The 110026-nt window shown below is 52.7% G+C and overlaps 3 protein-coding genes and 2 non-coding genes across 13 annotated transcripts; 2 read left to right on the top strand and 3 right to left on the bottom strand.

The window, feature by feature from the left end:
- Nucleotides 1-15868: 15868 nt before the first annotated feature.
- On the bottom strand, nucleotides 15869-45906 carry LOC129210763 (mucosa-associated lymphoid tissue lymphoma translocation protein 1-like). Of its 3 annotated transcripts, none has more exons than XM_054836949.1 (15): nucleotides 45787-45906; nucleotides 45012-45106; nucleotides 44611-44729; nucleotides 44127-44280; nucleotides 42875-43053; nucleotides 41282-41378; nucleotides 39229-39255; nucleotides 38221-38424; nucleotides 32509-32686; nucleotides 28551-28625; nucleotides 27826-27953; nucleotides 27400-27531; nucleotides 27066-27235; nucleotides 20012-20137; nucleotides 15869-18485 (listed from the first exon to the last, which is right to left on the bottom strand). In XM_054836949.1, exons 2-15 carry the CDS (start codon nucleotides 45019-45021, stop codon nucleotides 18123-18125), a joined length of 1962 nt encoding a protein of 653 aa, XP_054692924.1. In that variant the 5' UTR covers nucleotides 45022-45106; nucleotides 45787-45906; the 3' UTR covers nucleotides 15869-18122. The 3 variants fall into 3 exon arrangements, with proteins under 3 accessions (XP_054692924.1, XP_054692925.1, XP_054692926.1); XM_054836950.1 differs by lacking the exon at nucleotides 45787-45906 and adding an exon at nucleotides 45333-45370; XM_054836951.1 differs by lacking the exon at nucleotides 45787-45906 and having other exon boundaries at nucleotides 27084-27235; nucleotides 45012-45402.
- Nucleotides 45907-51431: 5525 nt separating this feature from the next.
- Nucleotides 51432-87006, top strand: ALPK3 (alpha kinase 3). Of its 2 annotated transcripts, XM_054836832.1 has the most exons (14): nucleotides 51432-51643; nucleotides 60577-60615; nucleotides 63866-63987; nucleotides 73404-73521; nucleotides 74836-75868; nucleotides 78813-80664; nucleotides 81463-81610; nucleotides 83087-83214; nucleotides 83490-83525; nucleotides 83648-83922; nucleotides 84276-84364; nucleotides 84611-84828; nucleotides 85032-85080; nucleotides 85237-87006. In XM_054836832.1, exons 1-14 carry the CDS (start codon nucleotides 51432-51434, stop codon nucleotides 85556-85558), a joined length of 4641 nt encoding a protein of 1546 aa, XP_054692807.1. In that variant the 3' UTR covers nucleotides 85559-87006. The 2 variants fall into 2 exon arrangements, with proteins under 2 accessions (XP_054692807.1, XP_054692808.1); XM_054836833.1 differs by lacking the exon at nucleotides 60577-60615 and having other exon boundaries at nucleotides 51447-51643.
- A 314-nt stretch (nucleotides 87007-87320) lies between these two features.
- SLC28A2 (solute carrier family 28 member 2) lies at nucleotides 87321-97575 on the bottom strand. 6 transcript variants are annotated; one of them, XM_054836746.1, is made up of 19 exons: nucleotides 97328-97575; nucleotides 96576-96700; nucleotides 95855-95984; nucleotides 95685-95782; nucleotides 95149-95240; nucleotides 94527-94716; nucleotides 94022-94163; nucleotides 93190-93303; nucleotides 92714-92791; nucleotides 92258-92338; nucleotides 91842-91922; nucleotides 91574-91699; nucleotides 90205-90335; nucleotides 89828-89996; nucleotides 89435-89632; nucleotides 88902-88983; nucleotides 88276-88374; nucleotides 87740-87851; nucleotides 87321-87656 (listed from the first exon to the last, which is right to left on the bottom strand). In XM_054836746.1, exons 3-19 carry the CDS (start codon nucleotides 95921-95923, stop codon nucleotides 87533-87535), a joined length of 1986 nt encoding a protein of 661 aa, XP_054692721.1. In that variant the 5' UTR covers nucleotides 95924-95984; nucleotides 96576-96700; nucleotides 97328-97575; the 3' UTR covers nucleotides 87321-87532. The 6 variants fall into 6 exon arrangements, with proteins under 6 accessions (XP_054692721.1, XP_054692724.1, XP_054692723.1 ...); XM_054836749.1 differs by having other exon boundaries at nucleotides 94061-94163; XM_054836748.1 differs by having other exon boundaries at nucleotides 95855-95980.
- Nucleotides 97576-98360: 785 nt separating this feature from the next.
- Nucleotides 98361-98432, top strand: TRNAH-GUG (transfer RNA histidin (anticodon GUG)). The gene has a single exon. It is a non-coding gene; the product is annotated as a tRNA-His (tRNA).
- Nucleotides 98433-99216: 784 nt separating this feature from the next.
- On the bottom strand, nucleotides 99217-99288 carry TRNAH-GUG (transfer RNA histidin (anticodon GUG)). Its single transcript has one exon. It is a non-coding gene; the product is annotated as a tRNA-His (tRNA).
- Nucleotides 99289-110026: the final 10738 nt, after the last annotated feature.

Below are 110026 nucleotides of genomic sequence, written 5' to 3'. Positions count from 1 at the left end.
CAGATGGGCTCACTCCCCTGCTCCAGGCTATGGAAAGAGGACCTTCTCTGGATGGTTCTCCTGCTGAAGCAATGTTTCATGTGACTGCAGCCCCGGGCCTGGCCTCGGGACTGGGGTGGCCGTGGGACACAGTGGTTTCCCAACACGTTTCCCAGGGTGACAAAACTGGCTTGAGCTGTTCTTGCCTTTGTACCTCCAGCTGCCCCACGGGATGGCAGCAGGACTGCTCTGTGAACCAGAGAGAACTGATCCGGGCTTTATAAACCTCTTTGGGGAAGAAATTAAACTTCATTACTTCCCTCAACAGCTTACACGTGCTCCCACAAGCTGTTGTGTGGGCAAAAATGAAGACTTGGGGTAATTGGCTCCCAGGTGGGAGCCAGCCAGAGGGAGAGCTGCTGGGGCAGAAAGACCAGCAACATCAAGCCACAGCCCACATCCCTCCTGGAAATTGTCCTGAACTCTGCTAGAAAGTTCAACCAAAGCTTGAGAAAACTGCGAGGATAATTCTGCGAGGGTTCTCTGTCCTAAACCACCCGTAGCACCCTCCCAGCAATTTCAGTGCAGCCGTACCTTGAAAAGCCTCACCAAGAAAGCTCAAGAGATTGCTTTGCACGTTCAGGAAAAGAGATACAGTGATGTAGATGCAGGCGCAAAGTTGGTCTGTGTTGCAGGGATAGCTGAGGGGTGAGCAGGATGTTCTGGGCTCGGTGGTGGCCGTTATCTAGCCCCATAGTTTGGCCAACACATTGAACTGCAACAGGGTGGTCCAGCGTGGTCAGGCCCAGTCCCAGACTGGGCTTTCTGCATAAAGCCTTTTCTTCAACTAGGTTCTCCAATTAAGCTAAATAGTAAAATGTTTAAATCAGAGATACCCCAGAAAACCTAACAGTCTGCCCTTTCGCTCCATCCTTACCCTCTCGAGATGGATCTGTCAGGGAAGGAGAGCTTGTGTCCGTGTTACAACAGCCTTTGGTTATAACAAACTCTATTACTTTTTTTTCCTACAGGAGGAACAAGCAGTCAATACGGCCAGGTTTGAAGGAAAGAAGAAGTGAGTAGATGAAAGTGCACTGCATGCAAATTATCTTGTATATCTAGGAGAGTCATTTAGGAGAACAAATGACTATGTTTCCAGGTGTCAAACAAGGTTTAAGTGCAATGTAGCCTCAAAATGAGGTGTAGGATTTTTGTTTTCTGTGCAAATGCATTGATAATCCTAAAGTGAATCTGAAAGTTCTGGCATCATCCATTGGCTGGAGAGTTTTCGTATTTAAAATGCTAAAACTGACATCACGTACAGAACCTAATTCCAGCGCTACAGTAAGAATAAAATAGCTCTGAAATGAGGGTTTCTGGTGCACAGCCCCACTGACCCTGCCGTACATACTTGAGCACCCGTCTTGTGCTTCTTGGCTTTGAAATGATCTCGGGCACTTTCCCAGGTGCTCGCAGGAGACTTGCTGATCCTCCCTGGGGCGCAGTGGAAAGGTCGCTGCGGACTGTGAGGCATCTGAGCAATTTAATCTGCAGTTGGGCGGCATGCTGGGTGGTTCCAGCCCCGGGCAGAGTGGCACATGTTGAGGCTATATCCCACAGCCCACGCTGAGGAGCATGGGTGGATTTTAAACTGGACCCAATCTGGGGTGGAAGCTTTTCTTCATAGCTAGGGACAAGAGGTTAGCTAGCAACCAAATAATTTTTCTTCTTGCTTTCCAAACTTTGTGAGTTCCTAGGAATCCCACAGATGAGGCAAAAAAATCCTCTGTGTGTAATCTCCACCCTGTCATAGTTTGGTTGTTTGGGTTTTTTTTCCCTGGAAAGTATTAACAAAATCTTTTCACTCATTTGAAACTTAACAACTCAGTGGATTTTTGTTTTCAGAATTGTATGTTACTGTTTTCTTTCTCAGCACAATAGTAGGAAAATGCAGCTGAACCTTTACACTGGAAAACTTTGAATTCTGTTCATCACAGCATTAGTCTCCAAGTAGTTGTTATCATACCGTTATTTAAGTTCATGTCCTAAAAAAGACTGTTCGCTTTGCCCGGATAGTCTCCATCACACTCAGAAATATTAAATTGCCACGCAACTAGTTCAGCTCACTTCATGCTTCTCCCAGGAAAACCCACAACTTGACCGCGCAGCCACGCTGACGCTGAAGGTAAGGTGGCCAAAGCTCGGTGCTTGACTCTGCTTTCTGGGAAGCAGTCCAGCTCCGTGTCACCGTTTCACAACACCAGAACGGCTGCACAGTCCCGCAGCAACACAGAAAGTGGTTTGGCTCATGCATTTATTTGCATTAGGAGCTGTTTTTCACCGGTGGTGTGCCCTGATGTGTCTCCCCTGAGCTCCCTGGAGGTGTGCTCCAGGACACTCTGCTGTCTCTTGCTCCCTGGTTAGTCCTCCCACCAAGCTCTCAGTCAAAGGAAAGACCAACATCTCGGAAAAACTGCTAAATTTTCAATATCTGGTTTGGATTTTGGTAAAGTAAATGTCTTGCCTTCCTCTTTGCATCTCACGTTATTTCACATGAGGGCAGAGCCCCCCACATTTATGCAGCAGGGGCATTAATACAGACAAGTCACTGCAGCTGCAGCATATCTTGCTTTCTTCCTCGCCCCTCTCCTGCTGCTGCCTGGCGCCTGTGTGCCTCTGCTTCCTGCATCGCCTCAGTCTCTTGCATTTCCTTTCCCTCTTGCTTTCCCTCTGCTTCTGCATCACCTCTGCCTCCTGCATCACCTCTGCCTCCTGCATCACCTCTGCCTCCTGCATCAAATCTCCCTCCTGCAGCTCCTCTGCCTCCTGCATTGTCTCTCATTTCTGCATTGCCTTTGGCTCCTGTATCGCCTTTAGTTTCTAGATCATCTGTTCCACGTGAGGTGGTGTGGGCAGAGCCATTTCAACTTGGGGCAGCCCGTTCTGGTGCCACATAGGACACAGTTCGATGCCCCTCTGTGGGCCTTATTGAGAAAAAGCTGGAGGAGGAGGAGGCTGGTGTTAGGCAGCAGTAATTACTCCCTAGGAGAGGTCACAGCCTACAGCAACATCTCTCAGTGCTGCAGCTCCCGAGAAGCAGTTTCAGATGCAAAATCTATTTCCTAAAAGTTGATCTTTGCTTGCCAATGACTTTCTCTCCTTTCTTCTCCAGACCTTTCCATTTTTTTATCCCTAGAGGGAGAAGGACATTGGGAATTTATACACCATATCTTTCCTTCCTCTCTCACCTTGTTTTGTCCTTAAATTCAAACCTGGTTTTAACTGAGACAACTGGTGGTGTCCCCCGTGTGTCCTGGAGGCTTCTGCTGCGTTCTAAGACTGAGCAGGCAGAACTGGTCTCCACTCAGAGTTTGATAATAAGTTGCCTTCGACCTCATATATCCCTGGAAAAAGAGTGAGCTCCTGAGCACGGAGTCAGGCTGTAACCAAGGAATTGCAGTCTGTACGCTGACACAGGAACTGCAGCGCTGGCTGCAGGGTGTGCGACTGTCTGGCTCCCAAATCCTGTCTCCTTGGGAAGGGGTTGCAAAGCGGAGGTTTCTTAGGCTTGCGCCCTGTTGGCAAATTTGGGCTACAAGTCAACAAAACATGGGAGGGTTCTGGCACTAAAAGGCACTAACTTTTTTAGTCTTTTGTTTAACAGTAGAAGCTATCCCATCTGATTAGTTTTCCATAGAGATCATAGAATCATAGAATCATAGAATCTTTAAGGTTGGAAAAGACCTCTAAGATCATCAAGTCCAACTGTCGACTGAACACCACCATGTCTACTAAACCATGTCCCAAAGTGCCATATCTACACGTTTTTTGAACACCTCCAGGGATGGTGACTCCACTACCTCTCTGGGCAGCCTGTTCCAATGCCTGACCACTCTTTCAGTGAAGAAATTTTTCCTAATATCTAATCTAAAGCTCCCCTGACAAAATTTGAGACCATTTCCTCTTGTCCTATCGCTAGTTACTTGGGAGAAGAGACCAACACCCACCTCACTACAACCTCCTTTGAGGTAGTTGTAGAGAGCAATAAGGTCTCCCCTCAAGCCTCCTCTTCTCCAGGCTAAACAACCCCAGTTCCCTCAGCTGCTCCTCCTAAGATGACTGGGGTGTGGAGAAAGGAAAAAAAAAAATAACACTGTGTATCAGGGCACAGCGTCTCATGAGAGGTGCAGGACGCTGAATACTTTTTGTTCAGACCAAGCTTTGGGAGAAAGATGAAAAAGATAGGAAACTATAAGGGGCTGTGACAAACAGGCTTTTCAGAAAAATAAAGATGACAATTGTAAGATTTGTTATGGAGAAAATTCTTTTTAGGCCTTAAAAACACTAGGGACTGTGATGCTAAGAAAGCACTGTACCAGCACAGTCAAAAGTAATCTGAAAATGAAGTTTTCCATAGTAGGCCTCCTTTGACCCCATTAACTGTGGACATTAGAGTATTTTCATGTTCTTTTTTATCCTGTTAGACATTCATTGGGCCCTCAGTTACACTGTGCTGTCACTCAGGATGCTAAGCGATGGGCTGTGGTTGCTCTGATGTGTCAGTAAAAGATGTTTAAGTATAGGACAAACAAATGTCTCTGGCCTTCAAGAAACAATTTTCCAAAGGTTGAACTCATATTGACTCATACCAGCGCGGCAGGGAGATGTGCTAAGCGTTCTTATTACAGCCTACCTGGAAGGAGAAGCGTTTCCTGTGAGAGAAAATAGTGGAGAGGAGCCAGGAATGAATAAGCAGCCTTATTTCATTGTGGATTAAAAAAACCACTTCCTATAAAAGGGCTGAGTAGGGCTCGTTAAAGCATTGATGAAGACAGTAAAATTACAATGGGGTACACAGGGTAAAATTATAACCTTGCAGCTTTGGGGTAAGAAGGAGATGAGCAATAAAGGAACTGGCCTGAGTGGGAGGCAGCAGGTTTTTCATCTTCTCCTGGAGCATCTTGCCATGTCACACTGCTAGAAGTGATGTACTGAGCTTAATGGGTTTCTGTGAATGTCCTTTCCATTCTTGTATCCCTTTTTCCCAGGGCAATGCTGCCCAAGCTGGACAGAGTCCATGCTGAGCATCAGTACGTTGCTCTGTAATGCCACTGCTATCGCCATCACCTACAAACCCCCAGCTTAAAGGTGCTTTTCAAAGAGAGGGTTTGATCTTGTAGATCTCATGTTCAGGATCAGCACCTGGTCATCATGCCCGAAGCACGCTTGCACTCAAAGCACGGTGGTGTGGGTCTGGAGTGGATGGTGGTCTCTTTTCAGACCTAGGTTTCTGCATTTCTCTTCAGTGGCCACCAGCCCTCCCAGGACAGAGAGCAGGAGCGATGCATTGCTCTACAGACAGGCTAAGACCTTGACTTTGGAGCCAGGCCCTGCAGAGTCAGGGCCAGCAGAGAAGGATGCACATCACACAAGTACTTCAGGAAGGGCTGCTGTGCTTCTGCCAACTGCACCGCGACCTTGTGTGCCTGAGAGAGTCCTTTGGATCCAGGCACTTGAATTGCCCGAAGGAAACCGCTGGAGTTTGCTGATGTGCTGGGGGTTTGCAAGGTGTTTCCTAATTTCCTACTGGAGGAGTTGAGATGGGTTGACTGGGCTGATGTCAAAGGGAAGAGCGTTAAATAGGCTCTTGCTTTGTCTCACTGGTGATAAGCATCCATCACCTGAGGAACTTCAAAGCCTGAAAGACACAGCATGCAGACCACTGAGAAGGATTGATCTTACGCTTTGCACAAATCTTCTCTTCTGCCCAACATCCTTCCATTTTTCCTCCCAGATTGATTGTACTTTTCAGCAAGCTTCTTGCTGTTCTCCGTTGCATCCTCAGCAGGACTGTCCCAAAACTGTGCCAAGGCTGGACCCTCCAGATGAGATCTCACCTTTCATGCAAAGTTATTAGCTTTGACATTACCATTTTACAAGAGCAGATGCTTCATTCAAGGGCTACATGCACAAAAGAGCTGAAGACACCCGCGTGTTGAAAAGTCACTGAACTTTGAGCTCAGGCTGGGGCTGCTCTGTGCCCACAGTGCTACTCCAGGCTTACAGCTGCGGATCATCTTTCTGCTTCTTGTGATTTTTGGTCACCAGGGTGGGTTCATGGTGTCCCCTGGCTGCAGGAGATGGAGGCTGTGGGTACCTGACCCAGTGCAGCCAGTGTCATGGGGAGTCCCATCAGCGATGGTGATGTGATGGGTGACTGCAGACAGGCACCTGTGAGACCACAGTGGGAGGGAATCCAATGGCTCTGTTATGCCAGCAGTGCACTGGGAAAGATGATCCCCAAACTGGAAATGTTGTGTAAGTAATTAAATTTCAGATTTTTCTCTAATTAACACAGGTGCCAGGGAGACTGTTTTGAAAGATGTACAGCAAATGAAAGGATGAGAGTAATTCAGCAGCAGTGGGACTTTGGAGAACAGCATAGCGAATGAAGGTATCAATTTAGCAGTAGTGATGGTGGTCTAAGGATATAACTTGGCAAGGGCTGCAGAGAGAGTGCGTAAATCTCATTAGACCACCTGATACTGATGTGGGAAAAAAGGCAAGCTCTCCTGTTGAATCTCCACTGCTTGTCCCATACCAACTTCATCTGGAACCTCTCCAGAAAAAAACATTACACAAATGGCACATATATTGGAAAAAAACAACTGTCCTCGGAAGTCTTTTTCCTCTTCTCCCTTCAAATGCTACCGAAGCGATCGCCCAAACCAAACTTGCAGGGAGCAGTAGTTGCACAGAAGCACACCAAGCCCGGAGCACCAGATGGAAATCCTGTCCTGCAGACACAGCCAAGATCGCTGCCCATCACGTCATGATCAAACTATGCTGTGTGCATCCCACACTCTGAAATCCACCAGCCTGGGAGGATTCAAACGGTCTCACTGAAACTAGGTGAGAAAACCAAACCTACTATATGAATTTGCATAGCCAACGTGCATGAGAAACCCCCGATCAGCAACAAGAGTACTGTCCTCCTAAAGCAGCTGCTCTGCGCTGCCTCTGACCTCTCAGGCATGATCCTCCTGGGAGACCTACAAAATAACTTCAATAGAGAGAATTACAACTTTTAGCAACAGGATTTACAATTTGTATCTCCACCGAACACCAGGGATGCACCACCCGTGCTCTTTGCTAAATGCTTTTGCATTCAACAGGCATTGACAACTGCCTTCTCTTTTCCTTTCTCTCCGTTAGCTGTGAAAGATGCAATCCCATCTGTCCTAGCTAATGTGCCCCTCTGCTCTCCAGGAACCATCTCTCGTTCCTCTCAAATTAGTCTATGAACACAATCAAGCTATGCTTAGAATTGTTCCTGAGATACCATTTCCCTCCCTCAGGTTCATAAAAGAATTTTTTAGGAGAAATGTGAATTCCCATCTTACTACTCCAGGCAACCCTCAGACTATCTGCATGCACGCCCGTCCTCTGCCACCAACAGGACAAATGACCCAGGACAATGTGAAGCTTCAGCTGGTGTGGGCAGGGAGGAGTGTCCTTGCGTTGGCCACATTTCTGTTATCTTTTCCTCATCAAAAACAAACTTCAGGAGAATGTGAAAAGGCAGAAGACTGCAGCTAAATAGAATTTCGCAGCAATTTTTATAGAGTCCTAGAAGGACTTGGTGTGGAAGGACTCCCTGGATGTCCCCAGGCCAACCTCCTGCTTGAAGCAAGGCTGTTCACAGACCTAGATCAACTTGCTCAGAGCGCGATCGACTTGCTCAGAGCTTGCTCAGGCCACTCTTAATGCGTCCTTTCAATATAGAAATGGGGCTTATAAGAAAGATGGAGAAAGACTTTTTTACCAAGGCCTGTAGTGACAAGGGGTAATGGTTTTAAACTGAAAAGGGCAGATTTAGATTGGATATAAGGAAGATATTTTTTATGATGAGGGTGCTGAGGCCCTGGCACAGGTTGCCCAGAGAAGCTGTTGCTGCCCCTGGCTCCCTGGCAGTGTTCAAGGCCAGGTTGGATGGGGCTTTGGGCAACCTGGGCTAGTGGAGGGTGTCCCTGCCCATGGCAGGGGGTTGGGACTAGATGGGCTTCAAGATCCCTTCCAACCCAAACCATTCTATGATGTGGTGTTCTGATGCCCAGGATGTCTGTGACCCTAATACTCATGACAGTGCCAGTTTAAAGAAATGTATTTATGAGCCCACATGGAGGCAGGGACATGGGGGGTCTCCAGAGACAACCAATTCTATCCTGATGTTTCTGCTGTTAGGGATTATGACAGTCTATCTTTTCTCTGGAAAGCAGTGAGGTTATCAGGCCATGACAAGCACCCTGCACAACACTGGGATGCAAGGGAATGACTTAGTAAAAATCAAAGGCCTGGGCAAAAAGCAATAACAACCAAAAATTGGAGGAAAATGTGCTTTTGGAAGCACCTTCCCAGAGAACAGAGCAAGTGGAGCGCCATGGTTATTTCTGTAGCTGTCTCTGGCTCGTGAACTATGCTTCTTACTCAGCCCATCACTTCTGCACGGTGCAGTGAAAGCCAGTCTAGACTGGAGGCTGCAAACAGGGACCGCGCCATGCAACTTGCTCATCACGAGAACTGCGTGCGCTCATGCGTGCATCCTGGCACAGGCTCACAGACAGATGCCTCGAAGAAAGGAAACCAGAAGACGGATCCCCAGGGGTGCACTGGTGCAGACACTGCTGCGCAGATGCGCCACAGGAGCGTGTCGGACCCATGCGTGCACGCTCCCCAACACTCATACTGCAAACTGCAGAAGTACCCGCACGTGTCAAGACATAGACATCAAATCCTTGTGGACTTCCAGAGCTCTCCACCACACCAGCTCTCCTCCCGATCTCTAATATGACAGCACAGATAGATACATTTATATTCCCCAGGGAGTTTCCCCTCAAAACCAGCCCAGGGACCCCACAAGTGAGCACCTGAGAAGATGCAGAGGCCTCAGACACCTGGAGATAACAGCAGTCATTAAAAAGGCATAAACAAAGGGCATCATGATTGTTTTGCCACGTCTCCAGACTTGAGAGGAGGCTGAAATAACCTTTACATAATCCCATTAGCATTTCCAGTGAAAACAACGGCATTTTAGGAGGCAGAACAATGTATTTTCTTATCATCCAGAAAGGTCAAAGGTATTTATCTGATTTAATATTTTATAATTGATACTAAGCAACACAGAAGAATAAGACAGGCAGGCGGGAGATGGCTGCAGCGACATAGCAGAAGCTGCCCTCTACTTTTCCAGTAATGTATCGTCCAGAGGGCTGGGCAGGAGCCAGGTCAGGGAGCAACAGCCCTTTTCTATTGACCCTGCATAAAAGAGGACTTTCTGTCATGCCCTGCCATGGTAAGGACCCCAGATGCAAAGGCAGGAACTTTCACGTTCACAACATTGCCACTTAACACTATTTTGCCGTTACATCTCTGCAAGAGCTGATGCTCTAACCTTTGCAATCCCAGGGGATGAAACGTTTTCAGCCTGCCTATGATCTTCTGCCCTTCCCCTGGTCAGGCAGGGTGCTGGCACAGCCCTGGTCAAACTGCCGCATCCTCCACAGTGGGAAGGGGTGAGACAAAAAGAAAGCTGAGGAGAAGAGACCACTGTGGATGCGGGACGGAGTGAGGAAAGAGGAAGGGTGTAGAGGCTGCGGTCTCAAAAACAAGTCGTAGTGCCCGACAGGAACCTCGGCAGTCAGCACGCACGAGGATACACATCAATACTCTCCATGACGATGACTTTGCATCCAGAGTAGCAGCAGGTCAGAACCAGCACCCCTTCTCCGGGTCCCCAAACTGCCCCATCTCGTGGGACCTGTAGTCAGACAGGGACAAGCTGTTGGCACAACGGAATTGTGGTCCAGCGCTACAGTGGGTGCCCAGGATCTGTGACCATGCAACGCTTGTGTAAGTATCTCATATTTTTCATCTCTGGTAGGGAATGGAAATTAGGACATTATTCTTTGCTGAAACATTCTGGAAAGTCATAGCTGAAATCTCTCACTTGTCTCTTCCATCTGTTTATTTTTACCACTTAATAACACGTCTGTCTCATCAACTATTCCTGACACCATGGCAAGAAAATCCAACTCAGTGAAGACAGCTTTATCAAAGAGACATTAGCTCTTCGTTACTGTGTGACACCACGTCAGTTCTTCTCGCGTGTATGAAGTCTGGTCTGTAATTTCAAAGAGTGTCTTCCATCTCTTTGAGGAGGTGATATGACCAATATATTTGAAATTGTTGATTATTATGCCAAAGGTTATCCAAACTGTGAAGATAAGAAGCAACTTCAAGCACTTCAAGGATTCTCATTTGTTTGGTGATACGCTTTTCTCTTCACTGCCACATGATGTCATGGACCTAATTTCAAGCGATTAGTAACAATGGCAAAACAGTCATTGACATAATCTTTGACAGAGGAGAGAACTCTGGGACCACATGAAGAGGCTGCGCTATCAATAATTTCTCACCATTAATAAAGTCCTAGTCTGCAGGCTTCACCATGAGACCAAACCTGCTTCTGTCTTTGCTTTCCAACGAGGTATCCCTGCTCTCTGCGGAGGGGTAGCTTGCCTGAATGAAGCTCAGTGGTGTTTATCTCCTTTTTAATTTGAGTAATCTCAGGTTTATTGGCTTCACTCACCCCTTTAATTTAAAACTATCCTCCTGGTTTCATGACTGAACGATCCGCTTGTTGGGGAGGCCTGGAAGACCTGAATCTGAACCAACTTAGATTTTCAAATGAACTGTTCTACCACCTTTCCCTTATTTTGTAGACCCAACGTAAGTTTTTGTTTTTAAAAGTTTTGGAACCAGCCGAGCTGAACCAATGTCCTCGTTTGCTTTTTGGACAGAGAGCAGGGATATTTCACTGAAGCAGAGTCTTGCATCTCCCAGTCTGCTCCCTGTTCAGAATCACTCAGAACATGTATACTCTTCTGGGCATATATTCTGGTAGCAGAATCACAAAAGCGTTGGTTGGAAGGGACTTAGTCCAACCTCCTGTTCGAAGCAGGACGATTGCCAACGTTAGGAGAGAGGAGAGCACAGCCGTGGGTGTCTCCATGTGCAAAGCATGATGGATAAAGGCCATCTGTGACACACCGCCTTTGATAGCACCACCGGGATTTAACGATTCAAGACCTCCTTACTAGTGCTGAGTCTGGTATCTGCAATTCCTGTCTTGTGTATGGTCCTGTCATGCTTATAGGAATTAGACTGCCGCTACCTGGTATTTCAGAAGCGATCCTCAGCTAATGACCTAATGAGTGCATTTTAGAAAAAAAGCAATTCCTCTAGTAGCTCAGTTCAAGAGATCATCCCATTCAATCTCTCCTGCCTGTATGAGAAGCCACTTCCAAAAACTAGGGAAAGAGGACCAAAACAACATTCTTGAGTCTTGCGGTTTCCCTGTATGTTCCTCTATACGTTCTACTATACTGCGCGCAGCCTTTCCATAAGGGGCCATCCAGGCCCAGACGGATCAGGTTCCCTGCATAGCAGGAGGCTCTTCAGACCCTGCTGTCCTGGGATAAAAGAAAGAAAATTCTCAAAGTTGCAAAGCTTCAAATGCTCCTGTGGTCGGAAAGGACAGAAAACAGTGTGAGATTGGCCCACGACGTAGAGAATTTTGGCTTGTTGGTTTGACAGCTATGAGCAACAGCAAGCAGCAGCTATAGTGGGAGGTGTCAAGCAAGCATAGCTAGTAGACAGCACCACTAGCTCTGCCCTGTAACACGACGTCGGAAATGATCTGGCAGGTTCTGTAGTAGGTATTATGGAAAAATCTCTATCAAGTGGAAAATAAAGAGAACCTACCAGTTTCTAAAAAGTAAATTCAAATTCAATCTTATGTGAGGGAGAAGGATTTGTTCCAAAAACTGGAAAGAGGTAAGTGAGCTGGTAAGTGAAACGGCTCAATGTTCCCCCATATTGACTTTTTTTACCCCTAGAAACAACTCCTTCAATGAAAATTTAAATTTAAATTATGCTTTATCCACTGCCCCAGCTGTGCTGCCACACCGCCTGCTGCACCGCAGACATTTTGTGACCCCATCTAGGGCTCTCCCTAAGTTCGGCAAGGAGAGGAGACACCTCTGGGATGCTCCTTCGGCCCCAACAGCAACCAGACCCGCAGAGCAGGCAGCGCAACCCTGCGAAAGCACATGACAAGCTCCTGCTTTGCATGGAGGAGGCATTTTCCGCTCTGTTGAGGCCACTTCACTAAAACCACACTTACTCGCACATCGCTTACCGCTCTGTAAGCTGTGTTTATTACCTTCACTTTATGCTGACAGCATACGTGCCACCCATTTTTTTGTAACCTACCCAGGTCACAGAACAGCTTACAGATCATCTTGGTCAGCTGGGCTAATCCAGCTATAAGCATGCCGCCGACCACCTGAATATCACTGCTTTTTACCAGATAAGCTGCAGAACTCAATGGCTAGCTAAGACAACTGGGATTAAAGTTTGTTGTTTCTGTACTCACTAATGTGACTATGGTGAGAGATGACCCAGGAGTTGGTGGAGGCATTTCTGTCCCTCTGTTGTAGGTAGATAGGGAAGAAAACCTGCCTATGCACTACAGAGGATGGAAATGTTCACAGGTATCCATCAGCGGGTCCCAGTCCTTCTCTTCTGTACCAGCACCTTTGTTGAGTCCAATAGGAGACAGCTCTTGCCCAGAGCCAGCAGGGATGGCTCAGTGGCCAGTGAGGAGCTGCATGACCCAAGAAACATCCCATTTCTGCCTCCATGCCACTTCTTGGATAGATGGGACCGGCACATGGTGTCTGAAACAGAATGACATGCAGCTACCCAAAGCTGCCAGGAAGATCCTCTTGGCATGAAGAGATGCTCTGGTATCATCTGCCTCCATTGTTGCATCCCTACCTGGCTGGAGACATGAACCCATTGCTTCTGGTGCTGCCTTATCCCAAACTTGCTGGTGGGCTCTCTCATGACACCCCACCTGGAGTACTGCGTCCAGCTCTGGGGTCCCCAACACAAGAAGGACATGGAGTTGTTGGAGCCAGTCCAGAGGAGGCCATGAAGATGATCAAAGGGATGGAGCACCTCTCCTTATGAAGATAGACAGAGAGTTGGGGTTGTTCAGCCTGGAGAAGAGAAGGCTCCGGGGAGACCTTAGAGCCCCTTCCAGTCCCTGAAGGGGCTCCAGGAAAGCTGGAGAGGGGCTGGTGACAAGGGCAGGGAGTGACAGGATGAGGGGGAATGGCCTGAAGCTGAAGAAGGGGAGGTGGAGATGAGATCTGAGGAAGAGATTCTTGCCTGTGAGGGTGGTGAGGCCCTGGCACAGGTTGCCCAGAGAAGCTGTGGCTGCCCCTGGCTCCCTGGCAGTGTTCAAGGCCAGGTTGGATGGGGCTTTGGGCAACCTGGGCTAGTGGAGGGTGTCCCTGCCCATGGCAGGGGGTTGGAACTAGATGGGCTTTGAGGTCCCTGCCCACCCAAACCGTTCTGTGATTCTATGATTCTATGGTTTATGTGTGTGACCAATGCTTCAGGTGCAGGAAGACCTGCCTTATGCTTCTCTCTCTCTTTAGCTGAGGCTGGGGGGAGAGTGGCTGATCTGGGACAGATCTACCCTTTCCTTGCTTTGGTCACAAAAAAAGCCAACTGAGAATAAACCTTAAGGAATCTGCTGCCAAGAGAAGTGTGTCAGGTTCGGACATATATGCCAGTGCACTTCTCTGCTGTGTGCTGGGCCAGTGATTTTCCAGTAACTAAATAAACCAGACAGAAATGGCATTTCCCTGATTGTCACTGCCTTGTTTTCTCACTCCTTTCGGGCGCACTTGCCCTGTTTTGTCAGGAACTGCCAAATGTCAGCTGAGAACTGCATCCAAAATGAACTCTGTAGCAGAAGAAGAGCACATCGGGCTGTTGACCAAGGTCCTTCCCTTCAACACACCTGCATTAGCTGACAGGAAAAACAGGGCATCTATCTAAAAATAAAATTATTGAACATTTAGGTGTTGCTGTTTTCATCAGACATTAATGAATGTTTTAAAGCTTCATGCTTCTCAAAGAAAACACAGCAGACCTGGGCGAAGGGAAAGCAGCTGTATTAATGACATAAATGCTTCTAACTGCCGAGTGGCTGTTTGTAGCCTCTGGGCACAGACTGGCCCAGAAACCGTGGGAAGCAGAGGGCAATGGCTGTGGTTACGAATGTGTAAGTGAAGGTAGGGAGGCAGAGAGGGAACGTAAATTGGAGCTGATTTCTCGGTCGGACTTTGCCTGCAGTTGTGCATCTAATGAAGGAGTCCTAGCCTTAAATGGGTCTTGTAGTCCTTCTGGGAGAACCAAACTAACTAAAGGACTGGTTTTCTTACTAAAGTTAGTATGAAGGCTGGACACAGGGGAGCCCGTCCGCACTGCCCAGTCGTAGGATCTGTCCAGGCTATGACCCTGCAAAGAGATGCAATGGGATAGCATCAAATTTCCAGGGTTTAAAGTCTGGAGATATCACCTGCTACCTCAGAAAACCTATGCAAAGTCATGGAAATCTACTCAAAATGGATGGGGATGGAGGAGTAACCTGAAATGACACAGCAAGATGGATGGGGTACACGTCATCAGGTGAGAAAGGGAAGTAGTAGGAAGAATGGCTGCTCCCTGCAGGGTCAGTGCCATGGCAGAGGGCAAGCCAGAGAGATGCAGCAGCAAGAAGTGAGGGACAAGCAGCGTTGTCCAGGAGGCAATGGGTGGAAGGAGCAGCAATGAGGAGAGAAATTAAGCATTGAGTGGGCAAAGGCTGTTGGGACTGCTTGGTCAGGGGCACTCCGTGAGCAGAGTATGAAATGCTGGTCCATTGCACGGTGGTGCGTGCTCCTTCCTTCCCACCCTGCGTTCTGGCCACGGGGAGCTTACGGAGCCCAAGGATTACGGCTGCAGATGGGGAAGGATGTGGTCAAGAGAAGCACAGTAATCTTGGATGAGTTGTCCATCCCCCACACTGGGAGATGGAAACACGGATTCAAGGGAAAATTTACTGGCACAGAACAGTTAAACCACCATGGGGGAGTCTGGATTTCGCGTGTAAGGTAGGGGGGTGAAGGCAGACACAGCTCCACCCCCTCCTACAACGCACCCAGCTGGTGGCAGGGTAGGATGCTGTCATGGCCAGAGGTGCAGGACGCAATCAAGCTTCACCTTTGCAATTCAGCTTTGCAAGCACTTGTGTTCTCAGTTATAACACACTGCTGACTGAGGTGCGAGGAAACGCGGTGGTAGCCCTGGCCTTGGCTGCAGGGTCGCCTGGAAGGAGCAGGAGAGCTGGTGACAGGGACAAGTCCTGTGGTTGGCACTGGGACAGGAGGCCTCCTAAGCCTGACCCAGCCCCCCGAGGGCTGCACCTCACGTTACTGATGGATAGCTCACAATGGATCCTGATGTTTGATCTGCACATTTCACCTGGCATTAATTTCACTCTATCTAGTGTCATTTGATCCACCTTCTAAATCCAAACTTTGATATGCAGTTGCCTAAGAAAAGAAACGGTCCTCACACAGAAGAGCTTAGAAGCTAGAGTTCAAAGCATAAAAACCAGTAAGTCAATATTAGGTCAGCCCCTGGCAATTAGAGGGAAAAATAAAGAGTTAAGTCAGAGCCACATGAAGCTTTATGCATTCAAAAACACCAATAGTGTTTTATTCAGAAAAAATAAACAGCCTCGCTTGGAATGAGATTAACATTCACATGAGATGACACTTGCCACGATTATGTGAACCAGAAACATGCTTTGCCCCAACAGCACAGGAGGACCCTCCTCCTGTATCACCCCTGCAGAGGCAATGGGACTCCCAGCTCCTCCTGCCCAGCCATTCCCATCAACCTGTCTTAAGTTTCTGCTGGTGTTGAGATGATCTTTGGTTCTCCCTTCAATTAGTTTATTATTTTCTGGTTTAGCTTCTCTATCAGTCCATATTTAAACTAAACCCTGTAAATTTTTTTTTTTGAGCTTTACGTTTTTCCCTAGGAGACTTTCTAGACTTCAGCCAGATGGGGCCTCTCTTCTTTCGCTTGGCTCTACTCACTGTGAGGAGAATAAAAGCCTCCTCTGTTCTCTTCGGACAGCTTTCCGGCACTTGTAAGATGGTTTATCTGGAAGGAGCACTTCATATTCTTCCATGCTGTAACAGACACTGTAGACAGAGATGCAAGTACCTTCACTGATGGAGAACTGAAACTTAGAAAATGCTCTCCTCCGTCCCTCTTTTAGACCAAGACAGAAGACAGAGCTTGGCCACCCTCTCTGCCCCACCATCCTTGACCTCTCAAGAAGTTTTTGATCTCCAGGTTCTTTCTTTCACAGCACTACAACAGCCAGAAAGGACCTCCAGCTGTCTCTGGTCCAGCACCCCGACAGCTTGGATCAGTTCATCAGCACCTTCTTCAGTCAGGGGTGAACTGTCTCCAAGGATGGAGATCCCACACCTCATTGGGGTCATTGGTCCTTGCTGAGCAATCATCTGGAGCTATGCTGAAACCTTTATCAAACAAGTATCAGAGAAGCAGGCAGGGAGGGGACTGCACCCACTCAGGTGGTCCTTTGGGCCCTGCTCACCTCTGGCTCTCTCTGGACAGCTGGTTCTCCATGAAAGGTTGTGCTTGAGGTCACCCACAGTGAATGCACAGAGACAGGCACTTAGAAATAAAATTTGTACTAATAATGACTTTTTGGAGGTTCTTCCTCCTCCATCTTGGTCTTTTCCATCTCCCACATGCAGGAAATTCTACATCTGAGAGAAACTCAGGATTGCACAGGACTGAACAGACTCCAATGCCCCTGTGTACCATGCCAGAAGGGGCATGTGGAAACGTAGCTACCTGGTGGCTGCAGCTGATGGAAAATCAGCCTTCGTTGTAAACACACACTTGATGGAACATCTGACGTTCCTTTTCCTGGTGTCCTGGTTTCAGCTGGGATAGATTTAATTTTCTTCCTAGCAGCTGGTACAGTGCTGGGTTTTGGATTTAGGATGAGAATAATGTTGACAACACACTGATGTTTTAGTTGTTGCCAAGCAGTCAAGGGCTTTTCAGCTTCTCATACTGGCCTGCCAATGAGAAGGCAGGGGTGCCCAAGAAGCTGGGAGGGGACACAGCCAGGGCAGCTGACCCAAACTGACCAAAGGGATATTCCGTACCGTATGATGTCATGCTCCGTATATAACGGGGGGTTGGCCAGGAGGCGGTGTGGCTCAGGAACTAGCTGAGCATCTGCTCTGGGTGGTAAGAAATGGTGCTGTGCATCACTTGTTTTTTATATTCTTTTATCATTATTATTACTTCCTTTTCTGTCCTATTAACCTGTCTTTATCTCAACCCACGAGTTTTCTCCCCCCCCTTTTTTTTTTTCCCCGATTCTCTCCCCCATCCCACTGTGGTTGGGGACTGAGCAAACGGCTGAGTGGTGCTTAGCTGCCAGCTGGGGTTAAACCACACCACCTGGCAAGCAACTGTCTTGCCCCAAGTATAAATACATTCTTTAGAAATAATATAAATGCATAACTTAAAACCTGCTTTGACACAGGCAGGACTCACAAGGAAAGAAAAGCACATTGTGACCCCAGGGGAGAGCTTATACATTCACAGAGTTTTATCTGGGTCCTTTGTTCAAGCCTTGTGTCCCTTGCAGAAGAGCGATGAGAGTCAGCAGTTGTCGTTGCGTTGTGAGGTTGTGCCGCTGCCGTAGGTCTGTAGTGTTTATGGGTTTCTTAACACCTTTAATGCTGTAACGTTTGCTTTCAGGCAAAGCCTAATTCGCAAAAAACATCAGCCAGTATCCTTGACTTTAAGTGATATTGGGTTTTGTCTGGAAATGTTATGACTTGTCGGGTGGCCCCAGCCTCCGCCAGACACGACAACGACTCCTTGCTGATCCTGGCTGCTCCCGCGGGACGAGAGTTATTTCCAGTGGGCTTTAGGCCCCGCACGCCGTAGGGTGCGGATGGGAGAACCCTTTCCAAAAAAGCAGCCTTGGCCTCATTTGGACAGGGTGCTCGTCGAGGCTGGAAAGCAACTGACGGATTCTGACGTACTTAGCACTCAAATAACTGTTGCCTCTATTAAAACCAGCAGTTCCCAAGGCTGGGCACGCCAGCCCACGGGGGTCAGGGGTAGTCCTGCCCCGGGCCAGCCCGGAGCAGCGCTGAGCATAGCTCGCTCAGGTCACTCTCGTCGTTCTCCTCCGGCTCGCTGCTGGAGTGGGAGGGGATGCTGCTGGGCAAGCTGTGGCCAGAGCCTGTCCTCAGAGATGCTTGCCCCTTCGGGTCCGTGCTCAGCGCCGACGCATCCTGCAGGCACGTGCTGCCTGTGCAGGCAGGAGTTCTCTGGTAGTTTGGCTGGGAGTAATTCCTCTGGCTGAAAAACTGCCCTAGCAGAGATTTCTGGAGGGTTGTCTGCAGGCTTTCGCAAGTCCTCTGCTTGGTGCTCAGCTGGGTGTAATGCAAATCCAACTGCAGGACCACGTCCGTCTGGAAGGGGAGAGCAAAGGACGCAAAGTGAATTGGAGACTAAGACTTGAAACGGAGCTTTTTTGCTGTTGCCGCTGTCAACAAACATGACAGACTTGGCTGGCTGTTCTGCAGGCTCACAGCCCCATGCTGTGGCGTGATGGAGCAATGCTGCTGCCAGAGAAAATGACCTGTTACATACGCTCATGGCATTTGTGGGCCTGAGCCACAGTTTCTTCATATCAGGACTTCTCCTGACATCAGGCCACCTCACTGGAGGCCTCACCAGCCCGGTCAGGGCACTGTCACCGACAGCATCACCCCCAGGATGCTGGCACAGGGGAGCAGGAGGGGACAGGGACTGCACCCAGGCAAGCTGCACCCACGCGAGGAACACCATGACATCCGTCCTGGCCGCGGCACAGGACTGCTGCATTTGCGAGAGGAAAGCATGCAAGGGAAGGAATATGAACCCCTTAAATAAAAAATACATCGCACAGTAAAAGCCAACAGTTTTACCACAGGGGCCTATTCGCAGTCTAGCACTATTCTGGATTTTTTTTATAAAAGATGGTGAAGAAATCAGAAAATAACCATATTCATGGCAGCCAAATCCCTGAACGTGAATCCCTAGCATGGGGCTGTGCCTGAGACGCCTGGCTGTACGAAGCAGGGAGATGTATAATGGAGCAAGAAGATGATTTTGGCAGGCAGTGCAGGGTCCAGGTCTCACGTCTGCACTTAAAAGCAATGCTGCATGCTTGGAAAGGGTTCAGAAAAGAGCTCCAGAATCAATCAAGGACTGAAAGAGCTGCCATATGCCTGGGCACGTCATGCACTCAGCAAATGGAGCTCACTGTGGGCAGATCCAGGCAGCAGCTTGAGAGCAACGTTTGGTGTGAGCCTGCGTGGAGCAGAGCAGAGAAGCAGCTGGCAAGATCCACTGGCAGGGTGTTAGAGGGAAAAAAAAATCAAATGAGAACCAAGGTGCACACTGCTATTTGGGGAGAGGTAATCTGCTGGGGAGAGATAAAAGCAGAGACAAGCAAGGGGACTAGCAATTTTGCCTCTCTTGCGGTCTTTAAATAGTTTGAGAGTCTTCTGAAGTGTGCCAAAGAGGCACAGCCTGGATCAGGCTTGGTAGCGTCACCCTGATGGCAGGGGATGAAGCCTCCCGCTGCCTGAGATCCTGGCCAGCCCGGGAGCCCATCTCTCAGGTAAGCACAGAGACTAGTGAGACATCCTTCAGCTGAAATATTTGGGCTAGTCTCATCTCCCCCAGGCTGACACAGGCGAAGAACAGCCTCCCTGGCCTGGCAGCATGGAAGGACAGAGCGAACCAAGAGAAAGACGCTGGCTTTTGTGCCTTGGAGATCAACAAGCTGCTCTAACATCGATCTGGATGTTACCCTGACACATGTGTTGTCCGCATGGAGTCACAAGACACACAGAAGGGCACATCCAGCTCAAGCCAGCGGGGGGTGGGGAGTGCCAGTTACGTGAGGCTGCAGGAGAACCGTGGAGATTTGCACCCAACAGTTCTCTACCTGAATTTTCTGCAGTCCGCAGAGCTGGAAGACGCAGTCCAGCTCCTCCCGCTTGTACACAGAAGTAAGCAGAGACTCCACTTGGTCCAGGCAGCTCTCCTTCAGAACGGCCACATCGTCCATCTCCTGGGTCAGGAAAACAACAGGAAAAGCAAAGAAATTTCAGTATCAGCCCAGGCATGGATGTGCAGCTGCCCACCAGACGGGCTGCTTCTGCACACAGCAGTGCCCTGTGCCCTAGACAAATTGGCTGGTGGAAATGCTGCGTACCCTAATGGAAGTACTACAGAGCGCAAGCAACAGAAATACACAGATTTTACACACCCGCCTTGTGCATATCAATGGGAAGACCTAGCTGAACATCCCCTGAGGGCGACTACCAGGAAAACTGTGGTGTAATGGGACTTCCAGCAGTGTAGATAGCAGCAACACCTGGTTTCACAACCACCTATAGGATAAGCGGTGTGTCAAGGAGAGAGCAAGTTTTCCAAGGGCATGGCTGGAGGAAGCTCTGAGTCGTGCCCCCCACCATCTCAAGAACTGTTAATTCTTGCTCAATTACACAAACATCCAAAATGGCTCCATCTCTACGAGATCCTCTTCAGTAACAGTCTTATCTTGGAGTTGCAACACGTGCCTTATGAAATAGCATCTTGCTTTGGATTTGAGCCCTCTAGGATAGGTGACAGTCCAGAGCCCACCAGCCCCTTCCATGCAAAGATGCTTCCCTCTGCCAGCTGGCTCCGGCGGCTACCGTGGCCCGTCCTGCCGACCTGCCTTGGCCAACGCTAGAATGTGCTGGCCTGGCTTTGGCCACAGGAGTGGAGCAGCCCAGGTGGGCTCACCGCAGCCACACATAAAGCTGGTGGCACATAAGGAGGGTCTGACCCTTGCAAAACTTTCTCGTCGTTGGCAGGAGAAGTTGCACTGGGTGATAGAGGCGGCTGTTAGGACACTGCAGGGAGGCAGAGGTTAGAGAAGCCCTGGGAGCTCTTGCTAGCCTTTACAGACCTTCCCTGAACTGCTGCCTACAAACGGCCAAAGCAATTCATTTCTGGCCAGAATATGGGGGTAGAAGCTAAAATGTTGGATCCCAAATGCTGGCTGGAATCTGCAGGCATCAGGGTCACCCCCGCTTGCAAGGCTGACAGAACAGGAGTGAACACCATCGCTGGTCCAGTAGTTCCACTGGAGGCAGGCTGAAGAAATACCATTTATCCTCTGCACAAAGCAAAGCCAAATCCCGTCTCTGCACTTGGCAACTCATTACTGGAAAGATAAACTGGAGGGAGCGCAGGGAAGATTAGGGCAGTGCATGGAGCCGGCAGAAAGGGAGATGGGTGTGCCAACAAGGGGAGGACAGAGCTCACAGGGGGATGGAGCAGCTCTCCTGCTCAGGGACCCTTGTCCTTGTTCCTTCCACCAGCCTGAACTGTGCCTGAAACAGGAGATGGGCTGCAACACAGAGCACCTTCTGCGAATGAACACTGCCCTGTCCTGCCCTCTCCTTCCCTGGCTCATCGCATTGGGTACCTGCTCCCAGCTACCCTGATGCCATCACTGCTACGCTGAGCCCAGCAGCCAGGTTAAACTAAACCTGGAGACCAAAGAGAGAGACATCGCGCAGATCAGCCTGGATGCCAACTAACACAGGGCTTTGGCGGGAGGACAGCAAAAAGGAGAGGAGCGTCGCTACTGCGTCCAGCCAGCTCCATCCTCCAGCACGTGCTGAAGGACAGGACGTGTATGTCGCCAGCCCTGCCCAGGGTGAGCCCACCCCGCCCGCCTCCTGTGATGGGAAAGTCAGCGACTTTCTGAGCCAAAGGTGGCGTCTGTGCTTTCAATAGCCTGTATGGACTCTTACGAAGGTGTCAAAGTTATTTTTGAACCCTGCTAGACTTGTAATACCCGTGACATCCCAATCACTAGGAGGAAAATGGTCCACGGCCAGAAGTCCTCCTCATAGTCACCCCACCACTAGTCCTCTCTCTTCCCCATATCTGATGATGCCGCACTCTCCTCCAACCTTCTCCGTAATCACCTCGTTGCTGTTTCCACACCTCTCCTTTGACTTGTGCAGTCCTGCCTTCCCCTGGAGCATCCCTACTCCTGTGGCCTCTCCAGGAGTGGCTGCTCCAGGGATCCATCAGCCTGCGGGAGCTGGGGTTGGGCCACCCTCCCTTTTGTCTCCTTGCAGGCACGGATGTGCTCCGGATCAGATGACCTCTAAGTGCTTTTGCAATTGTGTTAGCAGCCTTTGCAGACACCGTGAATCTTCAGCGATTAACATTGTGGTTGGGTTTATGCTAGCAGGGCAGGGATGCTCCGAGCTCTGCTAATGCACTGGACTCTTCTCCCAAACATCTGTTTGTTGCTCGGCAATTTTGAGCCCCTGAGGTTGGGCCACCCTTTTTTTCTGCCTAAGAAACCGGTGTACTACAGATGTGACTGGCACAAGTATACCAATATTCCATCACAAGTTAAACCACAGCTCATGAAAAGCCAAGCAGCATCGGGAAGTTTGGATGGGGTGAACCACACAGCCTCCCCGAGTGGGATGAAGCCAGTCCCAAGCATGGAACATCCAAAATATGTGCCATTTCTTTCTGGCACAGGCCTGGGAGCATCCTGTAGGGAAGGAGAAAGTGCTCAGCACTGGGGGGAAATGCCCAAAGTCCCTTCAGCACCCACGCAGGGAGGATCGCCCAGCAACCCAAGAGATTAACTCATTAAATGACTGCATCATTAAATGATTTTGGATTCAACAGGCAGCCACGTCACCTGCTTCTGCATGTGAGGTTGATCCTGTGCCCTGTTCCTGAGGTTAGAGCCCTCACCAACGGGGATATGGACCCTACAGGAGAAGGGACCACAGGCATCACGTGGCCCAGAACACAGATTTGGTGACGCACATCATGCCTGACAGATGCACGTCCAGATGCTCTAAGGGATCCACATGGGTGGTGATTCTGCAACACTCTCAGGCAAAACACCTCCCAGACATTCACTCTTTCTACCATGAAAATGTCATATCCACCCTGGATCTTCCTTACTGCAATTCAAACCATCACTTCCTTCCATGCTGGAAACAATTTTTATGTATTTGAAGGCCCCTATCCACCAATTTTTCCTTTTCTTGCCTAAACCACAATTCTCTTGTTCCTTCCTTTTATTACTTTGGATGCGCTTTAGTTGGCACACTTTTTCCCGTGAAGCATAGACTTACAGCTGGACCCAGTGCTCCAGCCTCAGCCACAGTGAGGAGAGCCAGAGAGGATCTCACACAAATCTCGGAGCTCTTGTTGACAACCTTGGCACAGTTTCTGCCCTGCTTTTGCTGCACTAGCTATTGTGGACTTTGACCAGAACTGGTATGCCAGTTGTTCCCCATCCCATGCTTACACTACTGCTTACCCCTGCCCACATGCAGGAACTTGCATCTCCTCCTAATTCAGCCCCAGACCATTTGTCATCTTTGCTGCGAGGGCACATTGCTGGCTCATGGTCAACCTGGTGTCCACCAGGACCCTGAGGGCCTTTTCTGCCAAGTTGACTACCAGCCTGTTAACCACCAGCTGTACCAGTATGTGGGGTGACTCCTTCTCAGGTGCAGGACTTTGCACTTCCCCTTGCTGAACTTCGTAAGGTCCTGTTGGCCCATTTCTCCAGCCTGTCCAGGTCCCACTGGATGTCAGCATGACCCTCTGTTGTATCAGCCACTCTTCCCAGTTTTGTGTCAGCAGCAAACTTGCTGAGGGTGCACTCTCCCCATTATCCGGATCATTAATGAAGATGTTAGACAGCATTGGTCCCAATACTGATGCATGGGGGTCCCCATTAGTGGCCTCCAGCTGGACTTCATGCTGTTGATCACAACCTTTTGAGCTGGGCAGTTCAGCCAGTTTTTCAATCCACTCCACCATCTACTTATCTAGTCTGTTATCTCATCAGCTTGTCTACGAGGATGTTACAGGAGAGAGTGTCAAAAGCCTTGCTAAATCGAGATAAACAATACCCCTCATCCACTGAGTTAGTCACTTTGAGGCAGAAGGCTATCAGGTTATCAGGCATGGCTTCCCCTTTGTAACCTATGCTGACTGCTCCCAGTGATCTTCTTGTTCTTGTTGTGTTTGGAAATGGCTTCAGGGATTATTGGCTCCATCACCTTCCCAGGGATCAAGGCGAGGTTGACCAGCCTGTAGCTCCCCAGATCTTTGCTCTTGCCTTTCTGGAAGGCAGGAGTGACACTGGCTTTCTTCCAGGCCTCAGGAAGACCTCCATGAGCTGACGGAGAGAGGCCTCGCTGTCTCATCGCCAGCTCCCTCAGCACTCGTGGGTGCACTCCATCAGGTCCCATGGATTTGTGAATGTCCAGTTTGTTTAAGTGCTCCCTGACCTGGTCCTCCTCCACGGGGTCAAGGTCTTCCTTGCTCCAGACCTCTCCCCTGGTCTCAGGGGTCTGGGAATCCTGAAGGCTGGTCTGACCAGTAAAGACAAGGCGAAGAAGGCATCGAGTACCTCGGCCTTTTCCATGCCCTGCGTCACCACAGACCCTGCCCCATTTAGCAGTGGGTCCATATTTCCTCTTGCTTTCCCTTTGCTGCTGATATACTCGTAGAAGCCCTTCTTGTTGCCACCAGATTCAGTTCCAGATGGGCTTTGGCTTTCCTAACCCCATCCCTATGTGCTTGAGCCACGTCTCTATAGTCCTCCTATGTCACCTGCCCTTGCTTCCACCTCTTGCACACCCCCTTTTCATGCGTGAGCTCCGTTAGGAGCCCCCGGCACGTCCCTGTAGCCCTCCTGCTGCCTTTGCTTGACTCCCTGTTCATCAGGATCCTTGAAAATCCACCAGCTCTTGTCTCTCCAGGGCCATGTCCCACAGGAACACAGCTGTCCAGCCTGGTGACCTTCAAGACATTCACCTGGGTAAGGAGCGACCTAATCTTCAGGGATCAATTAAAGCCCTGACACATGAGATTCAAAGCCCCTCGACTGACAGCAACTCATTAACCACAAGTATCTGCACTGCGCTAAATTCCCAGCCTCGATAGCCTCCTGCCCCAGTGACTTCCACAATCTAATTACAGTGCACGCAGGCAAGTATTTCCTTCCATTAGTCTCCTTTGTCGTTTCTGGCTGTGTAGGAGTCAGGAAATGGAGAAAAGGATTTTCTAAATTAATTTTTTTAGCCCATTCATCATTATTTATAAACATTTCCCCATGGTGGGATGCATTTTTTAATGAAGATGATACCCAGGAATTGGCAAAGCTAGAGTTTTGGCTGGCCCAGAGTTTCAGGTATTCTAAATAAATTGGAGACAGAGTGACTGGAGGGGGCATTAGGTCAAATAGCTCATCAAGTGACTTGAAAACAAGGAGATCTAACATAAATGTTTAAAAAAAATAAGCATTTAAACAGCACAGAGCAAAAAAAAGGGAATATCTTAGCTCTCAGCATCATTCCTTTCTACACATGTCCTTGAGCAGCCTCTCTGAAGACAGTGCTTGTCAAGTAAAAATGCAAGCCTAGCAAGACATGGGAGAGAACACCACCACTGGACAACTAAAGAAAATGGATCAATGTTAAAAAAATCCCATCATAATTATCTCTAGCAAGCCCTACAGCAAGCCCAGGTTCTCTGCTTAAGTCACTTTGATAAGCAGAATGTGGCAAATGGTGGGAAAACTACCATTTCCTCAACCAAAGGGCTCCTTGGGTTCATTCCCCAGGGCTTACAACATGCATCTCACATCAAGCCTGGTTTTGCTGGCCCTCAGCCATCCAGCTCCTGCATCTCAGCAATGCAACTGTGCCTCAGCTGGTCCCCCGGCTCCCCTCAGCATCCCCGAGGAGGGCTGGCACGATGAGGACGCAGCCAGCATCCTCAGATCCCAAGAGGCTCCAGATCCCGAGAGGAGCCAGGTGCCCTCCCGCAGACACCCGTGCATCTCTCTGTGGTCCCGCAGGCGAGAGCGGGTTGCCCCGCTGTGGATGGCTAAGGTGGGGCAGATGAACAGCAATCTGGTGGCAGGACGTGCTGCCACGTCAGCAGACGCCACTGGAGGTCAGTGTGAGCTAGCACCGCTGCGGAGCAGGACACAGATGGGGATCCTACCACCCCGGCTCTACTGGGGTCCCTTTTTGGTCTCCCCAATCCCTCCTGAACCAGCTCCCGGCGCAGGAGCGAGCAGCTGGGTCCCCCTTTCCCCACAATCGCTGATGTGGGGTGGGTGCACACAAACACATGCAGACACACACATGATTTTCATGCGTGGTTAGGGAGCTCACGAGGGGAAACGATGCTCCGGCTTGGTAACGGGCAGGATCAGGCTCCAAACCTCCCGCTGGACGCACCACTCTGCACCAATGGCCACAACGTACTTAGGGGCAGCATCCCTCCGTGAGCAACAAGGGCCGAAAAATCCACCACAGTTCGCGTTACGCTTCAGCAAAAGGACTACAGAAAATGAGGAAGATGGTTAGCAAAAAGGAGCAGCAAATTAAATCCTTACAGGTGGCAAGGAGACCACCAGAAAAGACCACGCTGGGCACACGGTCTGTTAGGAAAGGTGTGAGAAAGGGTGCAAGGAAGCTGGTATGGCTCAACCGGGAAGGATACAGGAGAATATATTGTTGCATTAAGATATATTAGCACAGCGGGCTAAGGCAGCATCATTCAAAAAGCCAGATCTGGTTCCAAACACAGAAAACAGAAAAACTCTTCATCTCAATCAGATTAAATGCAATAATTTAATCAGGCAGGCCAGAAATCAATCTGAGGAGTAACCAGTTAAAGGCATCAAAACTGGCACCAAATCTATTTTGTGATGCATTAGGAACAAGGCAGGCAGCCTGATACATGGAAGGAACACTCAAAGAGCTGTTTGCAGAGAGGGCTATTTGCATCAGAGGTAGCAGAGAAGGGGATCCCTTTCCACATGGGTTCAGCCTTTTCCAGCCCTTGGGACCCCTCGCGCTCACCACAGCCACCTCCCAACTCTGCCCCAGGGAAAGAAGCCCGGTGGGGATTGAGGGGAAGGGGACCAGCACCTCTGCCAGAGGACTCACGGTGGGCCGGCAGAGCTGGAGACGGGCGTCAGCGACGTGGGCCGGGGGGGGTTGCAGCTTGGCGCACACATACATCACGTTGGAGAAGAGCTGGCGGAAGCAGAGCTCCACCTGCACCCCGCAGGGGAAGGTCACCGTTTTGCTCAGCGGCTCTGGAAGGGAAAGCCCAGTGGGGTCAGCACCTGGTGGCCCGCAGCTCCTCGGCGGGTCACACCAACACCCCCCTGCAGACTGGTGTCCCTGTGAGGGGCACAGGGACCACCGGCCCTCTCCTCCTCCCCACCTGGTAGCCCTCCCTGCACCCTGCACAGCTCACCATGGCCGCGTCCCCAGTGCTCGGCAGCTGCTCCTGAGGGGCAGATTGGGTCCGTCAGGGACCGGGCTTCCTTCAGAGTGTGTTTGATCTCCATCACCTGCTTCCCAGTGACCAAGGGATCCTGGCCAATGTCTGGGGGAGAGAGTCCGGAGGCACAAGGGTCACTCCAGGTTCCTTATTCATCATCCTGCCTTTCAGACCCTACGTGAACATCTCTCCGTACCACTGCCCGGTTATTAAAAGCTCGCACGGGTCATGGCCTGCAATTTGGATTTTAGGGAGGGGGATCGGAGGTGCCGATCCTCACTCTCACCCTTGCTGGGATGGCCGGGGTGGCACAGAGCCACTCGGTTTCTGCTGATATCTCTTCTCAACCCTGCTACTGAAGTAAGTGGTTTCTAGCTTGGGTTAAAAGTACTCCTTTACCTTCTAACACATCCTCCAGCATGTGTGTAACCTTCTTCTCCTGCAGAATATGTTTCTTCAGATATTTCATGAAGATCCCAGAGCTGAACTCCCCATCCTGCAACTCATAGGCTTCTGCATCTTCACTCCTGCAAGAGAAAGGACTTGTCCACAAAGCCCTGCGGGTGTCAGGGCTTGACAACTCCACCTACACTCTGTTGGCTGAGTTCGAGTTAGGTCCTTACGCAACGGTGTAAACTGCTTGGTTTTGGCCTGGGAGAGGGTGGGAAGGGCATGGGTCGGGGAAAAGCAGTGGAGGGGGACAAGAGAGGAGAGCACAGCCTCTTTTGCCAGCCTACGTGGGCAACAGCAGTTGAAAACCCAGTGGAACTGGCACTGGAGCAGTAAGTAACGCTCATCTTCATCTCAGGAGGCTACAGGTGACATGCTTGTGGCACGCATGCCTTGGGCATCGGGCTCAGGCATGGAAGGGCAGATTACAGGAGCTGATGCCACCTTCGCACATAACCTGTAAATGACGCACAGGCTGCCACGAGGGATGTCAGGAGGAAGAAAAGAAGCGTCTGAATGGGAAACGCTGGAGATGGAGGGTGAGAGCCAGAGGAAACATGAGCAAAGCTCTCTCAAGCCTCCAAAGGCACCACGCATGAAGGGATGCGAGGAGATATGGCTGTGCCAGCATTTGGTCCTGTGTCACGTGTGTGGGCACGGCAAAGTGCACTTACGTGGCGTAGCCGTAAACGGTGTTGCCCCAGGGCTCCAGCGGCTGTACCTGGGAGAGGGCACACTCCGGGTTGTACCTGGGAGAGGAGACGAAGGCACAAGTCAGTGTCGAGGACACCCACCAGCGTGTGCCCGGAGGGGACAGAGCCTGTGTGCTCCACCAAGTCCATTTCCTGCAGATGGCAATAAGATCAACCCTCACGTCAAATATAACCACCCACGTTACTTAGGCAGCGACGGAGGCTAAAGCTAGGAGTCCTACAAAGAACCCAAACCACGGGAAAATGAGTAGATAGGGCCAGCTTTGACCTATCTGTTCTGGTGAGCTGCTCCCTGCCCCACAAGCGAGCCTGGAGACAGCTGTGGGTGCAACCATGCCTCCTCCCTCCCGAGGCCGGTTTGTCGCAAATCCAGGCAGCAGCACAGGGCAGAGCATGTACGGGCCCACTGCCCCTAAAGAACTCAGAGGTGTGCACATCGTGTGGCTACAGCTCAACCACCTACCCCAGGGGTCTGGGGTGCCCCACGGCTCCCTTCCAGCCCATGCACACGCCTTCTGCCCCAGGACACCAAAGCACGCTATGGCTGACAACACCTCCAGACCTCACCGAGAGATGGGATTGGGACACGCGCCCAGGTCTCGAAGCCCAAAACTGGTCCCAGCACGCTGGGCAACGAGCACAGACCCTGTTATTTTCAAGACCAGGTAGGTCCCGGTTTCCACTGAAAAAGATATCGCGGTTGCACTTAATGGCCAAGCCTTGCCCATCTGACTGCAGCCAGACTGAACAGCGCAGGGACCAGCTGCCTCCAGTTTACACTAGTGACTTGGAGCCGTTCCCAATTGCACAGGGCTAAGGAACAGGCACAGAGGCAGTGTTATTCAGTTATTCAATTCCAGCACAGTTTCCTGGGGCTGAAGCTGGCACGCTAAGGAGAGCAGAAGGGACCGTTGTATCGCCAGCAGCCAGCACATTACCTACTGCTGGTGGCGCAGCCTGGAGATGTTTAATGGCAGCATTCTCCTGGCTTGTCTAAGTTTTCTAAAGATGATCAGAAGAGAAAATGTGGAAAAGGTGATAAGCTTTTAAATACGAACACTGAACAGAGAGGTTTACCTGTGCCTGAGCTACTCCTAAATGAATGTAGAAATCTGGGACTCCAGGTCCGAGGAGAAACGAGACATGGGATCCCAAAATAAACTGAGGTTCCTGAGGCTGTGTACATACAGGTTGATGCAAACCTTTTGTGATGGCACCAGCAGGCATCCACAGCTCCAGCAAGGCTGGAGCTGCACACAGCGGAAACGCTGGCTGTGGTCCCCTGCTCCAGCAGAAGACATGCTTCAGCAGGGGCTTGAATTTCCAGGGGCAAGGGGTAATGGCTTTAAACTAAGAAAGGGTAGGTTTAGATGAGATGTTAGGAAGAAATTCTTCCCTGTGAGGGTGGTGAGGCCCTGGCACAGGTTGCCCAGAGAAGCTGTGGCTGCCCCTGGCTCCCTGGCAGTGTTCAAGGCCAGGTTGGATGGGGCTTTGGGCAACCTGGGCTAGTGGAGGGTGTCCCTGCCCATGGCAGGGGGGTGGAACTAGACGGGCTTTGAGGTCCCTTCCAACCCAAACCAGTCTGGGATTCTACGATTTCCAGATGGTGATTGAACACAGGGAGAGACCTGACAGCAGAGAAGGTGGCAGCGCTTGCTCCTGCTTCAGACCCCCAAAAAATCTCATGCAACCCAGTTCTGATCTGCATGCTGGGTAGGAGATGGCATCCTTCCGTCCTAAGCAGTACATGTTAGAAACCCTCATAAATCAGGGAATTCCTGGAAGAGGCAATCGCATCCACCCACGATCAAGCACAAAAATGTATGAGGCTACACAGAGGCTCCATGTTCCTGGTTCCTCCTCCGCTGAAGCTGAACATCTGCTACCACTTGGCAGAGGAGGACGTGTTTCTCATCACCTTGGCATTTCTGATGCCGACATACGGGGGGTGAGGAGATACTCTGGGTGAGATCCCTCTTAGCACAGACATGGCTCCTCCTGGTTCACGCACGGCTGAGTGAACTGTCGACAGACTCGCAGCATCGGTCCAGCCAAAAGGGCATTGGGAAAGGAGGCCCCAGGAGCTCTGTTTTAAGGAGTGGTGTAAACACAAGCAATTGTGAAATCCAAACTCTTTGCTGAGCTGAAATGGTGCCTTGTCAAGAAAAATGAGCTCAGGAGACAGCTGCTATAGCAGCTCTCCCCTGCAAGCCCGGGGATAACACCTACTGCACTAAGTGCTGCGCTTGCTGTGGGAAAGAGGAGGAAAGAAGTGGGAGATCTTGGGGCAGGAGAGAGAAAAAGAGCCGCGCAACCATGCCTAAACGCCGCAGCAGACCTCACAGTGCATCCTTTTCCCAAAGCGCCATTAAACTCCACTAAACACAGAAACCTCTGGCGATGCCAAGAAAAGAGGCGTCAGCTCAAAAGCCATTTCATAGATCATCGCCATTCGTGTCAGCAATCCCCACGCAGCCTCCACAGCGCCGCGCTGCCCTCGGATGGGCTACCAGCAGCCCGGAGGCACGCTAGCCCATCTCCACCCGTGCGTTCGCAAAAACTACACGCTCCTGCTCGGCTGCAAGCCGTCCCCTGCCTGGTATCGCGGTGGGGAGAGCAGCAAGGCGCTGCCGCGTGTGCTGGGGTGGTTCTCGGCAGCGCGGGGAAGCAACTCGCTCCGCTCTCAGTGGCAGCAGTGAGTGAGAGGGAGGAAGGGGATTGCTTCGCTGCGGGGCGTTCAGGGCGGGTACCAAGGGAAAGCAAGCTCCAGCGATGCTGGCAACTCAAGAGCTGCGGCAGCAAGGTAAGTCCCAGCGCAGCCAGCTTTTAAGCTATCCGAAGCGAGCGTTCCTACCTCTGCAGCTAAAAGGCATGAAAGATTTAACATCTTTCCAGGGGCTGGCAGCTCCTTAAGGGCAGCGGTACCAAAATCCCCATCATCTTTCTGGTTCTTAATGCAGGAACCACAGAAGGAAGAGGGATATTTTTCTGTATTTGGCCTCCAGGTCTTTTCTGACCTGTAAATCTGCCTCAGGAGACCAAAATAAATGAACTAATGACAGCTTCTACTGAAAGAGTCTACCTACCTCTGCTGAAAATGGGCAAGTAATAATTTTCTGCAGCCCACAAGCTGCAGGATGGAGATCTGCAGGCCAAGGGAGGATGACGGGCTTTTCACAGAGGGAAAAAGCTGATCCCTGACCTCAGCAGCAGCCGCCTGGGTCCCACTTCACAACATGACCACTTCAGAAGCCTTTAAGGCCAGTAAGAACCAAGTAGCACAACTTAAAACATTTTCCCCATCATGCTGCACTTTTCTCCCCGAGATGTTAACAAAAACGTAGTCAGGAGAAGAGAGGTGAGCTAAACAGTCCCAGCACATGGGGAAACATGTACTGTGAAAGCCCGAGGTCAGCGAGATGCTGCTACAGCCTGCCAGGGCCGGGTGGCCCAGGACAGGGGGTTGAAACACAGAAAGACAAACCCTGTGCTGAGTTTCAGCCAACGATTTATGCCAGGGCACTGCCAGCCCTCTGCAGGCTTTAGGCGACTTGTCTGTATTTGCCAGGCTTCTTCACCCCGAAAAATCAAGGGAGGGTCTCCAGCCCATTCTCTCCAGCAGATCTCAGGCAGCATCTGATGCTCTCTGCACCTAATACATGACCAACCAGGCTTCCCAGGAGATCCTGCAAGACCTGGTAGCCTTGCTAATTTTATGACGCAGCCCGATAAACTCTGTCAGAGACCTGGGCTCAGCAGCGTAACGGGGGACGTGGCCCCAGCAATCCACGGGAACAGCCCGTGTGGTTGTGCAGAAGCTCGCTGCTGAAGCAGGGGCTGAGGCTGGCAGCCGTTTCCCCCAACCCCTTGAAACACCATTCTCTCCATCCTGGGCGAGGAAGGGGGAAGAGCACAGTACCATTTCCTGCAGGTGTCCAGCAGGATGAGGTTCAGGGCCGTCTGCTGCTGCTGCATCTTCTGGAGGATCCTCTGCACGCTGATGCAGTTCTCAGGGGCGTAGGGTTGTGGAGCGTCAACGGGGACCATGTAGTTCCTCCCCGAATGTTCATACCCGTGACCAGCATAGTAGAATATAGCTGGGAACAGGGAGAGGAGAGGATGAGTCACGATGCGAACCTGCAGGTCTGTAACCAGCTCCCCACGGCCATGTCCCAGCTCCTGTCCTGAAGAGACAGTGGTGCAGGGCAGACCTAGACCAGTAACACCTATGAAACTGGAGCTACATTGACCTCACAATTTTGACTTTTTTCCAGTCTATTTCCTTCAGCAGAGTTGGAAACAGCCCTGAAAGGCTCTCCTGTACTCGTGGTTTCCAGCACCGTTCATCAGGAGACCCCCAAGTCACTGGTTTTACACGTTTCCATAATCACCTGTGCTACAACACCCAAGCTCGGCATCTGCCAGGTTGAATACCACCTTTGTTACAAGTTTTGGTTAACCATCAGCTCTTTGCAAGAATATGACAACAGACCAAGTATTTTACCATGATAAAAACACATTAACAGCCTTTTAAATGAGGAGCTCCTCGGCTTCCTAGTTTTGGAGGAGAGACGAGCCATGGATTAGGTGACAGCAAACACTCTCCAGCTTTCAAAGGTCTGCCTGTATTTGCACACGTATAAGCTGGTGGAAAATGAGACAGAGACAGAGAGAGACGAGTTCTCCAGATGTACAGAACACGTGGACCACGTGCTTCCACAACCTCAAGCCAGATACCAGCCCTGTAAGGCGGGACAGAAGTCAGACTCATCCAGGTGTTGGTGGGAAGTCCAACACCCAACAAGAACTTTGGTTTAGAGTTTTACTCTTACGCATGTGAAACTTAGTAATGGTTTCTGCCTTCACAAGAGGTGGCAACACGGGGATGTCCAGCTTGGAAAGCCAGCATTGAGGAGCTCGGCATGGCGCAAGATGGTGCTTTTCTCCAGCCCCTGTGTTCAATGAAGGGCTTTCCTTCTGCACGGGGATCCCCATGTGGGCTGTAGCTTCCTGAAATGAAGCTGCACAGCGGCTGGCTACCCCTTCCCAGCACCGACGCAACTGCTTGGGGGACGCTGATGAAAGCCCGCTTGGGGAACCGAAACAGGTTAAAAAAATTGCTCAGTGAGGTGACGCAAAGAGTTGCACTACCGCAACTGAGAGACAGTGAAGAATGAGAGGTCAGAAACAGGAACAAGCGGCTAAGAGGCAAAAGCAGGAGAAATTCTTCAGTCAGACTCGCTGCCAAAGCCACCCTCTCCTCTGTTTTCCCTCCACTGCTCCTGCCCCCGCAGTTCGCAAGACACTCGCTTTGATGTCTGATGCTGCGAGGGACGCAGTGAATGGGGCGGGAGCTGAAGGACTGAAAGCATGATCTCATCATGTGGAGGATGGAAAGCATGATCTTTCAAAAAAAAGGGTCTTAAAAAAGGGTCTTAAGTCACCTTTGGTTTCTCTTTGCGAGGGACAATGGAAAATTACTCAAATGGCTGTTTTCGCAGGTGCCCACACGGTTTGAGTTCCTCTTCTTGTGGATCGCCAGCCAGAGACAGCGGGCTCCGATTTGCAGAAGTTTTAAACTTTCATAACTTGCAAATCAAAGCCACAAAAACCTCCTCTGAGACTATAAAAGAGTATAAAATAGGAAGCCGTCTGGAAAAATCAGATGCAGGCACTTCAGGTTTGGCCCCTCAAGTCATCGAGCACTGATGGCTTTTGTCCCTCTGCCTCTCCTCCTGTACGTGAAAGGGAGGTGATGACATCCGTTACCAGGCAGCGTCACTGACGCTTGGAAAAAACTGAAACGTTACAGAAAAGCCCACAAAGAACCATCCAATCATTAAACCTTCTAACTTTTGAGGTCTTGTTGTGCACCCTGAACGTAGCGCCAAGTGCTCCCCGTGCTATATAAAGACGTTCAAATCAAAAAAGACGCGAGTTTCACATCAGCTGCGCAACTTTACAAACCTCTCCTGGACTTAATCTCTCCTCCTGAACAGAAAAGTCAACAACTTGCCTAGAAACGGCAAGGGCTTTTTTATTCTGAGCTAACATTTCAACGCTGTTCCCACATCTTGTGAGTCAAAACTGGTGATCAGAGACAAACTTCCGACTACCAAATTAAAAAGAGGAAGCTCTGGGCACTGCCTATAATACAGGAAATGTCAGCATGCAGCTTAATTAAGGCATGACGGCCTATTCCTAGTATTTCACTCACAACTTTCTGCTCTCGTTGCATTTCTGACATTTTTTTGACTCGGGACTTTTTAGGACGCTCAAAATAACAGCTGGGGGGATTCCTCATTCGCCTGAGGGTTGCATAATTAGACCATTCAGGGGATGTTTGGGGGATTCGAAAATCCTCTGCAGCTTTTCTAAGAGGAGATCTGGAGGAAAAGCAGCCAGATGAGGCACCATCTCCACACGGTGAACTAGAGAAGCCTTTGGATCATCTTGAACGTGCAGCCATACAATATCCCTGTGCCTGAAAATGAAGCTGGTTTTTGATGTGGGCTTAAGAAATCTCAGAGAAGGTTCAACAGCAAGAAGGATAAAGTCCTGCATGGGGGCAGATAACCCTGGGAAGCATTTTGGCTGGGGCTGAGCACTGGTTGAGCAGCAAGCCTAGGGTCACAGCGGTCACCATGCTGAAGATGAGCCAGCATTGACTGGGGACAGAGCTACGTTTGAGATGCAGGACCACCAGGGAAACTGATACCACTCTCCTTGGCACTGAGTAGACACCGATTAGATCCTGTGTCCGGTTTTAGGGACCTCAGTTCAAGAGGAAGGTGGAGAAGCTGGAAAAAGCAGAGGCTACCAAGATGTTGGGGCCCAGGACCTGGGTGGAGAGCGGGAAGGAACTGAGCTGGGATGTTCTGGAGATGTGGGGTTGAAGGGAGGTCTAACAACAGCCTACAGTTCCTGGAGGGGCACTTACAGAGACTACAGAGCCCAGCTCTCCTTGTTGGTGCAGACCATATGACATGACAAGCACCATGACAAGCACCACCTCATGGAAAGTCATATCTGACAGGATGAAAGACTTCCCTGGAGGGTGGTGCAGCCTTGAGACGAGCAGGTGGACATTTCCATGCCTGGAAGTCTTCAAGACCTGATAAGGAGAGCCACAACCAACCCCCACCTTGTGTTGATGACCCCAAAGTCCCTTCACACCAACCCCTGTAGATGCGTAAATCACAGACAGGTCAGTAAAGACACACAAGGGAGGGCCAGCCATCCAGACAGCCCCACAATAAGACAGCGGCCTAGGGAGGTCAGACACGTCTTCTTCAGCTCTTATCAGCATCCTGAAGCTAAATGAAACTCTAGAAGCAACAACAAGCACTGTGCTCAACCACGAACCCACGTGGCTATGTCCTCCCTTCTCATCTGCACCAGCAGAAAGATGTATGAATGCACCAGCATTTCTGTCACCAGAGTTAAATTTCAGAAGACAGCCCACCTCACTTCTCAGGCACGCTGGCAGGTGTGTCTGTGTTACACCAGTCTCCCACTTCATCCCAGTGACAGCCTCTTACTGGTCAGCCCTCTCCCTCCCTGCTTCGCTCCGTACATCTACGTAAAGCTCTCCAGACTTCAGCTGTGGTGGTTGCTACATGGGAGATGGCACCTCCAGGTTCCCTGAGCAAAAAAAACCAGGTGGAAGCACCGGGATGCCTCTGTGGAGGTGGATGTACAGGACCGGCTATCACAGGCACCCCTGAGGTCTTAGTAGTTTTAATAAGCTGCCTAGGTTGTTCCTGGAACTGCTGTCTCACCACTGCCTTCCCATGCATCTGTTATGTGAATCCTAAACCTCAGTCGGTTCTAGATGTTTATCCTGGAGCTCGTGCCTTGAAAAAACTGATATATAGGGTTTAGGAGGAGTTGTTAGCTTCTTCTAAATGTTTGTTTTTATTAACAAGGCAAGTTAATTTCAATGATTTGCACTTTGCCTGGCTCTTTTAATTTTTCTGTAAGGAAAACAGCTGAAGAAATGCTGGAAGATGCAGCACAGCGAAAGGGAGCACACTTCAGATGGAGAAACCCTGGGGCAATCAGCAGGCAGACTGACCCAACGCCCCACCATTAAGTCTAGATGCCACCAATTACGGCAAAAGTCCTCAACTCGATCATGCTGCTGGAAGCAGCCTGCGGTTGGGGTTCACTGCCTCCAAATAATAGTAGACCACTCAGTTTAGAAAGCTGTAAAGAAAACCACCATGCGGAGCAGGCAATGCCTAGCAAACACTTGAGGCTTATCAAGGTTCAGTAACTCAGCTGTTAATGTTTTCCCTGCCAGTGCACAAAATCAATTTTGCCAGGAAAGATCAGCGGCCACGAATGCAGAAAAGCACTAGAAATTTAAATAAGGCACGACAGCATGAAAGGTTTGCCGTTTCCAAATCTTTTTCTCTCTCCAATACTTATGAAAACAATGGAAGCGCCGGGAACAAAATGCCGTTTGGTCCTCACGCGCTACGGATACAGAGGGTAGGAACGGCAGTGCCATGGGAAAAGCACAGCAGCCCCCCAGGGATGACCCTGGCCTGGGAAAAGAGGTAAAACCTGAGGTGCAAGGGGATTTCAGAGAGCAACCACAAAAGGAAGCTGCAAGTGAAGTCACACGAATATGCTGTCATCAGATGACGCGCTTGGCTGGAGTCGCAACAACCGTGTACTGCCCTTCCCCGCCAGCTCAGCCTCCCCGAGCGAGTCAGCGCTTCCCGGAACAGGGCGGCTTTGCAGCACTTCACTTGTGGCCATGTCCCTGTCCATTGCACAACCTCCAAACCTCACGCTGAGTGCCGGGCCAGAATCGGTCTGTGTTGACTTTCACGGAGCGCCCCGGTATGCCACGCAGCTGCGAGGGTGGCAGAGATAAGCATCACGCTAAAGTGTGGAAGCAAAAAAAAAAACCCCAAAACATCTGCCAGGCGTTTTCAGGGTATCCATCAGGCTGGGAGAACCTCAGAAACCCCAAAGCTACTTTCACCTCCAAATCTGAACATCTGCTTTAAGACCCACAAGATCTGCCAGCTGGTTTTGTGCTTAAGGAACACTTCCTACTGAGGACAGCGTGCGATAAGCTCAAAGCTCAACCTCAAAGCCATCTGCAGCTGGGAATGCACTTCTGCAAAAAGGCTGTCAGAGGTTCAAATTAGACCGTCAGGAAGAAACAAGGAAATCGTGGCTGGCTGTAGCAGTCACGGCTCAAAAGGAGCTCCTCTCCTCACAAAGGAGCGCAGTGGGGACAATCAACAGTCAATCTCCTCAACTTTTCACCTAAGGAAAAATCAGAAGACTTTCTCCCATTTGCCATCAGAAGCGCTGGGTCCCCAAAACCTCAGCATGAGACCATGCCGTTGGAGTTGGCGGTGAGCCACATGATGTGGTTGCCTGCCTGTAACCTAGCCAAAACTGAACGGCATGTAGCTGGGGGCTTCTGCCAAGCCTGGCACCGCTGCAGACTGTGCCACAGGGCTCCTCTGCGTCGCCTAAATGCAAGTTCAGTATCTTCTCTTTTAACTCAATAACTTTTCGGAAAATTGCCAAATCCCTGCTCCTCCCTGGCATCGACCGCTGCTACCTGCACACCGGCTCCCTTACCTTACAGGTTTTGCCTTACCGTAGACTCCCTTCCCCAGGAGCTGCAGAAACCGACTGACTGCTGTCACCATCTCAGCCTTGTTCAGGTCCAGAAGGGAGACAACCTGGAAGCCCAGCTGCTCCAGAAGAAGACTCAGCTCAAACACATCCGTGACGGGAGCCATCAGGTTGGGATGATGCTGGTAGCGGTTGTTGCCCACTAAAAGTGCTATCTTGCCTGTAGCTAATGGAAACACCAAGTGACAAAGCTGTAAACGCTCAGCAGGAGGCAAGGTCGCACCTCCTTTGATTGAGGATACGGGAAATCTTTTCTTACATCTAGGCAGGAAGGACAGACCCAACGCCGCTACAAGCCTGGAAAGCCCTGCAGAAAGCCCTCGGCTTTCTGAACACTTTGACAAAATACACAAACCATCACTTTGAAAGACGTGAAAAATTTTCACTTGACAACCAAAATCCCAGGAGCGCAGGAGGATCTGCGCTACCGAGGTTATTTGGCACCTGCCCTACTGTGGCCGCAGGTCTTGTGTGCCAGCGGTGCCTGGGAGGGGGACGCACTGAGCCAGGCTAAGAGGTCCTTTCCCCCACAGGGCTGACGGAGAGAAACCCTGGACTCCTGCCTTCATTTTATCCCCACTTTCCAGCGTAGGAGAACCAGATTTATGGCACTCAGTAGCGGTGGGAGCGAGGAGCTCTGCCCTGCTCCAAGGAGGTATTTCAAGGAAGGGAGAAGGTGTCATGTGAACACCACTTTTAAACTCATTTGGCAGGCATGGAGGTCAAGACTGGGTTACTCATTAACAGTAATCTCACTCCACTTGCTGAGACTGATCAGGGCTTGGCAGGGGATGGGACTCATCCTGTGCTCTGCAGCTCTGACCTCAAAAGCCCAACACAACGTGGGCATAAAGGCTTGAAGCGGTCTCTGTAGGAAAAGCACTCCTATGCCCTGTCCTCCCATCCACCCTGGAGCCTGGCTTTTAATTAAGGGAATAATTGCTCAGGAAGAAAAGACGACAGTACTCACCAAAAAACTTTTCAGAGCGACACGTACCTGGGAGAGAAAGAGGGAAACAATAAGCCTGTGCCCAGCACCAGCTCCCATTTGAGGTCTGAAACCTGCTCCAACATCCCCCAGCAACGCAAAGCTGGATCAAACGCCGCAGAGCACCTGCACAAGCAGCACTCCTGGGCAAGTTCTTCACAGCCTGATTGCTAACCTTAATGGCAATTTTGGGAGGATTTATGAAATCCTGAGCAGCTGGGAAGCAAAGCTTGGCGAAGGGGGAGGGCAGGGGAAAGAGGGCCAGCATGGAGGAGCTTGTACCCATCAGCAGGTCTGCGGTGCTTCTACCAGCCCTGCCTGAGCTGCTGCGCTTCCCGAGATGACCTGCCTGCTCCCTCACTGCAGCGAAAACAAAGGAAAAACGACTCAAGATCAACATAAGCTTCAAAACAGAGAGCTTGTCCCCATGAGCGGTCAGCGCAGAGGAAGTCGACTGTTTGCTTTTGATTGTGATAATATTCCCAGAGCCTTTCACCACCCTGCTTTGCCTTTCCCTGCCTTTTAGCAGTTCCGGCTCAGAAAAGCCACCCCAAATGTGACTCACTTTCACGAGCTCCACAAGCTCCCCTGCCTGAGCGCTCCCAGCCTCTTAAAATCATCATTACCCTAACAGCTGCAGCTTTTCCTATTTAAATTAAAAATGATTAGAAAAAATCCTGCCCACAAGAAAACCCTAAAGCCCTAGAGGCTCAAAAAGAAGAAATTAAGGGCATATTTTGAATTGCATAAATCTCACAGGTGTGGAAGACCTTTAGCACCTGAACCAGCGTTGCTAATGCTTCAGGGATGCCCTGGAAAGCCATCAGAACAAGCACATTTACCCTTTTCTGCCTCTGACAGAGCTGCCTGTTGCACATTAAAGCTACCCAACCTAATCCCATGCCCCTTTCCCTCTGCCTGTCCCCCGCCCCCGGATGCTGTTTTGCCAGCTGCGAGGAGGCAGGGAGAGCGCTCTCTGGGTATACAGGACCGATTTGCACTCTGGAGCAATTTTAAAGCCAGTCAAAAAGGCGAGATGAGAAGCTTATGACACAGAAAAATCTCTAGATGGAGTAAAGAGTCGGCAAAGCTAGCCCGTGCTATTCCCATCTCACAGCAGGGCAAAGGCAGAGGGCCAAAGTGGCTGTCACACTGAAGGTGGAGCACACCCGAGGCTCGGGGGACCCATCTTCTCCCTGGGATCCATCAAGCTCACGCAGCATCAGGCCTGGGCTGCCCGCCCAAGGGGCTTGAACCGTCCCAAAATAAACACCATCTTTTCCAGCTTTATGTGTCTGAGCATATCACTTCATCTCAGCAAGGCTGTAAATGAGTTTTTAGCAAAGGACCCTGCTGCGATTTGGCCGGGGAGCCATTAAACCCGCGCCTCGGCAAGGCAAGAAAACCGCAGTGAGCATCTGAGACCGCTTGACCTGCTCAAACGCGGCAGGTTTCCAACAGACTGCAGGACCCAGCAGCACCCCATGCCGCAGTACAGCGGATCACCGGGGTTTTGGGGGTTTTTTTCTTTTACAGACGCCACTTCCCTTGCTACCTCTGAACCCTGTTATCAAGGAATCCCTATTATCATGGGGCTGATGGACGCCTGCACCCGCCACTCGGCAGGGCTTGCGCAGCTCTGCTGAGATCATCGCATCCAGTATATCCAGAGTGTGAAACTGTGCTCTGCAGGCTGTTCCTGTGACAGCCACCGCAGGACTGCCAGGACACTCCGGCTTCCCTGCACGGCCCCATGCTTCTTTTCTACCCTGAAGCATCTTCCCTTCAGCTCCCTGCAGAAGCGGTATTTAAAACTGGTGGCCTTTCTTTTTGTTAATAAAAGTGTGCAAGATCTGTCCAAGGCGGGGGACAGTGCAAGTGTCAGAGCCACACAGGCTAACATGCCAGCACTGGGGTCCTTCTTCACCAGCCCGGCGCTTCCAGGCGAGAGCACTAAATTCCTGTCTGCCCTCTAATTACTTTTCATGCTAGAAGGTGATTTGCAGCAAAGCAGGCGTGGGTTGGCTCTGCTCACCTATGTGAATATCCACGGCGTTGGTCCAGTGCTCTCCGTGGCTATTGGAGGCACAGCAGAGGTACGTGCCAGAGTCACTGACCTTTGTGTGGGTGATCTAGACAGATTAAAAGTTAAATCGCATTATTTATGGTGAAAGTTTGTGGCCCCCCACTGGTATCTGCCAAAGGCACCCGTGTTCCTGGAATAAACAGTCTTTTTTCTTGCTATATGCTGAGACCTCATTCCTTGCCTCACAACGCTAAGAGATTTCCCATTATTTTGTCTGTCTAAGAAGCTCAGTAAGGCCATACACTAAGGTTTGCTGCTGACCTCAGCTTCTAGGGCGCAAGAATCCTCTGCCCAAATGCCTTCCTTTCTTTTTCCAGCAGCCCCCAAACCCCGTGCCTTAGCCATACTCTGTCCCAGGAGCCCCACTGGGAGGATGATACATGGCCAACATCAGAAGGTTTTCTGGTTTTCCTCTTAGGTGACATTTTCTAGATTTCTGATCATGCCCATTGCTCTCTTCTGGCAAGTTTTCAACTCTTATCCATCTCTCTTGACGTGGGACAAGAATCAGAGCAGTACTGGCTGGCAAGGACCTCTGTGGTTCTCCAGCCCGGGCTCCTGCTCAGAGAGGAACTAAAGCCACCACTGGGTCAGGCTGGCCACAGCTTTGCCTAGTCGAGCTGTGAAAACCTCCAAGGACAGAGATCTCACTGCCTTTCTGACTCCAGAATGAAGAACCCACCTCCGAGTGAAGAACCTCTTCCTAATCCCCAGCCTGAACTTCCCTGTGAAATGTGCAGTCTGAGGCCACTGTCCCCTATCATATCATCTACCACTACTGAGAAGAAATTGGATCTCGTCTTCGTTACCCTTCGCGTGATGCCCCAGAAGGAAATCTGCCTTTCTTGCATCAAGAAGACAGCACTGATTTACATTCAGCCAGAGACCCAAAATAAACCCAAATCTTTTGCTGTCTCCCTGACTCTTTTCTGTCGGGACTAACCACTTTTCCTTCTAGCTCTCCTGCGGGCAGACAGCACTCCCGCAGCTCTATCACTCCGCAGTCCCCTGCGCAGACATACAATAGCTGTTCTTGTGCCACTGCTGCAAAGAGGCACAGGAGACGTGCTGAGAGCCCTTGACGCATCTATGAATCGGTTACTTCTTAGAGAAACATCCACAGCTTTGAAAAGAGCGCATAAAATGTATTCCCTTTTCACCCAGAGTCCTTCAGTCAGCTATCAAAGCAACAGGGGTGGTACGTGGAGTGCTTTCTCACAACCCTGCAACGCGGCAGGGAAAGATAGCTGAGCACGAGGCTGCTTCTCAAGGGCTGGAGAGACGGGGAGGACAGGCAAGGACAGACTGCTTTCCACTGGCATTCACCTGATCACACAGATCAAAGCACGTCCAAGCCCTGACATGCAGATACGAGCCAGGCTTAAGGACTGCCACCTGTCACATCCAGGATGACAATAACACAATTTTCGGCAGTCTCTCCAAGGCTTCTGCGGCTCTCCCGCGTCCACCATCCAGCAACAAGCTTCTCCCATCACCCACCTCGGCAGCCAAAGTTTTTGAACTATCCCAAGGCAACATTACCCAGAGTTTTTTTTTCTTCTGTTGTTCCAGCAGGTTCCCATTCCGATACCACTGGTAGCTGGGGGCTGGGACCCCCATGGCAGCACACTGCAGCTGTAGCGGCTTCCCTACCTCCACCCTCTGTTCGGTGGGGTTGAGGACGATGACAGGTTCTCCTCGCCAGAGCCGAGGGGGCAGTCCTGTGAAGCAGCGACACAGAATTGGTCCTCCCTCCGCAAGGACAGAAAACAGTGGTGATCTTTCCCGTCTGCATAGCAGTCTGTGCGTACTGCCAGGAAAGCGAGCTTTTTATCATCGAATCATAGAAGGGTTTGGGTGGGAAAGGACCTCACAGCCCATCTAGTTCCACCCCCCTGCTATGGGCAGGGACACCCTCCACCAGCCCAGGTTGCCCAAAGCCCCATCCAACCTGGCCTTGAACACTGCCAGGGAGCCAGGGTAGCCACAGCTTCTCTGGGCAACCTGTGCCAGGGCCTCACCACCCTCACAGGCAAGAATCTCTTCCTCAGATCTAATCAGTATCTACCCTCTTTCATTTTAAACCCATTCCCCCTCATCCTGTCACTCCCTGCCCTTGTCACCAGCCCCTCTCCAGCTTTCCTGGAGCCCCTTTAGGGACTGGAAGGTGCTCTAAGGTCTCCCTGAAGCCTTCTCTTCTCCAGGCTGAACCACCCCAACTCTCTCAGCCCGTCTCCATCACAGAGGTGCTCCAGCCCTCAGATCATCACTTTTCCACCTGCACCAAGAGATGCCATCCCACAGGACATCACTGCTGCGCCTTTCTGCTCTGGAAGCAGGGAATCTTTGACAGACACTCACAATAGTAAACGACACGCCAAAGCCCTGCCTCTGGCTTCCCAAACCTGACACTCGCCCTTTCCTGCCAAGGGCACAGTCAACCTGCTGAGGTCAACCACACCCGGAGTTATTTTTGCTCAGCTTTGAAATAGCCAGATTGCCTCTTCCAGTCCCTCCGCCCAGTGCAAATGGGCAAACGCCTGGTATAACTCTGGGAAACCCACGGTGAGCGATCAGCAGGAGGAGCAGGTACATACAGCTGGGGTTATTTGGACCACGACAGGGACCTGAACCATCCAGAGGATGGACATGGAGGTCTGGCTCAGACCTGCAGCCTCACGTCGCTGGAGCAATCTTTCCGTATCGCGATTTTCAAGCCAGGAACTGCACAGGATGACTGTTGCAAAGGTGGGCAAAGTATAAAATATAGAAAAGCTACAAGACATGCTCGTACCTCTGGCGACACACTGATGGACCTCTACCTTCACCCAGTCGGAGAAGACGGCGTTTTTGTAGAGGTCATTGATTCTGCAAGTGTACAGTTGGGTCTGCTGTGCAGTGATAGGCAAATCTTCCTTGGTGGCACCAGGGATCTGGCAGCAGACAGACTAAAGGGAAAACACAGGCGGTGGGCAGTGAGTCCCCCCTCATCGCTGGTAGCAGAAGGCACCAGCAGGTCCCTGGTAAGAGCAGGAAAAGTAGGAATCCCTGGTCTCCTCCCCTCCTCCAGCCGCAGGGATGCGGGAGAAGGAGTTTTTCCAATTGCACGCTCCCTCCCAGCATCTACAGAAGCCCTCGGCATGTACACGCACTCTATCCCTCTCTCCTTCTAGCCTCCTGGTTCCCACGAGGTCTGCCCACAGAGGGCCAGCTCCATCACTGCAGGCAGGGACCCAGCCTGGTGCCATACCCAGGGCCACCTCCGCTCCCACCGTTACCTGGTACTGAGAAAACCACTGGTACTGCAGCGACGTGCGTCCCTCGGCTCTGCACCGCAAGGTGAAGGAGTATCCCACGGGGACAGAGACGGAGATCGGCTGCTCGGTGATCACAATGGCTGTGGAGAAACAGGATGCAGAGGTGGAAACAACCCGGCAGGGACAGCCCAGGCGTTCGCTCCCAGCCGGCGGCCAGGCACGTCGGGCTGCAAGAGGGGCCCCCGGCACCCATCACGGGAGGAAGGGAGAATTGGAAAAACAGGGATGCTCGCCCTCCCACGTCCAGGGGATGCGGTGGAGCTGTTTCGGGCGGTCTCCTGATGCCCAGACATATGGGCTGCAGCACTTTTTGCGCTGCGGGGCCGGGGGGATCGCCCAGGCCGAGCTGCCCACGGACTCACCTTCCTGCATCGCTTCGCCGGCGGTTCCTCCACGGCCTCGGCGGCCGCCGGCCGGGCCCGCGGCGGCTCCTCTCCCGGGGAAGCAGCGGCAGCACCTGCGGCGGGCGGGAAAGCAGCGCCCGGAGCTCGGGGGGCGGCTCGGGACCGTCCGGCGGGGCCGCTCGCCCGGCGTGGCGGCGGGAGGGCTGTGCGTGGCGGCCTCCGGGGCGGGGTAGGCCGGGCTTCGGGGCGGAGTAGGCCGGGCTCCGGGCTCCGGTTCGCCGGGCCGGGGGCCTCGGCGGGCACCCCCCGCGCGGGGCCGGGCCGCGGCCCCGCACTCACCTGCCGCCGGCCCCGCCGCCCGGGGAAGGCCCCGCCGGCCCCGCACTTCCGCGCCGCCGGGCCCGCCCCGCTCCCACAGCGGAACCGCGCGGGGCGGCGCCGAACGGCGCCGGGGCTGCCCCTCGGCACAGCACGGCCCGGAACGGCCCGCTCCGACGGGGGCGCGGCGGGAGGCGCCTCTCGCTCCGGTACCAGGCTGCCCGTGCCTCCCCTGCCCGCGGGTGACCGGTCCCGTACCCACGGGTGCCCTCACCTCCTCCCCACGGTGTGTCCCCCCTCTCCCCACAGCTGTCCTCGCCCCCCCTCCCCACGGGTGTCCTCACCTCATCCCCACAACCAGCCTTGCTGTGCTCCCCACAGCCACTCATCCCCATGCCCACAGCCATCCTCACCCCCCTCCCCACAGCCGCCCTCCCCACCGCCCTCGCACCCCACTCCTCACGGCCGCCCTCACCTCTCTCCCACGGGCCGCAGCCCCAAGGCTCATGGTGGAGCCACAGCTCCACTGCCTCTGCTCTGCCGGGCAGGTAGAAACCCCATCGGGCTGCTTCCTCCGAGAAATACCCTCCAGCTAGGCCAGGCATCACGAGGGCTGCAGGGGAAGTGGTGCTGAGCCTGCCCGGAGGTTGCACAAGCCCCTCTGGGACGGGTCAGAAGTGGGACAGACGGGGACGACATGGCGGTGAGCGTCAGGACTCGTTACAGCTGTGCCGTGACTTTCCTTTACAAAGGGCAAGTAAGGTCAGACTCATTAAACCAAAAGTCCTCACCTTTCAAGAGATGGGAGGGCCACGGAAAGGAGCTGGAGGTCTGTGAAATGGCGAATGGAGAGGACGGAGGGTGAACAGGGAGCGAGTGGGGGTTGTTCCCAAAGAACTTTGAAGCAACCAGGCAGGGAGTGTGACACAAAGCCAGCGGGGATGAAGCAGGTCTGCGCTCAGGACTTGGGGGGGCCCCGCTGATGGATTCCCAGCTCCAGGGCAGACAAATTCTCACCAGACCGGCTTTTCCTCAAGCCAGAGGTCCTGGGCAGCAGGTCCCCACGATGCCAGGAGTGACAAGGACGAGGACTTCAGCACAAGGGGGATCACAGACCATCCAGAGAAGAAGCTACAGGAGAGATCCTTGCTGATATTTTTCTCCCCTCAGGGCTGCAGAACTGGCTTTCACAATAACAATGATGGGAGTTGACCAACGAAAAACAAGCCCACCAGGGATGTCTCTCCCAAGTGCCTTCAGTGGCAGCGTGGAAGGGCGCAAGCTGGTCTCCAGGATGGCGGAGAGAAGCAGTTGTGGCTGAGATTGGTCACGAATCACCTCCACAGGGTTCCCTCGGGAATCCAGGGCAGAGCTGAGCCATGCCATAGGGTCGGAGGGACTAAGCAAGGCTGAGGGATGTGCCTCTACCTGCTGCTTTTCTCTTATAAGGGATGGGGAAGAACATGGTGGGAAAAAGCCAAACCCAACACAGTTGGTGGGTGGAGGAAGGATTTTCTCCCTCCATGCCCTTCCCTCTGTGCAGGATGGGACAGTCAACGCTGCACTCCTGCAAAGGTAGGACATGCGACACTGTGTCCATCCAATATGATCCAGAGTAATCCCTGCGCCTACAGGGACTGGTCCTGTCCTTTCCTTGATACCAGGAAGGTGATGCTTAACATAGACTTTGGACACATAAAGGACCTTCCTTTGTGCTCATCTCCCCAGCTGCCTCTGAGATCGCACAGACCCTCATTTTTCTTAATTTCTAGAGGGTCCAGCTAAGCATTTGGAAATATACCCTCGCAGGTTTAAAATAAACATATTAATGGATTGCAAGTGAAAGTTCTGGCTGAATATGTGTAGTAGCTCCATGTCATGCCTGTGATGCAGACTTATAATAGATGCAGCACAGGTAGCTAATAAAAATGATCATTAAATTAACCCCAGCACTTTCCTGGAGCTAAAGATGACACTTCTGCTTGATGCAGCATCTCTTCAAACAGCTAGAGGTTGCTGCGTTCCCCATAGACTGCTTCTCTGGGCTTCAGAGAGAGCATCCTCCATCAAATACCTAGACACAAAGTCCGTCGTGCTTGTCCTCTGCAAGAGCCCTGCCCTGGCACAGTCTGCATGAGTATTTGGTGAAGAACCAGCGGTGAGAGCTTGTTGATGTCACGTTGGAGAGCAGGAAGAAACCTGCAATTTCAGAAAGGGAGGAACCTACGGGTGTGCGTGCAGGCTGGGAAAGGGAAGGACGTACTGTGTGAGAGGAGTGAGAGAACATCTGCAACTCTCGCTGTGAGTCAGCGCTGGATTTGCAGGCAGCGGAGGAAAGCTTTGCTAACAAGGGTTGAAGCCTTGTGGCTGACTGGCTTAGGCTTCAAAAACTAAATGGTGAGAGAGCGCGTTTCCAAACGGAGACGGGAGCAGAGGGCACTGTCACTCCCTGCGAACAAAATGATGGGAGAGCAGATGTTGTAAGAGGAAGCTCTGTCTCAGCAGGGTGATGGGCACAAGAGCCATTCAGAGCCTGAAAGCGCAGAAAAAAATACATCCACTGTGCATCTGGGGGAAGGGTCAAGCACCACAGCAGGCTTCATCTCACCACAGTTGAGCTAAGCCTGTGGTCACTATCCAGATTTCCCTCCGCTACCAGGGTGAGGCACAGAACCTCCGCATGACTGGGGTGGGAAGGGACCTCTGGAGGTCTCTGGTCGACCCTCCCACTCTGAGCAGGGTATAGATCAGTTGCTTGGCATCTTGTCCCGTCCACAGCTGACTGTCTCCCAAGATGGAGATCACTCACCTCTCTGGGAACCTGTTGTATTGTTTGATCCCCCTCACAGGGCAATTTTTTTCCTACCATCTAATCAGAACTTTCCTCCTTGCCACTTGTATTTGTTGCCTCTCAGACTATCGCTGTGCACCTCTGGGAAGAGGCTGGCTCTGTCTGGTCTGCACCCTCCTGTGAGGTAGTTGAAGAAAGCAAGGAGGTCGCCATTAGCCCTCTCCTGAAGACTTAAACCTGGTTTCTCTCATCCTCTCCTCCTATGTCACATGCCTGAGCTCCCTCAATCATCTTGGTGGCCTTCACTAGACTCACTCCAGTATATCAGTGTCTTTCCTGTATTTGTGAGTCTGAAACCGGACACAGTTCCAGGCCTGACACAGAGACCCACCTGTTGTGGACACCCTTCTCAGGATGGTCTGGGCTGTATCTTCTATCAGATTAACACCCCAAGAGATAGGGCTCATGGTGACGGGATGGTAAAATAACGTGTAATTCATATGCTGGGACTTGAATTAAGGTTTCCTGAAGCTGTGGGACCTGAAAGTCCTCCTCCTTTCAGAGAAAGAGATGGGAGCAGGAGGATGGCACCTTGGGTCCTTCCAGCCTAGCATCCTGCCTCCCACATCAGGCAGCAGCCGGGGCGCAGCGAAGGGCGTGAGACTGGGGCACGTGCACAGTGAATATTCTTCTTTTGTAGCTCAGAGACTTCTAGAACCAAAGGTAGTATTTTTGTCTTGAGGAAACCTCAGGAGATTTTCTTTCCACAGATTTGTCCTACGGGGTTTCTTAACCCCTACTGACATTGAGCAATCACAGCAATGTGTGGAAGTAGCTTCATGCCAAAGTGTGTGAGGAAGCACCTCTATTTTACTGATTTTATCTCCTGCTAATTTCACTTGATACCCCTGGTCTTGTTCTCGTCCCTCACAGCTGTGTATACCTCAGTCATGTCTACCTCAGTTGTTCCTTCCAGGCTGAAGAGTCCCAGTCTATGTAGTTGTTCTTTCTGCAGCGGCCAGTCTGGACCTCTGGTCATCCTTGCTGTCCTGCTGTGAGTTTTGGGTTTGGGTTTTTTTTTACTGTATTCTATTTGAGATGGATTATTCCTGAGTGGCATTAGCCCATGCAGAGCCCACTGCTGCCTATTGAAAATTAGTATCCGTTGTTTTGTTAACATTCATTTTATGCAATTTCATCTGCTATTTTACTGCCTGGTGAAGATGAAATCTTCAGTCAGCCCTCTGGGACCACCTTCTTTCCCCATATTTCCTAGGACCACATCCGAATGTCTTATGAGGTCCATCTCCTTTGCATTTGTCAAGACCAAGTATCCTCTCTGGTATCACAAATCCAGCTATTTACATGCCTGATAATGTCATCACCTGCCACGGTGGCCTGCAAAAAGCAAATAAAATCCAATGCCTTCACCTGAGATGACAGAAGGCTCCTTCCAAAACACTGCTCAAATGCAAGACTATCCTGAGATCTGAGCTGAGAAAAGCATTTCACTGGGCCTTGAGTGGAAGAACTACAAGTCTGATCAGGCTACTGTCATGACTGGATAAATCCAGATTTGGGGTGCTTAGGACACATCATAACTTCTGCAACCACAAAAAACAAATTGTCAACCCAGTATACGCTGGCTCAGACAGGTTAACAGGATCCAAGAAACTTTATATGAGACTAAAATTCACTTGAGAGTCCTGGCTTTGGATCTGGTCGTGTCTGCAAGCACTGCTCTACTAGATTGCATGGCTGAATCCCCCACAGCCACCACCTCTCTCTGCAAACTTCTCCCCAAACCCCTGGTCTACAGATGTCACTGCCCTCCCATATGCCTGGACTTGGGCATCTGCTGGCCTTGGCAATTCTCTTGGTGGACACCAGTTTCTCCACATGCAGATCTGACTCAAGTTGTAACCACCCCCTTCTATTTGGGCTGAGGTTTGATAAATCAGTGACAAGAGCAACTTAGGTCAAGGCTGAGTTTTATCAACCTGACACACACATTGTGTGTGTCTGTGCACACCCACCGCCCACGTATCGGTAATGCACATGCTATCTGTCTCTGTGCACACCTCTGTGCCCATGTACAGGTGATGCACACACAGTGTATGTCCATACACACCCCTGTGCCTGTGTAGATGTCATGCACACACTGTTTGTGTCTGTGCACACCTCTGTGCCCATATACAGGTGATGCACACACTGTGTGTGTCTATGCACAGCCTCATGTCTTTGTACAGGTGATGCACACACTGTGTGTGTCTATGCACATCCCCGTGCACACACCATGTGCGTACATACACGCTCCCGTGCCCATGTATAGGTGATATGCAGTGTGTATATCCATGCACATCCCTGTGCCCATGCATAGGTGATGCACACACTCCGTGTCCATGCACGCCCCTGTGCCAGTCCCTACCTTCCAAATCACAGTGTTTGCTGGGGAAAAGGAATCAGGGTGTCCTGCACCAAGTGATCCATGTGGCCATCATCTGCCCCGCTGCTTGCTGCTGTGTTCATTATCTCTCCTGCCCAGGGAGGATCAGCTCAAAGCCTGTCATTTTTGCCGGTCTGGAGCTCTCTACCATCATCTTCCCACTTCTGCAGCGATTACTGCTGTGCAGTTGTGGGCAGACAGCTGATCCGCAGCAAATCTGCTCCATCCGTCAATCCTGCACTGGAGAGATGCAGTGCCACCAGCGACGTGCCTGCGGTGCATGATACAACAGCTTGACAGGCAAGACAAAGGCGGAACAAGAATAAATCCCATTTTATTACGCGTTATGTTTTCCTTTGGTATTAAATCACTGCTGGTAATAGTTTGTGACATGTACCCACCTTTTATAGCCCTCTTTTGTGCTGTCCTTTTCATGGAGACAGAATAAATAACCGGCACAGACCTTCTCCCGTGCAGCCCAGGAGAAAAACCAGGCTGCCATGGTGCGAGAGGCTCCCGAGGCCGACACAGGGACGTGACTGCCGTGACCGTGCTCCAGCCAGGGTGGGAGCCTTGTGCCTGCGAGATACCGGGGACTCTTTTAGCTGATCCTGAGACATCTTCCAGGTGTGAGAAATCCCCTAAATCGAGGCGGGGAAGGTGGAGGTTATCGTGAAAAATAAAAAATAATTAAAAATACACTTTCTCCCAGAAGGATGAACTCCAGCTGGCAGTGATGGCGGGAGCAGGAGGAGACCCGGCAGTCAGGCCCGGGGCAGGCTGGGCCCTCGGCCCCGCGGAGGCCGGGCCGGGCTGGGCCGTGTCCATCGCGTCACGTCTCCACCGCCCCCGACTGACAGCGGCATGTGCGGGGCGGCTATAAATGCTGGCGGTGACTGACAGGGCGGGCAGCGGCGGCGGGGGCAGGGGCAGCCGCAGCCCGGCCGCCGCCATGGGCTCGTCCCGCCGGGCCCTCGCCGGCCTCTACGGGCAGGAAACCAGCAGTATCGAGGGCGCGGAGGAGGCCGAGAACGCAGCCTGGGCCTCCCGGCCTGACCGGCGCAGCTACCTGCTGGGCATCCGGCCCCAGAACAGGTGAGGGCGGCCAGGCCGGGGGGTGAGGGGTTGCTGAGCCATGGGTGTCCCCCCTGCCCGGGTGCCGCCATGGGTGCGTGGAGGCCCTGGGACGGGGACAAGGCCTGCGGGAGACGTTTCAAAGGCAGGTGGAGGACCGAGGCGCGGGGGGAGCGGGGACAAGCTGGAGGTGAAGCGGGAGGAGAGCAGGCTGGCGGCATCCCAAGCCGTAAGGCAATACCCTGTCCCCGAATGGACTGAGGTGACGGCCAAGCTGGAAGTGGCATGGCCACCTGGGCCTTTCCCTCCCTGGAGATCATCTCTGGGGTGGAAAAACCAAGAGATGGCTTGGGCTTTCCAAAACAGCTTGTTTGCTGCGGGACAGCCCTCTGCTTCCCAGAAAAGGGCTGTGGGTTTTTTGTGGTTGTTGCCGGGGCAGGGGTTGTCAGCGTCGCACATCGTTTTATAGCAGGGCAGGTGTGCTAAGTTGACTGCCGTGCTGTGAAATCCTGATGGACACAAGCTCCTGCGTCTCTCAAGTTAAACTTGCGTACAGGATACCGCGCTGACCTTCCTGCCTTCATTGTAGTGAAGCCGCTTGTGTTATCGACACCAGACTCCGAGCAAGGGGCCCGCTGCATGTGTGCCTTATCTTATTGCCAAAAAGGTATTTCTGCAATGTAGATACAGGCCGAGCAGCGATGAGAATGGCATTCCTGGGTCAGAAATGAGGTCTGTGGTAGAAATAAGGCTTTGTTCGCACAGGAGAAGGTATGATAAACATGTTGTCGAATGAGGCTGGCTGAGGTTAGCAAATACAAGGCAACGTGCCAGCGAAAGCAAAGGTGTCGGTGATTCTGTTAGTTGTTCAAAATAAAGCCTATAAATGACTTTGAATTCACTAGGAATGCTCTTCAGTCTGTAAGCTCTGGAAACGAGCGTGCCTTTTCCCTGTTGACGATTTATAAATAATCCATTTCCAGCGTGTCAAGGGTTGATGCCTCAAAGAATCCAAGATTCGTAAAAATAAATACAGGACCAAAAGAGACAAAAACGTGCTGCCTGGAAGTCAGATGTTAAAGCTGGGGTAATGCCAAAGTCAAGTTGCCTTAATTCAGTTCCTTTGTGCTTGTATCGTAGCACGTGGTCTAATTGCAGTCTGTCTGCATACCGCGGCATCTTCAACAAATGCCCATACAGCGTCCACTGCCAATCTGCGACCTCAGACCGTACCGTGCACAGGAAATCTGTAACTGAGTCCAGGGCCTCCATTCTGTGGATTATAAGTAGCGCCTTCATTTTCCACAAATTGTCCAATCCCTTTTTCAACCCACTTATGTACTTGGTTGTCAAAGCCTATGGCAAGGTAATTTCATTTTGCTTGTTAACTTCAGTGGCTGCCCCATCTGTTGTAAGAAGCAGTGAATAAATATTCGCTAAATAGCAAAACTGACCTTTCCCTGCATTCATGACATCTTCCAGTTTCTCTAATGAATAAAGGAGGAGGAGGAATATAAAAGTCTCATTGCCCGCATGGCCCTGATTGCGCCTACAAGTGCTGAAGACTTGAGCCAGGATGCGTGGAAACTGTGGTGTTGTCTATGATGCAGGGCAAAGGCTTGAATAAGTGGGGCTTTTTGTCCTGTAATTAAATAATGTATCATAACAATTCTGGAAAGCAAGTGAGTGGAATGGTGTAGCAAGAAGACTTTCAGAAAGCAATTAGGACTTTAATTAAATCCAGGAACATCTGGAGAGCTTGCCTGGGAGAACTTGAAAAGCAAAATGAGCGACATGCATAACAGCAGATAACATTCAGCAGTTCTCTTTAACGCAGAACGTATTTGAATTTGGTGGGTTTGGAGCTATCAAAAGTATGGGACAAGTGATGCAGGCACAGAATTGCGGTGGGAGGCTGCTGTGGTGGTGGTTAGAAAGCAAAAATGGATATTCTGATCTGAAGAAAGTGTGGGGTTTTTTTCAAGCTTCTCTGTTGCTGTCTTTATATGTGTTTGTAGACTTTGTTTAAGCGAAATATTTGCCTGCTCTCTTCACCCATTCTTAAAGCAGGAGAAAGCGTAGTGACATGGCAGAGGTACTCACAGACATGGAAATATCTTTATGAAAAGAAATTGAGTTTAGGAATCCCCGCTTATAGGGTGGCTCATGAACATGTTTCACCTATATACTTGCATTCATGACCTGTCTAGAGAATAGTCTGGATGGTTTTACTTGGTCTTCCTAATCCTATAGGAGCAAAAGGATGTTGTGTAAATTGAAGTATACTAATTTGGAAACCGGTACAGGTTTTTTTCTGGGTTTTTGTTTTTTTTTTTTTAAACTTGTAGAAATTATCGGAAGTGGTGCAGCAGAGGCCAAAGGAGTAGAGGCATTGAAAATGGCCATAGAGAGAACATCATCCCTTTATTAAACCAAGGATAATTTACCTTTTGTGCCCTTGGGAGCTGGTCTTTAGGAAGAATCTTCTCTTGTGAGCAGATGGGTCAGTGACAAGAGATTACTGGCTTTCCTCCGTCAGTCTTTTAACATACGTGATAACAGACAATGTGAGGACCAGCTTATGGTCATGCTGACTTGCCTTCTGCCCTGGCAGCTGGCAGGATTTTTTTATTTTGGGGTAGATGTGTTTGTTTTTTCAGAAAAACTCTTAGGTCTCAAAGCACTTGACTATAATTACTTCTCAAAGGGAGAGGAAAAGCTGCCGGTCCTGTCCAGGGTCTGCTTTAGCTACATTCATAGGCCACAAACAACTTCAAGATGACTCTTTTGGTGTTCTTTTTGTGAGAACTGGCTCAGTCTGGAGAATGTCTTGTGCAGAGGGGTGCAATTTTATGTAAAAACTTATGGCAGAGGCTTCATCTGAGCCCTAGGCAAACTCCTCTGCTGGAAGCGATCTGCACCTCTCATCTAATGCAGATGTCTGCTCCTCGGCCTCGTTACAGCATTGCCTCCTTGCTTAAATATCTTTCTACTGTCATAGCTTCATCATATGCAGATATTTATAGAGTATAGTGACATTGCCTCTGATCTTTTCTTGGACGGCTGTCTCTGGTTGCGGTGGCAGTTGAGCTCAGGAGAGTGCCTTGCCACCTGGCTTTTCTGGCTAGAAACCATTCCTAATCTTCTACCTCTTGCTTTGCACATAATATCAAATGAAGGTGAAAGATCTGTTACTATAATAAAGTGAGCTGAAAACGCAGGAGTGCTTAGTTCCTGAAAAGCATGTTTAGCTTTCTTAGTTCAGAGGTGTTCACTCTTCAGCAGTTGGGCACCTGTAGCTTTTTACAGGACCTTGCTTTTGGCAACAAGTGGTGTAAATCCCTGATGAGAAACCAGCTGTGGCATCTGAGGGAATTCAGTGTATCCGTCTCGTCGTATGGAAGTGTCCCAAACTCGGAAAGGAGGGGCACCCAGTACCCACTCAAAAGGCAAAAGTAAAGGCATTGGTGGGGCCATCTCCGGGGTCTCCAGGGTAGAAGTGTCTTTTTCCTATTGGTGTAATTATCAGTGCCCAGTTTGAGTGGGGCCCCTTACCCCCACAGTTGTGGACAGTGAATAATAATCCCAAGCTGCATTATTCAGCCCCCTTTCTAAAGCCTCCTGCCCATATCTCCTAGAAGATCAAGCAGAGCTCAGTATGTAGGCCCATGAGCCGATAACCTAGGCTGGAAGATCAGGATGTGGAGCTGGACAAACAGTGCTATTCAGGACCACTGTTAAAATACAGAACATATCACATGTGTGAACTTTGCTCTTCTCTGGAAACCTTATAAAATTTCACAGACCTGGGATCCCATCTGATTGCATGGAGGGGAGAGCATGGTCTCCTCTGAACTGGGCACCTCTTCTGCCACAGCAGAGGCAGTTTCCAGGAGGTGGAATTAAAACCTGCTCTATCCTTACTCAGCTTCAGCAAGGGGAGGAAGGTCTCAGGTGAATGAGGCTCCTACCTCACACCGACTCAGTCTCACACTTTACAGCATCTCCTGGTCCAGGAAGAAGGCAGAAGAGCTGTTACGAACACCTATATTTTCACCTTGCTTCTTTTCTAACCCACAGCCACAAAAACCTTCTACGCATGATGAGTTACCAGAAAGATGTCAACCTTCCTGGGCATCTCAGTGTCCAATATTTGCTTTGCTTTCTTTCGTCTTTTCTCGTTCCTTGATGTCTTTCAACTAGCTACCAGTTTAATTTGGACTATAAAGGCAGCAGTAATTCAGAGTTAAAATACATAGATCTGAGACATCTTCAGAGTGTTAGGGAGGCTGACACAGGAACATGTAACTTAATTTATTGTTTCCCACCTTCTCTGTTAATGAAATTTAGCTCTAAATTGTTGCATGCAACTCCGTGTTCATCTCGGCTCAAAGTAAATTACCTGCAGAAAAACTGCCATATTTCTCCAGCTCCGACATCGATTCGTTCCATGACCTTGACAAGCAAAGACTCAATACATCCGTTTTCCACTCTGTAAAATAACAATGTGTCTTGTACAGCTCCATAGCACTCACAGCTGCTTTATCACAGGATTGCTGATAATTACTGCCATGGTATATGAAACACAAACGCACTCATTCAGTGTGCGCATGAAGTGCTTGATAAGAAGCGGGACACATGGCAGGAAAGAAGCCTTAAGCATAACCATATGTACATGAAAGCTTCATTGTTGGCTTTTAAATGCTGAAAACTGTTTGCTACTGACAGCTGAGAAGACGTTCAGAGTGGCTTGTATTTGTCTCAAGTAGTATTAACCTTGGAGGCAGAGAAGTTCATGTGAAATCTTATACTTGGAAGTCTGCATGTGCAAAACATGCCCAATAATGTCACGGGTCAGAGTGTCAGCAAGAGGGACCGTCCGTAGGGGATAGCCAGGGCCATCCCTCTGTCCTGCTCTTGGGATGGAAGGGCTGCCCAGTTCTCCATGGGCTCTTCTGAGGAGCTTTTGTGCAATGCTGTTTCCATCAAAACGTAGCTTGGAGGTCTCAGCCTTGCTATCATCGACACAATTCCCTGTTTACTTGCTGTGCTGGACAGCTTCTGTGGCTCAATTTTCGTGCTGTGAAAGAGCATGGAAATACATTAATGACTGTTGCAGCTCAAGCAGATCAAGTCCGTGTACTTGTACACGTGAGGATGGAGCCACTCAAGCCTATTTTAGGGTCTCCTGAGCTCTTGTTGACATCCATATGAGGACATGAGTTGGAAGGAGAAAGAATTCTTTGTCTTGGGAAGAAGAAATACAGAAACAGGAGAATTTCGTGCAGAGATTGCATGAGAGGGCTTAGAAAAAGTGCTGTATTTAAAATCTATGTTTTTCAAGCAGTTAACTTTTCAGTGTCAGTGGGGTGATGTAGCAACCTAGGCCATCAACTTGAGCAATGTTTTTAGTGATTAAAAAAAGTGAGTGGTATTGACAGTTCTGCCTCCTGCCCTTGCAGCAAGACTGAAATTTGGCAAGTGCATGAAAAATGGGGAAGACTGCCTTCGCTTCCAAAGAAAATTATGAGTAGTCGAAGGGCTAAAACCTTTCTGAGGATAATAAATGTCCAAAGGGGTTTGAAAGGCTCTGATAAAACAGAATTTAAAGAAGAATTGAGGCTGGTAGAAGGTATGTAGTAGAGTGGTGTCATTCTCACGGTCCAGTGCAACACCAGTTAATAACCAAACCTGTGCTTTCAGGGCTAGCTTTTAACAAGCTGTTCATCACTTCATGGATGCAAGATGCCTCAGGAGGCTTTCCTCCCACCGATGCCAGGAGCAGAGCTCTCTGAGCTCCTCTTCTCCAGTAGAGAGAAACCAGTGCCTTTAGACCTTGATTCACCTGCTTTAGATGTGTTCCTCAGGACAAGATAAGCGTTTGCCTTCATCCGGTAACTATAATGGCCCCAAGCTTGCTCGGGGGAGACACATCTGCTGCTGATGCTGCATTTCATTAGCAGAGTCCTGTACTGTGTGCACTAACAAGTCTCTGGGGAGCTGAGGATGCAGACGGTCCAGTCCCAAAGCGTGTCAGACCAGGCACGCTGGGGCGTCTGTCGTGCCTTGCTCGGGGGTCCCACGTTTCCAAGTGGGTAGATTTGGTTTAGAGTTTGATGTAGTTATGCTGTTGCAGCGCTATGTGGGTATGTTGTGAATGTAATTAAAATGAAGTGAAACGCCAGCTGCCTGCAGGCAGGGCTGTTCTGGCTGAAGCATTCAGAATTTGATCTTGCTGTCTCTGGGCTTAAATCTCTAGTCTGTAAAGCAAATTTTGCTTCGTTCCTCAGCATATTGAGGTTAAGCTTTAGTTAATAAACGGATCTTTGTGGTGATGGCCTTTTCCTTTTGATAATATCAAGGCTCCTCAAGAGACCTTCAGTCCAGTATTCAGCACTGTGTTTCAGGATGTGCCGTGAATAAAGCCCAGGTTGTGTGCTCAACACTGGGGATTAAAAAAAAAGTACTGACAATTTTCACTGTTTGATCACATTCATGAGCAGAAGCGGGTTGTGGCACAGACACCCTTCATTCTGACTCTTGCTATTTTAGTGATTTTCTTTACTTTCAAGCCAAAACACTGTCCTGTTTGTCTTATGCAAGAAAGCATGATTAAAGCCACACTTCTGCCTACACTGGCATTCTCCAGCAAGTGTTTTACGATCTTCCTTGCTGGCTCCTGGGTCCTTAGTATTCCTGGAGGCTAAAGGGACATTTTTACCTTGCAGTGGTATGCAAAATGTTTTTGGGTTCCTTTACTGTTGAAAAACTGGAAGGTAAGACATAATTCATATTTGTGCCCATGAATGAGCAACCTGGTCTAGTGGAGGGTGTCCCTGCCCATGGTAGGGGGTTGGAACTAGATGATCTTTGAGGTCCCTTCCAACCCAAACCAGCCTATGATTCTATGAATTGTGTTTCCAGCTAGACAGAGCTGCCTGGGGGCAGCCCAGAGCTTGAGGACACAGCGCATTGGTGCTGCTGCCCCTGGGGTCACCTGGGGCGGCTGTGCTTGCGAGTGTTGTGGGGAGGAGGAAGCTCAGTCCCCCTGGAAGGTCAGGGCAAGGCGAGAGCAGCTGGAGGTGGAATTTCAGCTTCCTAAGCTGTTAGGATGGCTGGGAGTGATGAGGACAAGGTGATGTGCTGGTCAGTGAGGCAGGTAATGCAAAGGCCTTGCAGTGCTGGAAAGGACATGGGGCTCAAAGGGATGTCCCAGGTGGTGGGGCTCAGCTGGAAAGACAACGTTCCTCTGCTTGACTTCTCCCATGGGCCAGCACAGCGCACGCAAGATGGATTGAGTGGCTGATCCTCGGCCTGTTATGGTTAGTGTTTTATTTTTCCAGCTGGATAACGCCTGATCTGCTCATCCTCTGGCTGCGTGAACAGCACTTGGCACTGGGGAGGGATCAGGATCCTGCGGCTGGGGGTGGAGAGGGTGAAGCTGCTGCCAAAAGGGCAAGTGCCACCCATGTTTGTTGGGTTAAAGCTACTCCTGAGTGGCTGTCTAAAACATCTTCTGTCTTTGCTGTCCTGGTCTGAAGGAGAGGAGTCACTGAGCTCTTCAGAGTGCTGGTTTTTTTCCCAATGAAAATGTGCGATTATTTGTGTAAAGAGTCAGACCTTCAAGCTGAACTACTTTTTTACTTGTTATTCACATGGAGATTCTGCCTCCATAGGTGGAAGTGCTTTGTGCTTGGCAGGAGCAGTTTTCAGAGACCCTCTGTGGTCATTTTTAGGGCATGACTTGATGTCCCGCTGATTTCTGTGCAATTGGGACTTGCACAGAGCCTGCATGTGGTCATTTGGGTGGGAGACCCGAAGAGGTGCACCTTTCTTGGTTCTTCATGCTGTCTTCTGTAGCATCATCATAAAGCACTGAAGTTTGGTCGTTCAGCAGTGGTCTTCAGTACACAAGGCTGAGAAGGTTTGATCTATCTGCACGTACCAATGTGGGAGTCTGACTTACATCCCAAAGGGGATGTCTACGCTGCAGCCATCTCTGAGGCTATACGGTGAGCTTGTGGCAATAGGCGTAACTAACATGCATCTCTCTGATTAAATCACTGAGTTTATGTGCTGTTGACTAGCTGGTACCGAGTTAGTTTTAGGCTTTTGATTGCCATGTGGGTGAGCCCAGGGTGTGAGGAATTGCTCCTGACCGCTGCGGGTCAATGCCCAGAGGTCATTTCCTACAGCCCTGAGGGGCTGCTGCCACAAAATGACAACGTGGCCTTTTGGCTAGAACATGAGTCCCTGAAGACACTCCTTTGGGAGAGCTGGTGGCCGCTGGTAAGTAGCTCATCTGGGTGTCCCTTGTGTAGGACTTGGGTGTTTGATTTTTATCCCCTGAATTGGTGAATGTTATAACATGTTCCTGCAAAGAAAGCAAAACCTGTAGATTCTTGTAAAGTCTACTTCTTTTATTTTAATTTTTAGTTTGCCAGACCTTAGTGATTTGGTTGGCAAGCTGGAAAGCAGTGTATAGTGACCAGAGAGTTTTCAGCTTCTCCAAAGAGCTGTCCTTGGAAGCACAGAGGGTGACCTGCTCAGGCCACCTGCTTGCCGGCAGAGAAGTGGGCTCGCAGCGGTCCGTACTCCTGCCTGCCGTTTAATCGAACATCTCCTGGCGTGGAGTTGCCTGCTTTGAGCACAGTGCTGCGGATGGTGCATGGAAGGCTCAGGTGCTGCTTCTTGGAAACCTACTTGTATAAATGTCCTTACACTTATTCTTTGCGGTTAATGACCATTTCATTTTTACAGCCTTTGATTTCAATTGACAATGCGGCTTGCTTGTCCTGGCAGTCAGCCTGAGTAAGGCAGCTGTACCTTCTTTTAATAGGAACTCTGACCTGTGCAAAACGACTCATTATTAATACGTCTCTGTAACGGTTTGTTTATTTCAGCTCCTTTCTGTGCTTCTCTGTCTAATGGTTTTTATGCTGTTTTTTGCTTAGCTTATCAAGCAGCAGATTCTCTCCCTCCAGTTTAGGAAGGTAAAACTACGTTGCATTAAACTGCTCTGACCAAGCACTTTGCTGAATCTGACTGCACATGATTAATCTGTAATGCTTTGGTACTAATTAATTAGTAGAGAGCCCTGAAGTGATCTAACAAACAGCCTTATTCTGCATGATTGGATCCCTAATACTTGCTTGAACTTCAGTCAGCAAAGTGGATGTTCATTGTAATTCCTGTTAAGGTGCAAGAAATATTCCTCTTTCTTAGCCAAAGAATGGGCGTTCAGCCACTTCTTGATATTAAAGCGAGACTTCCATACAGAGACATTAAAAATTAGATGTACTTGCCCTGAGACTTTCAAAGAAGGAATTTTCTTCCCCCCTCCCCCATCTTGTGCTTCATTGTGAAGATCTTCATTCATTTAGACTCTGCCCTGAAATGCACTTGTACGGCTGTACTTTGCCTCTGGCAAAATAACGCATTTGGAAGTGAGTTGGCATTTCTGGTTTGCTGCAGAAGGAGGTAGAGGAATGACCGTGGAGGGAAAGGCCTCTCCAGAACATCCCTAGAGCTGGAGGATTGCTAACCAAAACGTCAGGAAAAGAAAATCATGATGAAGAGGAATACGCTTTTTCAAATCTCCTCTTCCTGCAGACTGCTTTTGTATGGAAATCCCTCTTTAATGTCAAAAGGCTACTGAATTGCCGGTGTCCTCTTCCTAGGCTTTTTCTGCAACAAAGATGCAGCTTCAGGAAGGCCTGGAGGAAGAGCGGCTGCCGCCTTGTATCAGATTTCTTGAATGCTCTGAATTACTGGTTTAGAAAGCAATTTGAATTGGACAAGTCTCACTGCAGCTGGAGTGAGTCAGCTGAGAGCCCCACAGTGCTGCAGCCTCTAAAACCTTCCTGTGACTAATACAATGGTTTCTTTGAAAGGTTAAATAGACCTTCCAGGGCTTCCTGCCAAGTGTACATTGGGCAAGTCTCCTCTGATTCATCTGCTGTGCCTGTGGAGCCCCCAGCTCCCGGTGGTGCTGCTCTCCTAAACCATTCAGTAGCCTTTGCTGTATTTCACCTGAACGTGGGACTTGCACTGAATGGACCAGACTTATTCCTGGTGCTGCCCGCTGAGACCGGTGGCATGGTACTGGGATTAAACTTGGTCCGGAGTGTCACTATGTGTGTGTGTGCGCATCACTTTTTTTAAGATGCTGATCCAGTTGCTCTCCTGCTGGGGTATGAAATGTTCATTGATGCTTCGGAAGTTCCTTATGTGGATCTAAAAGGCATTTACTGGTCTAGGGCTGGGGCACTGTATCGAAGGGGCCATCAAAACTCCACCAGTAACTGCCTTGGTTCTGGATTGTCTGCCTTGCTCTTTGGAAATGGGAGTTTTTTTCTCCTGGGGTTGGAGTATGGAAAGGTTTCTCTGGTTTGAAACAGCTGCTAGCTCCCACAGCCCTTTCCTGGCCCTGTAGCTGTGTGAAGAGCTGCTTGCCAGGACCAGTCTGCTGGAGACCATTGATTTCCACAGAAAAGAGTCTGAGCTGTGGTGTCTGATTTTTACCCCATCCCACACGTGTGTTTGGATATAGGCAGTGCTTATAACCCTCGCTCAGTAGATAAGTCAAGTTTGCAACAGCCTAACTGCCCCTGTCCCATACCCTTACCCAACACAAAGTGCCTGGGAGCTGGGTGAGGCTTCCACTGCATCCCAATTGTTTGTTGCTCAGGGATTCATCTCTCTGCATCTCTTACAAATGCATTCTAGCAGGAAGCCAGAGCGAAAATCATAGCACTGCAGCCTCCAGGTAAGTTTTCTGGCTGGGTGAAACAGGCAGTCGCTGTGGCTGGAGCTATCCTGGCACCTTCAGCTGCGCGTGCAGTTCAGTCCCTGCTGCAGAGCCTGTCGGCGCACCTGACCTTGCTGGGTTCATGCTAAAAGTGGGGGTTTTTTGTTTTTCCTGAACAAGTCTGCTTCCTCAGCAGGTAGAGCATGAGTAGCAGCAGCACCAGCATCCTGCCTGCAAGCCGGGGGCTGCTTGTGAGTCTGGGTTCCTCCTCGTGGAGCCCTCACCACATGCTATGAACCCTTCTGCTCGTGGTGGAGCTGTGTCAGGAATGGTTTGGGGGTTTGTTCCACCTCTTGCATGTCTCTAGAAGCTGATCACTTGTTTAAGGAATGTCTTTCACTGCTGAAAATTATATTTGTAGAGCTGCCAGCTACTGGTTCTCTTGCAATATTTGCTGTTTCTCCCAAGGTCCTCTCTCCTATGAGACCTTGGGGTCCTCTTTCCTAGTGTCAATGTGTAGTATTTTAATTGCAGAGGTAGAAATGAAAGAAACTCTTCCCTTCCAGCTCCAGAGCACTATCCAAATGAAGACCCAGCTTGGAATTAATCCTTTTCATTTATTTAAGAAATCCTAGATCTTCTGAGGCCCCTCTTAGTGATGTTCCAACAGAGCTGGCAGTGCTGTATGAATACACTGATTTAGTGCTGTCCTTGAATAATGCTTAAATGACTGGAGAATCTAAGGTCCATTTTTATGAACTTCATAGATTGTGCTGTCTATTTGGATAGTTCTGTCTGCTTGGGGGTCCCATCCTGAACTTTGGGGTCAGTGTCTGAACTCATGGAGTACGTCATGTGAGTGGCTACCTGCAGCAGTGTGAGGTGAAACAGGGAATGGGTGTGAGCTTCACATAGGGTTCCCGAGGTCAGAAACCTGCAATCCAGGCTCAAGGTCTCCTTCAGTGAGCTGCAGCAGACAGCTTTTCTTAATTTGAAGCTTTCAAAGAGGGCTGTTGTGTTTGGGAGACATGTTCGGTTCACACTTGGCCTGAAATTACAGTGTGAAGTCTTCACAAATAAAGTAAAAACCTGGTGAGCAGAACAACACTTGAGACACTAATGGTGCAGTACCAGGAATGTGAAGCTGTCTTTGTTAGGGTCTCGCTTTGAGCCTGCTGACTGATCAAAGAAACGTTCCGGTGTGATCAAGAACTAAAATGGCTCATGACATTCATGACCCCGATAGCCTATGGGCTAAGACAAAGGGAATGTCTCCCAAATGACACTTTAAATTGACAAAGTTGTCTTAGGAGTGAAAAAATAGTCAAATACTCTGACATTGGTCTGGACTTGTCAACAACCTAGTGTAGGGATGATGGGAGGGATGGAGGGCATTTACGACAAGAATGCAGGCTTCTGAGATGAGATAGGAAGGGGACCCTTTGAGTTTTCTAGTGCTTTGATCTCTAAGAAATGCTTCTTGAATCTTCCAGGAGCACCTTCTGCGCAATCATTTCTCAGCTGACGGAGGAAACCCAGCCACTATTTGAAACCACTCTCAAATCCCGTTCTGTGTCCGAGGACTCTGATGCTAAATTCACGTGCATAGTGACAGGTAACAGTGTCTTCAGTGAATAATCTGGTCCTGCCTCACTTGCTGGACTTGCGCTAGTTAAACTCTAGAGCAAGTGATAACAAGGCAACACATTAACGAGTCCACTGTTGTCAGACTGCCAAGTAAAGATTCAGCAATTGCATGATGATTTCAGCTTTAATTTAAGCGGGGGGGTGGGGGTGGGGGTGGGGGTAAAACACCTGAGACTGTAAAGAGGCAAAGGCATAACCAATGTCATGGTTTAACTCTGGCTGGCAGCTCAGCTCCACACAGCTGCTCGGTCGTTCCCCCCTGGTGGGATGGGGGAGAGAATCCAAAGAGTGAAAGTGAGAGAACTTGTGGGTTGAGATAAATACAGTTTAACAGGTAAAGCAAAAGCTGCACACACAAGCAAAGGAAAACAAGGAATTCATTCCTCACTTCCCATGGCAGGCGGGTGTTCAGCCATCCCCAGAAAAGCAGGGCTCCATCACGTGTAATGGTGACTTGGGAAGGCAAATGCCATCACTTCGAATGTCCCCCCTTCTACCTTCTTCCCCCAGCTTTATATGCTGAGCATGATGTCATACGGTATGGAATATCCCTTTCGTCATTGGGGTCAGCTGTCCAGGCTGTGTCCCCTCCCAACTCCTTGTGCACCCCCAGCTACTTGCTGGTGGGGTGGTGTGAGGAGCAGCAAAGGCCTTGGCTGTGTAAGCACTGCTCAGCAGTAAGGAAAACACCCCTGTGTTATCAACACTGTTTTCAGCACGAATCCAAAATGTAGCCCTGTAATAGCTACTGTGAAGAAAATTAACTCTATCCCTGCCAAAACCAGCACACCTAACATCTCAGACAAGAAATTAAAGACCAGAAAATGGAATATCCTGGTTACTGCTTGGGCCAGCTACATTTTATTGTCCTAATCTGTCTGCTGATCCTGGACTCTGTAACTCAGGAATGAGCAGTTTTGAAGACTAAGGCTATCATACTGCAGCCAGCTCTGGCTCTCTTTGCTGGCTGTAATGGTTAGAGTGCAGCTGCATTTGCATCAGTGATAAACTTCTGTGTTTGTCAACATCTGAAATGCTGTTTTCTGCTCAGTGAGCTAAAATCTAACCTTGGGCAGGAAGGGGTTTGGCCGGTAAGAGGAGAAGGGGGAGGCTGAGCAAAGGGCTGGTACTTCGGCATTGTGGTGGCGTGGCATGGCAGCGCATTGGTGTAAAGGCAAGTGGCTCCTTTGCTGATGAGCTTTTGTCCTTTAAATGTTGAGACTAAACCCTCTTTTTTTTTTCCCATAGTATGTACTTGTTTACAACTCTGTGATCCTTCCTGATGTTGCACGTGTTATTTGTTCCTACAGTTACTCAGTGAGAGACATTAAGCAAGTTTGTAAGTTTTGGAAGGAGGAGGGTATCTCCAGTGAGCCTCTTAGTCACAAGGACCAAGCCTTCCCTGAGATTTAGGAAATCTAGTTTGCCATTGGAAGCATGCTGTAAATAAGCTGTGCAGCAGGAAACACTGAGCCCTTCTGAGAGCTGCCAGCTTTGAATTCTTGGCTCTTCTCATATGGATTCACTTGTTTTACAGGCCTGACTTTCTGAACTTGCAGGGATACAACTGATACATTGATTTTATTGATGCTTAACTTCAGCAGACCACTTCCTGCTTCTAGGGCAAAAGTGGGCTGCTAGGGAGATACCTCTAAGCCATGCCCTTCAGTGATTCACTAGAAGAGCTTTCCCAATTAAAGTTTTCTAAAAGTAAAAGCTTGATACATTGTGCAGTAGCATGGAACTCACCATTCTGCAAGCCATGAGTGTCAGAGGTCAAAAAATTAGTGATGTTTAGATATGCTAGGAAATCCTGAGTAAGAGCAGATACAATTCTCTCTTCCACTTCCCCTTGCCAGAAAGCGTAGAAGTGCTGCAGACCCAGAGCATGACTGATTACTGCAAGGACATGGGGTAGCACTGCTCCCCCTTTCAGGATTTCTTGCCCCTTTCAAAATGCCGAGTCCTGGCTTCTCTCACTGGCTCAAGTCTTCACCAGCTGCATCCTGAGGTTGAGAGTTCCCTTTAACGAACTTCATTTCCTACAAAGTCCAAATGATACCATCAGCTCCGAGCGGGCTTTGTCAAGACGAGAGATGCATTTGTGCAGCTGAGCTCTAGTTTGCCATTAGACTGGATGGCTGACAGGGTGGGAAGTGCCCCGCATGTGTGATACCAACATGCTCAGTTTGTTCTCAAGCTGAGAGAAGAGAGATAATTCGGTCAGCCCTACCAAGGAAGCCTGGTGAATGTCATGTCCATGTCCTTTCCAGCACCTCTCCTGGAGAAGCTAGAGAAACTCTTCACGTATATCGTACAGGAGACATGCTGCCAAGGAATAAACTCTGCTGCTTGTGCCAAAATCAAAGTATCAATGTCTAGAGGCAGATGTGCTCTCTGTCCAGTTTGTAGTCCTTCCTGCAGTCCACCCTTGCTCTTGGTAGGCAGGAGGCTGCCTTCCTAGTTTTGGGCGACCTGCTGGTGTTGTGGAGCACAACTGGTGTATTACACCAAGTTGAAAACTTGACCTGATACTGGTCTCATTTTTTACTAAAGCAAAGGAAAGTGTCAAATGAGCATCTTCAGCATGTAGCCTATCGCAGTATTTTTGTACCTGGTAAACTAGACTGGGGGATGTATTTATGCACTTCAATGAACAAACCTACAAAATGAGGAATTTTCATGGAAACATCCTTAAAAGCAGCCCGAAGTACCTATGACATATGATCATCTCTTGCATGTGGTCTTTTAGGAGCTCAGGATCTCTTTGAGAGCAAGGGACACGAGGTGGAAAGTGAACTCTGACTGCAAAGTCTGATCAGTAGTTCAGAGATCTCCCCCTGCCATGATGTTTACATTCAACTGGGGCACATCACAGTGAGAAAGGAAGTGGTGGTTGCATCCCTGGCCAGTGACCAGAGTGGAACCAGCTCAGTCCCACTGCTGTGGCTGGAGTCCAGGGACACTGTGGTTCACAGACATGCAGGAGGCAAAGGGCAGACTGTCAGCTGCTCCCGTTTTGACTCTCAAGCCCCAAATATGGATAGATGACCTACAATAACATCTTAATATTTTTTTTTGCTGCTTCTTGACCAATAACGAGTTACAGGGTAGTGCCGCATCTGTGAATACCAGGGACTTGCTGGGCATGTCCTAGAAAGGCAGCAAGATGCAAGTGTTTGAAGAGCCAGTCTCCGAAATGTGCTTGATGGTGCAGGCAAGAAAAAAGCAAGTCAGGCCGATGCAGGCTTCCTGATGTTCTTGGGTGGTTGCACAAACCCTCCTTTCCTCCTGTTGCCTAGTTCTGTCTGCTACCAGTGTCCCTAGTATGTCTGATTTGATTGTTTGGGGTCAAATGCTGCATCAGTTATGACATGTTTTCTTTTTTTAGACAAAATTAGTTCATCCTTTGTTCTCTGAGAGATGTGAAAAAGGGAAGGAGAATATTTCCATTTACTATGCAGTTTCTTACAGAGCAGAACGCACCCCGGCTCTCTGCACCAAGTGTTTGCCTTGGTGGGTCTGTCTGGACTTCAGGATCTCAAGGTTCGTCACAGATCTTTCCCAGTGAGTGGATATTGGGCTCTTGTCTTCAGAGAGTGGCCCTTACTAGAGGTGCTACTACAAGGATTTTACAACTTTTCAGTCATTTCTGTATAGCTTTGGCTGGGAAGGAGAGATGTCGGCTGGTGAAATGTGGGGGCTGGGATGAAGGGCCATGGGTCTGTGATTGCTTGTTAGAGAATGAGGCCAACCGGGAGAGGTGATGACTGGATCTAGCCAAGACCATCGTATGTCAGTACCAGCTGTTGTACAGCTGCCTCTTCAGCACCATTTCAGCCCTCCTTAGGCAGGTTCAACCACTCTGACCTGGCTACCCAAATCATCAGCTCAAGAGCTCGGTCCCATCACTCCCTTCATGGGTCAGTGCTTGTGCTGAAGAAGCGTCCAGCCTGGTACCTCTCCCCTGCTGCTCAGGTGCTTGATCAACGTGGGCATCTGCACTGTGTTGAGTAGCACATTCCCCGAGGGGACGGCAACAAAACCCGTCTGGCTTTACTGTAGGGCTATGGAGGGGAAAGGGCTCTGCCCAGGGCTTGGGGAAGAGAGTCAGGGTAAAGTCAGTAGGCAGTCGGGTGCTTAGTGGATGAGGGTTTTCATAAAGGAGTTCAACTTCTTGCATCCATGGTGGCCCTCTTAGGGAAATGTTTGAAGGATGAGAGGGAAGTGCTTGGATGAAGGATGTCTGGAGAAATGCAGAGGCTGTGAGAGGGGTGGATGGGTGGGTTTGGGGATGAGGTAGTGAGTACAAGAGCAGAGAACAGGCTGGTGGGAGATGGGGATGCCTGGGTTTGGGGCAGCCAGGGCAAGAGAGGAATGGAGAATGAGCACTGCTCACAGGCCAGTGGCATGGGGAGCTATTGCTCTTAGGGAGCACCTGTCCCTCCTGTCAGCATTACTGTAAGCCTCCTTGTCTCCAGGTGATGGGGAGGTTTAAATCCATAAAGCCAGAAAGGATGAGATCTTACCATGACTTTTCCTCCCAAAACTGCCTGAAGCCGCCACTCCGCGTAGCTTGTGTAGAGCAGAAATAGAAAACCATGGAGATTATGTGTAATTGGTCTAAACTCTTTCCATCTTCCCAAATTTTAGAAGATTAACTCCCCCCCACCCCTGCCCCAAGAAAATAAAAAAAAAAAAGTTGCTTTAAACAGAGTTTCTCTGGGTGATTTTGGATAGCTATTGCAAGAACTGTTTTGGATAAGGTCACTAAAGCTTTGAAGACTTCTCAGATTTAACAGCTTTGGGAAAAAGAATGGTTAATTTAAACCTGGCAATCTCCACAAAAAAAAAAAAATAAAATCCTTGCTCAGAAGAGTCTCCAGGGCCCTGCAGTGACTGGCCATCATGTTGGAGCAATGCTGCTGGAAGACACGTTTCCCAAAAAAACTTTTGCTGGGCTTGAAGATGTGCAGCGGATGCCTGCCCTCCTCCCCAGGCACACCCAGCACTGCTCTGTCTGTGACTGCGGGGCATTTGCTGCTGGAGCCAGAGGACCAGCTGCTGGCAAATCCTTCTCGGCACCAGCTGCACGGGGGGTCTGCGGGAATGACAGGTTTCGGAGGGGCAAGCGCCTGATTTATGAATGGCTGCTCTGTCTTGCAACGCGCTCATGCGGTGGGTGGGCATCCGGCACCCTGCAGCATGGCAACGCGCACCGATGGAGCCCTCGGCTCAGGCACCCCATCCCACCGGCACCCTTGAAACTGGCCCATCGTGGCAGCCGGGCGAGCTGCAGGTGTTGTGGCTGCAGGGGATGTACTGGGACTGATGCCTGTCCCCCCCAGACCAGGAGGATGTATTTGCTGGGCAGCCTGCAGATGGATGCCTGCAGAGTCAGCAGCAGCTCCCGTCTGCAGGGCACGCCAGGGAGCCTTGTCCCTGCGCAGGCATCGCTCCATCCCCTGCTTGGCTCCGGTTACAGCCCCTGGGGAGGGACAGATGGTGTTTGCACCAGCAGCTGGGGCCACTGTTTCTGTGTGGAGGGGGGGAAGCCCTCCAGCATCCCTCTGCCTGCGGGTTTCCAGCCAGCACCTGCCTGTAGCTCCCTTTTGCTGCAGGCTGGAGTGTGAAGCAGGGGCTACTCCCTCGTTGTTGTGCTGGGCCGGTATAGTGGTAGCCCCTGGTAGGGAGCAGGTAGCCTTAAGGACACAAGTGATACAGGTCAAAGGCAGTTTAGGCTTAACAGCCTAAAAAAAAAAAAACCCAAAAAAAGCCTTTCATTGAAGCACTGCACAGCTATAGAAATTGCAGCTTTTTCTGGCAGATGTCAGCTGGGAATGGGAATCAGCTGCAGAGGCCATGGGGGGACATCACAGAGCTTCTCGGAAACGATACACTTGCAGTTCCCAGAATGAAGCGCTGTGATTGCTGTTCGCAGGGTATTAGGAAAATCTACCTGCCAGCTCGCTGCATTACGAATCGTGGGGGCCTCCTGAAGGTCTCGCCTGCAGAACAGCCCTTTGGAGGAGTAGGATTGCTCTGAGTAAAGTCTGAGTTGTGTATGAAAATTGTTTTGTTCCTCATCCCTGGAGCAGAAAAAAACTGCCACAGGCTCATTCAGCCCAGAGTCCTGCTGCCAAGTACAGTCAGTAGCTAATATTTACGGAAAATAGAAGGAGCAGCATGGATCCCTGGTGATCCCATCACTGGGATACCCTCGTGGCCTCCCCCAGTTAGCAGTTTAGGGCTCATTCACTTCAGCCACAAGTATGGGTGGATGAAGAGAGAGCAGTAGATGTCTATCTTGACTTCAGCAAGGCTTTTGACACTGTCTCCCACAACATCCTCATAGGCAAGCTTAGGAGGTGTGGGTTGGATGAGTGGACAGTGAGGTGGGTTGAGAACTGGCTGAACAGCAGAGCTCAGAGGGTTGTGCTCAGCCACGCAGAGTCTAGTTGGAGGCCTGTAGCTAGTGGTGTGCCCCAAGGGTCAGTGCTTGGTCCGGTCTTGTTCAACATATTCATCAGTGACCTGGACAGGGGACAGAGTGCACCCTCAGCAAATTTGCTGACGATACCAAACTGGGAGGAGTGGCTGACACACCAGAAGGCTGCGCTGCCATTCAGCGAGATCTGGACAGGCTGGAGAGTTGGGCGGAGAGGAACCACATGAAATTAAACAAGGGCAAGTGTAGGGTCCTGCACCCAGGAAGGAATAACCCCAGGCACCAGTACAGGTCAGGGGGTTGACCTGCTGGGAAGCAGCACTGCGGAGAAGGACCTGGGAGTCCTGGTGGACAACAAGTTATCTATGAGCCAGCAATGTGTCCTTATGGCCAAGAGCACCAACGGTGTCCTGGGGTACATTAAGAAGAGCGTGGCCAGCAGGTCGAGGGAGGTTCTCCTCCCCCTCTACTCTGCCCTGGTGAGGCCACATCTGGAGTTCTGTGTCCAGTTCTGGGCTCCCCAGTTCAAGACAGACTGGGAACTACTGGAGAGAGTCCAGCGGAGGGCTGCGAGGCTGATGAGGGGACTGGAGCATCTCTCCAATGAGGAAAGGCTGAGAGAGCTGGGGCTGTTCAGTCTGGAGAAGAGAAGACTGAGAGGGGATCTGATCAATGCTTATCAATATCTAAAGGGTGGATGTCTAGAGGAAGGGGCCAGACTCTTCTCAGTGGTACCCAGTGACAGGACAAGGGGCAATGGGCACAAACTGGAACACAGGAAGTTCCATCTCAACATGAGGAAAAACTTCTTCACTTTGGGGGTGACCGAGCGCTGGGACAGGCTGCCCAGAGAGGTTGTGGAGTCCTCTTCTCTGGAGAGATTCAAAACCCGCCTGGAGGCCATCCTGTGCAACCTGCTCTAGGTGATCCTGCTCTAGCAGGGGGTTGGACTAGATGATCTCCAAAGGTCCCTTCCAACCCCTACCAGTCCAGGATTCTGTGATCTGAGGGCTTTGCGCTTCTGCTAGAAACTGGTTTGGAGGGCCAGAACAGCAGCAAAGAGCAGACCATGGTGAGACAGGGACCAAAGGGGAGGATGGAGACCCTTGCATGAAGGGCTTCAGGAGAAAGTCATGACTTGGCTTCCTGCAGAAGAGGAGGAACAAGGCACTAACCAACAGAAAGCCAAAGCTGCAGATGGCAGCAGTGGGAGGGGAGTGAGACAGCAAAGGATGCAAGAGATGTACAGGCAGCGAGTATGGAGAGGGTAGATGCAGAGGCAATGCAGAGTAGGAGACCTCAGTGAGGAAAGCAAAGAGAATAGAGTAAAATCTGGGCTGTGGGGGTGTTTGGGTTGTGGGGATGGTTCACGGAGAAGAGCAGGAAAGTAAAACTCTTCTGAGATTATTTCCTCAACCCTGTCTGGGGCAGTAGGCTAAGTCCTTTGTGAGGCCAGAGCACACTGGAGAGCCCCAACGAGCAGGGGGAGGGGACGGGGGGTGTGTTGGAAGAGCAGACAGGGGTGGGGGGAACCAAACGATACATGAGGAGATTGGGCATGTGCTGCTTTTCTGGTCAAAGCTGTTACAAATCACCCAAAACCAGGGCAAATTCCTGCTGACGAGTCTTTGTTCCTGGTCTTTTGCTCCCGCGTGGGACATTCATGGGAGCAGGCGTAAGCTGGGCTCAGGCGTTGCTACTGGCTGCCGGCGTCTCTGGCTGGTGCAAGCAGGAGGCTCCTCACCCTGGAGATCAAATGGGTCCTGGCCATCCCTGAAACCTGTGGGAAGTGTCTGGGGTAGGTAGACAGTGCCCTGTCCCTGCCCTCTTCTGCTGAGCCATCTGGTCTGGACGCTGTGGATGTTCCTGGAGAGGCCTTGCTGGCCCTTGCCAGGGCTGTCCATGAGACCTGATCTCTGCCTTCAGGGTGCTGGGGGCTGGCAGGGAGACCCTTGGGGGCTGGTGGTGGTGAGCGGTGTGCTGGACACCTTCACTCCAGCAACATGGAAAGCCATCAGGGGCATTTGCAGGAGATAAGCTTTGGATACTTACCTTGGGCCTTTGAACAACTGTTGAGTGCATCAACTTCAGAGGAGGCATGACGTGATCATTGAAACCTTTATCCCTTGCCCTTAGGGTCAGCATGGCTGTGCCAGGAGCTCCGTGTGAAGTACAGGAACCAGTGTTGGCCACTGGCTCGAGCTTTTTTCCCCTGAAAACTGCTCTTATTCTGAGCTAGAGCTGCCGTAGGTAGGAGATGAGGGCTGTGGCTAGCTCTGATCCATGTGGGGCACTCCTGCTGATCCACACCGCCGTCAGTGGCGGGGAACGTGGCTGCGTGCCCAGCCTGCTAGCCAGCCAGTCACACACATCATGATGTCATTCTACCGAAAAGGCAGGTGACATCTGTTGTCAAGTGACATTTGTAGGACACCAAGCTGGCTGTGATGCAATCAAGGTTGTTTCTGTTCAATGGAAACTTTTGGATCAGTTTACAAGCTGTGACACTTAGCGAAATGTTGTGAGCTCCATGGAGGGGCGAGTGCCTGTTTTCTAACCTTAGCCTTAGTCTCATCAAAACATGCCTCTTCATATAAAAGTGTCAGTATGCTCACCTTCTCCTTCCAGCCAGTGTTACAGGAGACGATCATGTGATCCACTCCCCTCTGTTCAGGAATGAAGTGCTGGGATTTTTTTCTCAAAAATAGCCCTATTCCTAGGAGTGATAAAAGGCTTGGATAAGCCCATCAGGTTTCCACTCACAATACTTTTTCTGCTGTGTAATTTAAAGAATGCAGTGAGCCCAGAATAACATGTATGCTATTCTGCCAGAGCATTTCGTTTTGCTGTTGATACCTTGTCCCCACGGGACCAGGCTTGCTGCGCAATGTGTTGCAATGTTTCACACCCTGATGTACCATCCATCTCCTCCCCAGGATACCCGCAGCCGGAGGTGACGTGGTATAAGAATGATGAAGAGATGGACCGCTACTGTGGCTTACCCAAGTATCAGATATTCCGTCATGGAAATCGTCACACCCTGCAGCTGTACAAGTGAGTAAAGAAGCTGGAGAGCAGGTGGATTTGGTGATGGGAGCTCTGAGCATGTTGTCAGTACTTGGAGGAGCTGACTATCAGCAGTGATCTCCCCCCAGCACCTGTGCTGGCCCTTTCTGCTCCCCATTGCAATGTTCCCAGCTGTCCCTTCCCCTTCAGCTCTTTGCTCTGATGACTCCCAGATCACATCAGTATGAGGTCCATTACTTCATCCAGAGATAGCTGCCTTGTAGAAGCAAGAGGAAGGTCAGGAGATCTCTGGAGCCTTCCAGTGCTGGTAGCAGCATGTGCTATGGCTGCACGGGACAGGAGCTGAGCATTAGGGCTGGACGAAGGTGAGCGAAGGGAAGGCACTGGGTGCCTCCAGGATGATGGTCCAGGGGATCAGGCAGGACAAGGACAGAAACAGTTCATAGGAGTATCATGAGGAAGGGCAAAGAGGGGAAAGGGGTGCAGCCCTGTCCCAGGAGGGCCGTTCCTAGCTCCCACCATGAGGTCAGGGAAGGAGAGGGCTACTTTGTCACTCAATTGATGGAGCCAAGGGCCTCCTATATTCAGCCCTGACTACCAGCTTCTTTTAATGTTAAACAAGGACTGTGTTTCTGGAGAGCCAGGCATACTGTGTCCCCAGCAAGCAGAGACCTGTCGCACCTCGAGTCCTGGATTGGGGATGTCAGACAGGTGTGGCACTGTCTGAGAGTGCAGAATATCGGTATTGCTGGACTATCAAGTCCTGTCATCCTCGTGCTTCTAGCCTGGGCTTTTCTGCCACCCCAGGCGTGCTCCAGGTTTCCGTCAGAGGCTGGTGCACCTCTCGCAGGAGCAGGGATGTCCATGGGCCAGGCGTCCCCGAGGGGTGGCAGCAGAGACAGCACGCACGTGCTTGTGCTGGTGCCTGTGAAGCGAGGTGGGAAGGCTTTGGTGAGGCAGTAGGGTGGAGGAAGAACAGAAATGTCATGTAGGCTGTGAAGAGCTGAGAGAAGATCCTGCAGAGGAATGTGGCCAAGAACGGTTGGGAAGCCTGGTGCTAGCTGTTCCTTCTCCACCACAGCCCTCTCAGAGTTACAGCCCAGGGGGGAGCTGGGCGCTGATTTAACGTCCAACTTGCTTATCTGCTAGTGCTGAGCACAGGCAGAGCCCGGGGAGGGAGGCCAGCCCCAGGCCTCCAGATCTACTGCGGGCACCTCAAGGGCCACGTCTTCGTCTTCTGGCCCCTCTGGAGCAAGAAGTGGGAGAGCGTGCATGCCTGTGTGCCCAGCAGTAGTGCCTGGGGAAGAAGGGCAGGTCTCACGCAGAGCTTTTGGTTTCCAGGTGCAGAGAGGAAGATGCAGGCATTTACCAGGCCTCAGCTAGAAATAACAAAGGCATCGTGTCCTGCTCTGGCGTGCTGGAAGTGGGAACCATGACAGAGTTCAAAATCCATCAGAAGTGGTTTGACAAAATTAAGAGAAAAGCGGAAGAAAAGCTACGAGAGATAGAACAGGGCAAGAAACGAGGTAAAGAGAACATGGAGCTGGAGAAGTTGCAGGGAATGAGCCCCGATCGGCTCCAGAGAAAGCGGAGGCTGGCCAGGGATCTGAATCTCCGGTCCGGAGCCTCTTCGTGGGAGAAGGAGGATGCAGCAAAAGTGCACGTCGCCGATTCTCAGTCCAGATTACATGAGGATATTGCCAAGCCGAAGGAGCAGCCGGTCAATGCAATGACGGGCTTTTCAAACAAACTGATAGCACCTTTGAAGGCAGAGGTGACCACCAATGGAGATGCCTCTTTGGAAAACGTGGAGGAGAACGGGAACGGCTTTCTTGCATACCTCTATGAGACGGTGGAGGACCTAGCAAAAAAGCCGATGGTCAAAGACTCCGCAGCTAAAAAGAAAAAGAAGGTGGAGGATCCTCCAGCAGCAAAGCAGGAAGTTTCCAAGCAAGAAGAAAGTGGGCGAGATAGGGCCAACCCCTCTCCAAATCCAAGGTTTGCCCCTCCTGTCCCGTTACGCAGGAACGCGCGTTTGAGGGTGGCAAATGATCAAGAAATGGAAAACAGTCCAAAAATCAAAGAGCCCGGGAAAGCTGTGAATCAGGGCCCTAAAGTCAATGGTAATGCGCGCTTCTCTTTGAAAGAGATGTATTTTGATAAGAAAGTGAAGCCGGCAGCGGGGAAGAAGGAGGCGGGAGCCAAGGAAGAGGCTGCGAGCAAGGCTGCCCTGCAGCCCGTGGCCATCAGCAGACGGACAGAGGATGCTCCATCGTCCTCAGAGGTGTCGGAGGCAGGACCTGTGCCGTCCGAGGGACAGAGAGGCCGGCGCCAAGCGCAGAAGTCAGAGGGAAACAAAGCCGTCGGTCCAGAGGTAACTAGGAGCCAACATGGGGGTTGCAATAAGAAAACACTCGTGCCGCACGGTTGTTGTGTGGCACCAGCCCTGGGAGGCTGCGTGTACCCCATGGGAGCTCCTGCCGAGGCTTCGTAGGTCTCCACTGGCAGAAGCACGCAGGAAAAAAGGCTTGCTGGGCTTTGTGCGCCCAGACAGCAGAGCTTCCACCCCATCTCCGAATAAATGTCAGGCGAGGTGGTGAGGAGAGATGTACGTCAGGGCCCTCCGGCCGAGCAGCTGGTCTCCGGGTGGCCTGGGGCGTGCTGTGAGCTCTCCTGTTTAATCGGCAGGCTGACCTCATGCGAAATGTTTCCAAATCAGTTAAGCAGGGAGCACTGAATGGCTATTTATAGCTGGGGGTGGATGCCTTGTGTGTACGACGGGCAGTGAGACTGATGACATCTGTTCAGTTTAGCAATTGAGCCTGAGCTTCAGCCGGCGTTTAATGAGCACCTCATGCAAATGAGTGCAGCGTGCCAGGTACGCCACACGAGCTGCGCCGGGCAGGGCGTTGAATTTTGTTTACAGTGCAACATGTATACAGTAGATCTGGGCTATTTTTTGGCTCTCCCCTGTTGGAAAATCTCTGTTGCAAGACTCATTGTGGTGGTGATGCAGCGCCAGGACACAGCACCTGCTCCTGACCCTCACTGCATCTTTTAGTCAACTTCTATTTTTGTCACTTAACCTGAAGCATTTTCCATTAAAATGTTAGACTGGAAGCTACTAGTCTTTTTTTTATTTTATTTTATTTTTCCTCCTTTTTTCTGTAATGACCCCTTCTGTGGTTAAAGGTTCTCTGAGTCCAACTTGCAGGTGCTGTCAGGATTTGGCGTTTGAGCTATGGTAGGTGCACGCTTTCAGTGCAGGCCAAGGCTATTCAGAGGAGGCACTCCGGGTGCAGCACGTCTTCCTCGGTAGGTAATGCAAATCCTTCAGGATGTGGAGATATCCACGATATAGAAAGTGGGACTGTTGGGTGCTCCAGTGGAAAAAAGTTCCTTTCTTCCTCTTCTAGATTTCTCTTGGGTAGGAGCACCACTTACCCGTAAGAAACCTGCTGGGTTATGCGGTGAAGCGAACATCTGGGTCCTGGACTCACCACAGTGCAGCGCCCTGAACCCATCTTTAACCTGACGTGTCAGCATCCCATATTGCTGGAGAAATTATTGCTGTGCACGTGAGCCCATGGCAAAGCAATTCGTTTTCTCCCTCTCTGCTCATTTTCACGCCCCTTGCTCTTAAGGAAGGTGGGAAGTGTTGGTGTGTAACAGCCAGGCTTGGGCTGTCATCCCTGAGCCTTTGACATGCATCAAGGTATTTTCCTCTTCAAAAACCCACTCACAGAGGGAAACCTGTAACTTGTCAGCTGGTGTGCCTTTGAGTCGACAAAAGGGAATGCTTTTGATTTGAATTTGAATGCTTCAGCTAGGTGGTGATGCTGGGGAAAGTGTTCAGGCTTTTGTGTGACCAAATAAGCTATTTTAAAGCACTTTAAAGCTGACTCCAAGTGGGTTTGAGGCTATTTTCACTCCCCAGGACACGGGTTGCTTGTCTTTTTCTTTTTTAATCTTTCCCTTAAACAAGACAGGGTCATAGCATGCGTGTTTTCCTGGCTGTGGGACCTAGCTGGGCCTCATGCTCAGGACTTGTCTTTTGAACAGGATTTGTCTGTAGCAGAAGGGCTTTGCAAAATACCAGACCGTGACCAGGCTCTCAACAGCCTCACGCACAAGAGGAGAGAAGAAACTGGATTTGCGTAATGATCACTCTTGCCTAACTTTGAAACTGATTATTTTATTCTATTTCTTTTATATGGCCCTAGTTTGAGTGTTTTACGATTACTTAAGGACAGGTGCTTTTCTGAAAAGCTCCCAGAAAGCTTTTTCTGAATAAGCTTTAGTTCTGTGGTTAGATTGGGCTGTGCCCATCCCCATCCCTTTCCGTGCCATGGAGGACCAAATACTGTGGTAAAACCCGGGGGGGGGGGGAGGTTCACTGCATTGAAGCCCATCTGTCTCTTAAAATAAAACCTTTTAAGCCTGAGCACTGGGGGCTTAGGAGCACAGAGATCTTAGGAGAAAATTCCTTAGCAGCAGATCCTCTGGGATGGAAGGGGAACCTGTTGCGGGCGTGCCCTGTTCCCTTACATGTGGTTGTCCAGCGTGTATCAGAGGTATCGCTGCCTCCCCTGAGCCTCATCCTACAAAAATAGATAGTGCCTCTTGGCTGGAGGATTTTGCCAGATCTCCTCGGGATAAAGCTCAGCCATCACAGAGGGCAGCTTGCTGAACCGTCTGCTGGTGTGCAGCTGCAGTCGGAAACACTTGAGCTTCCCGAATGTCAAAGAAACAGGATGGTCGAATAGCGCAGATAATGTCATGGTGTACAGTTTCGCTATAAATCATTTGGGCAGCCTCATCCAGATAGTGTGTGACATGCCGATCACCCCATCTCAGAGTGGAGATTGCAGATATAGTATGGGGGAGCACTGAGTCTTAAAAAAAAGAGCAAGGAAATTATACAAGGTCTCAGCAACGGCTGGTGAAAACGGGAAAGTTTTGCTCCTTGGGAAGGTGCCATGCTGGAGGAATGTTAATTAAAAGCTGTTGAGTGTTTTAGAGAGATGGATCTCCTGCCTCGTGCACAGCCTAGGCATTGGAAGGCAGCAGAGTTGGAACTGATTAAAAGAAACAACATTTTGTGCAGCATGACAGAGGGCTGTGGGACCCACTGCCATGGGATGGCGGCAAAGCCAGGAGGCCCCGGATGAGCGAGTATCAGCGATACCAGGCTAACACTTAGGACTGAAGCAGAAGTTGGGCAGTGCCATATGGTACAGATGGACCACAAGCACCACTGAGCAGACCCAGGCAGTAAAATGATGCTAATTTTCTCTTTTCTTTATTTTCTTGACTAGGTTGCAGCAACAGTGGGGCAGTCTGCTGGTGACCTAAAACATCCAGTGTCTGGTCCAACCGTAGAGACCGGTCAGCAAGCCAATAAGTCAGAGGAGCTCAGGAAAGAGATGCCTGTCTGCCAGGAGACCAGGGGGGCTGGGAAAAGGACAAATCCTCGGCTGAGGCCTCGGGAGCCACCAAAGCCACCAGCACCTTCTCCAGACCACGTGCAGTCCAGCAACGAGCACCCTCCCTCTAGTAAGCAGGCAGAAGGACATTCCCATGCTCTGGAGGGCAGAGAAACCCAACAAGGACTGTTAAATCAAGAGGACAAAAGCCAAGATGAGGAAGAGCCATTGCTAAAGAAATCGAGTCCTCCAGAGCCTAGAGAAAACTCTCCTCTTGAGCAAATCACGCATCAAACAGCAGTCAAGGATGGAGAGAGCAAAGAGGCAGGAGCAGAGCTGTCCAGGAGCCATCCCAGTGCAGAGGCAGGAGGGAGCGGTGCAGCAGAGCCATCTCCTGGGGCTGCGCACAGGGAGGCGGGAGGGACACCTTTGGGACATCAGGAGACTGAAACACCAGCTCCTGCTTCAGTTCGACTTGCCAAGGAAAAACCACTTCCCGCTCCTGCAGCAGAGACATCAGTGGCTCAGGAGGCACCGCTTGCGGCTCGCGGCGCCCCAGGGATGGAGGCCACAGCAGGAGAGGTCCCATCTGGAGCCCAGCTGGTGCCTCCTGCGAGCAGAGAGATGGAAATCAAAAAGGCAGATGGATCTGCCCCGCAAGAGGAGTTTTCAGCCAGCACGTTAGGGGAGGAGAGGGCCAAACCAGTGCCTGTGGGACCTGAGGGGAAGGAAGGGGGAGAGCAAACAGCCAGAGCTCCGTGCCAGGAACCAGCAGCACCTTCAGGAACTTTTGAAGGAGGTGCTGAGGTTCAGCCACAAGTACCGCTGGTCCTGCCTAGCCCTGAGAGACCTGAGGAGATGTCTTTGGAGGAGAAGATGCAGCACAAAAACCTTGTTTCCTCCTTGAAGAACTATCTGCTGCTGCTTTTAAAAATGTCAGATAGCAGTAAGGATGCCACGAAAGAAGACACTGACCCTGGGGACAAGGAGCAACCCGATGCAGAGGAAGTCATGCTCCCAGAGATAGGCATTGCAGGCCTGAGCCCCCGCACCTCAAGGAGAGTTTTGGAAAAGGTGCAAAACAATCAGCTCTTCCAGACAGCAGAGAACTTGCCTCTGACCCCCAGGACGTCCAGGCGGATCACTGGCATGATTAACGAGGAATTTGTTACCAGCAAGGAGATGCTGGCTTGCAGGCCTATGCCACCAAAGAGACGTACCCGGATTGCTCCCGAGGCGGAGGGGCTGCCCCAGCTCTCTGTGCCCTCCATCGTGGTGGGCAGCATGCCGGCAGCAGGAGCGGGGCAGCCTCCTAATAATACTTCTGATTTGCCTCCAGCCAGCCCTGAAAAAGAGAGCCTTGGTGACCCTCTGGCAGTGCTACCTTGTGCCACGCCAGAGGAGCTTGCTTCCGGGGCCCGGCGCAAAATATACCTGCCAAAAACCAAGCAGGTGGGGGAGGAAGAGGAGGCAACCCCAGAGGGCCAAGGGCATGTGAGAAGTCCTACCGTTTCGCCACGGCAATCCAGGAAGAACACAGCCCTGTTGCAGTCACCTGCCCCAGCTCCATCCTCTCCTGCAGAGCAGCGCTCGCCAACCCTCACGAGGAAGATGGCCACGTTGGAGGTTCCTAAGCTGTATGAGGAGCCCACAGGTGACAGTAGTGGTGACCACGAGGTCCCTGAAGATGCTAAGGCAGAAGCACAGCCAGCAGAGTCCAAGAAAGCAAACAACCCATTTAAAGGTAAGGAAAGAGGTAATCTCCATGAAGCATGTTTCCTTGTTGCCTACAAAGGGAGCCTGGCCGGTGATAGTCACCTGGGGCCACGTGAGTTTTGTGCATTTGCAGGGTTTTCAGCGTCACCCTTTGGCCATGTGAAAGCCAAAAGTCTGCCCCAAAACTTATTCCCTAGTGCAGGGAGGGTGGAGGAACGCAAGAGACGGCAGCACTGAGACTGGCTCTCTACAGCCTGGACTTCCCTGGCCAAAGGAATCACCTAATACTTCTGTTCTTGGTCTGCATGTCCTGGTCCTCACCGTGCCTCATGCTGGTCAGAGGTCCAGTGGGCATCAGCGGGATGCATGCTCCTTTCCCACCTCCACGGTCAATGCTAATTTGATCCCTTGTGGCATCGAATTAGAAAAGGCATAATCCTGGTGGTGAAGTGCTTGCGGGAGCCAGGTGATACCCTCACGGAAATCAGCACTCCTGCAAAAGTTAGGGTAACCTTGATCAGTCCCTACTTCAGTAGATAAATGTTTCCTCCAACATTGCATAGTGTTTTTCTACATTGCCTCTGGCCCGAGCCCCTGTCGGTATTTCAGTGCTGCGCTGTTGAACGAATTTGTACCACTTGTATCCCACCGTGCTTACTCAAGCAGAGCTCTGAGACCTTCCCTGGGTGATATCAGGCTGTGCTGACATACCTTTGATACCAACACCAAAGTCCTACGCAGCAGCGCCGGGGTAGGCTGGCCTGTCCCTGGAGCTGCAGCCCACACTGTGTGTCTCACCATCCATCTCTTTGCACCCTGTCCTTAGCTCCACAGGTGATTCGTAAGATCAGGGCAGAACAATTTTCCGATGCATCAGGAAACCTGAAACTTTGGTGCCAGTTCTTCAATATTTTGAGTGATTCTAAGCTGATGTGGTACAAGGACGAGATCCCTGTAGCAGAAGCCCAAAGGAGGTAACCTGCCAGCTCTGCTTCGTTGTAGTCCTTGTGCATAGCCCTGGGTTCGTGTGTTAATTCCAGCTCCTTGCGTTGACTGGGGTGAAGGTGCCCCTTCTGTTAAGGTTGCATGGGAAGCTCATTGCATGGCACAGCACGTTGTGAACTTTATCTTCTCGGTGCCAGGGGAGGGAGGGGTCACCCAGGTGGGGAATTGCTGCCAAATTTGTCCTATTGATGCTCCATCTGGAACCCAGCTTAAGGGCTGGTGCTTTGAGTAGCAGAACACTGGGGAGGACAGGGGCTGAACCCAAACCTCGGGGAGGGCAGGTGCTGGGGAAGGTGCTGTGCCTGTCTCAGAGTTTGAGAGCTGGGTGTGAGCTGCAAAACTGGGACCCCGAGTGATACACGTGTGGGTGGCAGCTGTGCCGGGAGGGTCTGCACACTGCATCCGAGCAGGCGCTTCCACGCAGCCACCACTGGCAAGCACCAGCAGGGAAAAAGCAGCTCTGGCCGTGCCCTCGCTATCCCTTGGCACTGCCCTTGCACAGGGAGAACGTGTTCGGACAGCTGAGTGGCTTGTGGTGTCCTGGATGCTTCTTTGAGTGCATTGTGGAGAGCAACTTGTTCTCAAGCCCACGGGAGCTTGTGTGGGAACATCATCCACATCTGATAGGATTTGCCTGCAGCCTTTGTGCATCCCTTGCGCTCCCTCTGTAATGAGCTGGCAGAAAGAGGTGCTTCTGGGGCAGAAACAGCAGATCTCCTACAGCAGATATTTGAGTGGGGGCAGATGGACCAGGAGTGGCCATTGCCTTCTAGCTGACCAGAGCAGAGCCTGCTCAGCCAGCGGGTCTCAGGATGGGGGTCCCACCTCTTCCCTCCGCGGCCCGTCATCCCCTTGCTGGTTCATGCTGGCCACGTGGGGTTCCTGTGGAGACCATCTGCCTGGTGTGTCCCCACCTTGGCTAGAGGAACTGCCAGCCCAAAGCTTGGCACTGCAGGCTGGAGAAGACCGGCAGCCTGCTGATACAGAGCTCGTGCTTTGCTGGTGCCTTGGAGAGGGGCAGGCTGCAGGATGGGGAGTGGTGCCTGCCCTCACTCGTGAGCAGCTGAAAATGAAGCTGGACACCTCTGTGGCTGTTTGGCTTCCAGCCATCCCCATCTGGATGCGGGTCTGTTAGCCCAAAGCACGGCCCCGACCCAGCCACACGCAGAGGCAAGTACCTTTATCAGTCTGTAGCCCAATCCTGGCCAGATTTTGCAGGGCTTGCCTGGAAGACGAGCATTTCTGTGAGTACAAACTGCAGGGCAGGACTCCTGGTGCCATGAGGTGCCAGGGGAGCAGCTGGGATGCCCTTGGGCTGGCTTCCGCCATAGCTCTCTTCCAGCCCTCCAAGGGCAGCACGGTGCCCACCCACAGTGCCTGTGACAGGGCTCTCCTGTGCCCCCACACATCACACGGGGCTGAGGCCGTGCTTCGGTTTCTTCCAGCGCTGGTGACGAGGGCCAGGCAGCCTTGGCTATTGTGCAGGCGTCCCAGAAGGACTGCGGGGTCTACCGGTGTGTGATCAGCAACGAGTACGGCACTGACTCCACCGATTTCCTGCTCAGCCCAGAAGGTGAGGAGCCCTCAGCAGCCCGGCAGCAGCTCTCCCAGCTGCCCAGTTGTGCCGCGGGGCAGTGTGGCAAACTGCGAGGAGGGCTTGGTGCCAGGCTGTGGAGGGGGAGCCTCGCACGCCCCATAACACTGCCTCTGTGAGGTGCATCTGCCTCCATGTTCTAATTTATGGGTGGTTGACACCATCCTCCTTGCCGTCCCTTGGTGTGGAAGTGCATGGGGCAGGGTGGGATCCTGGCAGGACCTTGACACCTCTTTGCTTTCTGTCTCCTCTAGTGCTGTCAGGATTTATCTTGCGGGAAGAGATCGAAGGTAAGTGCCGCGTGCTGGCGAGCTGCGGCTGCTGCCCCTTGCGGCGCAGGGGGCAGGCGGCTCTGCGGCGGGGGCAGGACGTGCCCGCGTTGTCCCCCCTCACCAGCTCTTCCCTCCGCCAGTTGGAGAAGAGATCGAGATGACGCCCATGGTGTTCGCAAAGGGTTTGGCTGATGCAGGCTACTGGGGGGATAAGCTCTTCGGGCGCGTGGTGAGCGAGGACGTGGAAGTGGGCGCCGGTTTCCTGCGCAAAGCCTGCCGTGCCAGAGCCATCTACGGCCTGGAGCCCGTCTTTGAGTCCGGCCGCACCTGCGTCATCAAAGTGCACAATTTCATTGTCTTTGGGACCAAGAATGAGAACAGCCTCATCGAGAAGAACTATGATATCACCATCCAGGTGGGCATCCTTGTGGGGCACCCTCTGCCTGTCTCCCTGACTCCTTCCCTGTCTGTCTGTGCCACGGTCCCCAGCTCTGTGCCCACTTTCTTTATTTCCTTCCACTTTTTGAATGCTCTGAAGTGGTGGAGCCATGTTCCAGCGGGCTGGCAATGTCCTTGTTATTTTTGGCTTCAGCTCTTCTCTCTGAGCAACACGGAGCTGCTCGGAGCTTTCCCATCACTTGTCCCTTGACTGCCAGGAGAAGGAAACACCTGGCAGTGTCCCAGGGGATGCCTGGCCAGGCGGGGGGTCCCAGGGAGGCATTGGTGCGAGACAGAGCAGATCTCTGACTCTTCTGTTTGAATCTCCAGGAATGTAAAATCCAGAACTCCAGCCGTGAGTACTGCAAGATCTTTGCTGCTGAGGCACGAGCCGTCCCTGATTTTGGAGCGGTGCCCGAGTAAGTAAGGTGCTGCGGCTCCACTGGCTTGACATCCTGGCAGAGCGTCCTTGGGGATGGTGGGAGGGTTCCCCGTGGGTGCTGGGGACATCCCAAAGGGCAGCGTGCTCTTCTCCCACCCTCACAGAGGAGCAATATTGCGGGGGAGGCAAAAGCCAGGGTTGCAGACCGCTGTGCATATCTCCACGTGCTGCAGTGGGAAAGCTTGCCAGCTGGTGCTGACCCCACCTATGCACTCCCACACAGGATAGTTCCTCTGTACCTGATTTACCGACCGGCCAACAACATCCCCTACGCCACGATGGAGGAGGACCTGGGTGGGCCCTGTGAGCAGTACTGTGTCACAGAGAGAGACGGCAGCTTGGTGGCACGAGGCACCTCAGAGATCATCCTCAAATGCTGCACCTTTCAGCATTGGGTCTACCAGTGGACAAATGGAAACATCCTTGTGACTGACATGGAAGGTAAAGGGATCTCCCAACCTGATTCCCGTGGCCCCTCACCACCCTCTGGCCTGCAAAGAGAGGAGGAAAAGCCACAGCCTTGCCCTCCTGCCTCTACATGCCCTACGTGCCATGGAGCCCAGCCCCCAGGGCGATGACCTGCCCTTGGTGCTGGTGCCCATCCTTCTCTGGGCAGAGACTGGTTGTCCTCCCTTTCATTGCAGGAGTGGGCTGGAAGATGACCAACGTGCGGATCGCTACCAACCTGAAAGGGTGAGTGATCCCAAGCTGCTGGCGCAGGGCGGCCTCGGCCGTCCCCAGCGCTCCAGCTCTCATGGTGAAGGGCGGCTGGGCTCCCATCCTTGGCTCCCTGCTCTGGCGGGATGTCTCCTGGTGCGGAGCAGGGGCTGAGGATGGCTGTGTTGGCAGGTTCCAGGGGCTGAAGGAAAGCTGCTTCCCCTCCCTGCTGGAGCAGTTTGCAGCCACTCACCAGTGTAACCATTACTGCAGCATCCTGGGCCTGAAGACGCTGGAGCCAGCCAAGCCCAAGGGATCCAAGAGCCCCTCCATGGGTAGGAAATCTGCCCAGTCCAGCCCTCAGCTCCAGAAGAAGGGGCTGGCGAGTCCCCAGGGCACCCGCAAGGCTGCCGTGAGCCCCAAGAGCTCCCGGAGAGCTGCAGAAACAGGGGAGGCCCTGGCAGCCTGCAAACCTGGGTCAGGAGAGAGCAGCAGGTCTGGCTGCCCACAGTAGCCGGAGCCGCTGCGGCCGGGACCCCCTGCTCTGGACCCCAGCCTGAGCAGCCCAGAGGCAGCGCACGACCGGGCCGGGAAGGGGAGACCCCTGCAGCGGCCACTGCTGCCGCCCTCCCCCCTTTGGCTCCCGGCCCGTGGCGCTTGCGTTGTGTGGTGTGTGCTAGTGTGAGCGGCTCAGCCGGGGTCACGGGGGGGCAGTGAGCTGTCAGCGGTGCAGACCCCCTCGCCCATACCTCTTTACAAGAGCTGCTGCCGGTGGTGGAGCCTGCGGGGCCGTGCGTCCCCCCATGCTGGGGCTCGCTTTCCTCTCTCCAGTCTCTCCACCTGCCTTCCTTAAGGCAGCGGCGGTCAGAGCTGCTCCCTCCGGCTTTGCCGGTGCCATGCCCCTGCCTGGCTCCCCCGAGCAAACTGGGAGTCCAGGCTGCCCTCCTGGCTCCCAGCACCTCGTGTCCCTCTTTGTGTCCTCCATGAAACCACCGTGCCAAGCTCTGCCAGCGCTCTGTGTCAAGGATGTGAACCCCAACAGCGCCCAGGCGGTCCCATTTGCCCCAGCACACTGTGATTTAAAAGGTTTTGCTGCAGAGGGGTTTAGCAGTGAGCTGCAGGGCTCCTGCAGGCCTGTCCCGTGGCAGGGCACTGGCGTCGGCACCGGTGGCTGCACGGGGATGGGATTTTGCACCCTTGCCCTCCCGGCCTCCCCTGCATCCCAGGGTGAGCCTCCCACCCCTTTGCTGGGCGAACGCTGAGGGCAACGGTGCTGCTGGGGGTGCCGGCCAGTGTCACGGTAAGGATGCTCTACCTCACATGGGGCACCCGGGAGCAGGGCGAAGGGGAGACGGCTTTGGCACGTGCGGGTGTCTAGCCTGCAGGACTCGCCCCTCCTTGCCCACCTGCCGTACGCAGGCCCCGTACGCTCTGCCCAGCCCCACAGCACGACCTGGTCATGGCTTGCTCAGCATCACCCCTGCTTGGCACATGCTGTACCCCAGTGGCAGCTAGCAGCGCCCGCTCCGGGACCCGCTGCCCTGCGGCGGGAGGCGGCGATGGACAGGCAGCGATGCTCGTGTTGGAAATTTCAGCACCCTGCGTTGCATCAAGCCTCCCTTGTGCCCGTCAGCTCGCTCAGGCATGCAGCAGCCACCAGAGCGTGGCAGTGGGCAGCCAGGCTTGCAAAGAGCCCCAGCGCTGCCTGCTTCATCTCGTCGTCCCTTTGGAGGGGGGTGCCGGTCACCAGCAATACCACTCCACACGCATGGTGAGGACAGTGGTGTCCGAAACGGTTGCTCGGTGCAGCCTGGCAGAGGAGGGAAGGGACTGGGCTGGGAGTGCAGCACGCTCCAGGGTCCTGGTGCTTTGTTGCTGGGTCATTGTAAAATAACAATGTACATAACGTGGCCGCGTTGGCGAATGGGTGCTCTCGAGTGCAATAAAGCGAGAAGGACTGGCCTGTTTGCCGGCACTGTGGTCCCTGCGGAAAAGATGCACCCAAGCACAGGACAGAGCAGCTTTGTGCTCAGGGAAGGAAATGTCTTCAAATAACGGTTTTACCCCCCCGTCTGCACCCCACGGGGGAGAAGAAGGTGGCCGGGGCCAGACCCTGAAGCTGGCACCTGGCGGAGGCTTGGTTTGCAAGGTCTGCAGCGAATGCTGGATATGGCAGCTGCAGTTGCAGGGCGCAGCCCAAGCAAAGCACCTCGTGCCGTATGGGACAGCCGTGGTTGGGGGCCTGAGAGGGCTGAGGGCAAGCATTTGGGGTTTTCCATGATTTATTTGGGAGCAGTTCCTTTGTGTCTACGCGGCCAGCACCTAAGGGTGCCGGTTGCAAGGTGCACGGGGCTGTCCATCATCACTGCAGTGGAGACCAGATGTAGAGGACCCTGATGGGGTTTTTTTCTACCTCTAGGGCCAGGCTTGGCACCACCCTGGTGCTCCCCAGCCCTTGCCCCCGGAGTGGGCAGCTGCCTGCACATTTCTAGATTGTCCACGCGCAGGACGTGTGGTTGTAGTGGCCGCAGCAGTGCATCAGGCACGGCACGCTCTCTGCCACGCCGGCCCAGTCTCCCGTGAAGGACAGCGTCCCGTTCTCGAGGAGCGAGCTGGAAGCAGAGAAGCGCGGTCAGGACGAGCTGCTGCCCCACCGCCTGGGTGCCCGGGCGGCTCTGGGGCCCATCACACCCACCTGGCAAAGAGCTGTTTGCAGCACATGTACATGGTGTAGCTGGTAGAGCTGAAGTTGGTGGGTCTGAGGAAGCTCACGCAGTCGCCCACCTCCGTTGGCACATGAAGCAGACCTGGGGGACAAGGTGTCCTGAGGGACCGTGCGTGCAAATCCCATCCCCTGAGCATGCTTGCAAATCCCGTACCACAACCCTGCTTGCAAATCCTGTACCTGGGACTGTGCTTGCAGGTCCCATGCACCGTCCCACCTCACCCCCCAGATGGCTGCAGCAGTGACCCCAGGGAACTCCTCGTGGTGCCCCAAATGTCCCAATCCCAGCCCAGCTGTGGATGAGGGGCTGCAGCAGAGCTACGGGGCTTGGGTGGCCCCTTGCAAAGCCATGGGAGGAGAGCAGGGGGCTTGGAGGCCCTGACAGAGCCATGGGGAGGACAGCCCAGCCGTCCCCATCCCTGCACCTGCATTTATAGGGGTCTTCGGCCCTTTGCCTGCCCCTCCCCGGCTCTTTCTGGCCCCACTGGCAGTGGGCAGGGACCTACCTGCCAGGCAGGCGTTGAGCATGGAGACACAGATGCCAGTGAGCAGGGCTCGCAGCACCACGGAGGCTAAGTCACTCTTGCGCTGGGGTACCATGGAGGCTGCAGGGCAAAGCAGAGACTGGGGCGAGTCAGATCCTTGGTCCGGCTCTATCCCGGGGTGGGGACAGGTAGGGAATCGTCCCCAGTCCCCACTGGCTCTGCCACATAGCGCCCTGCCCACCCCAAACCCTATTGTCCAGGGGACGTGGTGGTCCCAGGCAGCACCCAGCATGCTGTCTGCCCATCCTGGCAGCGGTGGGTGCAGGCAGAGCGCCGGCCCACCCCACACCCATGGGTGATTAATCAGAGCCCTCGGCGCTCTCAGCGCTGGAGTCTCTGCTCTTTGCCCCATGGCTGGATGGCATCTGGGCTTGCAGGACATGCACGTGCTCTTACCCATGGGCGCAGTGCAGAATCATCCCTTATCACCTCATGCAAACCCTGTTTCTTATCTCTGGGCTGGCTGAGACCGAATGTGGAGGCTGGTGGGCAGGAAATTCCTCCTGCCGCAGCTAAGCCTGTGCTCCCCAGGCACGGGATCCCCCTGCATCATGCCCAGGCACCCGGGACACCTGGGTCACACTCACCCAGACCTCCCAGCATGATCCCGATGGAGCTGAGGTTGGCGAATCCGCAGAGTGCAAAGGTGGCAATGCTCTCGGCTCGCTCCTGGAGGGCACAGTGGCAGGGGATGGTCACCTCGGCCAGGAGCAGCCCCAGAGCACCCAGCGCTGAGAACCATATTGTGGCTCCCAGCCCAGCCAGACTTGATGGAGATAAGTCCCCCACCCCAATCCTTTCTCCTTCAGCTATTTTTGGGAGCGAGGATGCAGGTGGTGGGCAGTCTGTCCCTGGGAGAGGGACAAGGGGCCCTGTAGCACCATGATCTGCCCCACCAAGGAGCAGGATAAATGGGACAGGGCTTCACCGATTCCTTCAGGATGACCCTGTAGCCAGCAGTGAGTGGACATCCAAGTCTAGTTGGCCATAGGTGCCCTCCCACCCCAACACCATCATCCCCTTGCTTGCCCATCACCCGTCTGCCCAGCCAGGTCCCATGCCCCATTTCGGCTGTCTCCATCCCTGCCCTATGCCTGGCAGGGTGGCAGGTGTCCCTCACAGATATCCACTGCTTCTGGCTCCCGTTCCACTCCTCCAGGCCCAACAGACGGTTCTTCTTGTACGTGGCCAGCTGCTGGTACGCCACAAACTCGTTCAGGAAGATCTTGATCCCCAAGAGTTCTGCCACCAGCGGCGAGTCTGCCCAATCTGCCCCCATGAGAAAGGCCACGGGCATGAGGACGTAGGAGCAAATCACCTGGGAAAAGCACCCCAGAAGGGAGAAACTCAGCACTGTCCATCTGCATAGCCCCTGGCTTGGACACCCACTGCCAGCATTTGCTAAACACCCCGAAAGGGTCTCGGCAGCCAACTGAGGCAGCGGGCAAAGTTGGGGATGGGTGGGGGATGCAGGATCTGGCAGCCCAGACCATGGGGCTGCCCTTGGGGATACCTGGAAGGAGAGCCCCTCAATGTCCACCATCTCCCCAAACCAGCGCAAGGCAGCGTTGATGAACTCCAGCACTGCCAAGAAGGCAATGAGGTTGGCCGCAATGTTGGCCACGAGCCCCACGGAGGCGGCAGCCCCGTTGCTTGCTGCTTCCAGGATGTTCTGCTCTTCCCTGCGTGGAAGAAGACCCTGATGGGCTTACGTGGCCGTGCATCCTCTGTGCAAGGTCAGCTCTCGCTCCATGGATGTCTGTGCGCCACAGGCTCTCCCAGCCTCGGGCCACCCACAATGTCCACATGTGCCCCTAAATTCCTCCCACGGTTTCCCTGCATGGCAGGATGCGTGCAGCCCCACTCCACCATCCCTCTCCTTACACTCACCCACTGGAGAGGCGGATGCTTCCTTTGCCCTTGAACTTGGACTCTTCCACTTCGGGGTAGACGAGTTTGGACATGGCAAGGGCGCAGGGCGCAGCCATCACAGAGGCTGCGATCAGGGATGCCGCATCTATCTGCAATGCGCAGAACGTGGGCTTAGGCGCCTTGTGCAAGGCTGCGCCCTGTGACGTGCCACCCCAGGGCGTCCCAGCACATGGCTGGCATCAGCCAGCGATGCTCGGAGCAGTTCAGGGCTCTCCATTTGCTCAGGGAGGGAAAAATGTCTCTGTTTTTCCCATCTTAGCCAGCCATGGCACGTAGGGATGGATGCCTGGACGGAGGCATTGCTGGAGCTGCAGCGATCACGGCCTTGGAGATGTTAATCTCTCCTGCTGTTTGACCTAATCTTGATTCTTGTCCCTTCCTTGTCCCTTTTGATCAGTATCAGAGCAACAGGTTGTGCAACACCGTGAACTTGCCCCCGCTGATGAAGAGCCAAGCTCCCCGCCTCACCCCTCTCCTGCTCACCGAGTGGCAACATCTCATTTCTCTGACCTTTCACCCTTGGCTCCCCGTTTAAGGACACTAATTAATGTTTAAATAGCTGGAGCTCAGCCAGCAGGTCAAGGGGAAGGTTTATTCCCCGTTACGGAGCACTGATGAGCCTGCACACCGTGTCCAGGGCTGAGACGCTGATGAACTGGAGAGGGCATCCCCGGGGGAGTTGGGGCACGGGACCGCCAAGGTGATGCTGGAGGAGCGGGACTTTTTTGGCTGGGAGAAAAGAGGGCTGGAGAGGGGTTGAGGTTGCCGTTCCCAACTACTTAAAAGGAGGATAGAGAGAAGACGCTGCTCAGAGGTGCCCAGTGAAAGGGTGGAAAGCAACGACACAGTGTCAGTGGGGAAATTCCAGTTGGATATAAGGAAAAAATTGTTCCCCCTGACTGAGGCGTCTGTGGGGTGGACCAGAGAGGTGGGGGGAGATCTCCATCCATGGGGATGTTCACCACCAACCTGGACAAGGCCCCGGGCATCCCCTTGAGCTTTGCTCATTTGGGCAGGAGGGTAGATCAGAGACCCCTAGAGGGTCCTTCCAGGCCAAATTATCCCGTGGATCAGTGAGATTTACCCTGCTTGCTGTGCGAGGACAAGCAGTGCAGGTCCCCTGGCAGTGCCTTCTACCTGGCAGGGTTTTGGCCAGGCGAGAGAAGGTCAGGCTGGACACGAAGGCACCCTGCCCTCATCCTGCTTATGGAAGGGGACCACGGGGCACCTTCTGGGGGTCTTGTCCCACCCACAAGTCCAGGGCAGTTCTTGCATGTCAGGACCCCATAGCAGGGAGCATGTGGCATACATCTGCACATGCACTCACCCCAAAGGATATGTAGGCACCCATCACGCTGCCTGCAATGGTGGAAAAGCCACCGGTCATCACAGCGTGGATTTCTGAATGGGTCATGTCTGCAAGGTACGGGCGGATGAGCAGTGGGGCTTCAGTCTGCAAGACAGAAAACCCTGTTGTCCTTGGGACAGGGCCACGCAGGGGCGCAGGTCTCCTGGGAAGGCAGGAGAAGATCCTTCCTCCAGGGCAGGTTCAGCTGCAAGGGCTGAGGAGATGGAACTCCTGCCCAGGAACTTACCTGTCCCACAAAAATGTTCCCTGCCACACTCAGGGTCTCAGTAGGAGTGGTGCCCATTGAGACCTGAAGCACCCAGGAGATCTGGGGAAAGACAAGGCCACCATGTCCACGAAGGCTCCTGGCACCCTACCACCCACCCATGAAGCTGGGCACTGTTTGACCCTCAAGCTGCACAGAGGTGATCTCGGGAAGTGCCCACAGACCAGGTAGCAACATCAACTCCAGGGCTGGGCTTTCTCAGGAGGACGTGCAAGAAAGAGGGGGTTTGCATCTATTCTTTTAAGCAGGACAAATCACCCCAAATTAGTACCATGCCAATTTTCCTGGGATGTTCCTCAGCTAATCATAGTAGTCAGAGAACCTACTAGCTTCTTCTCCTTTCCACCATCATCCCAGAGCCAGGTGTGAGGTCCTACCTTGACAATGAGCCACTGCATGACGCCGAGGTAGTAGAGGATGGACATCACGCAACTGAAGAAAACAACGATGGGCAGAGTCTGCAGGCAAGGCAGCAGGGCATGGGGTTAAAGGAGATCTGAGCAACACATCTAAGAACACTTGGGGACCAAGCCCCTCTGTCTCACGAGCTGGGCACGGTGTGGTACTGCATAGCCAGCCCACGCTATTGGGGTGCCACAACACTGGGACAGGCTGGCAGGAGGGACAGAAACCAGTGCAAATCCCTCATGGCGCTGAGGAGGTCCATGGGTGGATACAAAGGTGAGGGAGACCCATCCTTGAGCTGGTTGAAATCTGCTGCAGCAAGCCTGGCTGGGTTTAGCTCCGTGCTCTCCAGGACCCAGCGAGGCAGCCAGACCAGAAGAAAACCAGGATCTGCCTCTCCCTCCCCATACCCCATTCCCCAAGCTGACCTGAAAGGCAAAGACTTCTTCAATGAGCGTGTTCCCAAAGACGAAGCTGGAGCCAGCTGTGGTGTAGCTCAGGAAGAACTGCAAGTGGAGAAGTTACGTGGTAGGATGGAGATCTCCATTAGCTCCTTCCCTGACATCTCACTTCTACCTAGCAGGGGTCTGTACGCCCAGCTCTGCAGCTCACTTTACTGCCCTGCCAGAGAATGACCCTCTGAAACCTAAGCTGGGGACACTGGTGGGCTGTCTCCCAGCCATGGGGCACAGCTCCAGCCTGCAAGGGAGACCCCAACGAACGGCCTGGGCTGCTGCAGAAAACCAGGAAAGAGATGGCTTTTCTCAAGTCCCAAGCAAAAATATTTGTGACTATGCAGTCCCTGCAGCTTCTGTGCCCCGTGCCACCCTCTGCTCTTCTTGCTGATACCGGGGGGTCTTACATGGAGGGCGCAAGCATGGGATGGGGTGTGCAGATGCAATACCTGGATCTGGTCACCCAGCCACCGGAAAGCTTGGACGCCGGGGGTTGTTCGGAGGACAAAGAGTCCAAATAAGAACTCCAAGCCAAGGCCCCAGAAAACGGCTCTCCAGGAGACCTGAGGACCAAGAGCAGAATGGGAACTGAGACGTTAGCAAAGCCTACAGACTTCCCTCTCTGGCTTCCTGCCCCTCCGACAGCTGCACATGGCAAATGCCATTATGCTGTGCCCTGGGTGAGGGTCATGGGGAGGCTAATAAAGAAAGTGTCACAGAAACCCACAACATAGATTGGTGACAGAGGAAGAAGATGAACTGGTGGGACTCAGGAACTGGTTGGTGGAACATAACCTGCCAGGCTTACCCAGGAGGACACAATCACAGAGACCTGCTAGATCAACACTTCCTTTGGAGGAGGCAGATGGAGGGATTGCCCAAAACATTGAAGCAGGTTGGGTTGGAAGCTACTGGGACTTCAATCACTTTGGCCAAATCACCCAGGGCACCTGAAGCTCAGGCATGGTGGAAACCCGTGCTGGGTCTGTGGGTCTGACCCACTATGAGGGACACGGTGGAAAACAGGATGGAGGCACTGTGGGGGAGCAGTGGGAAGGAGTGCAGTGAGGTGGCTTTGGGGCTCCATTCCCCCCAACCAGCTCAGCTCCCCAGGCTATGCCCAGCTTTGCCCTGGAGCCTTGCTGGGCTTCTGCTTCCCCCAGGGAGCTCCAGCGATGGGCCATCAGGGGACACCAGTGGGAAGGAAGCACTTGTTCCCCAGTGCTGGGTGGCCACCTCATGCGAGGGGACCAGTGGCCAAGCCACACCTGAAACACATACTGCGCCGTGGTGCTTGGAGCAGGCAAACAGGAACAGCACCAAAAAGCAGAAGCCAGCCAATGAGACGAGCTGCTCCAGTTTTTTGGAGATGTCCAAAGCCAGCCACGCGATCAGGCCTCCCAGGTGAGCCACCAACAGCAGCCTGCAAAGGAAAACCCAGACTGTCACAGAGAGGATGTCCCCACGGGGAGCAGCTCACGAGGGGCAGGAGCTAATCGAGCTGGAGATGCTACCGTAAGATCTGTGCACCTGAAGAAACCTGGGGCTCAGACACAAATGAGGGGTGTTAATAGCCATCATGCTACTGAGGTAGAGTAGCAAGACATTTCTGCCATGGCTTTTTAGTGGTCCCCAGGCTGGGCCATGCCTCATCATTCATGAAGTGCCTGCACGGCACTAGGGCATGTGCCCACTGCCACTGGCTGTTGGTCGTGCTGGCAGGGCACCAACAGGAGAGGGGACCCGGGCGCTGGGAGGGAGCTGGCCCTGCCTTTTCCTAACTCACCATTTCAGCCACGGCCAGCACTTTTGGAAGCATTTCCAAATGGGGTTGAGGAGCAGCAATACCTTTGCCCCACAGTGCTTCTTGAAGAGGCTCCAGCAGATGAAGAATACAACCACAGCAGTTATGACAACCAAGGCAAGGGCTCGCTGGAAGTTGAGCCAACAGGCCGCAATGAAGTAGCACAGGTAGGCTGGAGAAGGCATATTGGGGGTCAGAAACATCAGGGCCATGGGATCACAGATTCATAACACTAACCGGGGCCAACAATGAGGTTCATTTCCTCCAAGTGTTCTTCCCTGGCCACCCCTGAGGCTCCCATCTATGCACGAGGAGGCCTTAGGGAGCACCGCCCCAGCATCCAGGCTGATTGGTGACAGCAACTCAGCTGTCAGGGGGCACATGGAGCAGCAGAAGAGGCAGAGCAAACCCTTTGGGAAGGAGGACAGTGAGGTGCAGGTAGCCCTCACGGACAGGAGTGGTGGGGTGAGGAAGGGCCAGGCAGTGGGGCTGGTGAGAGCAGACACAACCTCCATGCAGATGGCCGTGCCCAGTTCTTGGAGGCTGGGGGCATGGCCAGCCAAAGGGATGTGGAGATGGGGTCTCAGTGCAGGGAAGTCCTCACCTACTCCAAGGAGCCCCAGGGCGACCCTTCTCAACACCTTGGCATGAGCCTTGCAGAAGTACTTTGCCTTGGATGCCGGCTGCAGGGCCTTCCTGGAGAGAGTCACATGCCAGAGACATGAGGGACGCAGAAGATGGATCCTGAAGATCAACCCAACCCAACTCAACAGAGCTAGGTCATGACCATGCCTCCCAGAGGGCACTTGCAGCGGCAGCATGGTGATATAGGTGTGCCGTGGCCTCTAGCAGCTCTGCTGCCCGCTCCCAGGAGGAGTGAGCTGGGAGACCCCACCACACACCCCAACACCCCAGGCACCATGAATGGAGGCTTGCTTCTGGGTGGCTGCTATGGGGATGGAGACCTGCCATCAGGCACTGTCCTCTCTGTGTGGTCAATACCACCCTACTTTGCTCCCAAATCAGGTACTTGCAAGCCTGGTTTGGCTCCAGGAGAATTGCTGGCCTAAGGACTGCAGACTTGCTATGACTGCTGGAAATACCCTACATGCATACATATATCTCCAGGGGTTATCCTACCTGCAGTAGGAGGAGAATCTCCCTTTCCCTTCTCCTCTCCTCTCCTCCTTGTTCTCGCCATGTGGACCATCACATTCCTCATAGAGTCTCTCCTCCCCCTGGAAGACATCATTAGCTGGAGCACCCTGAGCAGCTCCTGTAGCCTGATGGGAGGGGAAGGGGGGACTTACCACCGAGCTGAAAGCTGGGTTATCTGTGCCCTTCTCAAAGTTGTCCAGGGTTATCTCTTTTTCTTCCATCTCCAGAAGTGCTGCAGCTTCAATACATTAGAGAAACAACACTGCGAGGGACCAACCCTGGCTGGGGAGAGAAAGACGGGATCAGCTCTGGGAAGGACAAATGTCCAACCCCGATTTTCAAGTTTGGGTCTCCGAGAGGAGAACGCTCTTTGCAGTTGGGATTCAGAGCAGTTCCTGCACCAGCACATCAAGGGACCATCCCATGGTGTCCTCAAGCTGTGGGGCTGGTCTGCTGACTTCCTTGTTCTCCTGTAACTCTGTGAAGGTCTTTGCTCTTCCGTGCTTCCAAAGAATTACAGGAGAGGATTAGAAGCAGCAAGGAGAGCTGGTACTCCTCCTCCAAGTTGGTGGCAGTGGCCACCGGCCTCTGCAAGCCCCTTTGCAAGTGGCATTTTGCAAAAAATAAACCTAGCTGCATCCCTCATCAAGAGCTCTTGGTGCAACCAAGTAAGGAAGAAGGAAGGTCCTTTCATGTCATTAACTAGTATAGTGCAGGAGCGATGGGTAGGAATAAGTGGTAGTTTGCATGGGGACTGGTCCTAAAGGAGGATGATACTGGGAGAACTGGTCCAGCAAAGCCAGAAGAACCAGTGTTATGCCAGGGCAGGAATCCTTGGAGCATCCCATTTGGACACCCTCCCAGTTCCTCTACCTGGAGAAGGATGAGAGAAGAGCAGGGAAGTTGCAGAGAAGGCAGTGATCGACTGTAGGAGCACTTCTGTGTGAGGACGGAGGAAGTAGGGGGATCTCCTTGCTCTGGAGGAAGGTTGTGGAGGTCTGCATGGAGAAGACAGACATAGCAGGGTCATTGCCTGCTTCTCGCAGTGTGAGAATTAGGGTCCACTGAAGGGAGCGACCCAGATGCAAATGAAATGAGTGGAGGTGAGGAGTTTTAGAGAACATCCCTCTAAGGTGGGACCTCATGGCAGCTGAAGGCGGCAGCGGGCTCCACGGGCCAGCAGACCCACCAAGGGGGACCAGCCAGTGCATCCCTGGGCTCGTGGTTCCTCAGCAGCAGGGCAGGACCCGGGACCACGGTAGGACCCCAGGACCCCAGACCTCCTCCAGGGCCTCCAGCACCCCCAGTGTCCCCTGGGGCTCCGGGACACCTCCCCAGGACCCTGGCAGGGATCAGCAGGACCCCCTCCCCAGGCCCACCACCCTTTCAGGACACCCCCAGGACCCCTCTGGGCTCAGTGGCCCCTCCAGCCCCTGCAGTGCTCAGGGACCCCTCCAGGACCTCCCAAGGCCCTGTCTCTCCCCACCTCTCCCAGGCTCGCCGCCCTGCCAGACCTCTGGGCCCTCACGCCCCCGTGCCCCACGCCCTCATGCCCCCCCCACGGCCTCGTGCCCTCCCCGTGCCCCACCGGCTTCCCCCGGCGCCCGCCGGCCCCCCGCGCTCACCCGCAGCCCCGCCGGCCGTGCGGCTCCCCGGTTACCGATTAACAGCTCGGTCCAAAGAGCTGGGCAAGGCCCTGCGGGGCCGGGGCTGCGCCGGCTCCTCCCGGGGTTCACGCAGGTGCCAGGCCATCCATGAGGGCGTGTGGGGAGCCCAGCGGGGCGGCCGTGCCGCCCAAAAACAGTTGCCCCAGGGTATGTTCACCCCCCAGGCGAAAAGAGCCCTGAAGGGGAGATGTTAAAAGCAGAAATCCAACCTTTACCCCAGCCCAGCAAATGCTTCCTGGGGAAAGAGCTGGGCACGTGCAGCTGCGGCCGTGCAAGGTCACGTCACCGGAGCCGCGTGGGATGGATGGGGCTGCAGCCAGCATGAACGTCCTGCCAGCGCGTGCTGCACACCACTTTTTCACGCGGGATGGTGGGAGTTGCACACCCCCCCCCCCCCCGCGCGCACCCAGCCGGTATCTCCCTGCTCATTTTTTTGCACGGGGAGCGGTGAAGCGACGTGACTCCGAGCACGCCTGTGCCAGGGATCAGCAGGAATGGGTTCAGAGATTGCTGATTAATGATGCCATGGGGCGTCCACGTGCCACACGGTGCCCGTAAGCGAACGCTTCCGCACCAGTTCCCCAGTGCACACCAGCATCATCTTCTCCCTGTGGATTTCATCTGGTCCCGTTGCTAAAAACCACCTAAATTTGGGGTTGGCACAGCGTGAGCACGCTCAGCACCTGCGTGCACGAGCCAACGCGTGGACGACAAGGAGTAAAAACCCCGAAGGCGGTTTGTGCAACGCTGGTGCGAACCCATCCCCACGCATGGGGTACTTGTGCAAACACCGGTGCAACGCGCGGTGCCCGGGCACCGCTCGCACGCTCACCAGGAGCTCGGGCAAACCCAGCGAGTGGCCGACCCGGCGTGCGAGCACCACGCTGCCGCGCCACGCGTGGGAAGCGGTCCCGCCCCCCTCGGCGCGATCTCAGCTCGGCCCCAATAAGGGCCGCTGCGCCCGCATTCACGCCCAGAGCCCCGGTAGCGCGCCGTGATCGTATAGTGGTTAGTACTCTGCGTTGTGGCCGCAGCAACCTCGGTTCGAATCCGAGTCACGGCATCGCCCCGGCGGTACCACGGCACACGGGCTCAGCATTTTTTGTCTTGGGTCTGTACGACGTTAGTCGTTAACGGTTTGGGTTTTATTTTCACGATGCGCCGATATTTCACCTTTTTTTTTTTTTCCCCCCTCTTTTTTTAACCCGGCTCCTGGCGGGGCGCGGTGCTGTGGGGCCGGGTCGTGCTCGCCCAGGCCGGGGACAATCGTAAATGCCGGCGGGGAGAACGGCGGGACGGGAAAATGAGATGAGATGAAATGAAATAAAATAAATCAATAAAAAAACCAATAAAAACAAAAAAAGCAATAACTGGAAGTAAAATCAATAAAAATAATAAAATCAATAATAAAACAAAATAAAAATAATAAAATAAAAATAATAAAATAAAACAGTAAAAATCAGTTAAAAATAAAACCAATACTAAACCAAACCAAAACAAAAATAAAATAATAAAATAAAAAATAAAACCATAGAACCCCAGACTGGTTTGGGTGGGAAGGGACCTCACAGCCCACCCAGTGCCACCCCTGCTATGGGCAGGGACACCCTCCACCAGCCCAGGTTGCCCAAAGCCCCATCCAACCTGGCCTTGAACACTGCCAGGGAGCCAGGGGCAGCCACAGCTTCTCTGGGCAGCCCGTACAAAACAAAATGAAACAAAACAACAAAATCAAATAAAATATAAACCAAACCAGCACAGAGCCCGCCACAGAGGACGCCGACGCGTCCCCCGGGGGGGCAGAACAAAAGATGCTGAGCCCGTGTGCCGTGGTACCGCCGGGGCGATGCCGTGACTCGGATTCGAACCGAGGTTGCTGCGGCCACAACGCAGAGTACTAACCACTATACGATCACGGCGCGCTACCGGGGCTCTGGGCGTGGATGCGGGCGCAGCGGCCCTTATTGGGGCCGAGCTGAGATCACGCCGAGGGGGGCGGGACCCGGGAGGCGGCGCTCCGCCCTCGCCCTGCCGTGTCTCCGTGGCGACGCGGGGTGAGTGGCGGGTGCTGAGCCCGCCCCCCCGCGGGCTGGGCTGGGCTGGGCTGTGCTGTGTGCGCCTGCGCGGGCCGGGTGGGCGAGGGGTCTCTCCCGCAGCGGGACTGCGGCCCGGCGCTGGGCCCGGCTGGGCCCCGCTCCCGGCCCCGACCCGACCCTGAGCACCGACTTCCCGCCTCTGAGGCGGTCTGGCCTCCTTCCCCCGCCCCAGCCCCTAACCCTGATCCTAAACCTAACCTGAGCCCTGGGTTGAACCCGCTAACCCCACCCCTAACCCCATCCCTTCTGTGTCCTCCGCCCAGCTCCAGACTGCGGCCCTGACCCTGTCCCTGCTTCCAGCCCTGACCCTGACCCTCATCCCGGCCCTTCCCCTCATCCTGCCCCTCAGTCCAACCCTGACCCTGTCCCCAACCCTGACCCCCAGCCCTGACCCTGTCCCTAATTCTGACCCTGTCCTTAATTCTGACCCCCAACCCTCACCCTGTACCTAACCTTCACCGTGTCACTAACCCCGACCCTGTCCCTAATTCTGACTCTCTCCCTAATTCTTACCCCTAACCCTCACCCTGTCCCTAACCCTCACCCCACCCTTCACCCTGTCCCTGACTCTGACCCCAATCCTCACCCTGACCCTGTCCCTAACCTTCACCCTGTCCCTAACCCCGACCCCAGCCCTTACCCTGTCCCTCACCCTGACCCTGTCCCGCACCCTGTCCCTAACCCCAACCCTGTCCCTAACCCCGACCCCAGCCCTCACCCTGTCCCCAGCCCTGACCCCAACCCCTGCCCAGCTGTAATCCCACCTCTCCCCCCCGCGGGTGTTTCTCAGGGAATAAAGTTTCTTTCTGCCACAGCACGAAGGACTCGCACACCAGGGTGCCGCCTACGGAGGCGGAGAGGAAGACGAGGGACTATGAAATTGTTTTTGTGGCCCAAAACAGCGGCAGGTATCATCAGTCTGTGCTGCCGCTCCTGTTTCTTCCTGGTGAAACACACATTAATAGTTAATGACTGTTTACCGTCACCACTGTTGCTGATTTTTTCAGTGCTCCAAGTATTAAAGGCTCTTTTATTTTCACAAATATGCAAAGAATTCAAAACATCTGGGGATCAAAAGGATTTCTTTCTGTAAAATATTTTTAGAGCGATCATGGCACTTCAAGGTGCTTGGACGGCCCAGATGACTCACACCTCTGCTGCGTCAGGGCAAGAGCTGGTCACAGAAACCTCCGCTCCTGCGTGCACCATGAGCTCATCCCTCGGCATCACATATACTCACCCCTACGTGTGTTGCCTGCATGTGAGGGGGTGCTGGAAGAGGCAGAGGTCTCCTGCAGCCGTGCTGCCCGCGCTGGGCAGGTAATGTCCCCGTACAACATCTGTCCTTGTGTGTCTGCCACAGCTGATGAATCCTAAATCTAAAAGAGTCTTCATGAGGCTTGGGACAAACCAGAGGAAGGCCCTGTGCACCTTGATTACTCCGTGAAGTAATTACCTCTGCCACCCTGAGCTCCTTATCTTGCTCGCATCTGACCCAAAAGAGCTCAGGGTGGTGGAAGAAGATAGAATGGCCTTTTGTGTCCTCCCTTCGCCTATGCCCATCTCTTTCTTCCCTCAGCCTCTTCGCTGTTGACTTGCCCTGGGTGCTGGTGTGCACACTGGTCCCTCAGCAATGGTGGGAACCTTTGCAATGGGAGATGCTCCCCACAACATCAAGCCTGGCTGAGCAGAAGATGGTGGAGGGGGGTCTCTTTGGCGGTATCTCCGAATGACCTGGGTGTATGCATGGTCCTGCCCTCCTGCCCCAGTGCTGCCCTTCTCCCTCCCTTGTCTGCCCACTGAGGATCCCCGTCTGTCCCTCCCGTAGGGCTGTAGGGACGCTGCTCTTCCTCATCTCTGGCCAACCCTGTCACCATCTGTGTCCTTGTGCTGGACCTCAAATGGGTATGGCGTCGCTGGTAGGAGATATGTGTGTCTCCTCTCATGTCCAGGGAGTTTAACACCGTCATCAGCGCCTTGGCTGCACCATGGAGAGAGATCCAACCACACAGACATCCACAGCACAGGGGACAGCTGAGACGTAGAGGTGGGGTCATCGCAACCTCTGCATCTCAAGGCACGAGCTCGTGGAGGGAAGAGGTCCTTGTCCTGCCCTGTGCCTGGCCTCCGGCACCTTCCTCCATGCTGAGCCAGCGGTGCCACAATGGCGCTGAGCTGGGCTGTGCCGCTGGTGAGAGGACAAGCCCGGCTCCATGCCGGCCTGCTCTCACGTGTGGCCCTGGGCAATCGCTGTGTTGGGTCAGCGCAGCTGCGGTCAGGAAGAAGCACCCAGGGGAGGAGGTGGGACAGTGCGGAGACATGGAGCGCCTCTGGCAGGAGATGCCGCCCATGCCTCGAGGGGACGGAGAACCTACAGCGATGCACGCAGTGACCGGGAGATTCTTCCTCGGGCACTTGTGTGGGCAGGCAGAGCGAGACCCCTGATCTTGGTGTCCACCATGGTCTTGATCCTGATTCCTGCCCCGTTTGCGTGGGTGCGTGCCGGGAGCCATTCACACGGCATGCGTGGCACAGGCTCCTCGGCAGGCAGGGAGGCGGCGGTGGGGATCGTGCTTTGGATGCTTGGCAGAGGTTTCTGGAAGGGGGAGGCCGGTGGAATAACAATGATCTCAACTGCTGGAACAGGCGTGACGGAGATAAACGCTGCAGCGATAAGGAGGAGTCGGCCAAGCATGGAAGCGAGCAGGGAGGTGGTGAGTGGACGCGGAGATAAGTGGCAGGGGCCTGGCGGGTGCAGAAGAGGAGGCATGAAGCTGCTGCCACCCATCGCTGGCAGTGGTGGCCCTGTCCCAGCACAGCTTCCTACCCGTGGGCTGCCTTCCCCAACAGGATTCGGGTACGACCGCTCCTCATGAAATCGTGCCAGGCTGTCAGGGCCCCAACAGCCCTTTGCTGCGTGGTTTTGTCCACAGGACGCTGCTGGTCTGGCCCGGGTGGTTCAGACCTGCCAGGACGTGTTCACGCAGTGTTGGAGGAAAAGGGATGAGCTCGTGGGGGTATGGGGGGGACTGTCTGTCTGCCGGATGACCTGATCCTGTCGGGCTCTGCTCAGCACCTGGGCAGGACGGCTGCTCCCGGCAGGCTCCTCTGCTCTTCCCACCCTGCTCTCTCCCTCGGTGGCTTTTCTCCAAGCCCTCTGATGCCTGTGGGTTGCGTTCAACAGGATTTTAAAGGTGCCTGCAATGTCGAAATGCCGGTGCAGCCAGGCAGAGAGTGCTGCTGGGCCCAGACGTTGCCACTCCGTGGCACAAACATAAATCTTCCGGCTGGCACGGGGACAAGAGCAATTCATCACTGCGCAGCTGTCTCGGCTGCTCTGCCCCTTGATCGGCCTCTCCAGCTGTTCCCTCGCTGGGGCAGCCCCTGGCCTCCTTCCCCCATCTCAAGGAGGCTGATGGGAGGCAGAGCGATCCCCACCGCCTACTCTTTTGGTCCCAGATCCCTAAAACAGCCCCAGGAGCAGCGCTGGTGCCCAGGGAGGCAGGACGGATGCCAGTGCTGCAAGGAGGTGCTCCGCGTTTTACTGGTGATGGAAAACCACGCACTGATGCAGGCCAGTGCTGTCATCTCTGGGTATTCAGAGGCCGTAAATTCAGCTTGCAATTTGCTCTGCTGCTGAAAGCCCACCTTGCTTCCGAAGGAAACCAGAGCAACTCCACTGAGTTACACCATCTAGCCCGGTATCCCAATATTCCCATACCCACAGGCACTGCCGTGCCAGTGCAGGATGCTGGAGCAAGGGCAGGGATGTCCTGGGGCTGGGATAATTTTGGAGGTGAAGGTTTAGGTGGGGTTTGGGCTGAAGGACAGTGCATCTGAGCTGGGAGAGACTTGCAAGCAACCTGACACGGCTCTGTCCCCACCATCCACCTCCCCATCCTCTTCTAGCTCGTGAGACATGTGCGCCAAGGACTGAAGGAGAAGAACTCAAGCATTTCTTGACATGAACGTTCAGCTGATGCTCTTGAGAGGCTTTATGAGCCCACAACAGTGCATGAGATGGTCCTGGTTCTTCTAAAGCCCACGCTTCAAAAAGCATTTTCCAGTCTGCCAGCACTCTGCAGGGCAGGCAAGCAGGCTACAACAACAAACTGATTTTCTGCTTTTTTATAGTTTGGGATCCCCCTTGCCTGGCTCCAGCATCTAGAGAGCAAGGAAAATGGTCCCCAAAATGTACGGAGCAGGGGTTCACCAAAGCTGTCCTGTCTGACCTCCGCTCCGGGGAGCACAAAGCCTGGAGCAGCCACTTGAGCCCTTTCCTTGTGGGTCCAGCATCCAGATGAAGATGGGATGTGATAAAAGCATCCCGGGGGAGAGCCAGGCACCCCGCAGACCTACATCACCGCTGTTCACGTGTGCCCTGCCTCGCTCCGGCTGCCAGCCCGAGCTCCCACTCTGCCTTTGTCTGCTCCAGGAGTGGGAGCCTCCTCCCGCAGCGGGGATTTATCACCTGCACACAGCCACCTCTTAACCCCTCTTTGTGATGCTGAGCGGGCAGAAAACAGGCAGCCACACGCTGCCAGGCAGCCCGCCCGGCCCTCGCCTCTCCACGTTTCGCACTCCCTTCTGAATTCACCTTCATTTTCTGCCTCCCAGCCCTTTCGGAGACACAGGGCTGGGTTGGTGGCAAAAGCACTTGTTCCCCTCTGCGTGGGGTGGGGAACGGCCCCCGTTTTGCTCTTGTCCGCTGTGCCTGTCTTCCCAATGGTTGATGACAGCCCTATTAAGAGATATAAGGGGGTGCCAGGGGTGGTTCACGGCCCCTAGGCAATGTAAAGCCAGCGAGAGTCTGTCTGGAGAAGGACTCAGCTGTGTGAGCATGGCCATTGCAGCTGGATTAATCAAACCCACCATTAACACTTTCCTGGGGTGCAGAGGTCCCCCGCCAGCCCCAGAGCGCAGGCCTCCAACCAGCACGTCACTCTGATTGAGCTGCAAATGCTCCAGCTCCTTAGTTTGCTCTGCCTCAAATCGATGAGCGCAGGCGGCTCCAATCAATTCCACTTTACCGCTTGCTATCGGGTTCAGGTCCATGCTCTCCCAGCTGGTCCCGCTTCCTTTGTTCGTTTGGAGGAGGAATTCAGGGATCTCATCCCACCTGCACGCTGCTGTGCCCTTGCATGGCCAGACCCCCTGGTAGGGGCAAATAATACCCCGCAGATGCAGATGTTCCTCCCTGCCCTCCTCCCTGGAGGGCCAGCAATGAAGGGGTTGAATCTGTGCTACGGCTGGAGCCCTGAAAGCATCAGCCTGGCTGGCCAGAGCGTGAAAGCCGGCAGCTGGATGAGGCCATGCGATTTGCATGATATAATATAGCTGTTGCCACCAAGCCGGCGTCTGTCATGAGGTTTCCCTGCCACGAGCCTGGTTTTGCTGGGGAAATACCAAAGGTGGCTGCAGAGAGCTCCCGTGTCTCGGTTCTCCTGTCCCCACGGGGACCGAGTGCGGCTTCAGCTCTCCGGGGCTTGAGCCCATGCAAAATGATTTTGTGGAAAAAAAAAACCCACCCAACAAAAAAACCTCAAAACACCAAAAAGTTTACATAGTGGCTGGTTGGAAATTTCCCTCAAACCTGTACCTGGCATTTGTCAGTGAAAGAGGCGTTTCTCATGCTCTGTGTCAGTCCTGAAGTAATTTTATTTTATTTTTTTTTCTCGTATCTGTCACCCAGCTCTCTTGCTGGCCTGTTTCCAGGGTGCTTGCGCCTGGGTTTGTGGAAATGAAGTTCCCCACGGCTCTCCACACCTCGTCAAGTGTTAATGAAATAACGGATCACACCAGAGAGCAGTTATGACGCGCGGGGTCGTGGATGTGCAGAGGGCTGTCAGCGCTGAGAGCAGGAGCAGAAAAGGTGCTCGGCACGGCTGAGGCGACGACCGATGTATCTGGCTCCGAGCTGGCAGATGTCTGTCAGCGAGTTGTCATCCCTTCTTTTGGTCAATTAGCATGGTTTCAATTATATTATCAAGTGCATAATGATTTCTTTTGACAGAAAGGTTGGGGAGCTGCAAAAAGTGTCTGCAAGAATTTGCTCCGTTTGGTGAAAGCACATGCTTTGGGCATATCCTGCATGTCTGGACAGAGCGTCCGAGTGGCCTCAACGCGCTTACAAAGCCTGGGTCTGCACCACGTGTGCGAGTGTTGAGGCAGAAATGTCCTAGTTTGTGATGCTTGGGAGGAGCAACGTGTCACATCATATATAGGACCTGGTGTGGGCGCATGTTCTCCATGTTCCTCCTTGCTTTCCCCCAACTTATCGCTTGTCTTTGGCCCTTGCCACCTCTGTGCAACTCACTGCGGCAGGCTGGGCAGGTGAGAGGGGGCTGCGGAGCATCTTGTGCAGAGCATCCCCTCCATGCCCGCCTGCTCCCTGCCCTCCCCAGGGCACCTGGCAGCGAGCTGGGATGGGTGGGCATAGCTGCTCCGTGACGTTTCCTTCCAGCCTGATGGGAGCTGGGATATCTGCAAGGGATGGACGGAGCTTGCAGGCTCCTAAGTGCTACGGAGCAACTGGTGAGGGATGTGCTCGGTGTGCAGGCGAGGGGCTGCTGGGAGAAGGATGCTTCCAGCCTGGGGATGGCTTGCCAAACGAAAGCGTGCTGCCTGCATGGTACATGTGGGAGCGGCATCCCCCTGCACGTGGGCAGCTGCTGTGGCGAGAGCGGCCCATCTCACCCGCTTGCCCAGTCTTCGATGGTCTCCTGGTGCAAGTGTGCGGCAACATTTCCCGCGCACGCAGTCCCTGCCTCTAAATATCTGCAAGGCTCCTTGTGCCGGTCTTTGCATTTAGCGGTACTTGACGGATTTCTTTCTGTGGATTTGTCCGGTCTTGTCCCTAAACCACGCAGCGTCTGCAGCGGCACCCCTGATGTCATCCCTACCATTTCCTACCCCTTCCTGTCAGTTTTGACTGAGAGGTTTTGCAGTTTTGACCTCTGCTTTGTGCTGAGGGGACGTTCTCAGGGACTGTCAGAGCTCCTGGTCTCAGAGCCCATCACTTCAGACGTGAGGCTGGGTTGGTTTCCCCGTGTGTGTCACTCCCCTGACACTGGCTTTTGTCTCGTTTTATTGCCAAGTTGCTTGCTCAGCCTCTGAAAGTCCTCCTGCGATTCTTGTCATTCATCCGCAGTATCCAGAATAATTCCATATTATTAGCAGATTTTGTTACTTCTCTACTGACCTCATCTCATCAAAGGACCTGCCTGTGGAAATGCAGGTGACCTCTCTCAGCTGGATCACCCTCAGGTGCCTGCTGGCTCTTTCCAAGAAAGCCACTAGCTTTGGAAAAAAAGAAATTCACTTTAAGAGAGCTGTGTCATCTCTTTCCCAATATGTCATATTTATCCATCTGTTCCCTAATGATGCCAGTTTCCCACTCCTTATGCCAATTTTTGTTCATTTGCAGAGAACAGATGTGTCATTTATCAGTCTGGGGGTCCCTGGCTGCCTCCTGGGAAGCATTTTTGGTGTCACAGTTGCCACCTCCCAGTCCCCAGACCTCGGGGAAGGTTGAGGTGTCACCCAGCAGATGTGACATCCTCCCGGTCCCTGCTGCGCTGTAGAGTGCTGCTGAGGAGGGAAGGGGCTGGAGTCACCCCAGACATCTCCAAGCTCCTGGGGATGGCTTTTATTTGAAGCTGCGAAAGAAGTACCTGGAGATTGAAGGGGCTGCAGGCTTCTCTGCAAGCCAGGGGAGATGCTGGCATCGGGGGTAGCAGCTGACTCAGCGCCTGACTCAAGCGACACGTTGGCAAATGTCAAGTGTTAACTTCAGCCCCCACATCACCCGTGGGTGAATCATCTTCCAGCACCTCCTCAAGAGCATGCAGGAGCAGAGACCTTCTCCTCTGAGTCACCAAAAGCTGCTGCCTGGGGGACGCTGGGCTGTGTCCACACCAGCCAGGGTTAAACCGGAGGGGAAGGTTTACCGGGACGATGTGGCCTGAGCCCTGCTAGACCCAGGGAAGGTCCCGTGTCCTGTTCTTGGTCCGGCTGCCAAAGAGGGCTCCTGTCCCAGCTGTGGGCGAGCGCAGGGAGTGCTTGGGGTGGCTGAAGCAGCTCCTGGCACCCAGAGGACGGGTGAGGGCTGAGGACACGCACAGCTCTCTGCAGGGCTGGCAGGAGCCCGGAAGACGTTGCCTGGCTTTTTCTTCCTGGTGCGTGCTCCGACCTGCCTGGGAAGTGTTTACCCGGGAGAGCAGCTATTGCTGCCCTCGGTGAGAGGAAGGGCCGTGCTGTGAGCTCCTGCCCAGAGACGACAGAGAAGAGCTTCTGGACCCTCCAGGGTGGGAGCAGAGCTCCTGGTGCAGAGGTCCAGCCCCGGGTCCTTGCAGACCACTGCGGAAGGCCTCCTGTCTCCCCTATTCCCATGGTCCATCAGAGCGCAGCCACGGGCTGTTCTCCTCCCGACCGAGGACTGTGCGCAGCGGCTCCACCACCGTCCTTCCCCCCTTCCAGGGGCTCCGTGGGCTGCGGGCAGTGTGAGCAGCAGGCAGTCCCGGGGCTGCGCATCCCGCCTCTGAGGGGGGGGACTTCCCGTGGCGGGTGCATGAGAGAGCAGCCGAAATGTGGAGTCTGGCACGCAAGCGGCGTAGCGTGTGCTCCCTGGTCCTCTCCCGTCTGCCAGTCCCTACATGAGCGATGCTACGTGACAGCCATCTGTCACGGCGATCCGCCGGGCCGCGGTGACTCACAAGCGGAGTGGCATCGTGGCCACAGTTGTGGCATCGGGGCCGGTCTCCACGGTGCAGGCATCAACCCCAGGTCCCAACATGCATCAGATACGAGGGACGTAAACAGTTGGGGATTGGAGCAACACCAGCTGCAGCGTGAGACGCAGATGGAGCTTGGCTTTGGCGGTGCGAATGCAGAAATCTGTCGCTGCTTCTTCAAACCTGAAACGAGCTGCTGTGAATGGAGGGATGTCGCTCGTGTCTCATCACGACTGCAGAAAAAATACGAGCAGCCCGTGCCTGTGCTGAGCCATGTGGGGGGTGAGGAGCTCATTTGGTCTCCTTCTGGATGCCCCTTCAAAGATCCCCAAGCACAAAGAAGTCTCCCGAGGGGGGCTCCCATCCCAGCTATGTTCCCCTAACCCTGCTGACCCATGTTGCTGTCTGGGGAAGCCAATATCCAGGAAAAGCTCAAATCTGAGGGCTCAGGTGGGTCCAGGGATCTTCTTGATGCCCCTCCAGGCTCTGCTGAAGCCCCGGGTGAGAAAGGGATGCCCCATGGGGCACAGAGCAGAGAACGCAGCTACGTTGGGCCAAGTGCCCACCTGCCAAAAGGTCACAGAGGAATCTGGATGAGAAACAGGCCTAGCAAATGGTGAGGAGATGGCTGGTGTCCTAGGTGGGCTCAGGCCACAGACCCTCTTCGATCCCCAGCACGGCCCTGGTGCAGCTGCCTCTCCAAGGAGGGAGCGATGGGAGGGATGCGACAGGACAGGATGGGAAGGAACGACCTCTGCAGTTCCTCCGGTATGATAGTATTTTTAATAAAAACCCCACCACCACAAGCTAGATCCCTCCTCGGTCACCTCTCAGGAGACGCTGAGCGTGTGTTTTCCAGGCCTGAGGATTTAACAAGAGCCATCTCCAACAGATGTTGCTGAACATCCTCCTTGGTTACTGACAGAGGGTGGAAGTACTCTCAATCTCATGCGCCATCAGCCCTGCATCCTCTTTCCTTCCAAACGCCGGGCAGACAGATTTATTGAGAACCTCTGTCTTTTCTGCATTTTAATAACAATCTCATCATCCCCATCTGCCGGGATTGAGGTCTGCTGCTAGACCTCAAACACTGCCTTGTACTCACGCTGTTCCTGGCAGACACTTTTCCTCCTCCTGATGCCTTTTGTGTCTTGCATTCCCTGCGATCTGAAATTTCCAGACTCGGTTTCTGGGTGCCACGGCTGTCTTCTCCCTAGGGAGGAAGCTCCCTTGATGTTCGGCTGGACCTGGGGGATCTGACTGGGTTTCTCGGGCAGGAGCATGCAGTGTGAGCGTACTCAATAAATCAGCAAATCTGGGACTCGGCGGGCTCACTGGGCACGCATTCGGCATGTGCCGTGCCAGGCTGGCTCAGGAGGCTCAGCTCCTCGGCAGCCCCATCCCAGTTCTCCTCCTGCGCCGGGGCTGAAAGGAAGGGGGGGTCACCACGACAAGCTTCTCTCTCCAGGCACCCCCTCCTCCCTGCAGCATGCACCCCAGCAGCCACATCCCAACTTCTGTTCCCATAGTGGGGGCAGGAGCCCGGCTCACGATGTGAGGACAGGCAGGGCCACGCCATGGCATCTCCCCCCCTCTGCACGGCTCCACCTCTGTGATGGTCCCGCTTTTGGAGCATCCTGCCTCTGTCCCCCTTCCCTTTCAGGCATGGTTGACCAGGGCCTTTGGGGGATTCAGCCTGCGAGCAGGGCGGGGAGCGGGTTTAGGAAGGGGTGAGGGGATTCAGGGGGGTAGGTCTGGAGACAGGGCCGTGCACAGTGGCTGCTGGGGGTTAGGAGCGCACGGCGAAATGGTCGCTCCTGGACGGTGGG

This window comes from Grus americana, chromosome 10 (genome assembly GCF_028858705.1).
Source record: "Grus americana isolate bGruAme1 chromosome 10, bGruAme1.mat, whole genome shotgun sequence".
Taxonomy (NCBI): Eukaryota; Metazoa; Chordata; class Aves; order Gruiformes; family Gruidae; genus Grus; species Grus americana.
Note: the sequence above shows the minus strand (reverse complement) of the source record. Positions and strands in the feature narration are given on the sequence as shown.

Bases quoted from the DNA above. Each gene is read 5' to 3' on its own strand.
- LOC129210763 (XM_054836949.1), bottom strand. The intron at 32,687-38,220 runs GTAAGGCAAAAC...CCCTGTTCCCAG, and splicing joins CCTGGGGAAGGGAGTCTACG to CTATATTCTACTATGCTGGT. The intron at 27,236-27,399 runs GTGAGCTGTGCA...TTTCCCTTCCAG, and splicing joins GCACTGGGGACGCGGCCATG to AGCCGCTGAGCAAAACGGTG.
- ALPK3 (XM_054836832.1), top strand. From the start codon at position 51,432: ATGCTGGCGGTGACTGACAGGGCGGGCAGCGGCGGCGGGGGCAGGGGC. The intron at 63,988-73,403 runs GTAACAGTGTCT...TCTCCTCCCCAG, and splicing joins ATTCACGTGCATAGTGACAG to GATACCCGCAGCCGGAGGTG. The intron at 73,522-74,835 runs GTGAGTAAAGAA...TTTGGTTTCCAG, and splicing joins CACACCCTGCAGCTGTACAA to GTGCAGAGAGGAAGATGCAG.
- SLC28A2 (XM_054836746.1), bottom strand. From the start codon at position 95,923: ATGGAAGAAAAAGAGATAACCCTGGACAACTTTGAGAAGGGCACAGAT. The intron at 92,339-92,713 runs GTCAGCTTGGGG...CCTTGCCTGCAG, and splicing joins AAGAAGTCTTTGCCTTTCAG to ACTCTGCCCATCGTTGTTTT. The intron at 87,852-88,275 runs GTAGGTCCCTGC...CTTGTCCCCCAG, and splicing joins GCTCAACGCCTGCCTGGCAG to GTCTGCTTCATGTGCCAACG.